The sequence below is a fragment of the Larus michahellis genome, chromosome 1 (genome assembly GCF_964199755.1).
Source record: "Larus michahellis chromosome 1, bLarMic1.1, whole genome shotgun sequence".
NCBI classification, from domain to species: domain Eukaryota; kingdom Metazoa; phylum Chordata; class Aves; order Charadriiformes; family Laridae; genus Larus; species Larus michahellis.
This window is the reverse complement of record NC_133896.1, coordinates 93,895,783-94,038,890: the sequence shown is the minus strand read 5'-3', so window position 1 is coordinate 94,038,890 and position 143,108 is coordinate 93,895,783. Positions and strand designations below refer to the sequence as shown.

The 143,108-nt window shown below is 48.8% G+C and overlaps 3 protein-coding genes across 3 annotated transcripts in view; all 3 read right to left on the bottom strand.

Moving 5' to 3' along the window:
- GPR156 (G protein-coupled receptor 156) overlaps positions 1-1,800 on the bottom strand; it is a 15,957-nt gene extending 14,157 nt beyond the window's left edge. The window contains exons 1-2 of the mRNA XM_074593748.1: positions 1,528-1,800; positions 1,276-1,421 (exon numbers count right to left, since the gene is read on the bottom strand). Coding sequence (XP_074449849.1) covers positions 1,276-1,380 — 105 coding nt within the window. The 5' untranslated portion in view covers positions 1,381-1,421; positions 1,528-1,800. The remainder of the gene's footprint in view (positions 1-1,275; positions 1,422-1,527) is intronic.
- A 27,238-nt stretch (positions 1,801-29,038) lies between these two features.
- LRRC58 (leucine rich repeat containing 58) lies at positions 29,039-43,668 on the bottom strand. The gene is made up of 4 exons (XM_074593736.1): positions 43,092-43,668; positions 33,868-33,996; positions 32,259-32,536; positions 29,039-30,918 (listed from the first exon to the last, which is right to left on the bottom strand). The coding sequence occupies exons 1-4, from the start codon at positions 43,604-43,606 to the stop codon at positions 30,710-30,712; spliced, it is 1,131 nt and encodes a 376-aa protein (XP_074449837.1). The 5' UTR covers positions 43,607-43,668; the 3' UTR covers positions 29,039-30,709.
- A 3,538-nt stretch (positions 43,669-47,206) lies between these two features.
- FSTL1 (follistatin like 1) lies at positions 47,207-104,071 on the bottom strand. Its single transcript, XM_074593720.1, has 11 exons — positions 103,916-104,071; positions 103,721-103,780; positions 61,615-61,719; positions 60,246-60,375; positions 58,651-58,683; positions 56,985-57,115; positions 54,022-54,140; positions 53,137-53,249; positions 51,826-51,936; positions 50,737-50,834; positions 47,207-50,474 (listed from the first exon to the last, which is right to left on the bottom strand). The coding sequence occupies exons 1-11, from the start codon at positions 103,916-103,918 to the stop codon at positions 50,430-50,432; spliced, it is 948 nt and encodes a 315-aa protein (XP_074449821.1). The 5' UTR covers positions 103,919-104,071; the 3' UTR covers positions 47,207-50,429.
- Between the last annotated feature and the right edge of the window lie 39,037 nt (positions 104,072-143,108).

The following is a 143,108-nucleotide window of genomic DNA, read 5'->3' as shown; positions in this document are numbered from 1 at the left end:
TGCTGCCACATTATGCTGGGATGCAGCTGCATGCACAGCTCAGCCCTGCTTTGCTGCAGCGCGGAGGGGAATCCCTGGGGAGATATGCATCTCCCTCCAGCAAACTGCTCCCCACCTCCTCTTCCCTCTCTCCATCGTCCGGCGGGTCTTTTAGCTCTCCGGGAAATGAAGACCACACCAGACAGTGGAGATGGTCAACCAGGTCAGTCACCCAACCCCTCGCACCAGGCCTCACTGTGCAAAAACCCCATAATTCAGCACAAATCGGGGCCATCTTCCCACCTGCCTGGAGCTCAGAGGTGCTGATGGGGCTGGTACGAGGCTGTAACATCGTGCTATTTCTGCAGCCTGCCTGGTCAAGCCTGAGGGTAACACCTGGCTTTTGCCAGTAGGGTGAGCAGGGTGGACTTGGCATCCTGGTGCTCCCACACTTCCCTCACACCTGCATCCATCAGCAGTATCTTTCCACCGCTGGCTGCTGCCAGCAGCGTTACTGCACCCTCTTCCCACCAACAACCCAGGGACCAGAAACACCCCTGTGGTCTCCAGCTCTCCTTTCCCAACAACCACCCCCCCCTCCCCGGACCACTGTTTCCCTGGATGTTGATGCTACTTGAAGTTGATGAAGCGCTTCGTTTACCGCTGAGCGGAGTGAATCCTGGCCCTAGCAGGGGGAATATTAATTGTAAGGCAGCTGCCAGAGCCAGAGGAGCCAAGCAGCTTACAGTCTTCTAATTAAAGGCCTGTGGTCGTGCAGGATGTGATGGAGAGCTGAGCGGGCCAAGCCTCACTTGTCCACCCAGCAGCCTCACGCAGAGCCAGCTGCAGCCAAGTGCATCCCGGTGTCATTTCTACTGACTTAGTGGTGGTGGGGGAGGTCCCATTTATTATGGATGGTGACTTTTAATTAAATCCTCCTGTATTCATATTCAAAAAGCACTTTGAAGTTCCAGGGGATGGGAGAGGTCAAGGGCAGAGGAGGCCATCCCAGGCCACTCCTAAGAGGCTGTCATGCTGGCCAGCACACAGGAGGGCTGCTTGACACGACTTGGCTGTCGTGGCTGCTTCCTCACCTTCTGCCTAACTGCTGGGTGTCATCTGGGCAGGGCTTGTCTTGGAGGCCATCCCAGGAGGTGACAGCGTGCAACCTCTGGCCGGACCGGGATTGCTTGGTGGCTGTGCCCCTCTGCCCCCCTTCTCCATCCCTCCGCCCAAATTCACTTCTGCGGAGCAAACCTCATGCCCTGGCGCGCTCCCCCCCGCCTCCGTACGTACCACCGAGACAGTGCAGAGCTCCTGCAGCACCCGCCGATGCTGCTCCTGGCTGCCAAAACTGGAGCTGCCATCACAGAGCTCAGAGCAGTTGAATCCCGGCTCCATAGCACATCCTCAGCCGTCATCCAGCGGTGCCTTCGCCCCTCCTGGAAGGATAAGGGTCGGCTTCCTCCAGTGAGAAGAAGAAGCCGGATCTCCCCCTCTGTCAGCAGGCCGTAGGGAAGGGGTCTGGCAGCCCCAGGCTGAGCTTACCCAAAGCGATGCAGTGCACATCCAGAGCCAGGATGGGGAGCGCCCAACCCCCGGCGTCCCCCGGGGTGTCCTCTGCAGCGAGGGGAGTCAGCACAGCGTGCAGGTCCCCACTGAGCACGGTGGCATCCCGAGCCCTGCTACGCCACCCTGCAAACCAACAAACGCCGGCGTCAGGGCTGCCCCTGGCTCCTACACCCCAGTTGTGGAGACGAAACCGGGTGCCGTGCCAGTACGAGCCGGAGCATGGCACCCCAGCACCGTGAGCTCACCGCAGCTTTCCTCCGCCAATGCGTTTTCCCACACCGGTGCAATTTAAAAAGGATATTTAAAAGCCCAACATCTCTGTGCCACCCGTCCCTCCTGGCGCTCTGGCTACCAGGTATTGTCCCCGCCTGCGCCCGCTCCTCTCGCACCACCTTTGCCTCTGTTCCCTCTTTCGTTTCTCTTTTCGGTGGGGACTTCAATAGGCCTCATTACCATTTTAGACATGAGGTCATACTTATCCTCAAGCATCCTTACCCAATTACCATTGTCACTGGTTTTAATTAGCTTCCAGCGCACGACCATAAGCAAGTCTCCCGTCGTTAGCAGCTGGGGAGGAAGCGCAATAGCTCACTCCCTATTTGCTCCTAACAACAGGTGGGAGGAAAAAATTATCCATATCGTGGCTCCTCAGGGCTGCTTCCCGGCTGAGCATCCCCTGCGCTCACACCCTGCGCTCCACCCTTCCCTGCCGCTACTCCCGACACTTTGATTGCCTCTCCTTGCAAGTCCTTTCTTTGGAAAAACTCCCGTCATTATGTGAGCAAAGAAAGAGTAAATTAAAATGAAGCGCGGTCACCAGGACCTGTTCTGAAGCTTGCTGTTCTTCACGGGGGATAATCAGGATTCAAATGCCAGAAAAGCTACGGGCGTTGTTCCTCAGCTCATGTAAACTGATTTTCAGCTTGAGAAGTTGCGTATGAGTCCCATCCCGAAAATGTCAGCGGACCACTCATCCAAAATTAGCTAAAGCCACCTCTGAAGCAACAACTTCAACTCTCCCACTGGTAGAAACCCCAATGTACCGTGGGTCTTCTGTGCCAGGACTGCCCCCAGCACAACATCAGCTCGCCGCGTCCTCTAAACACAGTATCACGCGTTGCCCAGGCTTACAATTTTACAGGCATGATAAGAGGTTTTGCTTTTTTTATTTCCCAAGCATGCTGGTGCAAGCCAGCTCCATCAAGCCTCCCTCTCCCTCTAGCTTGTAGCAAACCATGGTGGCGTTTCCCCTACAGCAGGACCACTCTCTGGAGGCTTACATGCCCTTCATCACTCAGGCTAAGCAATCGGACAAGGGGTATGGCTGCAGAAGATATCCAGCTGCTGCAGCGAACCCAAGGTATTGCAACAACGGTAGAAGGGTGGTGGAGAGGAGGAGACGAGCTCCAGGTGAATAGTTCAGGCGTAAAGACTGGTAGATGAGACAGTGCATGGGGGGGCTGCGTGCGTGCCTGGGGGTGGGGGTAGGAGAGAGGCACTGAACCTCTGATGCTGAGAAGACCTGTAGGCGAGTGCTGCCCAGCCTCCCAAAGGGCTCGACTCCTCCCCATGCCCCCAAGTGTGTTTAAGGACATGGGGTCTCCCTGTAACCCCTGTAACTCCCTGGTAACTCCCTGTAACCTCCTGCCATGTCCGAGGGGGAGCCCACCTGCCAGGTGGACCGCCACCAAGGCTGGCATGAGGCCAGCAGGCACGGCCCTCCCGTGGCTCACAAATGCAGATGTTTCCACAGGGAGAAGCAGTTCAGCCCCCATCCCCCCAGGAAGCCACCCTTTGGCGGAGGACAAGAGCCCCTTGGGGTCTCCCCAGCCCCCCATCCCACTATTCCATAAACGGCTCCTGTGCAATGTTTATAACAAGCCGGGGCCAATTAGCGCTCATTAGTATGCAACAAAGCAAGCACTAGTGTGGTTGTCGCAAAGGGCAACAGGCATTTCCAGCCCAGCTCCTGCCTCTCGTGAGAACTGGCAGGAACACTGCTCCATGGCCTGGGGAGCATCTGAGGGGAACCGGTGCTGCCGGGGGGTCACTGCCCTTCAGGGTGGGGTTGGGCGATGGTTGAGGGGACGGACAGCAACATGGGTAAGAAAACACATCCTTAAAATGTGAGGGTCTCTTCAGGGCAGAGACTTGTGGGATTTTTTGGGGTTTGCTTTTTGTTTTGTCCTAAGACCAAAATGCCCAACAATTCTGGTGGATCACTTCCAGAGCAGAATCACAGAATGGTTTGGGTTGGAAGGGACTTGCAAAGATCATCTGGCCTAACCCTCTGCCGTGGACAGGAACATCTTTCACTAGATCGGGTTGCTCAAAGCCCCATTCAATCTGGCCTTGAATGTTCCCAGGGACAGGGCATCCACAGCTTCTCTGGGCAACCTGGTCCAGTGTCTCACCACCCTCACAGTAAAAAATTTCTTCCTTATGTCCAACCCAAATCTACCCTCTTTCAGTTTAGAACTGTCACCTCTTGTCTCTGTCCTTATAAACGCCCTTTAGGTACTGGAAGGCTGGAGCCTTCTCCTCTCTAGGCTGAATAACCCCAGCTCTCTCAGCCTGTCCTCACAGGAGAGGTGCTCCAGCCCTCTGATCATTTTTGTGGCTGTCCTCTAGACTCGCTCCAACAGATCCATGTCCTTCTTATGTTGGGGGCTCCAGAGCTGGATGCAGCACTCCAGGTGGGGTCTCACCAGAGCACAGTAGAGGGGCAGAATCATCTCCCTCAACCTGCTGGCCACGCTGCTTTGATGCAACCCAGGATGCAGTTGGCTTTCTGGGCTGCGAGCACGGCTCACGTCCAATTTTTTGTCTGCCAGTATCCCCAAGACCTTCTGCACAGGGCTGCTCTCAATCCCTTCATCACCCAAGAGGAGTTAGTTCTCATTTTCTGTGTCTGTCACTCCAGAAACATTAGGCTCCTGTTTGGGTAATTTCAGAAGAAAGTTCAGCTCCCAGAAAAAGGAAGGGAAAGGCTGAGGGCATTAACACCTGCTTGTGCTCCTGTTAGCCTGAGCATCACAGAGGGAAAAGGGAAGCCAGAGAGTGATGCCCACAGTAAGTGGAATTTACTGTCATTTGATTTTCAAACAACAGACATGAGCAAACACCACAAGAGCACTTTCCAACAGCCTGCACACCCTTGTGGAAGCAGTCGCAGCATCAGGTGAAGTAAAGCCCTTGCTCAGCCCGCCGGCTCTGCTTGCCTTGTTCTCCTCCTCTTGCTGCCCTTGGTCTCTGTGGTATTACATCTACCGGCTGGTATTTGGCTAGTATTTGGCCATGACTGAGCATTGGCGTGCACGTGGACATGATCCAACAAGCCTGAAGTTGATAGGAAACAAGTGACTGGACCACATGAGAAATAACAGCACCATCATCTTCTAACGTAAAAAGGAAGCACTGACTGTTAAAACCAGTATTAGGATAAAAGCAATTTGCAGTCACCTCAATGGTTGATCTTCAGGGCTGGAAAACCTGTTTCTTTAGATCCTTCAAGACCCAAGATTACTTTTCTACCAATGCTGAGCAACTGTAGAGTAATGCATAAATATCCCTCAAAAAAGATGCAGTTGATGATGTCTAAACGCACATCTTGACTCTCTCAAGAGTTTCTTCTTCCCTTCAAAACCTTTCTTTTGAAACAGCCGAGGAAAAAACCAAAAACTTAAAGAAACTGAAAAATTGATGCAGCATGTACGGGCCCAGAGCAGGCAGAATGAACGTTTCACCCTAACCAGTTCCTTTGATCTAGCATTGAAAGACAGACTTCTTCCAAAGAACAAGGCAATGTCACAGCTCAGTGAATCAAACGGTGGAAAACTGAAGACGTCAAATTGCAGAAAACAGAACAACTGCATTGAGAAATGTGCTGGTTTCCATAAGCCCTGCAATCCTGTCCGGTCACATCAGCCCCAACAGTGAAATGGTGCCTGGACACCTCTGCAAGGGAAGAGCAGAGCACATCTGCAGAAGCACATCTGTTGGGAAGAACCTCTTGGGAAGATGGCTGTGTGGCCAGCTGCGACCCGCGGCTTTGCTGCATGCCGGAGAGACAAAGAACAACCAGGGGTGAAGGAGCAATGCGCAGAGATCAGAGCCACTCCTGCCACCTCGGGAGGGAAGCAGGAGGACTTCAGCTCACCCGTGGCGGATCTGTGCTGCTGTTACCACTGCTGATGGGAGACGGAGGTCGCTGGTGAGGACCAGCCCCGGCTAGACAGGACGCCCAGCCGCACGCTTAAAACAGCAAGTCATCCAGATAACTGTTCCAGCGAGATGAACGACATGAGATGGGGTTTTGCAATTCAGAAAATGCTGGTACTTCCGAGACAGGCTCCTGCTTTTCCCTTCTGCTCTTCTTGTCCAACAAGATCCCTTCTTGTTTGACCTGAGAAACCTGCAATATTGCCAACCCCAAGGCGATCAAAAAAAAAAAAATCACAAGCTAGACTTACTGCAACACCCCCCCAACGGAGCTAGTTAAAAATCATGAGTTAAAACGCACAGCATATCTGAAGCTTATTTTTAATTTGTATTTAAAACTTCAGCATCTAAGTTTTCACACTTTCCCCTGCAAACACAAAAGGAACAGGAAAGAAAACCAAGCAAATCTGCACATCACATAGTCTTAAAACCTGGGTTACAAAGCCTCAATGCCCAGTTACACCAGGGAGCTGCAAAACCATCACCCTACTTCCCAGGGACCACGCTGTTCTCTTGCTCCATCATGCTCTTGCCCCTGGTATTTCCAGAGGCACCTCCAGGCCTCTCAGATATCTTCATCCCTGGCAGACAGATGGCTAGCTCATTGCACAGCCACACGATGGGTCACGTCACAGAGCCCAAATTGGGCCATCTTCCCACCCAAGCAGTGTCCTTGGCTATGCTCCCGCTCTGTGACCCAGGCCCAGGGTATGAGTGACAACCACCCGGAGCTGCAGGACCTTGCTACCAGCAAAGGCAGGAGATGCAGGACAAGCTGCTCCTGTCTCCCAACACACAGGGAGCTCACCGTGTGACTCTGAAACCTGAAATTCCACGTTGACTGAAGACAGCTGCAATTTTGAAGCCCCCTATGCCTTTCTGATAGCACCTCCCACGATCATGAAGGCAATCGCTTCTGAACGCTGACCTTACCCATCACCCCAGCGCTGCGTGTCTGTCCACTGTACGGACAGACAGGGACGGCAGGGAGGATGTCACCAGGCTGGCACGTTCAGCTCTGTGTCTAGGCTTTTTAACTGTCTAAATGCAGGTTAAATACCCGCCCAGCTCCTTTCATTTCTGTGGTTTTATGTTTTGAATTTAAAGAAACCTCCGTGCAAAAAAAGTCATGACTTTTTTGAACCACCACGTGGTCCTGCAAGGGGCCTACTCACCAATCTCCCACCAGGGAGCTGCTAAGGCGTTTAACTCTCTAATTGCTATACAATGACAGACATGCGAGAAATGGAGACAGACTAGATTGAAAGTGCTCAAAGGAAGGAAAACTGGAAGGAAATACCGAGAGCCCGGGGGAGCTCACCGCAGATGAGACCAACATGACCAGAGCTGATGGGCGGTGAGCCAAATGTCTGGAGCTGCCGCCGAGCAACTCTGTGACATCCAAAGACCTGAGCCCTCCCACGTGCCCAGCTGTAGGAGTGGCCGAGCAGCACATGGATGAAATGAATATAAAAGTCCAGGTTTCTGCCTCTCCGAAGCAGCTGAGGGCCCAGGCGTTAGGATCCCACCACCCATCATGCTGAGTTCATCTCCGCTTGCGCCGGGCTGATGGGCATGGCTCCCTGCACACAGTGCCCGGTCACAGCGGGAAACAGCCAGAAACCCCATGGAAAGCTCCTTCCCGCTGGATTTAAGTGGCACCGCTGGTACCTCCAGGTAGAAGCCCATCTTTCTGCGCTGAACAAGAGCGGTGGTGGGATCTCCGCTGCAAGACAGCAGCATCACCACAAGGGGCTAAGGCGGGCGCAGCTCCCCCACCAGAAACGGGGCAGGGGACAGGCCCCAAGCACAGCTCCAAGAAGATGCGGTGCTGCTCCTCAGCCCTTTCCCATGCCCAACCCTCTGCCCCCCAGGTGCAGGATGCAGTGCGTAACACCCCAGCAGCCGCGCTGCACGAACAATGAGGCCAAACACAGGTTTTTTCACCACTTTGGGCAAAATCTTGGGGTTTCATTATTCCATAACAATCATTTCATTTCTTAGTGGGAGACCACACCTGTAGGTACAGTTCTGCCTCTAATGGACAACCTCCCCATTTGTCCCCATGCCCTGGGCCAGGGGGGTCACAAGCACCGGCCACGTGGCAGTTGACCCAAAAGTGGGACGGCAGGGGCTGCCCCCTCCAACGCCATTTCCATGCTGAACCACACCTTCATGGGAAACAGCCCCAGACTGCATGGCCACTGTGCCCCGTGCCCACAGAAACACAGCTCCTGCCCGCCAGGCTGCCTGGCACACCCGAGGAGAAGAAACATCAGAGGTGTGCAAAAATCCCCAAGCCTCTGCCTCGCATTTTGCCGTCCCTTCATCCTGGGTAGCCACTGTAGGGCAAGCAGCGAGCCCCATTCTGCAGGGCTGGTCAATCCTGGATCTCTGCCAGGGGTCACTCCCGCATCCCTGTCCCAGGGAGGCTGGCACCTTGTCACAGGACAAGGATGCTGCAGGACACCCTGTTGGCTGCGTGATGCTCACGCTATCCCACCGGGATGCTGATTCGAAGCACTGTGACAGCGTCCCGGCAGAGCAGCAACAGGTCCGAGTGCTCAGAAACCGGGCTCCCGGCCCATCCACGTTGCCTCCATTGCCTATATGGTCCTCTCCCGCTTCCCTCTGGCTGTTGACATGATCTCCTTCGAAAACCTGTCTTTTCCCAGGCCATTCCCATCAAATACCGCTGCTTCCCACTTTATGCATGTCCCAGTACGCTGCTCCAAGGCACGTCTCAGCCCCAAGCACCGCTGGCTGCTCCAGCATCCCTCCTACTGTCAGCTCCCTCTGCCTTTGGGGTGTTTGCACCAGCAGCTGCAACGAGCTGAACAGCTTTATGAGGAGGTGTAGCCTGCATTTTTTTCTCCCTTAACTGTACCATCTTTAGAGAGCCACCATGAATGAGAGGTTAAAATGCCTGATGATTTAGTATTTTGATTTACAAGAGAGATCTACCTTGTGGTTGAGGTGTGTATGACTTAATTAAAAAGCAGAGCTTCACCCCCACTGAAGCTGGTCGCTGCTGAGCTATCGGATGCGGAGGAGGAAGAGGCCGCAGAGGGAATATTTTCATAAAGGTACATTTCAGATCAAGCCTATGCCCTCAAGAGCTCTCCCTTTCCAAAGCTGGCAGAAAGCTAGAGCTGCTCCTGCATGCAATCAGACACCGTCCCCTCACAGCCTTCGCAGCACCGGCACATTGGTGTTTTCACAAGCAGGTCTCGAACGGCCAGGCTGTAAAGCCAGGCTGCCGCAAGCATGGAGACAGCTGCTAACCCTAATGAGGTTGGCATCTTATTTTTTTTTCTTCTAAATCAGACAGGATTTTGGAAATCCAGTGGCACATTTTGTCCGCAGAAGAGGAGGCAGAACAGAGCATCGCAGCTCTTTCACATTGCCTCTGCTGACCAAGCAGCAGGGAGTATTTCCCCCCCCGCCAGGAGTCAGATTTAATTCAAGGCTCTGAAAGCTGGAGGTGTCCACGGCTCATCTATCTCACCTCCCGGGTACCACAGGCTGCCAAACTGCACCCAGTGGTCCCCCGCTCAGGCTGCTTGTCCCTTTGCTGCGCAAAGCAAGCGTCCCACCAAGGGACAGGGCCGCATCAAGGTTTCCACGAGGTCTGCCAGCCGGGGATCCCTGCAAACAGCGGCGAGGCTCGCTCAGGGGTTGAGAGATGCAGTTCCAGAATTGGAGTTCCACCCCAATCCGGGTGGAAAGTGCAACTTGTAAACTATGCAAGCAGAGGGGTCTGCAACAAGAGAGGGGTACGCAATGCCCCGGGCACCAGGCGGCTGAGGCGATGTGGCAGATACATCAAGGACGCGTAAGAAATGCCAGCTGCAACTCAACACTGACAGCTCCTGGTTACCAGGGATCCAGTTTCCTTGGCCTCCTTCCCTGCCCCTCTCAGGCTGCAGAGCACCTGTGGGGCAGCGGAAAATCCAGGTCTGGGTGAGGGCTCCATGAGCCACCCTCCCGGAGATGTGCCCGAGCCCCGGGGTGCTGTGCGATGCTCAACTCTGACAGCTGAGGAGGAGCAAATGCTCCGGGTCCCAGACTGCTTCCCGGGGGGCTCTCACCCCAGTATGCTGGGGCAGGACTGTGGATCCAGCACTGTAGGGGCACGTGGGTCCCTCTCTCCTTCTCCCTCAAGGGGGTAGGTTGCCACCTTTCTTCCCCCCCCCCCAAATTAAATTCTGCAATGCAGGCAGTTTGCTCAGGTAGCACCAGTTTCTTTGGAAGAAACCAACCAGCGCTGCAACTTCGCATCCTGCCAGACGGCCCTTTTCTATCCCAAAGTGCCGGCAGACTCGCACTCCCCCGGCCGGCTCCCGCTCCCCCACGGCGCTACTGGGGCTCTTTGGGACGGTATTTTCTAGAGAGCTACAAAACACCGGCACAAGCCCGCCACCGTTTCGAGCTCAGGGGTGTACTCCGGGCACCCCCAACCCAGCGAACGGCAAGCCGGGAGCCCTTCACCCCCAAAATGAGCCCCCCCCCCCCCCCGCGCCCCCAAACCCGGCCTGCCCACCACCACTGACCCCCTGCCAGGGAGCGGGAGTGCTCGGGATGCTGCCAAACCTTCCCTCCGGCAGCTGCCAGTCCGGCGGCTGTGGTGTGTGTGTGGGGGGGGGGACCGTGGGGCAGCACCCAAGGGGAAAGGAGCGGGGGGGGGGGGGGGGGAGGGGGGGGCGGCGGGGCAGAGCTCGGGAGGGAAACGGCACCCCTCGTCCCAGCCACCCCTCTCTGTTACCGGCGCGGCACCGCGCTCCGCGACAGGCTGGAGCGGGGCAGCCCCATCCCACCGCCGCTGTCCCCCCCCCCGCGGCCCCCGACCAACCTGCGGGGACGGCACCCGGGCCCAGGGTGCGAACCTGCGGGGCTGGCTGCAAGGCGGTGCGGGCGGCTGGGCTGCTCCTTCGCCGGCCGGGACGGGACGGGGCGGGGCGGGATGGAGCGGGGAGCGGCCCCCCGCCACCGGGGGACGCGGAGCTCCGCGCCGGCGACCGCCCCGCAGCTGCCTGGCACGGCTCGGCTCGGCACGGCGGAGGCGGGCGGCGGGGAGGGGCCGTGGCGGCCGCGCTCCTCCCGCCCGCCCGGCGGCTCCGGGCCCCGCTTCCATCGGAGCCGGGACAAAACTTTTTAGCAGTGAGGGGGGGGAAAAACCCGGCGGGGTTGGACCCCGCTTCACCCTAGCGTCTTCTCCCCCTAGTTGTCATCGCAGTGTCACCCCCTCCCAAAAACACACACACACCCGCCCCGCTCCGTGACAGAGCCGGGGACCCCCACCAGCACAGCCCACCGCCCCGCCTGACCTGTCCCCGGTGGGTGCCGGGTCCCGTTAGCCCCACGGTCCGTCCCGCTGCCCCATGGCAATGCCCGTCGCCTGTCCCTGCAGGTGGGGACGTGGCCCGGCCGGGTAATAAGTCGTCTGGTTGTGGCCCTGCCTGCAGCTGAGGCAGCACAAAAACCCCACGTCTGCGGCAAAACCGGCCGGTGAAGGTGAGTAAATGCGAGGGCGGCCAGCCTGCGCTCTGCGACCTGCTCGTGCAGCCCCATGGCTAGTGGTAGCCAACGTGACTACTGCAATAGGTATGTCTGTGTGAGCAACACTCAGTGTCATGCGGACAGACCCACCACCTCGCTCAGCATCCCCGTGCCGCCTGTTTCCTTCTCCTGCCTCCCATGGCCCTGATGCCCTCATTAACTTGCTCTCTCCCTGCAAGACAGCCACTCAGTTTTAATGGATTTCCTTCCCCAGCTCCAAAAGCCAAAAGCTCTGCTCCAGCACTAAAGTTTTTCTCCCAGCCTGCAGCAAAGTGCCAGGCGCTACTGGAAAGGGTTGTTTGTGGAAAGGCGTAAGGCCGTGCAGGTTTTCTCTCTTCATCCACTTCTGTTTACCTCATTATCTGACTCTGCCAGGCCTTGGCATGAGCAGTGCTAATTTTTCACTCCTGCCCATTCCCGAAGCTACAGAGCTATGGACCAGAGGCAGCCTTGGTCTGAATGGGAGCGAAGAGGTTTTCAGCCTCTCCGCTGTTAGGCATGCTGTGCCACATGGCACTGTCCTAAATGCACGGACCCATTAGCTCCCCAGCCCAGTAAAATCATCCAGTTTGCAGCCACTGGTTCTGGCAGCAGCCCCCACCCCCTTTGACTGATGTCCCAGATGAGAAAGCGGGGAAGCTGCAGTAGGGCCGCTCCACTCCCTTTTCCCATCTTCTTCTGAGGGAAAATGGAGGGAGGTACCCTGCCGCAGGGAGTCTAGTGCATCACCCTCCAGTAAGCTTTTCCAGCCTGGATCCTGATTGGCGACAAAGGCAGATGTGTTGGGAGTCAGTCCTGGACCCGGAGCTGCTGGTGGGGTGGAGAGTCATGTCCAGAGCAGGTGAAGAAGCTAGGAGCCTTCTTACTGCCACCTTCAAAAGAGAATAAAAAAGCCCCTTGGAAAGCCTTGAGTGACCAAGGTCCAGCCCTGGCGGCCAGCAGTCTGAAAGCTGGAGGCCCTACCGTGGGCTAAATCTGTATTTTGGCACTGGAAGCAGCACGCTGATTTGCGGAGGCACAGGGCATCTGCAGCTCACAGCGGCTGTGGTGAAGGTCCACCATATCTCAATATCTCTGGAAATCCGATCTCTTTCAAAACATGCAGGCTCTTAGACTGGACCTACCAATCTGGCCTCTGCAAAACCAGAATCATAAACCAAAATGTCTCACAGCAGGGAGGCAGGGGAGCGGAGCGGGAACCTGACTGTTCACACAGAAACAGGAGCGAGGTGCTTTATTTCTGGTTCCTCCCAATGCTAACAGAGAGAGCTTGTGTTGCCCCATTGACTCATGCTTATTACTGAGCTCCTTGTAAACAGTGATAACAAGAAATCACCGCTTTGTGCTTGCTTCAGTTTTGCTCCTGGGTTTAACTCTCCCTCAAAAAAAAAAAAGCAAGCTCTGGGGGTATTGACATTTCCGTGGCAACAGATACAGGTGCATACACATGCGTCACCTCTTATTCCTCGCCCAGCAGAAGCAGGACCGCGACCTCATCCCGGCGAGCTCTGCAGCCTTCCGAGGGCCAGGGTGTCCCTCCAGTTGTCATTTGGCGTGGTCGAACAACACAGGTCTGCAGCCAGGATGTGAGGGACACCGGGAAAACACATGGGTCTGGAGGCAAGAAAGTGTGTGCTGGGCTAGAGAAATGCACTGAGGAAGGATTTGTGTTGCCGGGCAGGCAGGAATAGGGGTCTGGAGAGGCACGTGTGAGAGCAGAAAGTCCATAAGGTGAGTTGTGCTATTATCCCTGCAGGAATGACATCCCTTTCATCCCAAAGGATCCCGCTGTGCCTAGAGAGCGGCGAGTAACCCCTGTGTTGGGAACACGTCACCCCACACCAGGGTACAACTGGAGCCCAGCAGCAGCGTGGCGCAGCCCGAGGCTGGGTCCTAGGAAGGGAAAGCAAAAGCTGAACTCCATTGAAATGACCTGTGGTGGTGGCACGCGGTTCGCTCCAGCTGTGCCTTCCACAGGTCGGCTTGGCTCAGTCTCCGCTCTTTTTAAACATCATCTTGAAATCTTAGACTGCAGAGCTACCTGGAGGGGCTTCAGCGCCTAGTTCGGCACTGCCTGATAGGAAGGATAAACCGCCCGCTCACAGCTCTTCACTGCTCCTCTGGCTCTTCATCCCCGGCTCCTCCAACCATCATCCTTCCTCCCTGCTATTTACACGTTACGCCTGCTTCTCGAGAGTTGTGGCCGCCTGAGACAAAGCACCTCCTTTTGGGGGTATGGCCCATGCCATTTGCTCCAAGGGGCGTTCAAAGATTTTATATTTACTTCAAGTTTACTGTCGAAAAACATGGGCCTCGAGCTGATTTTTGTGCAATGAGACCCCCCCCTACTTGCCAGTCGTTAGCAGTAACGCCTCTCTTCTGGAGTCTGGCAAGTAGTGGGGTTTCAGCCCATTTAACATGTCTGCGTTGTCCATCCTCAGGAGTTCACATTCATTCAGTTTTGCACAGAGCAACATCAAAACTGGCCTCTACTTTATCGGTGGCTTTTGGTCATCTGCTAAGCTCTTCTTAAGCAGCTCACTTTTCAGTCAGATTTCACTAATTTGTCTAAGTTTTCTTCAGGACGAACTGCAATTTGTATTTTCTTCAGGTTAGGGAAAAATCAGTCTCTCTGAAAATCCAAATTCATGTATGACTACCTAAGACTGTCCTGACTTTGCTCACGTTGATTGCGATCAGGCAACTAACTGCTAGTAGCAAATTCTTTACCCATCGCCATGAAATCTGAAAGGGAGACGGCGTGTGCTGGATGGATGGATGCATCCTCTGCCAGGGAATTACCATCCAGCACACTCAGAAACTTTCATGAGGCTCGGCGGTGGCCTGCAGGCAATCTCCACAGATGTGTCCTAGAATTAAATTCTGTATGCAAATACGGTTTTCTTTTCACACGTTGCAAATAAGCCTGTAGAGAGACATCCGTCCTGGGCCTCGTTTGATGAGGTAGTCAGTTATACACACAGGTGTACGCAGAGCACTCCCTCTTGGGCTTTACTAATTAGCGCATTGATCTACATAGTCTGCTCCGAGTTACTCCTCATTCTAAAACAGGTAATGTTGCCATTAGCATAAAGCACCACCCTTATCTCTTTTGCTCGCTATCTCCTTTCTCAGCATGTGGTAGCCGGCAGTTGTAACATCTCCATTAAAGAAAGCATCTGGCCAGACTTAGGCAATACCAGTTCCATCCAATTCATTCTTAGAAGTGAAACTTTTTCACTTTTTCCTCTTGTTGATGAAGTTTCTTATTCTGGAATTTAAACAACTGGTTATTTTATTCTTTTGACATGTGCACCCTGCTTAGTCCACGGTCCCTTGAGTTTAAACTGTTGAAGCTTTTGGCCATTTGAAGATCATCTTTGCAGGGTTGAGTCCAAAATGTCCTGCCTTTTCCAGCCTGTTTCCAGGCCACGAGGCTGGTCTCTGGACTTTGGATGAGCAGGCCACCCCTCTGTAGCACTGCTCTGTGTCGCCATCAACTAGGGCTGAGTGCCCCACGCTGTGCAGCCTCCCAGCAAGCATCAGCCACTGCTTCGACCTCCAGGAGCTTCTGTCCTCTCCTCCAGCCCTCAGGAACAGGACCTTAGAGACGATTGCTTAGACTTTCTCCTTTTCTGAGGTTCCTGAAATCTTGAATAATCTCTTGTTATTCCTACACCATCCTGTGGGCTTTGTGACCCTTCCTAAACAGCCTCCTCTTCATTCTCCTTAACAGAAGAGCTGCCCATTATAATTGCTTGCCTTGTTAAGGCAACTGGGGCCATGTGTGGACCACTTTTGCAAATTGAGCCAAAGAGCTGCACTTGGGGATGTTCCCACTGCTTGCTCCATTCCTCCCAATATGTTCTGGAACGCTGTCCATTCAGATAGTCAAACCTCTGCCAGGAGATTTAGGTGCAGCCAGGGACAGAAGTATGGACCGTGTCATATTCCCTTTCAAACCTATTTTCTATGCTTCCATGAACTGCTTTAGGATGACTTTGGTGAGTTACCACTCCTGCCACAGCAAATCATTGGGCCAGCTGGTGCGGCTCTATCTACTGCAAGGAAAAAACCTCGCATTCTTTTAACACATGGCTCTGTGTCTTCCTGGATTTGAAATAACCTCTCAGAAAGATGATCTCACAATCTTTCTGTAGTTCATGTGGACCCCACTATTGCTAGGTGGACAAGCCAAGATCTTAGGCGTGATCCGTGTGAGGACGGAAATATGCAACAGAGGGGAGAACCAGAGGAATCCAAGGAAAGGCTTTAAGAATATGGTGGAAAAAAAGCACCTACTAGTGGCATGAGACCCACATCCCCTTGTAATGAAAAGCTGTGTTACTTAGAACACGTCTAGGGCAGGAACATCAGCTCCAGCGTGGTTTCCACTGTGCTCAGAACTGAAGCTCACTCCCACCGGTGAAAACTGGTTCGCTAGCAACACCCTACTCACCCTGCCTGTCTCTTATGCAAAGTATGGCTAATCCAAGCTTCACCTGACAGGGGGTCAGAAAGTCACAGAAGGCTTGGGCTTGAAACACGACCTCCTTCCAGCCACCATTTGGCTAGTTCCCCGTAAGCAATGAGCTGCCGCCAGTGGAAAAGCTGCTGTACTTTAACCCTCCCTCATCCTTTCTGCACCACCCATTGAGCAGATCCATGGGGCGGTATGAACTCTCTTGTGAAGGCTTTCTGCACCCCACCAGTGGCAACGCTGGATGGGGATCAGCGCCCTTGCAGACAGGGCAGAGGGGGCTGGATCTGCCGCGAGAGCAGGGCGGCTGGACGGAGCAAATCCTCTACCCGATGTGGGAGAGAGGTTGCCAGCCTTTTGTAAGTTGGTTTCCCACACGCTTTCTAATTATTATTTATTTGGGATGGCATCAAGAGGAAAACATGAGGTTATGAATTAGGTACTGTGTCAAGGAAAAGGGAGCCAGGGTAGGGTTTCTGAGAAAGCAGCAGACTAACCCTATGCCACAACGGGTAACCAGCGTGTGAGGGAATCGAGGGAGGCTGTGAGCAAGCTTTCTGGTGGAGCCGGCACCAAGCACCTATCTGGTTCTGGCAAACAAGGATGTTCATACAGATTCGGTCCCAGGACTCTGAGACAAACATTTGCCTCAACTTTGATGAGGTCCTCCACAACCAGTTAGGACCATTCCCATATTTACGGTGATATCCTAAGGGAACGAGGCATATTCAATGCATGTGCTTGTCTGTCCAGCATCCCCTCTTCACCAACAATTTTTAAACCACCTGACAAATTGCAGCAAATTTAACAGTGGGCTGGGAGTCTCAAAGCTATTAAGTTTCTACAAGCTTCAGTGGATGGTCAGAGGAGAGAGAAACTTGGTGAATCGTTCCCTCTCCCACTCCCATAAGGTGAAGGAGCACGTGCACAGCTTTTATTAGACATTGGCAAATCCTTCTCACAGGGATGGGCTCAGGCAGAATCACATCTTATGTCAAACTAGAGGGCCTGCTAGTGGGAAGACAGGGCATCCTTGACTGAACTGCCCTCAGAACGATATGTTTTCTTTACCATAACATAGAAAATTGTGAAAAAAAAAACCCAACCAAAGAACAAAGTGGTTTTCTGCCTGTTGTTTTTTCTACTTGTATTTTCCATTGGAAACTTGGGGTTCATCGGTCCCCATTTTTGGTGAATGAATGACTAACCTCCTCCAAGGGTAGATGGGGTTTCTGTGAAAGACCGTGCCTGGGTGCCGCTCTTCGGAAAAGACTGCAGAGGACAGAGCTCCGGAGGGATCCACCTGGGGTTTGCCCCAGCCCAAGCGCATGCTGACACAGGATAGCAGGAGTTTAGCTAATTTTAGGTAAGGGACTGGTCATGCCAGATGCAGTCAATAAGCCTGCCCGCTCTTCCCTTTCATACCGAGTCTCAGTGGAGGATTTTTATTAAAGGCTTGGCATGACCTGGAACCCAGGAGAAGCATTCAGCCTCTTTGATGCTAATCTGAACCACCAAACCTTTTAAGGTTCACTTAGCCCTGCCAGCAACACCCAACCCCAGCAGTGATTAGTGGTCTCCTGGGAGGTATCTCAGCCTCTTAGGGTTTGACAGGGAAACAATAAAGTCTGCAATGGAGCCGAGTTTCAGCTGTGCCCGTCTGCTAAATAACAGGTGGTAAATGATAGTTTCCTTCAATTGTCGCAGTTCGTGACTACTCATGAAGTCATATAATGATCTCACCTCAGTTATTCACCATGTTCTTTATTCTACCTGGCACGGTGAAGATGTTTTTCTTTCTAACAATAGAGAATAAAAACAAAAACAAACCCCTTTCTATTAATGCAGCTCTAACGCACATCCAATGCACAACAGAAGCATCCCTTGTTTCTAGCTCTAGCTGCCACATCTGAAGCATTTTTCCTTATAAGAGATGGAAAGACAGGCTGCCGCCTTCCTTTTAAGGTGGTCTCTTGTCATAGCAGAGGCTGGGACTTGTCTCCCTGGCTGCTAAGCACCCTGCTGCCAGGCAAGGACAGCACATCCCTGTTTCCAGAACCTCACAGTCAAGGAAAAGCCTTGCTTATGGCAGTTCATAGAGACAAAGACCAAGACTTCAGTCTGAACCCGAGGCTGACAACCACATGGAGCAGAAGGAGACGTTCAATGCTCCATCTTTGCTCCTGAGGCTGTTGGGAGCATGTTGAATGAGATGGTTCCCATTACCATCAGAGCTGTCTCTCGGGTGAATGGGCCATTCTGGAGCAGAGACCAGCAGACTGCGTCCTTACCCATCCCCATGGGGACAGCTACAATGTGCTGGGGGCCAAGTGATGGAAGAAAGTGTTTCTGGGATCACTAGGAGGAAGAAGGGGAGGCAAGATGAAGTAAGGACAGAAGGCAGAAAGGCCACCAACCACTTGCATGAGCACTGTCGAAAAGCATGTCCATGAGAGTGGGGATCCTTGGCAGAGTAGACGTGTGTGGTGGCTGCCAGAGGAGGGACTGCAACATGAGGAACGGAAGGGAAAAGGAGTATGGTGGGAGCATGGAAAAATCCTTATGCCAAAGAGCGAAAAATGAGAGAAGAAAGGGGTGCTGTTTGGAGGCAAATGGGAGTGCAGGTAGGCTAGTAAGGCTGAAAAGCTGAGTCAATCTGCTAAATCAACATGAAGCCTCGGTTTTCGCAAGTGGTGTTGACTTCAGAGACAAAGCTAGAACAGGTTATGAGAAACAAGGTCGGGAAATGGAAGTTACCACCATCCACATTTTGATATTTGTAATGTCAAGAATAATTTAGTAAACTTGAGTTCGGGGAAGGAACCAGGGCAGGTGGGAAGGTACAAAGAGGTCTAGTACCTCTGAACAATCTGACACTTGAAGCCATGTGACTGGCAGCAAATATCTCTAAGAAATCCACCAAGTCAAGAGAAGATCAGTATGTCCAAAGAGCAGCAAGTGCAGATATGGTTGAGTAGCATGGAGAGGGAAATACAGCTGAAGGGAGGGTTGCTGCGGAGTTCCTCCATGACCAGGATATAATATTCACTTATGGCATCCACACAAGGTGTCGGACAGTGAACCTGCACGGTGGGGAGGAAAAGCACATCCTGCAAAAAGAATAGGTTGAGCTTTAGGACTTGAGTAACAGTAACTGAACAACATTAAACACTACCGGTTGTGAAATGCATACTCTAAGATAGGCCACAACTTTGCTGTAAGCCAGGAGTTCGTCTGCTGATACCAAGCTGAGTGATGCAGTTGACATGCCTGAGGGATGGGATGCCATCCAGAGGGACCTGGATGAGCTAGAGAGGTGGGACCATGTGAACGTTGTGAGGTTTAACAAGGCCAAGTGCAGGTTTCTGCAGCTGGGTCGGGGCAACCTCCAGTATCTATACAGGCTGGGGGATGAAGGGACAGAGAGTAGCTCTGCTGAGAAGCACTGGGGGGTACTGGTGGATGAAAAGTGGGATGTGAGCTGTCAATGTGCACTTGCAGCCCAGAAGGTCAGCTGTATCCTGGGCTGCATCAAAAGAAGCGTGGCCAGCAGGTCAAGGGAGGTGATTCTGCCCCTCTACTGTGCTCTGGTGAGACTTCACCTGGAGCACTGCGTCCAGCTCTGGAGTCCTCAGCACAGGAAGGACATGGACCAAGAAGGAGCCGGTCCAGACGAGGGCCACAAAGATGATCAGAGGGCTGGAGCACCTCTCCTATGAGGACAGGCAGAGAGAGTTGGGGTTGTTCAGCCTGGAGAAGAGAAGGCTGTGGGAACACCTTGGTGTGACATTTCAACACTTAAACAGGGCTTATAAGAAAGACGGGGACAAACTTTTTAGCAGGGCCTGTTGTGACAGGACAAGGGGTAATGGTTTTAAACTAAAAGAGGGTAAATTTAGACTAGATGTAAGGAAGAAATTTTTTACAATGAGGGTGGTGAAACACTGGACCAGGTTGCCCAGAAAAGTTGTGGATGCCCCATCCCTGGGAACATTCAAGGTCAGGTCAGACGGGGCTCTGAGCAACCTGGTCTATTGAAAGAGGTCCCTGCTCATTGCAGGGGGGTTGGACTAGATGACCTTTAAAAGTCCCTTCCAACCCAAACTATTCTATGAGTCTATGATTCAGCTGAAGGCAACACAGAAAGCGGAGAAGGAACAAGAAGGAGAAGTGATGACTGAGACACAACAAGGTAAACGTAAGCCTGGCATGCAAGGAAACAATTGCTTCTTACTCTTTGTAAAAGCCAGAACAAATATATTTTAAAAGAAACAGAAGTATTGTTTCAAATGCAGCTTTGCATCAGCTTTCTGTGGATGCGCAGCACCTGATTTAACAACTGTTTAAGTACATCTTATCCTTTATGTGGGTGTATTTAGATCAATGCCCATATAAAAGCCATGTGATAGATTTTCCATGGCCTTTAAAGTTATTTTGAGTCAAGGACACGTACATCAAAAATCACAGATCTCTAGTACAGAGTTTTTAACTAAGCTTTGAAGCACTTTGATAAATAAGCTCACCGCTTCGTTGCTACTAAGAAACTCGAAGCAACGACTGCAGATTGCTTTACTCAAACTTTAGAAACTGAGATGGGAAAATATTTTACAACCCACAACAGTTTTTCCTTGCTGTCATTTTTAAAAGAGTTATAATCACAGACTTCATAGGGCTACGTGCACCAGCTCTGATGTTGTGAACTCCTCAGTCTCTCTGAAGGTTTTGAAAGCCATTCATCGTGGGCTGCTTTAAAAATACAAGAAACACACCTTTCTTTATTTGGAAAAAAAAAAAAGGAGCGAGAGAAAAAAACGTGCCTTTGAAAAATTTTATGACTAGATGTTTACCAATGAAATTTGCATAGAGAAGATATTTCTTACTGGATAAAAGATCATGAAGAAAATAGATTTGTCAGCTTTTTTCACCCTGGAGAATTATGAAAAAGGTTCAAAACAAAAGCAACAGGACTTTCAAGCTCGGAAAGGTTGTTTCTGTAAAAGGAAAGGGGAGAGGAGAAGAGAAAGTTATTGCTGAAATGGTTGGGCTTACCATGTAAAATTCAACAGTCAGGTGGAAATCTCTCAGATCTGGGATGTTTGGGCATGTTCCCATGAGGAGAAAATATGGGCAACGGAGGATTTTTTTAGCACTCTAACGAGGAGTGCCAGCATTGACGTCTTCTCATAAAACACAGATTCGTCCTCTGCAATGGTTAGTTAAACCCAGGAGTGTACCAGGTTTCTGGGAAGGAGGCTTAGGAAAATACACTATCCTGGCACCTGGAGCAGTAGCAAAAGAGGACCAGAAGAGTCTTTTCAAATGCTGTTTCAGCCTTTCTGTTGCCAGGCTGTTACTCTGGACTTCAGGAATTAATGCGCTGCATGAACAAAGTTACCGTGGACCCATGCCCACCTCCTCTGGTTGCCTGAACCCGGACTACAGCTGTTACAGTTGTCTGGAGAGCCTTTGGAAAGATGAAAAGGTTTCCCATTGGTGACGAACCAGCCATCATCTCAAGGATTTGCTGGGTCAGGATAACCACGAACCTCCTCATGATCCCAGATATTACTGGAGGATTCATCTGTCAGTGCATTAATATGACAAATATAATATGATTAATGTGATCAAATAACTATTTGTGAGGCATATTTCCATATTTCTAACTTGCTACATCCCTATCCTTGGAAAAAGCAGTATCTGTTTCCTTTATACATGATGAAGTACGTTCTGCCTCTATCCATGGGCCCTGTATCACACCACCATTGCTATTTGAATAACATCCGACCAGAGCAGATACGCCTCATTTTGTCATGTCAAAGTATCGTTAGGCTTCACCTTTGTCCCCAGAAAGCTGGGGACAACACTATGATGGTTTAAAAAAAGCATCAGGTGAGACTTACCCTCACTAGACACTTGTGATGTACGAGATGGTATAGAAGGCATATGCCATAAATTCAGGATTCATAAATTCAGAAAAGCTACAGCTTGTCTGAAGAGGGACTGGAGTTCAGAAAATCCCATTAAAGAGGATGTTCCCTCCTCACTCGCCCATCACAGAACCCACCTTCAGACCCCGTTATGAACGGCACAGATCACCGCCTTGCATTGTACTTTTGCCAGGAGACCACAAAGGATGTTGGAAGGTGTTCTCTGTTGGGAGACCCTTGGTTTGGAAGATGGTACCAGGTTTGAAGAATTATCTTGGGGTGTGTGTTCCTTTGACCGTAAGAGGAACCCACCCCAAAACTTAGGTAACTGTCAGCATGACACAGCAGTGACACTTTTGCCACCCGTTTCCAATACGCTTATCAAAGGCCCCTTGGAGGGGCAGATCCGTGATGGTGGGAGCAGAGCCCCTGTGACAACCCAGAGCAGAAGGATGCAGCCGCTGGAGAACCTCTTTCTTCAAGAGAAACGACCTTTGGATACAAAAGCTCAACTGCGTAATGGCAAAGGCACCTGCCATTTCCAAAGCCTAGGAGACACCTCGCATGAGCCTCTTGTTTTTGTGTGCACCGCTCAGCCAGGGCTGTGCCTCCCCCGGACCACGAAGGGACGTGCGCTTTGAACATCCTCGCCAGCAGCCCGGCCAGCTCTCAGGAGAGCTTGTTTTTGGGACAGCCACCCACACCGTCAGCAGTCATTACAGCAGCTCCCCCTCCCCTCGCACATTGCACATGCATTTTTCCATGCTGTTGACGGAAGACAAGCCCCGCTAATCCCCCGCAGAGGGCATTGCACAGGGGCATTTACGTGCAACTGGTGCAGGTAAACAAGCACAAGCTCAGGCTCCTCCTTGCCACGGGAACACGCTGGCCCTGGGAGACGCCCTGCCTGCCTTTGCCCTCTTTTCCTGGGGGGAATTCACTAGCCACAATCCCCTGCTTGAAGTGGGGAACACAGGAGCGGGAATACACCCCATCAGGGCTTTGCCAGTCACTATTAATGCAGGCCAAATTTATAGCAGTAAACCAGAGCAGACACACACTTTTAAACACGAATAGAGTAAGACGCCCACAGCCCTTTATCAAGAGTTGGAGAAGTGAATGAGATGCTCCTGGACACACTCCACAGCAGTTTTCTTCCTTGTGGCCCACAGTCGTGGAGACCTCAGGGTGCAGGGATGGAAATACCTGCTGCCGTGCCAAGCCTGGCATATGCCAGCTGGCACCCTTCGATCAAGGGAAGTTTCTTTGCCTCCTGAGGCCATACTTCTCCCCTCCACGTACACACCAAAGAAGATTTGCTTTCCTAGAAGCACAAGCTGTTTCGAGGCAGGATGCTTGGAGGGCTGTGCTTGGGACCAGGGAAGAGCCGTGGCCAGGTGCCCAGGCTTTCGGGGTGGGCTTTCCCTACAAACCATAGCAAAGGGTCATCTCTGAACAGGTTTTCAAAGTGCAAGGCAGCCAGATGGGGCTGCAAGTTGTGAAAGACCAACATAAAGTTTCAGACATTCCTGGACCGTTTCAAAACGTGTTTCGACGAGCCCAGTCACATGGGGTTTTTTGCAAGGCCTTTTATGATTATATCTCTCAGTAGAAGACGCAGGACTCCTTTAAAGAAAGAAAGAAAAACAAACAAAAAGATGCAATTTAACTCCAAATATCTGAAGGGAGTAACTAGGGAACCCAACTTTGGAAAACCCACTGCAGTGTTTATTTGAAGATAAAAACCGCTGCTGCGAACCACTCAGGTCTGATTTAGATTATAAAGGGTGTTTGGTTATATAAATCCAAGGGACGTTTTAAAATCTTCCAGCAAGTCCCTTTCAGCAGGGCTACGCACAACAGAAACAAAGTGCTGGGTTCAGCCGGTGCTTTCAGCAGCCCCCTCCGCCTGCGGGGAGGTTTTAGGAGCGGGGGGGTGAGTTCAGGGAGCCCCACGGGCCCCCTCGACCAAGAGCAGGGCAACGCACAGGGAAACAAAGTTCTGCTTGGAGGGATCCTCTGCCAAGGAAGTCCAAGAGTTGCAGTGACCTGTTTATCTGATGCAAAGGATGTTCTCCAAAGGCCGGACCTCTCCCGCCTCCAAAAAACCACCCGGCATGTCTGAAGCAGAGGGCTTAAGGGAAATATAACGTCCCTTACTTCTAGCGTCCAGCTCTGCATCCATGCTCCTCCCATTCCCATGGCCTGCCAGCATGGTGAAGACTTGTTCAGTGTCGTCCTGCTCACAAGCAGAATCCATGAAGTCATCTACACCAACCACGTCGCTCCCGTTCCTGAGGAACAACGGGGCTGCCCTCCCCAGAATGAATAAAACAGCATTTGCAAAGCAAGGCTTTGGAGAGCAACCACATAATGTTGTCTGGCACAAAGGACGTTTGCTCAGTATTACTTACGTTTGTTATAAATCCACTTTTACTATGGATGCCAGGACCCCCAGGAATTATGGAAACCCATTTTTCCCACAATGGCATTTTCCTTTCCTATCTGTTTTCCAAGCCCTAAGGCTGAAATTTACTCTTTCAGGGCCAACCCCCAAAACAAAACAATCCTGCGCCTTTCACACAGGTCCTTTCACCAGCAGTAGATGTTTGTGTCCTTGCTGAGGTAAAGGGTGACACGCCGACCTGCTGGGCTTCAGCTCGTGACCCCATGCCCCCACCCAAACTATCATCCAGATCAAGGGTTTGTTTGTCCTCCCAACTTACCGGTTTATCAGCGTCCCCGTCACAGCACAGGCAGGGACCTTGTATCACTCCCTCCTTCCCTTACACAAGCAACGATGCAGCTTGGTGAAATCACTCATTTGCCAACACACCAGCAATAATCTTCGGGGATGTGCAAATGGCAGGCAGCCCTGCGGGGCTTTGACGCGCTGATCAAAGCGTAATGTTTAGGATAAACATACAGCTTGCTAATCAGTACTGAATTCAGGTCCTGCTTTTTCCTCAGAGTCAAGAAGGGGTTAGAGACAGGGCGTTTGGACAAAGCTCTGAAGAGCTGCCACCAGTAAGTCCCAGGCCAGGACAAAGAGAAGGGTCCTGGGCTGGCCAGTCCTTGAACTGACACCAGACGAGCTGCACCCTCGCATCGCCACAGAAGACCAGTTGGAAGCAGGACTTGGGCTCTGCTATGGATTACCTTCCCCTCCATCCTAAAAGGAGCTTGGCTGCTGTTCAGTCTCCTTGTCAAAACTCTCCACTTTGCTGACTGCTGAGAGGAGACCACAACAAACTGTAGTACGAGAACACATGCTCTCAACCCTCCTCCAATAAGTCACCGTAGAACAGCGGCTATTGGAAAGGGAAGAGACACTCGGACACGGCATGCCATCTCCAGGCTGTGACTGAGGGTGCAGGTGGCCCTGGCCTTCTTCAGTGCAGCACTAGGACTAACTTTCTTCCAATAATTTTTTTAAATGGTTGGCAACTGCAACTCACAACCTTGGTGCAGAGGAAAAGGTGCATACATTCAGCTCTAGCTGTCTGGATCACCTAAGGCAGCCCATCTGAGTAGGAAACTTACAGCTCTACTTTATCAAGAGCCCTTCCAAAGCATCGACATAATGCTTCCTTTTAGATCTGTGCAATTCTGCATGAGCCTAAAATGTCGATTTGGCACTGAGCATCTGTTTCAGGTATCGATGTAACTCATGTTTCATTTAGCCTTCTCATTGCATTAGTGAAAATGCAGAGAAGAAAGTTCTCTCTAAAAGCAGAGAAGAAAGTTTGAGAGCCAAGATTTGCTCCTGGAGATTAGAAGATGGGCAACTAATGTCAGGAAGATGTCGGACATCCAGAGAGACTTTTGCACTAAGAGGAGATTATAGCCCCAGAGGCAGAGACACTGGGGACTCTTCAACCTTGGAGGTTTCTAAGACTCAGCTAGACAAACACACAGGGACCTGAACTAGTGCTGGCAATAGTCCTGCTTAAATGAAGAGGCTGGACAAGAGACCACCAGAGGTTCCTTTGAACCAGCACTCCTATGATTTTGTTTCCAAATGTAAGAAAGGCATTAAGGCGACACAGAAAAAGCTATCTCTGTATTAGTTAACAAAGAGAGGCAAGAATATTCTCAGCCTGGACAGGCAAGGTCACTGCATTCCTCAGTATTTTATATTATTTGGAATGGGGCTGCTGCATAATTCAAGAGGTTTTTCATTACATATGAAGTCGAACCATCTCTGAAATAGTTCCTGATGAAGTTAATATCAAGTAATTCTTGTTTCCCACTGTCCCATTTTTCAATACACCATATTTCTGCACTGACTGCAGGTAACTGCACGGCAGGATCTGAAGCATTTTGGCAATAGATCACAAAAACTCTTAAGGATGTAGGAGGAAACATGGGATTACACAAGAAACGGGAACACATTAGCCAGTTAACATGATCAGAAAATTAACATTCAAAAAGTCATTGACAGGTTTCAGGGTTAGCGTGTTAAGGGGGAAACGATTCAAGAAGGTTACAACTGTTGTTTCGCATTGCTGGAGAACTCCACTACGACACTGCCTTCTCTTGTTCAAACATTTATCTTGCCTATGAGTTACTTCTACCTTTAAACTGTGGAGCAAATTTCTGCAACGCTATACCAGAAGTAAAACAGGGTTTGGTCCGTAACACACACTGGTCTGTCACAAGTGGGCCACAACACCCAAGAGTTTCAGCAGTCCCTCTGGAAGTCTCACCTGCTCTTGGTTTTACAGAGCACAGGTCAAATCTCATCCGTTCCCTGACCATGTACAGCCCCATTTTTAACGTTCACAATTCTGCAAGGGTTCTGCCTGTGGCAATACCAGAATCAATATGCCGGCAAATAATGGACAGACAACTGTAGAAATAACATTTTTGGTTTAGTGTTCGCAATTTGTTTTACAGCTCATAATGAAATACTGTTAGAGATATTCTACATTCATACATTTCTAGCAAAATACACTTTAAAAAACATAAGGCACTTTCAGACTTCCTAGAACAAATGCTCATGATAAAAATTCAACAAGAATGCTGGACGAGAACCCTTTCTACCCTTAATGTTCCGGTCAGTAAAAGATCAATCCTCTAGTCAGGCAGGCAAATGAAATAATCAATAGAAAGGTTTCCAAGATAGAGTTACTGGTGTATTAGTGTGCATTCTGAAGTAGTCTATTTGAAGTATCTTCAGTTGGGGAGGGAGGGCATGGTGTGAATAAGATGCATTAAAATAGTTCTTTGAACTGTGTAACAAAGACACATTGCAGGGATTAAGTTTCATTACTTTCATTGGATTAAATTCCTTCCATTCATTATTGCCAATAAGAGTAAGGAACAAAAAGGAGCTGGTTCCCCCCTCCCTCCCCCCCACTCCCATTATAATTCAACACAAGATTTCAAAGACTTAAAATGCCCAGGACAGAAGCCCATGAAAAACTGCATCTGGCCGCTTCAGAGTATGTTTAAATATTCATTACTGACTTCCTCAAGTCTCACCTCTTATTAAAGAAAGAGAAACATAAAAGAATTGGCAACTGTATAAGTTGCTTCCAGTCAAATTGATATTTTGCCTTTTTTTAACACGACCCCACTGTTCACATTAAGCACCTGCATTCAGAAAGGCACCAGCAGCTCCCCTTGGCAGAGAGATGGCGGGGCAGAGGATGAATGCGGGCAGGGCCCTGGGCCCCGCGGGGAAGAAGGAATGAACAACTTTGCTTCACACACTTGTGCCTCGGCTTAAGAACAGTTTCAAAAGCCGGACGTGCTGGGCTGCTGTAGCAACAAGGGGACTGATACCAAAACACTGACTGAAGACTTCACTCGGAGACGCATGTGTAGGAATTGAAATCCACTATTCAAAACTGACAGAGAGCTATAATGCTGGCAAAACCACTCTCTACTTCTCAGGACCCCTGAAAAGAGGATGGTAGGAACTAGTCCCTACCATCCATCTTACCGATTTTATTGCCCAGTACATTTTCCAGACTTTGGGGGCTAACAATTGCTGAAAAACTTGACTCCAGGGGCCTCAGTACAGGCACTGCAGGCACTCCAAGCACTGCAGTACAAACCTGCATCCCTAGTCCTCTCAAATCCACCTCCAAGGGGAAAAAAAACCAACTCCAACCAACCATTTGTTTTTCTTACAAGTCCTTGATTGTTTTAAATTTTGACTTACTTGAATTGCTCTTTAAAGCCCAGCAGCAAAAAGAAAACTTGGTAGGTACATTTGGGAATACATATAAATTTTTAAGAGACATTTTATCAAGTCTAAAAATGCATAGAGATATCAACTGCATAAGCTGGAAAGCTTTCACCTGGCTACAGTGAAGAAGCTGTGAAAAAAGATTAGCCTATTCGCCCAGCCCTATTAGGATTGGGGCAGAAATGGATGCCTGTTCAGTTAGGAAAGAAAATGCAGTTAAGGATGGAGCTAAATTAGCAGCAGACACCACTGGTCTTAGCCCATCACACACGGAGGTGCTCCTGTGCAAACAGGAACCGTGGTGAAATGTGACTTTGTGAAGTGAAAAAATGCATGACTTCAAGACAACTGCTGCGAAAGAGAAGAACAGAAGGTGGTACCTCAAGGCCCTGAGCTCAAGTGCTCTTGAGATCCCAACTTGTGTGGCTCACTTTCACTGGTGGAAGAGCCAAGCTCTAGATCACTCAGTTGCTCACTACTGTTATACTAGCAGTCAGTTTTAAATTGTGTCTGTGCAACCAGTTTACTGTCCTTCAGCATCAGTATGACGACATTTAATTGTGACAGAAAGAAGCATCTGAAAGAGGAGATGAAGAACACAACGCAGGCCACTCACTGATCCCAATTTAACCAACAGCACGCAGTTTGTTTCTCTCAAAGTCTGTAGGTTCTTCTTCCCCAAGCAAACCTCACAGAATTTGCTTAACTGGCATTCAGTTGCTTTGCACATACACCTTATTGTGTCTTAAAACTATACTTTAAAAAAGTTACTTGGAAAGGCACAGAGCACGTACAATTTAGTTCCTTGTGGATCTGTGCGTGTGGGGAATCTTCAGACTAAACTGCAATGACTAATAACGGATGGGGTGCTATTTTACAACCAGATCATTTCTTTCAAATTCCAGTTCTCTCCAAAGGAAACCAGGCAAATGAGCAGTGCTGTCAAGGAAATGCACGGCAAGAAGTTCAACCTGCACACCGAGACAGACTGCAACGTACAAAGTTTCACAGACCTTGTTCTTCTGGTCACATTAAAGGAAAACTTGTAGTCTAATAAAAAATAATAATAATAAAAAAATCACTAAGGCTAGTTACAAAGAGTAGAATTATCAAAGTGCTTTAATATATAAAGTGTCAAATATAATTAAACAGGACCATTAACAGAGAGCTGCCATAAGATATTCAAATAGGTACGTGTGTTTTCTGAATGCAGGAGTAGAGCACAGGTTTCTAATTTCCCCCATAGGGCCAAAGTGGGTTAAGAAAAGTTTTTCTTGTTCAGTTAGCTTCTTAACACAATGTATTTGCTCTGCTCGTGCATTCGAAGGCACAGTTGGATTTGCTCTACCTGAAACTCCATCAAAAGGACTGACTGTTTGCCATGAAATATTAATAAAGGGGCATCTCTCACTGAGCAAAACACACAACAGCCCCATAAAGTAGATTTATAGATACCTCTCAATTCATAATATTAATTTTTAAGCTATTTCCTGATACTTAAAAAGTCTGAGCTATTTTCTTTTAAAAAGAGTTTAAGATAACCAAATGTGTTATTTGAACAAACCAACAGACTGCCAAAGCTATTATAACACAAGCAAATGCAAACAAATAAATAAGGAAGAAGTTCCAAAACCACCTTGTGCAAGATGCTCAGACAACGCACCTTAGCCTCCCTACCGGCTTTTCCTCTCACGTGATGATTAGGAAAAAAAAAATATTCTCCATGGCACTTTTCTCAGTACTTCCAATTCATTAAGCGGCTGCCTCCTTTAAGCAGGTGACCTTACAGAACATAACTGTGCACCAAGCATAGCAGAGCTAGCAGCAGCAGGGGGACATGGTTGTTTAGAAACAAGAAGTGTCAATCAAGACCTTTCCTGCAATTCACAGATATAAAAGCAGATTTGCTCCAGTAAGCTGAGACTCAAAAACATGATACAGAGCATGGTATCTGGTCCCTTGCACGGGCATGTACGGCCACAAGTCTGAATGACACCAAGTCTCAATAGAACAACTCATCTGAAGGCACCATAAAGACAGCGACACTCCAGGTGTAATGGGAAGAGGCAGAGGGAGGAAAAATAATGAATAAGGTTAGAAGGAAACACTAAGAGCAGCTTGGTATAACAAGGGAAAAAAAAGGTGGCTCATTTCTATGACAGTTGTAACATCTGTAACAGCACAGAGACCCTACGCCTCTAGGCAAAAGAAGAGTAAACAGAGTTTGGAAAAATCTACTCCTGCACAAAAAAACCCCAACTCTCATTTTTAGTGGATGGGTGTAAAATCTGTAACTGAAATCAGAGGAGACAGCAAAGAATCAAAACTCTATATAAAACATTGGGGTCCATACATACTCACACGGCATCATTAGCCTGTTTCTGATTTACCACAGTGTTAAAAGATCTGGACAATCTCCTTTGCTCTGCAGGATGACTGAAGTCCAGTGAAGTGTCATCTATTAAAACCCTTCTCAATCAGCCAGTGAGAAGAAATTCCCCTCCCCAGCCCGTACGAGGGAGGGAGGGGGGATGTCTCCCAGACAGCAGATGTTTCTAACAACCCCAGGCACCCTACAGGCAGTATGCCACTGAGTTAGTTCTCCTACGTAGCACTGCACCAAGCAAGTCTAGGCTTGCTAAGATGTTCTGCCCCTTACATGGACTTGAGGACAGTTTCTAGTGAGCCCTTCAGGCCAGAGGCTCATACTTTGCTGTTCCATTATTGCTTTCCAAATACGTTTTCCTTCCAGTCTTCCCCTTTTGCTCCCCGTTATCCCAGAAGGACTTTCTGCATCCTGCGCGCAGCGACACTGGCTTCGTCCTCAGAGTCAGACTCGCTCTGGGAAGTCGAGCTCTGGGAGGCAGAGCTGCAGGGAGAGGAGCACTCTGGGGAGCACAGGTAGTGCATCAGGGGGAGGCGATACTTCCCGCAGAAGTCAACGAACTTGATCTGTCTGACGCAGCTGTCAAAGTAGACGCCTGTAAGGGCAGAGGGGACAATAACAACATATGAGACCCTGTGCGGAGAAATCTGGAAGCTCTGCAAGGTGGTTGTGTCTGGTGCAAATGACTGAAATTAGGATTTAATTGACACAGCACTGGACACAGAAGGACAAGGGATAACGGAGGAAGAGAAAGTACCAGGACACCTCTGGAAATGTGAATTTTCTTTTCTTAGTAAAAAGAAAAATATCCTGTAAAACTGTATTTGATAGGTGGTTCAGAACGGCACACTCTGCATCAGAAGACACAGGGCAGCTACTTCCACAGAATTTGTCAATTTCTTCTAACCACTAGGGAGAAATTGCTGGGAATTTGCAAACTTCTCAAATGTCAAATTAATTCATCTACTCTATTTTCAAACTTGTAAAACCTCTTCTACCAGCTAGCAAAAATGCATTCACAAATAGACCTTCATAGCTCCACTTTTCTTCTGCTTGAGTGAAGTCACCATGCTGAGTTTGGCTGCTACTTTCCATGGCAACAGTGTTACTGTAACACACAATTAGGTTCTCTTCCTGTCACAGCCAGTGATTTTAGACACTGACATTTTCAGAAGTTTCCAGCGGTGTTTTTAAGTCCCAGCTGGTCTGGAGTAAGCTCTTCTCCTGCAGTGTTAGAGTCACGCTGCAGTACTGTGCTAGTTCACAAGGAAAAGTGAAAAAGAATCCACTGCTAGCCAAACTGTGCAAAACTCTAAAAAAGGAAAATGTCTTTCCCTTTCAACACAAGTTCCAGCCCTTCCGTCTTTGTTTATAGAGCATGCTTTACTATGGTCCTACAAGGAGATAACAGACTGCATTATAGAGGGTAGATACTAATTAATGATTTTTTGTTTTCCTTAATCTTCTAAAGGCTGAACGCGCAGATCATTTACTCTGGATAAAGATTAAGCCAAATTAAGCCCAACTATTCCAGGCTTTTCTATGAAGTGAAGCTTGCTGTTCAGCAAAAGTGCTGGCAAAAGTTCTCCTCTCCATTACTTAGTCTGAGCTATTTCAGGGCAGATGGATCAGAAACTTCAGACCATAAAAGCCTAGTGGAGTGCTGCGGATGAGCTGCAAAGACTCCGACAGAAACACTGTCTAATATTCCCATGCAAATACAGTAAACCAGCACTACAACTCCAAACATCGTTCCTAAGTGAACACGGTTCCGTAAAGACAAGTTTACAGGAGATCTGGAGCCAATGAAATACAGATAGAATTTGGATGCAACAACACATCTAACCTGACCGAGCTACTAAAGTCATGGCAAGTCAGAGGGAAAGAAAACCCATCAGGTAAAAGCAGGAAGCTAAGCAGTTAAGGAGAACTTACCCCCGCATTTAGGATTGGGACAGTTGCTGGCCAAGCTCAGATAACGGACGAGATTCTCTGGGAGATCGCTGGGAGCGTAGGGAACGTTGCGAGTTTTAACTGTGCGTCCAGCCAGTTCCTGAAGGCTTGGTGGATTGTAGGTCAGGTCACGGACAAATCGAACCACCAGTGGGTTCCCACGCAAGCTCAGCTCTTCCAGGTGAACCAGGTTAAGGATCTCTCGAGGAAGGTACGTCAGCAGGTTGTTGTGCAGGCTAAGGGAACGCAGGGAATGCAGCCTGAGGATGGAGATAGAAACCCTGTCAAGATGTGCAAGCAAAATCGTTCCACAACTGCATTACACAGACCTGATCTTTCTCCCCTCTCACACCAATTTCTTTTCCTTTGGCTTTTCTTCCTTTTAAAGCATAAATCCATGCTAAAAGAGCTGCTGCTACTCCAGCACACGCAATGCCCTAGAAAACTTGGCTCACCTGCTGAATGCCTGTTAAAGAAACACAGCCTCAAATATGCTGCTGTCCCTCTCAGTGTTTCCCACTACACACCCCAAAAAAGGGTAGCACAGAACGAAAGTGTATGAACTGACTGCTTTCAGGGAGAGACGGTGATTCCTTGTACCCAGTGCATGCATCAAGAACAGTTCCATGCAACACTTTGAATAAGTCACCTGCTTTCACTCATGCATTAAAGATGACTGCTGGTAGGCAGCCAACCCTGGAAAACCCCATGTTTTCATTGCTTGCGGCTGTATCACCTTGTGCTGTGATACTACCAGATCTCAGAAGCCAAGTAAGATCAGGCCAGGCTGGCATCGACATGAGTGACAAGCAGTTTCTTGGCTTTGGGAGGAGGCGTTCTCCTCTCAGAAAGCACAAAGCAACGCTCCAGCACAGCGTCCAGGGATGCTCTCAAACCAGTACAAGTTACAAGACAACTGGAATCATTAAACATTGTACATCAAGAATAATCCCACTGTACCATCAAATTCCAATTCAGAAAACTCCATGCTGTCATCCAATTGCTTTTAGGGTTACAGATACACACCGAATTTTTCACCTCCCATCTTAGGCTACCCATACAGGGTTTACAGTGTCCTCTTTCCCCCATTATGAAACAGAGAAAGCAGTAACTCATCCTCTAGAGCTGTGCTGTAGGATTTAACAAATACTAAACCATTCTGAGATCCTAGAGTAAGAAACACCAAGGGAACACAGGAGATGGTACAACACAAAAGCACGCATAAAAAGGCTTTGGGTGAAAGACAAAACAGACCAAGCATTCATCACTAAGAATACAGTAGCATGTCAGTTTATCTTTTCTGAGTTGCCCAGGTACTTCTCAGGGCTCCCAGTACAAACCTATTAATTCACCTTAAAGTGTACATTTGGTGACGTTTTTCTTTTCCCCATAACCCTTTGATTGAGATTTCCATATTACATATTCATGGTCTGCTTGCAGTGCACCATGCTCAGGATCTTCTTGTTCAAGTCTAGTCACATCAATAAACTGAAGGACAAATAAGTTCTCCCAGGTGCTTTTATCCACACATGCAGAAGAAAAAGTTCAAAGAGTTAATTACAGCTGGTGGCTGATGACAGTAAATACTCACTGTGCCAGCTGAGGTGGAATGCTCTGGATCTTGTTGTCACACAGAACTAGATAGCTTAGAGAAGGCAGGTTTGCTAATTCAGGTGGAATTGAAGTAATGAAATTCCCTCCAAGGTACAGAAACTCTAAACTGAGAAAGAGAAGAGATAACACTGCATTATTTCATTAAGGTCATTTGCGGTTTAATTTAACACTAGGTCTGGTCTTCTCATCTCCCAGATTTCTTAAAGAAAATGTACAGGTGACTATGTATGAGATAATTTACTGAAGGAAAAAAAAAAAAAGCTATGTTGCATATCAAAATTACAACAGAGCTGCTGTTTCACAGCAGATAATGTTGAGATTTACCTCCAGCCTCCTGCAGTCACCATTACATTTGTAGGCAGGCATCAGACAACCACGTATTCCTACACCAACCCCACATGCAAAGCTTCTGCTCCTTTTTCCAAGGAAGAGATGCTTGTGCACACAGGGTCTGCAGCACTGACGCAGCTCCTGCTGCAGCCAGTGGGAGCTCTCAGTTCCAATAGGAGCAAAGGAAGAGAGCAGTGGCTCTCCCCCAAAATCCCGTGTGTCTCAGCCCTGCACAAGTGCTAATTGCTCTTTATGGTATCATTTGACTCCTCGGTGACGAACTGAAACCTTTCAGCAGAAGTTGGAGGCAGATAGTCCTGCTTTGATGCAGTTCACATACCGACAACATCACGCTGCAAAAGCACAGAGTGCATCTAAATCACACAAGTACATGCATGCCATTTCTCAGATAGACTGATTTCAGTATACTGAACTCATGGAGCCCAGAGCTACCAAAAACGTTACCTGGGCTTAACTGCAGTTTGGACCTAAATAAAAGAAAAAAATAAAAATCACTGAACGTCCTGTGAAAACTCAGTGGATGGGAGACAGGAATGAAGAGAGGCACTAGATCCCTTCTGCCAGGTGGAGTAGCCAGTATTTGCTGTGCATCGCTGCCCTTCTAGGAAGGAAAACTGTCAAGCATAATAGCTTCAAGTCCCCATTTAAGAGCCAAATAGTTTTCCTCTCCTGTTCTCAGATGCTGTCTGGAAGAGGAGCTAAGGCAGGTTCAGTTTGGGCACTTCTGTCTGGGAAGAGACACCATTGCTAATCATCATCCAGACAATACTTTTTCCCATGCCTGAAACAGGTGGATCCCATGGACCTGTCTGCAGGTGCTGGTTCAAGATCTCCAGTACATACTCAGGTTAGTGCATAACTACAGTGTACGCTGGCCCCCTCTGACCCACCAAGCATTCTCTGCAGCTCAGGGACAGAGAAGTCATCCAGGCTCCATCAGCCTTTCTTTAAGAACAGCTTATAACCTCCTTGGAATAGGACACACCTTCATCTCACCCCAGCAATTGACAAAGGCTATGGACACAACTGGCAAAGAAACCAAACCACCCAAGGGATATGGTGGTCGACCCAGAGGTCCAAACACTGCAACTGTGCCACAGCAGGTGTGGAGCGCCAGAAAAGCTCCTCCCTGAGGCTTCCTGTGGGATGGAGAAAAAGAACGGTAGAAAGAGAATATTTTGTTCAGTTCTTACAGGAAACTTGAACTCCAAAGATCCAATGACAGCAGCTGTTTGGGTTACAGGGGCCACCAACACAACACAAAGGTCCATCTGCACAACAGCGAAGAACAGAACAGGCCTCTGCAACACACCAAGAGATGCTCTCAGAGCTTACCTCCCCCTGGATTCGCTTACCTTTCTGGCGTATGTCGGAGGCAAGATAAATAACTGAAATTTGACAAAGCGGTCACAAAATTAAGCCTTAAACCTAATTTGACTATATGAAAGGAAGTAACTATGCTTGCTTCAGCTAAGAGATCAAGTAGAACAACACATTTGGAGGTTATTCTGAACACGGAAGAAAGTACACTGGAAAAAAAACACCACCAACCCCCCACTGCTCAAAAGTAACCTCCCTTCTACACAGACAACCTGTAGGTGAGGAGTGGGGGTAAGAGGAAGGCTGCTGTACAGAGACCACCTCGAGGGGAGATTATTTTTAATTAAATTTTGATCCCCTAACAAAGCCCTGAGTTTTAACCAAAATTCCTCCTTCAACCTCCATTGTTTCCCAAGGTGGATTTAGGCTGCTTGGCTCTCATTAGGGACTTAACTGCTGACCATAGAATTCCTAGGCATATTTGAACTCCATGCCATTGTTGGAGCCCACTCTGAAAACTGTTGGGCAAGGGAATTCTAGTAATGTGGATTTCAATGTTTAATCAAGGTTTAGATGTGTACAAGTTTCCACTTCCTAGGAAAAGTGAATAATTAACTCTTCATCCTCTGTGCTTGAAGACAATAATGCCCATAAAGCCATACTGCATAAAAACATATACTACCAGGGAAGGGGAAGAAGGGTGCAAAATATACAGTAAAAAGTGTTTTTGAAATTCCTTTCAAGGCCTGAAATGCCTAAGTTTCAAGACTAGCTTACTGTACAAACTAAGCATGCAAAAACACTGCCTACAAACTATTTACAGCTTTCAAATTCATTCTTTGAAAACACTCAGTTATACTAGCTAGGATATAAAGCCCCAACATCAGACCACAAACTGTTTCTAACCAGAAATCCACTAAATAAGATAACTCCTTTAGTGGCAACAAGGGACTCCTTAAAAATTGTTTTCTTTTTACCTTTCTTCTGAATCACCTTTTCGAGGTCAGTAGACTAACAACTCCCTGAGCCCAGTCCAGTATAGCAAATTCAGAATTTCCAACATGAACTTATGATATGAATTAGATAGTAAATTTATTAAAAAAAAAAACACAGGGAGGAGGTTTTGAAACAATAGAGAAACTTATTTAAATAGAGCAAAGATATTCTTACAGCTTCCACTGAAACACTGATCAGTAGCCAAAAGAAATCTGTAACTCCCGTTGCCCAAAACACAATTTGCGAGAAAGAAGGATCTAGCCTAGCCATGGCTGAGCAAGATGGAGAAATTAAAAACAATCATTTCTGCATCAAATTAAAGTACCAAGAATTGTTGGAGCAAAGCTAATCATGACACAGGCAAGGATTTTTTTTTTGCAGTGAGCACTGACCACACCACTGGGGCCACAGTTTGTTCCTAGCTCATCTACTCCTGCCCTGATTTTTGTGCCTTACTAAGCCTGTATCTAGAGGCCAAGGCAACGCTGGCTCTCGAGCTGTCCTGCTTGGGAGGGGGCAGTTTGCTGCTCCATAAGATGAGCGAGAGCACCTCTAATGAAGCAATCCACAATGTTTACCATAGTTTTTCACAGGAGGACCATAGCAGAGACGAGACTGAGCTTAGTGAATACTTCTAACTAACCTTTCACACCGAGACACAGTTTTTCTGACAATCATTAATCTGCATAGTCATTTGGACCAGCCAGCTAAGGTCTCATGCATCGCTGTGTACACACAGGGAGAGCTGGAATTTTTCTGTACTTTCAAAAGTCAGTCCAGGAACTTAGAAAAGCCAGAGAGCAACCAGCCTCAAACGAATATAAACTCAGTTCCTATTTTTGAAGGTAGAATAAATTATGTGCTTCCAACCTGCCACACAGGCTCTGGCTGAACAAGTTTCAAGAGGGGACAAACACTAACAAAACCCATCTCAACAAAAAATGAACCCCACCCCCGCCATTTGACAGAGTAACTAACAGGGGCTGAGACTTTCTCTCCTGCCTTTTAGCAATGTTTACAAATACACTAATAAAAGGCCAGAGTCCCTTTCAGCCTCATATCCAGCAGGCCCCTCGCTCAGCACAGCCAGTACTAACTACGGCACGCCAAGCCCATCGCGTGTCCCTCCTCTCTAGCAGGGGATTTCACACCAGCGGGCTGTAGGGTGGCTGTGTAAGTCACTTTACATATGGGAAGGGAGCGGGGAAATGCTCAAACAACTATGAACCGATTCAGGTGGTGGCAGCAAAATTTAACGTGCCAAGAGACTGCACATTCTTGCTGCAGTATGTCCTTGAGGTTTCCAGGTCATCGTCATATCGCACAAAACAAATCAAAAAGCCCCAAAACACTTGGTTAATAAGAAGAGCCCACTCTGAGCACTAGAGGTATTTTTGATACCCTATCAATTATCATGACACTTTCATTATCATGTTTCAAGGGGAGAATGTCTTCTGGTACTGAAGATACTCAAATTTCCAATCCGCCCTGTTTCCCCACAGATGCTTCTTTGGATAAAATTTAACAGCTGACATCAAACAGATGCGTCTAAATAGGTAATCTAAAAAGAAACAACGAGCCTGAAATAGCTCCAGGTCTTTTTAAGATAAACTTTTTAGCAATAAATTTCCAGGGCAATTTTGAGGCTCATGCAAGGCAGGAATTTAAAAGCGCCCACAATACACTCCTGTTAGCCCTGTTCTACGATTTGCTAATTCCTGAGAGAACTGCATAGCCTTTGCTGACACGCAAATTTGAGATCAAACAGTCGTCTGAAAACTATTTGCAAAACGTTTGAAGAGGGGAAGAAAAAAGGAGGCAGCAAGCAGATTTCCTAATGCCGTATCTTTATCAAAGCTTCACTTGCCGTTTTTCCCACACTGTGTAACAGTCGTGCTTAAGTGTATGCTTGTCTAACATGCTTAATACTACCCACGAATAAAAGCAAATACTCTGGTTTTCATTGCATCTAAGCCTTCACACAAAACTTGGATGAATCCAGTTAGGCGTTCGAGGCCTTTGATCCCAGCCCTTGCACAACTGAGCTTTACTAGAGGAACCCAAGCAAGAAGGAAAGGAGCATGCATGGCAGACGCCTGGAAAGAACCTGTCTCTTTTCCAAGCTCTTTCCGCCTGCTCCTGGTGTTCTACTGAGGGCAAGAGCATTAACTAGAAGAGTAAGACTCAGAATTCACATCTGGAGATTCAAGGTATGGATTGCATTTCGCTAAGCTCTTGAGAATTCTTCCCTTTATGGGATGCTCGCAAGACATTTCCCCAAGCGTGCAGGCTGATGAGGGCAATTCATGCACCCTTAAGCCAAAAGCCACAGTTGGACAGTGAAGATTGGAGCCGCACTTTACCAGACTTGCCAAACAAATTTTGTCCAAAATAGCACACGTAGATGACCGCATTCTTAGCTCACCAGCTACAACACACGATGCCCCTTAGTGCATCCCCAGCTGGATGAGCAGAGGAAGGACATACAAAACCTATACAGGGGTGGGACATCTACGCAGATTACAATTCAGGAGCTGCTGGGGGCTGTGAATCGAGTTTGAGAGTGACTGACCATAACATCTCACACTGAAAGCACAGCAAGGTCAATGTTGGAGGGAGAACAGAAAAGATCATGCTTATGTCTACCTATGCTAAGCTCACCTTGTATCTGTCAACAAACAGGAATGCAATGCAAAGAGGGCTGCTCTCACCCATCTGGTGCATTTTCTACTCTAAATCCACAGCAACAGCCAATGTTGCAACTTAGGTCTTGCGCTGTACTGACACTGCTAGCTGACAGTAACTGGGGGTGGTGGGTATACAGAAAGAGCTGGCACAGCCTCAACATGATTGAAAAAAGCCCTCAGCAGGGCCCAGACTTGCTTTTCTCAGAAATGTAAGAGGCTGTTGCAGGTCACCATAGACACTTATGGTGGAATTCAGAGGAAAGAGCATTGCATTTTTCTAGTGGAAAACATGAAGCAAAGGCTATTCATCCTTGGTGCTGGCATGCTATGATCAGCATCATCCTGCTGCCATCACCAGAGCAATGGTGATCATCCACTTATAAAGCCATGTGAAGGAAGCTTCAAGCATCAGGACATCTACAGCTGGTCCTTCTGCAATGGCCTAGGTGGTAACTGATAATCAGGTGAAAGGAACTCACTTTCCATGCAGGATTATGCACTGCGTGCAAAGATTTGTCTGGCCAAGGATGGCGCAGATGGCTGAAGCTGGAAGGAGTAAGACAAGGCAGCAGCAGGACTGGCTGTGGTTCTTATTGTTGTCCACTAACTTGCCAAATCACCAGGAACATGGTAGCGGAAAAGTTTTGCACAAAACGCCTGACCCCATCTTGCTGCAAAGCTGTGGATTTATTATCTTCATGTGAGTAACAACACACGGCACACATCTCTCATTCAAGGGCCTTTGTGTTTGTAGTTGCCAACATATTCCTTCTCCTTTGGCAGATCAGACCCATCAGCTTTTTATTCTTTCTACTTCACCACGTAGAATCCTTACCTGCTGTATTCCTGGCCTTCACCAAAACTGACATGATACCCCTTCAAAAACCACAACAGGAAACCGTATGGGGTGCAGAAGACAGACATAAGGCTTAGTTATCAAGAATGTTTTGTGTTTTTTTTTTTTTTAAAATCTCATCAGAACTCAGACATTCCCTGGATACATAAGCAGTATTTCTAGATCTCTGCAAGTCTGCTCAGCTTTATAATCAGTGGCTGGAGCAAATGGGAAGCTGCCAGGGTCACGGGAAGAAGAGAACTGCTGGCCTCAGGAACTCTAGTACCAGCAGGAAGAACGTGTCCGGTCAAAGTGCTGCCTGCATTCCTCTGTGGTCTCAGAGACCACAAGACATGAGAAAAAATTCTTTTATGGGCAGTTGCATGTGGAAAAAGGTTCAAAGTCTTGCCTTGCCAGCAACAGCAAGACAGACACTTACAGCTTGAGCCATGAGGTTAACAGAAGCCTCAACACCTACATCAGGTCCCAGCTCCTGGCCCAGAGTTCAGAAACAAATGGATGCCTCTGTTTTGCCTTGCCACAACAGCTGGCTCTGCTCTGTCCTTGCTCAGGCTCATTTTACGCACTACAACACTATGCACGCTCACGTTGCAGGCACCTCTGTTGTTGGCACTGGGAGGAGGGTCTGGCAGCAGTTTCTCTCCAGTATATATTTATTATCTTTTTGGCAAGGGCGTGAGGTCATTGGCTATCTGGCTTCAACAAGCAGATCTAAGATCCCCTCTGGAGGAATATTAGATTATAAAGTATTGGTTTTTCCCAGCTCTGGCAAGTGTGCTCCTCCCTTTTGTTACTTAAGCAGTCCCAAAACTCCCAGAGGAGTCACTGATGGCATAGCGGTAAAGAAGGTGACGCTTCTGGTAGGGCACAGATTTGCTATCTTGAGCTAAAGTTCAATTATATTATGGTGACACGTTAGCAGCGAGTTAGCAGTGATTACATGGGCGGCAGACACAAGCTGGGTCTAGTCTAGTTTTTCTACCTGACACGTCACTTTGTAACGATAACCAGACAGTTCAATAGCCTTGTCCGCATTTGCCCTCTCAGAATTGTCATGCTGGGGTTCAAGCATGACCAGCCCAAGAAAAGCTGCAGGACAGGACAAACAGGAGCCTTGCTCCAGGGCAGGCCAGGCCAGAGGAACAAAGCAGAGTAACCATGCAGCAGCAGTTTGACAGCAGTGCAGCATGGAGCACAGCATCAGATGCAGTGCTATGCAGCCTGGTACCTTCCCAGGGTCAGCAGCACAGGCTGCAGCCAGGCTGAGGTTTGTCTTCTTGGGGGCTGGGGGGAGGGGTGAAGAAAAAAAGAAAAAAGAAAAGAAGAAAAAAAGAGAGAGGGAGAAACCACAACTACAGAGGAGAGCATGTAAGCAGCAGCAGCAGTGAGTGGACACAACACTGCCTTAGAGGTGGACACAACAATCAGATCCCAACTACATCCTGGACGCTATCAGGCATGTTATGGAGGCAACGTGGATCATCTCGCATACACAACTGCCCTCTTCCATTGGCCTCGTCTTCCATGAAGTGGTGCCATTGTCCTCTTTTCCTTCTTTATCCCTGTAGCAACTGCTCCTGAACAGAGAGAAAGCTGATGTTCCTCCTCATGACAGCCTCAACCTAGGATGCATCCCAACTTTGACAAGAAGGGCATGGGCATTCTCTAGGCACTCAAAATGCCTCACAGCATTGCTCATACTTAGCTTAACCCAGAATTGCTCCAGATCCTCAACAGGTGCACGCTGTACCATCTGGGCAAAAGCCACATACCCAATTGTATCATATTGCAGCGGACAAAACCATTTCCCGCCAGCACTCAAGCAGTCCTGGTACCTCCAACCTAGGACTGTGGGAGACAGCACCCTGCAAACATCCTGTGCTTCCACTGGATGCAACTCTGCTGAGCCATTGGGGCGAATCCAGCTGTTTAGGGTCAGGGTTTCAAGAATTGCGTAAGAGAGGCTGCCTCTGGCAAGTCCCTTAGCGAAGACGTAGGGTGAAGAAGTTTCAGACCCCAAGTCTTAGCACAGAGCCACACGGGGGCTAGTCTGGGGCCTGAGAAACCAGCCGAACACACCGAGATGCCTGTGTGTAATGTACGAGTCAGAACACAGCCTTCGGCTTACCCAGGAGGATGACAGGCTTCAGAAGTACCCATCCCAGGTCAATGCGGGCAGTCAATACCTGGTCCCACCTCGGATCTGTTCCCACCTCACCAGTGTTCCCAACTGCCATGATTCAGCCATAGGTTTCTATGTCATTGGCTTGTGGTGGTTTGATCCAGCCCCAGAGCCAGATGTACCACTGCACCTGAGCACAGCCTGGGGCTCTAGGCTTCAGAATATCAGCTGATCTGTCAGATCTACATGAGCCGGATGGGTGGAGAGAAATACAACAAAAACCCAACCATGCCAGCAAGCACCCTGACGCAACTAGAGCTGTATCAGCAGAAAGACCCTATTGTTTGCATAAGTCACAACCAGATCTTTATTCTCCTGTGCAGTCCATCGTGCGGCCATGAGCTGCATGAGACCAGGGGTTTTACTTTGCTCTCGCCTAGAGATCTCTATTAAAGCAAAGCCACGGAGCGCCTTCTGCATGTCAACGCTCATACCAACCACACTGTCATTAGGAGAGCCTCCCCGGCACCGAGGCAGCCCCAGGACTAGGAAATCCTGAAAGAGACGGCCCATTTAGCGAGCGCAGAAGGCCCATCGCTTGCCCAATGAGCAGCTTTGAGTTTTGGCAACTCAACCTGACGAAGGGGCAGAGACAGGTTAGCAGCAGCGGCAGCAGTGCTTCGCGACATCCGAGGCTGGGAGCGAGACAGAGGCGCGCTGCCGGCGGCGCCCGGCTTAGCGGCGAGAAAATCCGGTCGGGTTTGCCTGGCAGCCGCCGGGGCTCTTTCTCGTCCCCCCGGGGCAAAGGCCCGGCCCCCGCGGGTGCTGGGCGGGGGACGGACCCGTCCCGCCCGGCGCCCTGCCCTCACCTGCGGAGCTCCTGGATGTCGGGCGGGATGCCGTGGAGGCGGTTGCCGCCGAGGCTGAGGCTCTGCAGCCCGCGCAGCCCCAGCAGGGCGGGCGGCACCTCGGCGAAGCGGTTGCCGCTGAGGTTGAGGACGCGGAGGGAGCGGCCGAGCGGGGCCTGCCCCAGCCCCTTGGGCAGCGAGCCGGGCCCGCCCAGCCGGTTGTTCTTGGCCAGGAGCGTGTGGAGGCGCGGCAGGGCCAGCAGCTCCGCGCCCAGCTCCGCCAGCCCCGTCCCGCTCACGTCCAGCACCTCCAGCGCCGGGAACCACTGCGACAGCCCGGCGGGCAGCCGGCCCGACAGCCGCCGCCGCGGCGGCAGCACCAGCCGCCGAGCCTCCGCGCTGCGCCGCGCCGCCAGCTCCGCCGCCAGCTCCGCCTCCGCCTCCTCCTCCTCCTCGCCCTCCGCCGCCGCCGGACCGCGCCATGGTAGCTCCGGCTCTGGCTCCAGCTCCGCGGCCGCGCCGCCCGCCGCCGCCATCCCGCTCGCACCGACCGACGTCGCCGCGCGCCGCCGCCGCCCTTGCGTCACCCCGGGGGCTCCCGGGCCTGGCCCCGCCCCGCCCCGCCCCGCCCCGCCCCGGAATCTGAATAGCCCCCGCCACCGCCCCCACCCTCTGCCCCCATCCGCGGCCCCATGCTCGATCCCGGGCGGGCGAAGCGAGAGCGGCCCCCGCGGCCGCCGAGGGGCGAGCGCTCGTTATGCAGGTTGCGGGGACCCCGCGGGGCTGGCGGCGGGGAGAGGGCGAGCCCCGCCGCGGCCCCGGAACGAGCATAGGAGGGAGGCGGGGCAGTGGGGGACAGCGGCTGCGGAGAGGGGGCTGGCACCCCTCTCCTCCCCCCCGCGGCCGGCGGAGGAGGTGACCGTTACTGCCCCCGTGGGACCGTTACACCCCCAGGTTACCGTTACATCCCCTGGGTTGTCGTTACAGCCCGCTCCCGGCGGGTCGGGCCGGCCGGGCTGCTGGAGAACCGCTGGGTGCTGGCAGGTGAGGGCCTAGAAGTGGCTCCCGCCCCCTTCAAAGCCCTCCACAGCGGGCTCGGCACTAAAGCTCCGAGTCCCTCTAACTGGGAAATTAAAAAATAACCGTCCTGCTGCCCTTTTCCGTCACCCTCAGACCTCGAAGGACAGGTGCTGTCTGTCCCGCTGGTGCCCCAAGGCCTCTCTCTGTTGTGGGCTGTGGCATCCCTGGCCTTGCTGTCGGCTGGTGTTTTGTCCAGGGTTTGTCTGCTGTGGTCCTTGCAGACCTGCTGCTGCTGGTGGGGCACCAGCACAGATGCTGCCCCAGAATTACCTTGGTGTGATCTCCTTGCCTGGATGTGAGATGACAGCTTTAATCTTGAGCTAGGGCATTGGCAGGTGTTATCATAGAATGGTTAGAGTTGGAAGGGTCCTTGAAGATCATCTATTTCCAACCCCTCTGCCATGGGCCGGGACACGTCCCACTAGACCAGGTTGCTCAAAGCCCCATCCAGCCTCCACAACACCAAAAGTCTGTCAGGCGAAGAGGCCTGATGCAGGTTACAGATTGATATGGAGTTGGCCCTGGTTGTACTGTATACAAACAGGCAACTCGAGATGCATGATTTCAATTCGTCGCCCTTTGGACACAGGTTAACAGCGGTGTAAGCAGTAGTCACCCACTGGAAGAAGCAGCAGCAATGTGGGATGATAATGAGAAGATTCATAGCCCAAAGGAGCTTTTGCCCTGATGTTAGGTCTGGGCTTTAGAAACAGTCTTGCTTCCTTGTGATGCATAAAGATGCAAAAAGAACGAAGGGGGAATCTCCCACCCCCTTAAAACACTTCGTATACACAAGCCTCTGTCATCTTAGAGTGGATGAAACACAAAGAAACCATAGTTGGCTTGTACCAGCCAAGAGTTTAAAAACAATGCGTGAAGCAGTAACGATGCTGGGTTTGAGTGTGTCCAGAATACTGTGGACAAAATCCATGGCCCACTTGTCCTTTCTTTGGTGCTCCTATGAACTCTGGATTTTACCACTACAACTATTTCGAAGTGACAGCTCCCGTTCCAAGTGCAGGGAGTTGTCAGGGCTGTGCCCAACCTTCAGGAAAAGTGTGCTGTAGTGGGTTGGGGAACGAACAGGTCACCTTCCAATGGACTTATTTCAGTTGTTTTATAAGTCTCTATCTATGGATTCACAGGTGCAACCCCTGATGTGAACCCAAAGATGGCTGCATAAGAGCAGACACTGTACCAGTATAGTTATTCCTTTTCAGTATAATTTTGCCCACTCTATAAAGCTTGTGCTGTTTCATGTGGATCATGATAGTTTGTGGGAGATTTTATGTAAGCACAAGAGTAAGGTCATTTGGATTTTGCTCTTGTCTCCTGCAGTGCTTTAAGCCTGTGCTCTCCCAAAGCTGTGCCCTGTGAACTGGTTCATTTTTTTCAGGAATTTAGCCTCTTGGTAGATTAACTTTTTCCCATCTTCAGAATTAAAGTTAATAAATGCCTTACAAATGCAGTTCAGCAACTTGAGCAAACACTTAAATAGCGTATTTCTCAGTCTGAAGCTTAACAGTGCTGGAGAATTGGGAAGTGATTAAGTGCACGTAGCTACACAGTGCAGCAATTTGTTAATACTCAGTTGTGCTTAGCTCCACAATCAGACAGGTCAGAGTTTTTGCCAGGCCTCTGCCAGAAGTGGGCAACAGCCTTCCTCCTCTTCCTCTCTCCCACCCCACAATCATTTCCCTTCAGTAAGCATGCATGATGCACAAGGCAAAGTATTTATAGTGCCATCTAGCTAAATTCGTGGCTGACACTTCGTTTCGTTCCTTCTTAAAACCCTGGGAAATTCCAGCAGTAGAAATTAAGGTAATAAAGCAGAGCCACTTTACAGTTGAGCAGTGAATGGGCAGGGAATGCCACAGTCAGGACTGCTCACTCAGCAGTTGGTACACGCTGAAGAGGCCATTAGGTGTGAAAAGTAACATGGAAGAGGCAATGTTGATTTTTTTTTTTTAAAAACAGCTTTGGAAGGAGCATACCAAGCGAAACAAAGTAACCCAGCCTCTTCTGTTGGACTGTCATTTGCACAGAAGAGCTCACAGGAGTAGAAGCTGCCAAGTCCATTACAGATGGGGGAGGTGAATGGTAAGGCATTCTCCTGTTACAGGACACCATTAAAGGCCATTTCGTCATTCAGTTCAGCAGAGGTGACATGAGGTAGGACTTGCTCTATTCCTGATAGCTGTTACTCTAGTCTATTCTTAAAACCCATACAGGGAGGAAGTCTGCGAAGTATCAAGGACGCATCTTCCAGTTCTTTGCTAACCTTGACATTCAAGAGTATTCCCTGAAGTCTCATCTCGACCTGCCTTGACTGCCGCAACTGAAGCTAGTGTCCCATCCGCCACAGCGAGATGGGTATGTTCGTCTTGGTAGCAGTCTCCACCTGAAGACAAATGTTTAGAGCTTCCCTTCTTAGCTGTGCCTACGGTTTCTGTTCTGTCCTTGTAAGTCATGTTTCTAAAGCCTTTAGTTACTATTTTTACTTGCCTTTGAGTTCTTTCCACCTGATCCATCTGTTCTGTGAAAGGCACTGCCCAAACAAGAAGGTGCTCTGGCTGAGGCTCCCCCAACACCACACAGGACAGCAACTGCCCTGTACTTCACTGCCTGTGTCCCCCTGTATTCTCCCCATTCTACAATGGTTTGCCTTTCTATCGGCTGCAAGATCCTAACGCATGTTCATCTTGTCCACATCCATACATGGAGAGCTGATAGGTTTTTCTTTCCCAGTAGCACAGGCAGAGCAAACAGCGGATACTGAAAGGATCGTGGAGCAATCTCATCATTAAGAGTGCGTGGCTGGGAGGCAGGAGTTGTGGCTGCTGGCTGCATCTCCGCCGCTGTCTCACCACGTGATTGCAACTTTCCACTTCTCTCTGCTGTACCTCAGTTTCTCCAACTATAAAACAAAGATAGTTGCATCTCACATTTGTCAAATGCATTGAGATCTGTGTATAAATGTGTAAAAAGACAGCTGATTGCTTTTTGGAAGAGGAAAGTGAGGAATGTGGCTTGTGAGAAATAGAACAAAACACCTGTTATTTTTTAAATTTTGTTTCATTTATTTGGCAGTAATATCCAAACCCCCCTGCTTCAAAAAATTACAAAATCAAGTAAAATAAGTGCACTAAGGAAACCTACAGAATACTGATAAATTTCACACACGTACAGGAGGGAATATAGAGGGAGAACTGGGACTTTTTTGTTTGTTGCTTAAATTTGGCTTTTTTTTGGGGGGGGGAGGAAGCCTTCCCTGCCCCTTACAGTCTGTACAGCAATTGTCCCAGAGGGCAATGGCTGTAATTCAGCACTTCCTTCCCCAGCAGCCAAGACACCCTGCAGAAGCAAGCGACAGACCAGGCTGCTGCGGGGTGCAGTCTGGGCATGGCTCACCGAATGGTTGCCCTTGCCCTCAGTGCGGGGAGGTGAGATCATTTCGGTCCCCACTGGGTACCGTAGCCCTTAGAACCAGCATCGCTCTCCACAGTTGTCTTTCCCTTTGAGGGCAGGAGGAGGAAGAAGCTCCACAGGCAGCAGCCCTTTCCATGGAGGCATGTTCACTGCATTCCTACCCTGTCGCTGCAGGCTGTCCTCGGAGGGTATGTCGTATGGCTTGTCAGAGAGCTCGGCCTGCCTTGCCTGAGACAGCAGCCCATGCCTCTGCCCTCCGTGCAAGCGCCAGCTCTGTAAACCTCAACTGCCAGCACCCACCTCTCCAGCTGTCCCCAGCGCCCATCCTTGTAGACCCCACGTGCACAGGAAACAGGATGGGGACTAGGGAACATATCGCATAATGCAGCCTACAGAAGCCCTTCAGCCGTGTGTTGGCCTCCCCTTCCTGCACATGCTCTGCTTTTCCCAGTTGGGAGATTCTCCTGACTGGACATTAAGATGTTATCCCCATCCAGGGAAAGCCTTTAAGGCAAGCTGTTGTGTTTTCTCTAAGGCACTTTAATGATCCAAGCTGGAAGGAAGCGAGCTGGGAGACACAAACTACCTTTCAGAGTAGGGCTGGAATAAAGCAAGATATTTACGAACAATGTTCCTGTGACTCCAGATCCAGCACACGAAGCTGTTCTGCTCATAGTGTTGGGGAGGAGTGAGGGTATGTCTAATGGGTGCTCCTGTTCCACCAATGACTTCCACCATTTATGAGGAAACAATGACTTCATCCCAGTGTAGCATTGTCCTCATTCCCCTCACCTTCACAGGTGACAGCTTCTCCAATCCAGACCCTCATGGGAAAAGAACCAGCCCCCTTCTGTATTTATTATGCCAAAACCTCCGAGCATGGTGGAGTAGATTACGATTCTCAGTGGAAATGTGGCACTGTGCCAAAGTCAACGGAAGTCCTCTGGGTTCACATCAGGAAAACAGCTCAAAGACCAGTCTTTAACAAATCTGGCTCATGGGCAAGACCACAGGAGGGACCAAGCTTTCTTCTTTTCCTAGGCTTGCTAGGTACCAGCTCATTCTTCCACTCCGAGGAAAGCACTGTGCAAAAAGGGGAAACTTGGGACAAAAGTCCTGCTGATCTTCACTCAAGCAGAACATGCTTTTGCAGATTCAAGTGGAGTTTCACTTGAGTAAGCACTAAGGACTGCAAGACACCTGGAAACAACTGCTGAAGTTGCTAACAAACAGGAAGATGGAAATCACAAGCAGTCATCTCAACTCACGGTGCGTGCAACTGCTTGGGATACACAGCAGGGCCATGAAGCAAACATGGAAACAGGACGTTCAGGTGTGTTGAGTGAGTGAAGTATGTTTGATAACTGCAGGAGAAAATCAGCTGGGCTTGAGGCTACACAGATGATTGTCAACAAAAGAGCATTTTGTTTACATTGAGGACCAACGCTCTGAGAAACAGGTCAGATGAAAATGACCCACGAAAGGATGTGAGGGTGGTGAAAGATGGTCTGATCAAAGACACTGTGAAACGCGTCAGTAACGAGGCTTCCAGCCCTGACTCCAAACTCAGACTGGGAATCAAAGAATAATGGTACTGCCTCACCCCAGAGGGAGATGGAAGGCCCAAGATGATGGCTAACAGTCCAAACTAAACAGTTTTCTACGGAATTAAGCTTTTTAAAATACCCTACTAATGGGATTGCCTGGTCCCTCTGTCTCTGGACTACTTGGCACTTCCCTCTGGGCAATTTAGAGAGGCATAAGCACGGACTTTGAGCACTTGGTCAATGCTAGGTAAGGGAGCAAGAGCTAGAGAGCTGCAGCGTCAATCCATGCCTGGTGAAACTAATTACATCCAGCCCTGTCTCGTCTTCTATGAGGGACATTGCTACCCCCCATTGAGAAATACCCTGTAATGCAGGACTCACAAGTTGCTTGTGGTGTTTGCAGTGGCTGAGCGCAGTATGGTACAAACTGTGCACGGGCATTACAGCACTGTCAGTAACAAAAACCCACAGGCTGGGTTTTCTTGAAAGATCTAGAGCTACAAAACATACAAAAGCTGAATTACTACCATAGGAAATAAAGTAATAAAAAAAACCCAACCAAAAACAAAAGGGGGAGTCAGCATGTGAACGTGATAAGAAAAAAATACAATAGCACCTCTAAGGAAGGGGCAGGGAGAGTAAGAGTGAGATGAGGTCAAAAGGAACCATGTTGTGTTGGAGCCCACAATGTACTGGAGGAGCTGCTGGGGACAGTCTGGTGGAAAGCAAGGAGGAATGTGCTGGACTCATGCCAGCAGCATGGCACCATGACTTCCAGGTGTCACACCAGGCTGACCAGCTTTGAGGAGCTCAAAACCAAAGGGGAGGGTAAGCAGGGCAAGGTCCTTGGCTAATGATGCCCTGCAGCACACATGCTCAGCCACAAAACTGCCGGGCCTGTATTTCTGCAGCCAAGGCTGGTGCTGACAATTGTATTGATTGAAGACCCCCTTTTCTATCCAGCACTGACCTCCATCCTTTCCCCAGATCCAGGGGAACAAGAAATCCCTGTTAACTCTTGGAGGGAGCTGCTGTCTGCTCTGGGAGAGAGTCCCAGAGGCTGCTGTAAGTCCCTCCCAGCCTTCCAAGGCCCCAGCAATGAAGCTCCCTGAACAGGTGGGCTCTGCTCCCCTTTCCTGGCCCCATTCTCTGTGTATTACAAAACAAATAACCCATCGCTATACAATGTAAATATCTGTGACTGGAGAACTGTAGCAGACACTTGTGCATACTGAGATCAGCACTGGAGGACAGGGTGGCAGGTTGGGCCCATCCTCCTAGGCTCCTCCGGTGTGGAGGCCCCTTACATCTCCTTGGTGCGCATTCTCTTGGTCTTCTCAGCCGTCTCCTAGAGAAAGACAGCACAAAAGTGAAGCTCTGCACTGACACAGGAGCTAGCAGTGCCCTGAAGCCTTTGGTCTATCTACAAGCAGTGCCAACACTGGCTTACACCTCAAAGACCCACGCCTGTATTTGTCCCCACAGGTAACAGGGATCCCCCTTCACTGCACTCCCCCTTCTACCAGAAGTCTCCAAGTGACAGAAGCAGAGGGAACTCCTCTAGTCTGGAGAGACTTAGCGCAAGTAGACCTTCCCAGCTTCGTGCTAACCTGATGCTTCTGCAGTTCCTGAACATATCTAGCCAGCTCCTCCTCAGTCAAGTCTTGATCAGGTCGCTGTCTCCGAGCAGGCACCTTCTCGTTCTTCCCTGCAAACAGAAACGGAATCCAGCGTTATCACAAATGGGGGATGCAAATTTCAGAGGCTGAACCGTGCAGAACAAAAAGAGGCAGGTCAGCCACAGCACACCTCAAGCTTAGGAAGACTTTGCTGTAAGACAGTATGAATTGGCTTCTTAGAAAGAGAATGGGCCTTGCGGCTGCCTGGGACTTCAGGACCTGGGCATCCAGTCTGCCCCCATCTCTCCCTCCCACGTGATAAAAAATAAAACCACAAGGAAGAGGCTGCATATTATTTAAAAGAAGCATCTATAATTACTTCACATATCTTGGCCTCTTGTAGGGAATAAATGGAAGCTCAGTGCTATCCAAGTATAATAACTGATGCCTAATGAAGAGGTAATTTTGCTCAGTGAAGATGCAACTTGCTGATGCATCTGATCTGATTCTTTGGTTTCATTATCCCTCTAACAATAGCCTCTGACACCTCTGCTGCTCTGACATGGGCAGAAAGTCAAGGAATTGTAGTCCCACTGCATGCTTCTGCCATGGATGCAGGGAACAAAACAGGCAGCAAGACTGGGTGTTGCATAGCAACTCTGAAATTTTTTTCTGGGGAGGCAGCAAAAAGTCTCTCATTCAGCTGCTTAACCTCTGACACCTACCCACAGCTCCTCTGGCAGCTCTATTAGTATTACAGTTATCTTTTCTGAGGTGAGTTCCTGCTGCCACGGCCAACTCTGAGGTGAGGTGATCCCGAAGCCTCTGCTGCAGAAGGCAGATAAACACGAAAGAAACTCTGTACATACTTGCTGCTCTTTGCCTCTTTCCTAATCTCCTATTAGCTCGGGTTTGGCCAACATGGAGCATGTGAGGGTGACAGAGAAGCCACACATAGAGAAGCTGAGGAAAAGCAGGAGAGAGTAGAAATCTGGACAGCTGGTGCTCTCAGAAAGATAAGAAGCAAAGATGCCTTTGGTACAAAACCAAATACAAAAATTGTCTGGAGAGCATACAGACCCTCGCATGTCATTGCGGTGCACACCCAGTTCCCACAGGCACAGACGCAGCGATTGCACTCCACCTGGGTCTCTGCTCCATCCTCATAGGTTTCATCTTCCAAGGCACACTCTAGAGAGACACAAAACACGGGCAGTGGTTGTGAGAGAGCGAGCAGGCTAAAGACAACATACTTTGAAGATACCTTGAGAGAGAAGAGGTACAAGGTTTTGGAGGAGGCCTTCCTTCCACTAACCACCAAAAGTTTCATAATGACTAAAATATTCATGCTGAATTTGGTGCGTGAAATCAGCCAAAAAATAATTTGGGAAAGTCGAACACTTCACTTTGTTTCCTCAAAAGAACACATTTAAATTTGTCAATTCCAAATGAAATCTCATTATTGGATTTGTCTGAATTTCCTAATCTGTTATACATAGAAGAGAACCCCCAATGTGAAAGTTTTGGTTACTCTGAAACAATTCCTGTTTCAGGTGAGAAGTTGGGGAAATGATATGTGTATTTGCTGTTGCCCAGAGAAAGGAAGGGGAAAAAAAAAAGATGTCTTATTTCAGCTCACATTTCTTCTCACAGCTCGATTGTATGTTTAAGTCGGGGCCCGCAAAGCATTCAAGGGCCCATATGGTGTTAGGTGAAAACCAGCTGATCATGTTTTCAAGGGGAGGTGCAGCATCCCTAGCTTCCACTGAATCAAGCAACAGAGACTTCAACTTAATATTCCCTAAGAAGCACAGCCTCTGTCTGCTCCTCTGTGCGACCGCAGCGGGATGTAAATACGGCACCTTTGGACTGGTACCCCCTGAGGAGACAATTAGATGAATGGCTAGGCATGCCTGGTCAGCAGAACACTAAGCTGCTTCCACGTGAACTGTAGCACTAAGTGGGGTTTGGAAAGACAGTGAACTTTGAGATGTTCATCAGGGAGGGTCTCTGTGTGAAAGGCAAAGCATAGCAGGACTTCGGTCTGGCCTGACTTTCCCAAGTTATCCAGACATGAACTCACATGATTTATCTCCGTACTGTTAAATGCCTTGACTTTCAAAGCATACTGTATCCATTTGACCTATGCCTTTGCTTCTAAAATTCAAATCTTTTTCATCACGAGAGCTGTGGGAGCTCTGGGACAGAAAAAACAGTACTTTTGACAATGTAGGGACAAAGGGTGCCGTTGGATGGGAGGCAGGCGTATATCAACATTGTCCCTGGGAGTGGAGTTACAGCATCTGATGTCTGTCCCAAAGCTGGTCTCTTTTCTTTCCTCCCTTCCCAGGACCCCTCTCTGGTTCCCCAGCACAAGTAAGGAGCTCCTACTTTTCTCTGGTGGGTTGAAGGATGGGCTGAGGCACTTGAGAAATTCACTGAAGCTGAGCTTCCAGTCAGCATTTTCATCTGACAACTCGATGAGGGCATCTACGCAGAGTCCCCTGAAAGGAAACACAGACGCATGTTCTGCACAGGGCTGTACTGGACTAATTCCTGCTCTACTGGCTTCAGAGTACAGAGGAGTAAAACCAGTAATAACTACGAAGACTCTGAGATGCCTGGCAGAAGTGGCTTCTGTAAGGAAACCTCACTGAATATAGACAAAAGAAAAACAGTCACAAAATACTCCCTGTCTGGCAAAGGGCTAGGACGTGGGGGGATATTCAGAACATCAGGAATAAGACCCTGTTGACACCTACATGTTGTCACACGAGTGAAGATGCAAGCACAGCCTAACAACAAGTAGCCTGTTGTCCTCATTGTCTCACACGCAGTGGCATGCACACAGAAAAAGGGAAACCTTTCAAACTACATTTTCATGTGATGCTTGTACCAGCTCTAACTGCAGGCTGCCCATGAGCTGTGTTCTCCCACCATCTTCCTTGCACTGGATCTAGCTATCAGGCAAAAGGTGAGTAAGGTCCATTGGAAAGCTAATTTGTTAGGAAATAAAAAAGATGACAAATTTTCCGTCACCCAACTCACCTTCTGGCTGAAACCCTATGAGATTTAAGGCAAAAGAGCGTTGAATACATGCCTAACGTGAAGGGTAGAGGTGGGGCACTGTTCCATTTGGTGATATTCACACCTAATTAAGTGAGAACGCACTTCATACACAGCTGTCTTTGTTAGTGCAAGCTGTAACTGGTATTTGCCATGAGTGGATTTTCATGCCCCCTTCTACCACATCTGGCCCTCCTGTTCACCGCCCACCTGAGCAGCTTGTTGGTCTCCTGGTCCATGTAGGTGGTGATGTTGACAGCAGTCTCATTCTGCTCTACAAACTTCAGGAATTCAGTGGAGTCCAAGCGAGAATCGCCATCGTCAAAGCTCTGCAGGGAAAGATGGCAAGATGTGAGAGGGTCTGATTTTTCAGTTCAGGGTACCCCTTCCTTCTCCCTCTTCCATACGTACTTAGCACTTCTGAAGCTTTAGTGAAACAGGTTGCATCATCCCTGTTTTGCACAAAGAAGAGAAGCTCAGAGAAAAGCAGCAACATATCCATACTAGCATCAGAACCGGCAGACAGGATCCTACCCTTGTTCTCACCGATAAGCTACACTGCCTCTCATTCACCTCCTGCTGCTTGATTTATGGCTCTAACCCCATTTCTTCTCTTTGTTCCAGCCAGCTCTTAGCTGCCTTATATACCTCCTGCCTTAAAGCAAACCAGTTGCATTCAAGGAGGTGTCAGCTTCCCAACACGTGTAAGTCCAAAGCTGTGCCTGGACTGTGACAGTGACAAAAGGGGAAATCACAGGAAGCAATTTGCTGCTGATCCCGAAGAAGGAACAATTTAATGCAACAGCACAACGCCTCGCCACCAACTTCTTAAGGTCCCGACAGGACTCCTGGCACTGAAGAGCAGGACTTTTAGCGACAAAATCCTGGCTGTACTCCCAAAGAAGTAATTGCATTTTGCCTCCCTGTTTGGAGATGTCATATCACAGTGCTGGGAACTCAGCAGGAACTGCTAGGCCCCCTCAGACAGCTGCATTGCAGTGAGGGGAAAATGAATTCTGCACACAGACTGCTGCTGGCTAATTTTTTCTGCGTGACTTGGGGCAGGTCACTGTGTCTCCTCATGCAGTGCTTCCAGGAATGCTGGAAGAGATGTTGCCTGTTGTTACCTCTATGTGGCTCAGGAGAAACCTGTAGGGCTAGGAAAATTACTCTGTGTGCTGTAGCCTGTGTGTAACTGCTCCACTAACATGTTTCAACTTCTACGAGACTTTGAAGTCTCTCGTCCCGCTGTTTCTTGTGAAAGTGGCCGCAGTTCCCGTAACGACCCTGACTCAGTTAAGCTAGTTTTCTTGCCTTTCAACGCTATGGTCTGCTTTTATGTGTTCCCCCAGAGACCCTCCGAAACAGCAGCTTCCCACTACAGGCCTCACTCACTCCTCTTGAAATAACATCCTTCAAGGTTGTGGCCTGCTTGATGAACAACCCACATCCCAGTGATCCACACAAGTTGGGCTCCCAGGAGGTAAACAGCTTAATCCCACATCTACAAACCTCCTCATCAAGGAGAAAAGGGAAATGCTTCATCTGATCTTTGCCTCCAGTGTTTATGACCCGCAGGGCAGGAATCAGGCCATTCAAAGAGCGGGAGTGCGGAGCCCTGGGGCTGGGCACTGCAGAATTTCTACAGCAACAGCAGACCCTCATTGGTAAAGTAAATTTGTGTGTATCTGAACCCACTTAGTTTCCTTTGCTTGGATTTGTCCCAAGTTGCTCCAAGCTCTGGATTCTGCTTTAGAAGTCTTTCAAAGCTTGAAGAGTTGCTGATATGGTGGGTTACCACCTGACTGAGAAGGAAATTCCCCTTTTGGTCTGAGAGAAGGTATGGCTTTGTCATGGAAACTTTCACTCGCTTGTGCCTGGGATCTGCAGTGCTGCAGAAAAAGGGGGGACAATAAAGACAACATGAGGCTGTCTGCCTCTGAGCTGCGGCCATGGGATTTCACCACCTTCCCGACAGGCATGAGGCCAGGGGTGACGAGGCTGTGCTATGGCAGTGGAGCAAGCTGGTGGCTGTCTCAAAGGCGATGACCTGAGGAGACTCTCCGTGAAAATGGCTGGGGACAGCACGTTTGCAGTGGGAGGGACTGAGCAGCTCCGCTCTGCAGGACGCTGCAGCTTTCAGGTGTTGGCAGGTGCCAGCGGGGGTGCCCAAGGCAGTGGGACACAAGTGGGTTTCCACAAAAAAAAGCAGCATTAATGGCTACAAAGGCGAAGATACTCTCGGGAGTACGGGGACCAGCTCTTCTGTCTCACCAGGGGGTGCCATTGCCATGGCAAATTTGCTTGCAGCGCTAACTCCTGTCAGGCACCATTAATCTCTTGCTGTCAACAGCTTATGATTTAAACACTCTCCCCCTTTCCCCACCTGCTCCTCCAGCTCCATCCTGAATGCTTTGAAGTCTTTATCAGGAGCCGGGTGTGAGGGGGAGGGATGCAGCAGCGCATGTGGCAGAAGCATGGGAGAAGTGCGTGTCCACTGATTACAAAAGGGGGTGGGGACGGACTGAGGGACAGACTGGCAGGGAAAAGGGAAGACGGAAGAGGAATGGAATTATCGCAGTGCCCGAAAGTCATGCGCGGCTCCTCTCTCTCTGCAGAGCACTAGGGAACTGCCAGCTCTCGGCCACAACTGAGCCATACTCCTTGCAAGCAAATATTCCTCTTGAAGCCCCCAAGCATCCCCTATCACCATCTCAACATGGCCTTGGGACTGTCTAGAACAAAGGATCAGCAGCCCCTGCCCTGGCTTCCTGCTCCTTTTACCTGCACTTCCAGCCCTTTCACCCACCTTTTCTCCTCTGGCTCTCTTTTGTCCCCTGAGATCAGTTCTTCTGTCCCCCACCACAGGCATGCTTGGCCTGCCCTCCTCCTTTTCCCCAGGGCAGGTCAGATCCCCAGGGATGCTCCAGGTCTGGGCGGTCACATAGCTGTGTCAGTGGCTCTGTCAGCAGCTGCTGCAGGCAGCCCGTAACACATCACGGTGTAGGACATACCAGACCTCCCAGGCACCCAGCTTGACAGGCCCATCACACACTGGAGCCTCTTGGGTGGGGGCATGGCAGCTGCTCTGCTGCCAGGAAAGGGCAGCAAAACGTTTCCCGCCGGGGCAGGAAACCTAGTCTGGCCTATAAGGCAGGTGCTGCTCTACTTGCCTTGAAATACTTGTCCAGGACTTCGCTGTAGTTGCTGCCCTTGGAAAACCATCCATCTGGGATAATTTCAGCTTCCAGCCACTGGATGACACGGCGACGAAGCTCATCTCTGTCCGACTGGTAGCAGACGACTGTCACAGGAGAAGGTGTAGTAGAAGAAAAGCAAGGATGAGTGAAATGGAAGTTAGCAGGGAGACTGCAGAGAGACGACTGGAAATAAAAACCAGCCAGACAGCCCTGATGGCAGTTTGTAGGCCCCCCCCTCCTTGGAGATGTGCCACGGCCACATCAAAGCAGAGGTGCCATGTGCTGAACAGCGGATGGGCTGTGGGTGACACCATGCGGCAAGGCCAGAAAACGACACTCCTCCCAAACCCTTTTTGCCTTCCTGTCCCCGAAGTTTGTGAAAGAGCAACTCGGGGTGGACTCGTCTTGGTGTGAAGAGTCCCCGGACCAAGGGAGAAACGTGACTGACAGTGTCCCCAGGCTTCCTTATACTGTGCAGAACAGGCATTCAGCTGTTAGCCCTCAAGTACCAAAACCTATATCCTCTGCAAGGGCGAAGACTAAACTGAGCAAGCCTTTCCACCATGCTTTCCCCAGGACTTGAGTTTTGGAGCCTAACATCTCAGGAGAATTCGTTTCTTCAAAGCCTTGACTTGCCCACCCTGATTGGAAATGAGAGGGGGTCAAGATGGGCTTGTTTGCAGTGCTCTCCAGAGTCACAGGTTTCACTAAGTGGATATCACCTTGTGTGCTAATACTGATCTATGTATTTCGAAGCAAAACTGAAAGCCTAGATCTTCTGGCTTCTGTGAGTTGTCACACCTGCCCAGAGGCCAATGGAGCCAGAAGGGGAATCAGTGTGCATTTGTGTCGCTTACACACACTAAGGATCTCCTTCTGAATCCAGTGACTACAATCACAACCGGATGGACAGTTTCTGCATGTGTAGTTTTGAACTTCCTTGAAACTGCTTTGAGGTGGTGGCCGTGCCCTGAAAATGGTCCTTTCCCTTAAGTTTGTACTTGGATTTGCTCTCATCTGTCCTAGGAAGCTGAAGTTGACAATTACACAGCTCCGGCACTTAGAGGCCATGGATGGGAAAAGGGTCCCCTGATGAAGAACAGGCCATGGCCCCAAAATTCGTAGTCTAAGTACACAAGGTATAAGCGGAGAAACCAGGCACAGGGAATCAGACTTGTTCGTTGATGGGAGAGGTAGTTCAGCTACACCTCCTGACTCCCCAGGTAATGCCCCCTTCATTACGTAGTGTTACGCCTGTGCCCATCAGTTAATCACTCCTGAAGCAAAATCTCGCAAAGTCTCCTTTCAAAAGAGTGTCTCTTCCCTCAGTCTGGGTGGTGAACACAGCTTGTGTCCCTAGGAGCAAACTGGGTTTCACCGCACCTTGTACGTGCTCTGAGTCCCTGAGACATCCCAGCACGGTGAAGAGCACAGGAGATATATGAGCTCTGAAAGGTTACCCAGGAGTAGAGAGCCAGGCAATCATATTTCAGCCGATTTACCAACTCAGACTGCAACAGCCAGCGCAGAGGTATCACTTTTACACAGAGCTGTTCAACTCCCCCAGCAGACCTTCCTCCCCACCTCTCTTCCCAAACACATACAGAGGCCCCAGCCACGCAAGGAGACGGCTTCTCACCTGGACTTGCAGCTGGATTCTCAGACTTCTTCTCTGTGATTGGAAAGACAGAAGAGCATATTTCTGACACAACATGAAGCAATACAAATCTCTTCCCACCCTGGGTGCCACTTGGGCAAGAGCAGAGGAAGCTGGGAGCCTTTGGAAACATGAGGGCCACATGTATGATTAAGGGACTGGAACATGTGTCACCCGAGGGGAGGCTGAGGACTGTTCAACCTGAAGAAGAGAATGCTCGGGGGCAATACCATCAATGTTTATGCATCTGATGGGAAGGAATGAAGAAGACTGAGTCAGACTCTTCTCTTGTGGTGTCCACTGACAGGGCAAGAGGCAACAGGCACATATTTAAACACAGGGAATTCCATCTGAACATAGGGGAACACTTTTTTACTGTGAGGCTGGTTGAACACTGGAACGGGTTGGCAAAAGAGGTTGTGGAGTCTCCATCCTTGGAGATACTCAAAAGCCTGGACTGGACACAGCCCTGGGCAACCTGTTCTAGGTGACCCTGCTTGAGCAAGGAGGTTGGAGTAGATGATCTCAGGAGAGGAACTCCTTTGCTACCTCAATGATCCCATGATTCTGAGTTACTTCTTAGCAACAGGCTACATGTGGTTCTGGCAGAGGTTTCGCTCAAGCACCAAAGGAGGTGAAGCAGTTCGGGCCTGTGCTATTTTTCCCATGCCATCTGATCACTCTTGGAACAGTTCTTTTCAGAGTTCACCCCTCATTTAGGAGAGATGGGCATGTGCAAGGCTGGGACCCAAGATATGGGCGCGAGTTAAACAGCCCTGCCATTGAGGCGAAATCCTTGCTCCTAAAGTTCTTGAGGGTCCTTCATGAACTTGAATGGTAGTATGGGCTTTGGGAGTTTATCCTGAGAGTCTGACCTTTCCTTAGCAGGTAGACTGAGAGACCTGCCTGGCGGAATCCACGAGCTCAGAGAGAGACAGGCAGGAGGAAGAACTTGCCCTGCTCTCCTAAGTGCCCCCTCCCCCCAGTCCAGGGAGACAATAGCTCCAAGATCCCACCACAGCCAAGGTGTCAGGGCCCCAAGTGCACTAATGAGGGCCTTAATTGGCCCTGCCAACCTCACCTAGGGCCTTCATCCACACTCTCTACCCATCAGCCCATTTCAGCTGATGCCTCAGCCCCTAAATCCTTGCCTGGGATTATGTTGTAGGTATGCCTGTCTCCAGATCTGTTGTGACCATTCCTGCACTTGCAATAGATCCTGTCAATCTAGGCCCTAACCTGGTGACTGTCTTCCCACCTGTATCTCAGACTGCTATAGACTGCATCACTATGGACTTGTCTGGCAATTACAGGCCTGTGCCTGATCCTGGTTACCACCACCGGACCTGATCCTGACTTGAATTCACGGCTCAACTTCAGGCCTGGTGATCTGGACACTTGGTTGAACCTGGCTGTTGTTCCCCGGCTTGCCCTGTTAGCCCACTCAGCAGCTGTGGGAGAGGGTCCTGGCTGGCAAGACCTCCGCACCTCTGCCTTGCCTCGTCATCACACTTGGCTTCCCGCTCTCCCTCCCTTAGAAGCTAGCCAGCCCTCATCACTCCCTGACACAGGGTTACCTTTACAGTGGCCATCGTAATCCACCTGGATTTTGGATCCAGTGAGGCAGGCGTCACGGTGCAGCTCACAGTGGTTCAGATACGTCTTGCCATTGCTGCCGCACACAGGCCTCTTATGAGGTTTGCATTGCTGTGAGAGAGCCAGAGAAGACAGCATTTTTCCTCCCTCTTTAGGACAGCTAGAGGGAAGCAGGGGAGTCCCAGCATCAGCCTGGCTCAACAGAAGCCCCCATGGCCCAAAAGGTGTTTACAACAGGCTGAGCCCACCCACCACTGTCCCAGAAAAACCTGCACAGAGAAGTCTGTGGGTGTGGGTTCAAAGGCTTCTCTTTATCCCAGCCCCCGTCACCACCACCATGACAAGAGCCTTCCTGAAAGCAGAGCCCGTCAGAGAAATCAGTGCCCAGCATAAATGCTATGTGTAATCCTGCAACTGCTGCTCTATATGCCTTGGATGTGCCTGGCCAGAGGCATTTCTGTGACTCTTCTGCGCACCTCTGCTCGTTGAGCTCCATTACATCTCTTTGTAGACTGCTCCACCTTTCTGCAACTGAATGCAGAATAAGCCAACAGCCATGAACAAAGAGCACAGCCTACAGCAGAGGACGAGTTCACCAGTGCCACTGTTCAGGCTGCAGGCTTCTTTCTCGTGTCCCTTTCAGTCTGGCCAAGCCTATCCAGAGTGACAGACTCTCTGGTAACGGGGCGTTTCACTCTGCAGTGCCCAGGCTGGCTGTGTGAGAGTTGCAGGCTCTGAGGGAAGTGGGAACAAAGAGCCACATGCCCATTCCCAGGAGCCAGGCAGGAATGGCTTGAAAGCGAAGGGCAGAGCGGAGTAGGGAGACACTGTGTCTCTACAGCTGGGAAAGGCTCTTCTAATCATCTCCGGCTCCCTGCTGGACGGAGCTATTCATCCTCACAGCACTCCACCGCAATTATTTCCATTTTACAAAAGCTGATCTTTAGTAGGGTGCTTGTAACCTCCTCAAACAAGATGCCAGTGGGGGCAGGTTGTCTTGGAGCTCGCAGACCACTCCCTAGAGTGCCCTCCAAAGCCAGCTGCCTATCAATACCCTACAGGGCTTTCCCAACAAAAGACCTCCAGCCAAGTCTCCTGTGCTTGTAAAGACCCCAGGCAGTTGTGTGAGTAGCACAGCTGCAAGCCCCAGACAATATCTATCCTGCAGGGCTCTTCCCCCGCACCACACTGGGAAAGGCCCTGCTGTTCGAAGAGCCACTGTGAATTTGCAGCTGCTCCAAAACAGCCATAGCCTCATCCCATCACGGGATCTTTCCAGTGACCGAAATACAGCCCAGGAGGGTACTGGTGATGCCCATCCCAGAGGCAGAAGCTGTGCCACCCTCCTACCTCAATGCAGAGACAAGTTGGCTCTCCCTTCTCTGTCACTGCACACTCCCGCCCAGCTCCGCAGAAAACATTGGCGCAGATCTTGGATTTGCTCCTTGGCTCTTCCTGCAGGATACAAAGTAAAAGACACAAAATACATCAAGATACCCAGAAGAGCAGCAACACAGCTTTAAAAAATAACACATTTAACTTCTAGACTGAACCAAAGAGCACCGAGGCGGTAAGGCACAGATCACAGAACAAGAGAGACATGACTGCAACAGATGGGACAGCTCAGACAATAACCAGGAGCAGACACAAGAGCTAGGGCTACAGTCTCAGCAACAGAGGGCTTCCCTGAGGTCATCCCCAGAAAATCACCTAGGAGAACTGGAGCAAACATGAACAAAAGAAAGTCTAGCATGAATGGCAAAAATAATTCACTCGTGTCGAGGACTGCTGTCTTCAAAATGTTTTCCATGGAGGGTAGGGAGCAGAAATGGCTTTGCTTCAGACATTTAAGAAGTCGAGCAGAACCCTGGAGAAAGGTGGGATACCAAACAGGCAGAAATCGCCATCAGGCACCAGATAATGCCCCTGTCACAAAAAAACTTCAAAAAACTACGTGGCCCATTATCTTGCCTTCACTGGTCAAGATTAAACACTTCAAAGGAAGAGACACCGTCATAGATAATTATACAGTAACCTTCTCACAGAGAAAATTTCTTCCTGTCCCTGACAGCCAGCAGTTAACTTATGCCCTGCAGCACAATTTATACGCTTTGCAGTTTTCTCCTAGCCAAAGTCACCACAAGTATTCTTGTTGTTCATGTAACTGTCAAATCCTTTGAGTCCCACTATGTACTCAAACTGGTGACACCTAGCAGGGAAGATTTCCCTAGGTTAATAATGTTTTCAATAAAACCACGATTTACTTTTATCAGTTTAACGTCTTTTTTTCTTTAGACTTTTAGAAGAGAAGACTGTTCCAGGGGTTCAGACTTTGGAGACCCTGGTTTAATTCCCTGCTTTGTCATTAATTTCCTTTGTGACTCTCATTTCATCTAATATTTTCCACCTGGAAGTTCAGTATCTGGTTCAGGCTAGCCAACTGGCTTCCTCAACCGTTTTGTATCAGAGACAGTAGACTGAGGAATGTAAAATAATCAGTGGGATAGGTCAATCACTTCGGCTGTGACTCTTCTCTCTGATACACAAAGGTTTTTTTACCCTCTTATCTGAGTATTATTCTTAACCTCGGCCTATTTGTGGTATCTTTGTACCTCCATCATATACTTCTGAAAGTAGGTGATCAAAAAGGAGCAGGATTTGCCTGAGGAGCAAGCATTATCGATACATTTAATAACAAATGCTGAGCACAGTTTTTCTCCTATTGCTTCTTTGTCCTAATTTGTGTTTTTGTTGGTTTTTTTTTTTTTTTTTGTTTTGCTTTTAAACCACAATTCCACAGTGAGTTGTTGTCTTTACTGAACAGCCCGCAGTGACAACCAGCTCATTTTCTGAATGGCTTCGCCCTGGTCCTCAAAATGTTTTCTCTACTGGCCTACTGCACAGTCATCAAGCCCAAGAAGGTCTTTTCAAAGCACTGCAGGATTCCCTCCAGGTTCGCATAGCGACAAACACCTTTCCTACTCTCTGCAAATATTCCTGTCTCACTGCTTACCCTGTGAAATAAAAATACAGTATTCAGACACACCAGTCTTAGCTCAGAAACACACACTGTGTCCCAGGCCTGCTCACCCCATGAAGACAGTCTGTTATCCTCCCTCTGCCCCTTCATCCCCCTTTCACATATGGTTTCTGAACTATGAAAGTCACTCTGCCCGTCCTGCTGCATCCACCTCTTCTTAGCTGTCTTCTGGTCAAAGGCTGGGGTAAGCGATCTAGGCACTTCTGGGGTGGGATGGAGCCAAGACGAGTGCGTCACCGCACAAAGCAACCTCACACATCTTAAGGCAGGAAAGGAAGAATAACTCATTTTGCAAAAGCACAAAGAAAAGCCAAATTCTCCCCAGGCTGGAGTATGGCTAAGGCTCACCTAAAACACACTGTAGGCACCTAAGAGCTGATCTATTTAAAGGGTTTCAAACAACATGCCCACCCCTTCACTGAGCCAGAGACCAGAAAAAAAACGAAAAATTGCTAGACACGGCTTTGAAATGCCACCCACCAAGGTCTGTAATCCAGGTGCCTGGCAATAGATGGCAGTACTCTGCCTCTCCTTACCCACGGCCAGGCAAGACTGCCAGCAGCAAGCTCCCGGCCATGCCCACCGATGCCAAACCTGGCTCTTGCCTCCTGGGCTGAGACGGCACTGCTACAACCGCAGCCGGCCTCAGCAGGAGTCCGCAGGGACCAAGCTTGGGTTGCAGGACTCCTCTCCCCTCGCCAGCTTGCTGGAAACCAGGCCCGCGACGCGGCTTTCCTGGCCACAGCTTCCTCCCCTGTAGCGCCTGAGCCCAGGAGCCATCCTGCAGCTCTCCCACTGGGACCCAGGGTGGGGATGCTGTCAGGGTGACACTGCCAGAACAGCCTCTGAGGACAACCTGCCTCCTGCCAGGCTGGAGAGCCACGTTGTCTGATTTTTCTTATTAATCAAAGCAAGACAGTTTAGTGGTTGCTTCTTTGTTGTTGTTTTAAGCTGTTCGAGGCTGGCAGTGGGTCAGAGCTGGTTGCCATGTGCCGGCACGGCTATCTCCACCCCAGGGGTTTGCCAGAGAAAGAAAGGAATCAGCTGCTCTGCCTGCCTGCCTGTTCTCTCACTCTGGCACAGGGTTTCTCAGACCCAGCTTGCTCATCCACCCTCCCGGCAGCAGCGGCCACGGCAGGAGCTACCACTCCGGGTGCTTGCTCCACCTTTAGTGAAAGCAGCTCTCAGCTTCCACCCCAGTTCCCTCAGTCCCCTGTGCCCCCCATCCTTGCAACGCTCACCCCACAAATCATACTTTCTCCCTCTATAACCTACAAACCATAGCCCCTTCCAGTTGCATGCCCCCCTCCCAAAATGCCTGAGACCCTCACCTCCTTCCTGCATCAGACATCACCTCTCCTACCCTACACCTACCCCACTCCTGCACCTGCAGATCCTGCCTTCACCTCCTGCAAGAGTCAGAAAACACTTTCCTCCGTCAGCCTGCACGCAGATGAAGTTAGCAGCTGCCACCACCACCGCGTGGTACGGCCACAGAGCTCTCAGGTAGTTCACAGCACACCGCAGGGTGGGAGCTCTCTCTAGCGGCTCCCGGTCGCCTTCCTGGCAAATACCCGAGTCTCCTGTGCGTAACTGGGAGTGTAACAGAGAGGCTGGAGGATGGATGGATGAGTATGGTGGGGATCTGTGAATGAGGCTTTATAATCTTCACTCCTGATTCTCTGGTGACCTCCCAGATGCCACCAGCCAAACTAGTTTCTTGCAACAGATATTCTGATCTTACCTTGGACCTTGTCATGTTTGCTCTTTATAAAGCTCCATCTGCTGGAGTCATGTGAATAAGTGGGGATGGCAGCTGCCACTTCAATATTAAATAGCTCATTCTCGCACCTACCACGTAAAAGCTTGAAAATACGAACTGCAAAGGTTTAAATGCAAGGTCATACACAAAAAAGACTCCGCAGTGTTTCAATGTCATCACTCTTAAATTAATTTCAGGATTTGGGAGCTGGGATCGTAGTTTTTACACCGCTTCCTCCCTGCGAGCTGCCATTGCCTTTCCTGTCACCATGGGGTTGGGAAGTGTCACTTGTCCCTGTGCATAGTGCGCTCGGGCAGGCGGAAGGGAAAGGGCAGAGAGTCGTTATTAATTGCTGCACAGTGGCATTTACACCACAAGCCACACGAGTTCCTCTCTTCTGCCTGGGGCGAGATGCTCAAACTCTCTCTGTTTAGGCAATGACTTTAATTACTCCTCTGCTGCCCAGAGCAGGAGTGGGAAGGTGTAAAAGCTGCAAGCACAAAGCCAGGGAAGGATTGCCTGGACTCCGGAGCATCTGCCATGGCACAGGGGCACTCCTGGCTCCTTACTCCGCAGCCTCCACAGGGGTACAACCTCCCCAGACACCTTCTTGGGCAAAGACCATGGAGAAAGCTGTTCACCACGGCTCACGGGCCAGAAAGTCTGGGCAGCATCATTGTCATGTATGCACAGCCCAGACTGTCTGCCAAATGGGGACGGGAATGCATGCTACTTTTGTCGGGCTGAGAAGCATAACCCCATGGACAAAGGGTTCTTGCATGCAAAGGGGCAAGCACTGAGCAGAAGACCTGAAAAGACAGTAGTGAGCCTGTTGCTCAGGCTGTTGCTTCCTGGGCAGCAAGGAGGAAAGAAAAAGACATTTCCAAAGCACCCCCGGGTGAGAAAGCCGGCGGCATCGCCAGCGGTGAGGGATCACCATGGCAACCAGCAGTGCGGGGCCTCAAGGTGGAGAGCTAAAATTAGACATCGGGAAGGGCTGTTTCTCATCTCTAGCAGCAATCGGCGCTGAGGAGTCGGACCCCCAACACAGTGTATGCGCTGGTGTCGGGAGCATTTCCGAGCCCCTGCCTGCGCCCAGATGTCCGGCACTGAGCGTGGCTCGACGCACCGACACACGGTGCCACGAGCGGGTCTGCACGGGGGTCCCAAGGTCCTGCCAGCTGCTGTGCTGGCTCCCCGCTGGTGGGACTGCATGAAAACAGCACGGTGTCTGCAGCAAGATATGTGAGTGACCGCACACATGGAGAAGAGGCATCGTGGCTTTGCAAGGGAGCTGCTCACTGCAGCTCTCCCTTCTCTGCTGCCTCCCCTGGCCCCTGCTGAGCCACAATTGCCTGGTGTCACCTGGTGGAAATGGGGACTTTCCCAGCCAGCCTGTGAACGCTGAAACCATTAGGAGTTCAGTGACAAAACACCTCTGTAAGGAAGAATGAGCTTCCACCTGCAGAGAAGAGCTGTGCAAGCAGCTGCACATCCATGGTGCCCCACTGCCCGAAGGGAGCAGCAGGGACCTCTGCCATTACGCATGCCCTGGGAAATGAGCAGAGAGATCACCCTGCTACAAGGTGGGAAGCTAACGTGCTCGAAAACAACCCTTCAGATTGTTTTTTGCTTTCTGCACATCCTTCCATACAAAATCTCCACTTGGAGATCTCAAAAGTCTTTTTCTCAGCAGCCCATGCTGCACTGGAGAAATACGACCTGCCGTCCTGCTCTTACTGACACGAGTAAAAAGCTTTTCTGCCATCAGCAGCGACTGCAGGTCTTTTTCCTCTCTTGGCATCACTTTGTGGAAATCCATAAAATGACCGGACCGCTCACATAATGCTCTGTGCTGTTTGCTGTAAAATCAAGGCTTTGCATTTTTGCCCTGCCTGATGTGCAAGGAAATTCAAGTGCTCTAGAGCTGTAGCACTGAAAGCTCCTCTGCGGGGGCAAACCCATGTATCACACAAACTTGAGTACACAGATAAGGCAAAACTAAAGGGCACCAAAATAATGTCTGGGGTTGCAAGACCTGCACCGATTCTCACACCTCAGGAAAGGCAGCAGCAAAAGCTGGGAGGAGGTTTTCAGATATAAACAGTACAATTCACAATAAGCTCCTTCCACGCAGACAGGGAGAAACCACCTTTGCAGCTACATATTTCAGCCAGTCCTCCCTATGTCTTCCCATCCACGTCCCTTTTACCTGTTCCCTGCCACAACTGACACAGGAGTAGGGATATAAGGGATCTCCAAACGCGCCGAGGTGCCACCTGTAAACCGTGTTGCCTGCACAATTTCTAAACCAACTCAACATCCAGCCACGAAACCTAGCGCTTTGTTCAGCTGTTGTCTTGGCAATGGTTTCTTCTCAACGCAGAAAGATTTGGAGACGCAAGGCACTGGGTCAAGGATGCAGAAAGTTGAGACGAGAAACCATGCCTCCTGACTCCCAAATCTCCCTCCTCTCCTGCTGTGGGGCTGTGAGAAGCGCTGCGTTCTGCTGCGACATGGAAAAAGAGAGAGCTGGGCACCAAAGCAGCCCAGGTGGGTCAGGAAAACTCAGCAACTCCTGTATAGTGATGGCACTGAAAAAACATTTGGCTTGTGCATTTTCATCCCATTACCCAAGTGCGCCTCCGGGAAAAACAGCTCTCTGGGCAGTGAGCCCTCCTGCAGAGGTCCGGGGAGAGCGGATCCCACGTTGGCTGGAGGGCAGGCACAGGCAGACAGCCTGTCACCTCCAGCCATTTGTGCCACCGGCTCTGGAGGCACGTTTCTCCCCTTGTTCCGGTTTGTGATCAACAGGCAAAGTGCCCGTCCCTCCCCGCAAACCTGACCTAATTCCTGCGGCAGCTCCCTGGATCCTCTAACACGCTGGTGTGACGGGGCGGAAATTTGGCAATGCAATAAACCGAGCAGACTAGCGTGAAACAAGCTGGCACCCCCGATGGTGGGTTTGCCATAAATAGATAAGGCGAACATTGCAATTTTCTTCCTTAGGGCTATTTCCTCGGGACATTTGAAGACTCTGAAAGAAACCCCACACAAATTACCTTTAAGTCCAACTTGGAAGGTTTGATTTTCCGTTGTCAAAGATAAGATGGAGATAAGCCCAGTGTGTGCGGACTGAACCACATCTGATTTCCAGTTCATCTCTCCGATAAAACCTGCCTCCCAGGACATCATCACTATTAGGATGGCACAGCGGGCTGTGGGGAGTGACCCATATCCTCTATCCTGGAAGGAAACCTGCCATCAGAGGTTGCTGAACCTGCTGGTGCAGGGTCACATCAAGACCGAGCTGCACCATTCCTCAGGTCTGGTTATCCAGTCCCAAAGTGGCACCCTCTGGAGCCACTCGCCCCCCGCCTCCTTGCCTCTGGGAGGCACATGGTACATGTCACAGAATGGTAGGGTTTGGAAGGGACCTTTGGAGATCATCTAGTCCAACCCCCCTGCCAAAGCAGGTTCACCTGGAGCAGACTGGACAGGAATGCATCCAGGCGCATTTTGAATATCTCCAGAGAAGGAGACTACACGTCCCGAGGCTCAGACCAGCGAAGGTGTCTGATAGGCAGCTCAGAAGGCTCAAAACCAGGCTGTCCTCAAGCTATTTAGTTAAAAAGGAAAAGAAAAGATGTTTGTAAGGTGAAGTCTGGACTACTGCTTGATTCCCCAGGGCACTGCGACCAGACACATTTGACAATGTTTCCAATCCTAACAATATCCTACTTGAAGGGTGTCAGCATGAGGCCTGCGCTGGATGCAAAGGGGTCCGGTGCCATTAAAACTTCAGGATTCCTCCTCCCCCAAATCCTAAAGCCGTCCTGCGAGCAGCAGAACTAATGAAGTCCAGTTTCCAACAGCTCTCTCTGCAAGGCCTGCCTGTCAGCTAGTTACAGGGCAGCGTATGGACTCCTTCCTCAGGGGGGGTCTTTGCAGGCCCCTCTCATTAAGCCAGTCACCTAGAGTCACAAAACCAGCTGGATCCCATTATCTCGGAGGCCTCCACCGCTTTATCAGCTGTGGCGGAAACAGGCTGATAGATTCAAGACTCACTGGAGGCGAGAGACAGGCAGGCAGGCACAGACAGCCTGCTGACATAGCTTTGCTTCCTTAGGGAACCAGGCTGCAATTCCTTTGCAGAGCCCCACGAAACACCATGGCTCAGTCTCATGTCCCAGCAGACTCAGCACCGCTGCTGCTCGCAGCCCTGGAGGCACGTCTTCACCCCGGACCCCTGCAGTCTCCCCCACGCTGACCCTCATGCTCCCTCCTCCCCAACATTTTCCATGCGTCGCAGGACAGAGCCCACCTCTCTTCTGCTTTCGTCCATCCCTTGGAGCTTCTACCGCTGAGGTATTTCAGTCAGCTGCAATCCAGGGCTGCGAACCACCACCTGGACACAGTGCTGGGAGCTGCTGCTCTCCCAGTGGGATGCCTGCCACAGAGGAGCACGTGCCCCATTCCAGCTCCCAGTCACCACCCCCCTTCCCAAATCTCCCCCTGTATCTCTTCCTCTTCTCAGCTGACATCCAGGACTGGCTCACTAAATACATCACACAAAAAAATGCAACCCCTTAAAGGCTTCTGAATTCTTTATAGATGAATATTTAATGGCAGATGGTTTTTGCTAAGAGGAAACAAGCCAGAACGTACATCTCTGCCCATGCTGGGAGTCGGGGTGTGTTCTCAGAAAACCTGGATTCAGAGACAAACAGGCAAGAAAGGAAGGGACCTGCAACTCCCAGAGCTCAGAGGAGGTTCCCTCTCTGCAAAAGCTGTACCGCACCCATTTGCGTGCGACCTTTCCTGCCTTGCTGTCTGCCTAGTCCGGGACCCATGAACCGGCCGTGTCCATCATATCAGAGCGCTGAGTGGGAGCGCAGTGAGGTTCTGGCTGACCTCTGTGATGAGAGGGGGCCCATCAGGTCGGTGACCTCTGCATGAGGCCGTGGAAAAACAACATTGCCCATGGTGGCCTGCCTGCGGGTAGTTGTCCATGCCTCTGTCAGGGAGATGAAGATGTCCGATGCTACTACTGCTACAAACAAGACTGCCTGGGCAGTACTGCCTAGCAGAGATTGGTGGGGCAGACACAGATAGCTCTACCTCCCCATTGACCCAAGTGGGTATATAGCCTGGCCCCTTGAGAGGGACCGCAGCCATAACACACCAGCCGTGGCTTTCTCATGTCCCACAGCAAGTAGGCAGGAGCTGGTGCCTGCAAGGAAAGGGAAGCAGGAATTGGGAGGAAGGAGGCTTTTCTCCCCACAACCTCATCAAGAGAGAAAGGCATCTGCCAAACAGATGATTTCTCTTACAGCACGATGCTGCTAACCGTTACGGTGCCAGGCGCACCTCTCTCGGGGATCCACTGTGTGAGGACTCTGTTTTCCCTTTTAAACTGGAAGGAATGTCTGTGCTTTGGCCCCCATAACCTCATATTTTCCACCACAAGGCAATGACCAGGGAGGCCCCATAAGGGGAACAATGACATGAGAGTCTGGGGAAGAGGAAATCTCCACCGCAAACAAGTCTGGAAAATGGCTGCTAGAAGGAAGGGAGCTCGCGTCTGGCAGCACTCTCCCTGCTGCAGCCTGATTCTGCCACTCACCCTAAAACCCTCCTCGCACTCACAGCCTCAAAAATGTAATGGCCCAAAACTGCGCTGTCTCTTAACTCTCTTCCCTCCACCCATCCCTGCGGCGCTTCTGGAAGAAAGGGGCTGCATTCCCTCCTGCAGCATCACTGTCAGCTCCTCTGCAGCCACCAGGAACATTTTTGCTAGCGCTGGCTCCCTGCAAAGGCAGGAGATCAGAGACTGGTTTGCACAGGCCAAGCCAGCCGGAGAGGCTTCAGCTGTGAGCAGGGCAGAGTCAGTCCCACGGGAGGAGAGGTGCTGCTGCTGCACCTCGGTTCTCAGGGGAGGAATCCAGTTAATCACTTCATATTTGCGTAAGAAAATAACCCTCGTGCAACAGGGAAAGGATTTCAGTGCACTTGAAAGGTCCTAAATGAAGCTGGTCCCACGGGACCTGCGGGATGAGATTGGTATCATCCTCCTCATGTGACAGATTGAAAAAGAAAGGCCCAAGGGAGAGGATTTGCTCAAGAACTGCCAGAAGGCAGCAGCTCAGCTCCCTTTGCTCCCTGGTCCAGGGCCAGACCACTTCACAGTCTAACACACAAGTCATACTCCCTGTTGGGGTATGACCACCCTTCCCAGCCCTCGAGTGCCCTGAGACAGGCTCTGTTTTGCCATTGTTGGACTTCTGGGAACCGCAATTCTCCATCCTGTTTTGTTTAAAACTTAAATAAAAACATGACCAGCACTGATTCCTGAATTTCAACAGGCAGGGCTGTTCTGTACGTGGGCAGCACATGAGACAAGTCACAGCACCTTAGTCAGAGGAAGCCCTTGCTGATAGAAGGGTGTGAAGGATGAGGAAGAGTTCCTCCTTGGGTCAAGCAGGCAGAGGTGGAGCACCGTCCCAGCCTCCAGACCCGAGCAGAGCTATGGACCACAGACTCCACCACCCCTCTTCCTCTCCAAGCACCGTGGAGTCCAGCACCAGAGCCCTGAGATCATCTTCCCCACTTTGGGGTGCACTCATGCAGCAGTCCCCTGCCTCACTACCCAATTTGATGCTGTTTGTGCCATATACAACCTCAACTGTTCCCTTTCAGCCCCTAATTCTGCAGTGACCCACAGATCTTTCTGGGTCATGGCAGTCCCTCTTTTTCCATCCTTCATCCTGCTAATTTCCCACACTCAGAAGCCCTGGAGATTTTACTGGTCCTGCCAGTAAGTTTTGTTGCCTCTTTTTCCAGCCAGCTGGGATGATTTATTTCTGAATGGGATCCAAATTTCTCAGCCATCACCTGGCTCCAACAGAGGGAAGGGAAGAGAGCAAGCTGAGCAGTTGGAGGCAAGTTAGGATTTACAACCCTATGGCATCTCCTCAGCACTTCCAGTAACTGGATACACAGGAGGAACACGGAGTGCAGGAAATGCTGAGGTTTACCAGCAGCCTCTGGCTTCTTGCACAAGAGACCTCAGTAGTTTTCTTCCCATCACTAATGCAATGGATTTGATCATCCCTCTTCCCAGCTCTGCGCCTTGGTCCTTCTTTACCCGCCTTGTACCACAGCACATTGCAAAAGAGCAATGGAAATCACTGTGTGATTGGAGGGAAGCACTGAATCAGCCCCAGTGTGGGAGGGAGAGGGAGAACAGAATTGGACATTAGCCGGTTTTGCACTTCCCACCTTCTAGCCTTGGTCAAGGACTTGCTCAGCTCCTCGTTAATGCAGAGCAGCTTCAGGGCTGCTCCACTCAATGGCTCTGCTGGAGATGGCCCTGCAAGAGCAAATCCCCAGGGGACACAGCTCTCTGACACAGTCAGATCTCTCATTTGAAGCTTCTTTACTACATGGAAAGTCCTGAGATCCCCTTTACACAGTGGGAACAGTGAGGAAGGGTCAGAATAAACCCCATTATTGGGCATTATTTTGACTAGACAACTTTTTTTGGCCAGTGGTCTTGACAGAGCATCCCCTTCCTGAAACCATACAGTCAGGAATAGTTATCAGACTAATGGGAAAACCTGAAAACACAAGCCAGATAAAACAAATCTGCAAGAGGGGATAAGTTTGGGAAGACTAGGGAACTAACCTGGAGACTGCTTATCAGTGGTACATCTGCCAAAAAGGCACAGCTCCCTCAAAGGTTAAACCATGTCCCTGTAGCCAGAGGGAGCTGAAGGCAAGTCTGGCAAAGCTTTGTCACATTACAACCTTCAAAATGCAAAGTAGGATTTCAGGAGGTGGGCAGATGCAAAGAAAGCTCTCTAGGTTCTTGTAACCTCAGCTTTTACTATCGAAGACCTGACAACTGGCAGAAGGGTGTGCGCACCTACTCATTTGTATTGGAAAGAGGAGAGGAAAAACACTGCTGTAAAAACTAAGTGAAAATCCTTGCTGTGAGAGGAACATGGGGAGGGCTGCACAAGCATACAAACTACAGGGAGAGATGTCCATGTGTTTCTCCCTGCTCTCACAAACATCGCATCAGCAACAAGCAAATCCCATTAAACTGCAAAGGCAGTCACCCCGCGGCCCCACACCAGGACAACAGAGTAGCAGTGTTGGGCCATCCAGGACCCAGTGCAAGGAGAACTGTCACCCCTGAGTTACAACCAGGTACTTCTTTTCAACTCCTCCTGCCCTTGTTATACCCCAGAAAGCCTCCAGCCCAGGCACCAGCACCTGAAACCATCCCTGTGCAGAGTTAACACCATTTCACACCTATCCTGAAGAGGCTTCCCTCTGCGATAGGGAAAGTGCTCTAAGTTTGTCTGACTTGCCCTCAATGGCTGACCTCTTTACTGAGCCAGCCAAGAGGAAGCTCTGATAAGGCAAGAAGGCCCTGAGAAAATTGGTAGCATCGCTATGAAATATGCTATAAAATCCAGTCACTATGGTAACCGCCACAGCTGGAAGGAAAGAAGAAAACTTCCCAGCCTTCCCATGGATGTCCCAATGACGGGTATCACCCCGGGCTATTGGTGCCACAGCCGCCCGCAGCCTCTTTGCCCCTGCACTGCTCCCTACAGCTCGTGCTGAACCCGCTCTCGCTCAAGATGCTTGGCCAAACACTGAGGCTTTTTTTTAGGCAAGCTGCTTGTGCTTACACTGGTGCGTCCTCGTGGGTCCCCCCATCTCATCCCTGATTTAACCCAGCATAAACAGAAGGGGAACAGGAGATAAACTATGCTGCGTGGGCTATCACTGAGGAAGACGGATGGTATTTCCCCAATACCCTCTCCCCGAGCTGCTAGCTTACAATCTGTTGTTCTCATGACATATCCGTTACAACTAAATTCCCCGTCACAGCAGTGGAGCAGTATATAAAATGAAAGGTAAACACAACTGAGCAGTGAATAACCTCTGCTGTGCCCATGAGAAGTGGCACGCCCCATACCCACGCGTGTAGTCTCAGGGAAGCAGGCTCAGTCACCCCCGCTTCTCCCAGAGCAGAGCTCCCCTTATCACCCCATGGCCTCTGCGACAGGCTGACAGCGCTCGCTCACCAGCACCTGCAGCCCGAAGGCAGTTCTGTGATTAAGAAACAAGAGAAGTGATTATTGATTGCCTATAATTCCTAAATAAGGCTGGGTAACTTTTTCAGACAGAGAGCTAATTCACTGGAAAATGCAATTTGAGGCTGACCAAAACTATTTGGAAATCTGTGCCTAGTTCGGGGAATAGCTTTGATTCCAAATTATTTCTAAGACGAAGCGAACTATTTTCTGGTTTTTATTTTGAAATATATTTCATGAAGTGTTGTGTGCAAACTTAAAGGTCAAAGACAGCAAAATAAAAACATGTTTTGATAAACTTTGCAACTTTTTGTTTGGTCCGTTCTTTTTTTCTGTTGAGAATAAAAAATGACTTTCAGCTGACCTGAAATGGAATTTTGGTTTGACTCTCTGATTCAGCTAGGCAAATTGGAAAAAAAAAAAAAATTATTCCCATGGCTTTATTCCTAAAACATCGTTATTTTGTGTCTAAAGCAACCTATTCTTCTCGTTCTTTCATCTCCTTCCATCTGGCTCTTCGTGACCGTGTCTGGAAATAACGAAGAACTGTTGCAGACATCCCTCTCCCCCTCTCTCTGCAATCATGGCATTTTTTCCTGTCTAGTTGGGGAGACTGTTGATGCTGACTCCCATGGCTTGACTTTAAAAAACAAACAAACAGAAAAATAAAGCCACAGCTCCATTTGGTGGTTACGATAACCCAGATAGATGTTGCTTCAGGGAAAGCACCCTCTGCTCTGAGTCACTCCAGCAAAGCAAACAGCACTGATTTAATGAGGCAGCTCCCAGTCTGAATTGTACTGGGGCTGCAAACACCATTCTCCATCCCTGCTCTGCTTTGGTCCCCTCTGAAATGCTCAGTCCTGTCCCATCGCTTCCCATCCCTCAGACCCCAAAGGAGACTGTGCCTGCTTCTCAGCTGAGACGCACCATTCTCAGCAGAGGAGAACATCAACCCCTCCGCTGGCACCAGCCAAAGCCAGCTGGCGAGCTAATGGGCATCAGGATATTTGTGCACAGATGCTCAAATGGGAGGCCGATATCCACACTACAGAGTGGCACGGAGGTGCTCACGCTCACCTTGAGAAGCAGAGAGTGCCCAGGACTCATACACAGACAACATGGCACTGCCTGCGGCTGGTGAGCAGGGCACCCGGGTCTTCTTCCCAGCTCTCTCGTTCCCTGATGGGTCATTTCAAGATACTCACTGTTGGTGACCCAACTTGCAGAAAAGTAAAGGACTGCATCACTGCCATCACCTTAAATGGGGATTTTCACATTTGGTAGCCTATCTGAGCGCAGCGCAGTTAAGGGCAGGCAACCAGTGCCACACAGATGCAATGATGATGACCCAAGCGTTTATCCATCTCTCGTTTCTCACTGCTCTGGAGACAGTGACAAGGCATTAGGGAATTGCTACGAACTTCAGTACTGTCCTGGGCTAGCAGCAGAGGGCTCCAAGCCCAGCTACTGACCCTGAGGCTCTCCACGCCTCCCGCAGCCCGCATTCCTAGAAGAAGGATCACTGCTTGAACCACCTCCAAAAGCATGAACTATTCTCTAATACTTCTTGAGCTCTTCCCAGGATGTTTTGCTTTCTGCCCTGTGGCCTGGCCAGGCTGCGTTTCAGAGATGAAAGGCCATGAGTGCGCACAGACGCCGGCATCCTTACGCGTTCCTGGCTTGCAGGCTTTCCTCGAAACAGCTGCGGGCACACCGCCGGGGAGGAGGAGCTGCCTCCCAGCCTGGAGAGAGGGCTGCTGCTCTGCCAGACGGCGAACCTGCACCCGCCAGGTATGCTGTGAGGTCCTGGCACGAAACCCTCTGCTTTGGGGCCAGCAGCAACCCGCCAGGGCCACCAACCAGCCCAGCAGAAAACAAAGCTGCCCCCCTCCTTCCCCTGCAGGCTGCGACAGCCTTGAGAAACACAGTGCAAAATGCAGAGGGTATGATGCTATCTATCAGCACACAAACCTGCTTAATAACAACATGGCTCTCTCACCTCTTTTGCCCCAACGGCTCCCAGAGCACATCGCAGACCGAGTACATGAAGCATCACTGCCTACTGCTGGGCAACGTGTGCTATAGGAATGAAACCCAAAGAGCACTTGAGGTCATGGGCAGAAGCTCCAGCATTGTCCAACACTGGAGATGCCAGCAGGAGTGTGGGGGCCTGCAATGCAGACACCCGTGTGCACCCCATCTCCTCTGCCCAGCTTTATCAGAAGCCAAACCAGATTCCGAAAAGCACTGGAGGGAAGCTCGCTCGCAGTCTCAGCGCGCAGCTCGGCCCCTATCACAGTACTAAAGGGAGAGTCTGCCAGTGGTCTGGCAGGATTTCAGCCCGACTTACTGTCCCTGCCAATGGTTCCCACCTAAATTCTGGCACCAGTGCAGGAGCTCAGCCTTAACCCTCACAACGAACAAGAGAAGGGGGCTCCCTGTGTCCCTCCAGACACCCCCTTTCCCTTCCCTCTTGCAGGGTGAAGCTGGCACAGCTCAGGAAAGCCGAAGGCGGCTCTGGAGGATCACACCGGCCTGCAGCACAGGCTGGTGGCAGAGATAAGCTCAGAGCTTGGCTGGCGGCTGCAGCCCTCACTCCCTCACACACCAAGACAAGGAATTACAAACACTTCCCCACTAAAAAAAAAAATAATAGAAAAATCCACCAGAGAGTGTGGTAGAGAAACCACCAAACCAGCTGGATCCAAAGGGAAAAATCTTGGCCTCCTTGAAATGAGAGGTGAAACTCCCCCTGTCTTGGGGGGATCTTGATGCCCTCATCGCTTCATGCCAGCAAACCAGAGTCACACCAATGGACTCAGAGCAGGGACCACTTAGGAAACCACGGGACCCCCTTAGCTGGCCAATATGCCTGTTTCTCTGTGCGAGGGAGCCCTTGCTGCTGGGGCTGGCCTGTTCCTGTTGTGCATGCTCTGAAAAGCAGTGTCCTTGCAGTTTGTATGTATCAAAGGGTCTGAGGCAAGTACTCCCCTATTTCCTTCCACTGTCGCGACTCAGAGGTGGGCTGAATTAATGGCACGGACTTCCTCTGTAAGTATATAAACTGCACCACTGCCACATGCACACAAGACAGATCACAGCCAGTAACAGAAGACGGAGTAAAGAATTGGCTCTTTTGGGGTATCCTCTTTTAGATGGGTCCTTTCCCCCATGTCTCCCTGATAAAATTATCATTCTTATTTCACACCACATGGGCAGTAAAACGACCCCCTTCCACACCACCTCACAGAAATCACAGTGCAAGAAAAGGCTTTGCGCCACCCGCCTGATCACCAACACAACTCACAGCTGCTGTAGGAGCTGCGGCTGGCACAGCTCCATCCCTGCATCCCCACGCTGCAGAGCCTCAGGTTTCCCTGGCACCATCCTTTCCCGCCACAGCCTTGGCCCGGACACGACAGAGTCCCACGCAGGAGCAGCAAAAGCACCGGCCCAAAGGGGAAATTTGTTGTGTTCCCTTCACACCACCACTGTGGCATGGTGTTTTCAGCAAAGACACTCCAGGTAATAAACTCAGTGCTCTAGGCTGTGTCTCTGCTACGTAACCTTTCCTGCTGTCCACTGGCTGTTTAATTTCTCTCCTGAGTGCCAGACCTTCTGTTCATTAGCGCTGAACTTCCTCCAGCTGCCAGCAGCTCTCATTGCTCTGTGTTGTCAAAACGAAGCCTGCTTTTCCCCCTGCCTTGATTGATTTTTACTCCTGTAACTTTGTACTGGTGGAGCCTTCAATTTTCTCATGGTCTTTGAAACCTCGCTAATGAAGTCCCTAATCCTTCCAAAGTAAGAATTTGGGGTTTGGCTCTTTTAGTCAAAAGGAAGCTTAAAGTGGATCTCCCTTGTTTTTTAGCAATGATCACTTGGACAGCATGCCCGCGTTCTCTCAAAGGCGTCAGGAATACGCTTACATCTTGTTTGTTGTTCAGGAGTCTCCCTGGAGACTGAGAAAAGACATTCACGAGACCTGAGTGGCAGGACTTGCTGGTGAAGCACAAGCCACAGAGACAGATCTCATCATGTCCTGCCTCCCCGCTGAGCTCTGTCTCTCCATACCTTGCCTGTCCAGATGACTTCCCTTGCTCATCTTCCCAACACACTGGTCCCACTGCCCTCCAGCAACGCCCTCCACCACAAACGCCTGCCTTTGAATGACACTGCAAAGCTCCCAATGGGATCGCACACAGGTAGGAAGCACACAGGGCTGGGAGGCACCTCTTGAGTCACCAAGTCCATCTCTGAGCTACCAGTACCCCCTCTGCATACAACTCTATGATACTGATGAAAGAATGTTATTTTTTGGTTGTCTCACACCCATTGAAAGCCTGATCTCAAAACCCTCTTACAGTTTGAGCCTTCCCCTTATGTCAAGGCTGACTGTATTCATGGCGGATCCACACTATTCATTCATATTGGCATATGAATGAATTCTATGCTTTAACTTAACGTAAAGCCCTTAAAGTATAGAATTCATATGCTTTAAGTTAACTTAAACAGCACATTTCCCTCCCTGGCATTTCATTCCCTCATCCTGCCCAGCATTAAGGGAGGAAAGCAGCAATAACAGATGTCTGTCTTAATAAATAATGCTCTTTCATACAGGTAATCTCTGCTTTGACTGTTATCAACAACACTTTTAAGGAAGCATGGAGTCCAAAAATCTTGCATTACAGTGGAAATCTGGGGGACAGGCCAAATCATGGGTGAAAAATATGCAGTTTACCACCATTTCATGGCCAGAAGAGGGCAAAGAAATGAGATGCATCTGTGGGTTCGAGGGAACTGGCAGATGAAGTTGCTAAGCCACTAACCATCATATTTGAGAAGTCGTGGCAGTCTGGTAAAGATCCCACTGACTGGAAAAGGGGAAACATAACCCCCATTTTTAAAAAGAGAAAACAGGAAGACCTGGGGAACTACAAGCCGGTGAGCATCACCTCTGTGCCCAGTGAGATCATGGAGCAGATCCTCCTGGAAACTCTGCTAAGGCACATGGAAAATAAGGAGGTGATTGGTGACAGCCAACATGGCTTCACTAAGGGCAACTTGTGCCTGCCAAATTTGGTGGCCTTCTGCAACAGTGTTACAGTGTTGGCGGATAAGGGGAGAGCAACAGATGTCATTTACCTGGACTTGTGACACACAACATCATTGTCTCTAAATTGGAGAGACATGGATTTGACTGATGGACCACTTGGTGGATAAGGAACTGTCTGGATGGTTGCACTCAAAGAGCTGTGGCCAATGGCTTGATGTCCAAGTGGAGACCAGTGATGAATGGCGTTCTGCAGGGTTTGGTATTGGGACTGGTGCTGTTTAACATCTTTGTTGGTGACATGCACAGTGGGACTGAATACACTCTTAGCAAGTTTGCTGACGACACCAAGATGTGTGTTGCGGTCAACATGCTGGAGGGAAGGGATGCCATCCAGAGGGACACAGACAGGCTTGAGAGATGGGCCTGTGCGAACCTCGTGAAGTTCAACAAGATCAAGTGCAAGGTCCTGCATGTGGGTCACGGCAATCCCAAACACAAATACAGACTGGGCTGAGAATGGATTGAGAGCAGCCCTGAGGAGAAGGACTTGTGAGTATTGGTTGATAAGCCTCAGAAAGCCAACCGCATCCGGGGCTGCATCAAAAGAAGCGTGGCCAGCAGGTCGAGGGAGGTGATTCTGCCCCTCCACTGTGCTCTTGGTGAGATCCCACCTGGAGCACTGCATCCAGCTCCGACGACCCCAACATAAGAAGGACCACAAAGATGATCAGAGGGCTGGAGCATCTCTCCTACAAAGACAGGCTGGGAGAGTTGGGGTTGTTCAGCCTGGAGAAGAGAAGGCTCCGGGGAGACCTTATAGTGGCCTTCCAGTACTTGAAAGGGGCCTATAAGAAAGCTGGAGAGGGACTAAAAAGTGAAAACAAGGCTATGTTGTAATAGGACAAGGGGTAATGACTTTCAACTGAAAGAGGGTAGATTTAGATGAAGACATTAGGAAGAAATTCTTTACTGTGAGGGTGGTGAGGCATTGGAACGGGTTGCCCAGGGAAGCTGTGGATGCCCCTTCCCTGGAGGTGTTCAAGGCCAGGTTGGATGGGGCTTTGAGCTACCTGGTCTAGTGGGAGGTGTCCCTGCCCATGGCAGGGGGGTTAAAACTAGATGATCTTTAAGGTCCCTTCCAACCCAAACCTTTCTATGATTCAAAACTGAATTTAGTATTTTTTGCTACAGTGCAAGCTTAGTCAATATTATAATCAGGACAGTAAGTCATGACCGCCAAATTCCTGTTCCTTCCAGGGAAAAAGAATCCTCCGTACAGCAAGACATGACACGCAAGATTAGGGATAGAGAAAGAAAGTAAAAAGGATTTGCTCTTGATCGCTTTAACCTAGGAAAGAACAGAATGACAGGTCCTAACGTGAGGCAGCTTTAGTTGTGTTTCAGAGAGGGAGCAGCCCCCTCAGACCAAGTTCCCCACTGTTTTGGAGCTGATAGCCATTATTAGCCATGCTGTTATCTCAATGAGCACCTGAAAGAAAAAAAGGCAGCATTTTCCTCACATTGTAAACCCTCTCTAATAAACCATGACTATGTATTCTGCAATTAAAACCACCGTACTCCAGGCAGCAATTCCCACAGAGGCCTGGGATCTCTTCACATACCTAAGTGCCCGTGTCCCCACAAATGAAGCATCTGGAGGGCTATGGAACAATTCCTTGGAGAGAGGGAGGAGGAGGAGGGTAGGGAGGCTGCCACAGACTGGTTCACATCTGGTTCTCCCACTTTGTTGCCCTAGCTTGAACTCCCACAGAAACAAACAGTTCTTTTTGTGCAGCCTTTCGCAAAATCTCTTCAGTGGGACCACACATTCATCCTCCTCCTCGTTCCTTGAACAGCCCTTGTGACCCAGCTTCCAAGAAGGCCAGTTAAGCGCAGATGGGTTCAGACACCCACGCCAGCCCTTTGCCTCCTGCAGCCTGCGAAGGCATCCCGCACTCCTCCCCAGCACGGGGACCTGACACAGAGAAGCCGGAGGCCTCCAGCAAATCTCTGCTGGCACCTCCAACAGAAGGCAGCAGACCACACAGACTTAGTTGTCCTCTCCCCAATGAATAATGATACCTTCAAGACAAACTTGAGGCTTGCTTTGGGAACGCAGGAGGGATGCAGAGGATGGAGCAGAACGGGAGGGAGGGAGGCTACATTGTTTTCTCTCCATTCTTGGCTGCTCTTTGGGTAAATAATGGACTTCTGTCTCCAGGGCTGCTAATCAGCTCTAAATGCCCTCAAAGAAAGCAAACAACAGCACAATAGGAAAGCCCAGAAATAAATCCATTTCATTATAAATTCATTTTGTTTTCATTCCATTTTTCTTGCTAGTAAAAAATTTAGGTTATGCTAAGCACTTTCTTTTCCCAGCAATCTCTGCGTGCTGTCAGCTAATGCAACAGAAAGTTAAGCTTTTGACAGTATAATGGCTTTGTTATGAAAAAAATACAATTATATTCTTTCCCAAGACAAATTCTACAGTATTAAAACATCTGAGCAACGCAGCACTGTCCTCAAAGCTGTTGGTGAAGGAATTTTACATGAAGAGATATGAGGACAAGAGCTTTCAGGGAAGATGTATTTTACTGCATAGATTTCCACTGCTCAGAAATACAGAAGAGATTTTTATATTTTTTTAGCAGGGACACAACCCATATGCTGGATAACTGAGTTACACAAGCTTTTGCTTCTACTTTACTTGTAGTTGTGTCACCCATAACCAGAAATCATAACTGTCTGAAGACTCCTCCATGGCATGCATCAAACTATGCCAATTCATCAGCATCAGTTCATCTCTATACTGGTGTTTCTAACAAACTCATTAGCAGTAATTAAGAATACTAATCTGGGACTATGGAGAGTTTAGAGTAGTAAATGGAGTGAATTCATAACAGATATCACAGATATTTCAATAATCCTCCATGTTTTGGCTAATCCCAGCAAAGCTGCTTGAAGTTCAGCTGGTGACTTGAATACCTCCAGGCAGTGGGAGAAGCCATGAATGCCTGATTAAGAGAAACCCTCTCTTGAACACCATGCAGAAACGGAAAAAAAAACCGAGGGAACTGGGCAGTTCTGGGATGGGCACAGAGTGCCAAGGCTCAGAGCCTGCACTTACCCTGGGAAATTAAATAGGACCAGCCGCTAGCAGGAAAATCCCAGACACCTCAGCTTAAATGCCTGCACTGTCAAAGCGGGAGCATGGCCCACGCTGTGGTCTCCAAATTCTCTGACATGGTTTAGCGGTTACACACACCACTGGGAACCAAGAGGTAATTCACACGCAGCCACCCTAATCAGGAAATAAGACAATTTAACAGCACAGATGTGGGCCATTCTGTCCCACTTGGCCTCACAGTCAGCAGACAGCCCTGTGAGTGCTTAATATATTAATGCAGACATTGCCAAAGCCATGGCAGAATCTCAGCCAGAACCTGCGTGGAGTCAAGCGCCATGACTGGCAATCTAGTAACGGCCAAGACAACGGCATCACTTTCCATGCATCTGGTATTTACAAGACATCCTTGTGGCTGGAAAAGACCAAGACATGCTGAGCTGTGTATCTGAAACAGCAGCACCAACCCATCTTCAACTTGGCTTGGGTTTATATTTCATGGTCTGACCTCCTCTGGAAGTCCCCAGAAGAACAGAGAGCAGTCGAACTGGCTGACTCACAGAAGTCAAAGCGTCACCCCACGGTACGGATGGAACAGGTAACAACCCAATGTTTAAAAGCAGCCTGACGCTTCCCCTTACGAAACCATCTTTTCTGTTGCTGAGATCTTTGCCAGCATTGAACTGCTCAGGTTGACATTTTCCACACCAGGTGTTTGCCTCAGGCTGACTTTTCCTTTTTAAAGTGTCAACAGAAAAAGGTCAGTGGTTTCTGAGAACAAGATTAAGTTGTTTTGTCCCTGTTCAAGGAATTGTTAGAGTTGTTTTGCTCAGAACGCAGAACAGTCCTCGGCGCCTCTGCAAGAGACTGAGTTTGGTGGGAAAGTCACCTTGGTGCCTCTTGCTTGTAGGGAGCTATACACATCTCTCAAAGTCTATAGCAAGTGTGTGCGAGCGTGTGTTTGTGGAAATCACCAGTCTGAACGCAGCCAGTGACCTTTCTAGCATCTGATGACTCTACTTCTGAAACTCCAGTCACTGCTAAGAACAATCCTTCCCCTTACAGATCCCAATCACGTTGCCCAAACACTAGCTGAACACAATGACCTAACAAGCTCTCTTCTGGGACTGCAGGATTTCACCAGCAGCTGCTGCTTGGGGTACAGCACGGAGCAATGAAATGCAAAGCAGAGGGACTACACCTCCTTCTAAACGCTCCCTTGCAGGGTCATCAGTCATTACAGCCAGCAGGGCTGATGCCAGAAGAAAACAGTAATTTAGGACAAATAGTACAAGGGTGGAGAACTGAATCAGCAGATGTTTTGCATAGAAGAGTCAACCTCAGGACACGACTGAGACTAGAGAAAAGAGGACAGGCTAGGTAGGACATGACCATCGTTTGGAGCTAGAGCACGATGTGGCACATGGATCCTGTGACAGCAGGTCCCAGTGTGTGTCTTATGTTCCCTCATCAAGCCAGCCACGTGGTGGGATCCAGCTCAGAGCCCGAATGAGCACCAGCAGCAGTCTGAATGTGCAGGTACTACAAACTCTTTGGCTGTGAAGGTGGTTGAGCTACTGCTGCTCCACTGATGAAACTGCGATCCCTCTCAGTCACTCGGTAAGCAAGCACATGGGTGGCCTTCCACTGTTTTGGGTTTTTTGTTTGTTTTTTTCTTTATTTTTTCTTGAAAGAGAAGCATAGCTCTGTGCTCTTAGCGGTATAGACTCAGTGGTTGCTGCCGTATCTCTAGAAAGAGCATGAAGACCACCAGAGGCGACGGCTTCATTTGCTTTTGTCTGCAGTAAGAGAGATGTAGCAATAGCCAACCTTACAGTAGTTTGATGGCAGCTTAAGTAATTGACCAGCAAATGCTCTAATGGGCTCATAGATGATGCAGCAGACGGCAAAATGTAATTACAAATGCTCTGTGCCACAGAGGCAAACAACACTGAGAAATGCCAAACCAAGTGCAGCCAGAGCTCAGCACCACCAGTCCCAGGTCTCTTCTTTCCCAACAGCAGAAGAGCATCCCCCTGAAGTACTCACTCCTAGAGGGGCCAGGGTCCTTCTGGGCAGCCAGGTCTTGCCAGTGCAAGGCACTGCCTCCAAGTGCCATTTGCCTGATCACACAAGCAGCAGCCACCCAAGCAGCACGTATGTCTCAACAGAAATGAATTTTACATGATGGCTGGGAGCCACAGCTCAGTGGATTTACACGATTTACACTCTGGAGCTCGGAAACATGAGATGGGGGGGCATCCTAGGCAAAAAAAAAAAAAAAGAAAAGAAAAAGGTGGTGAAGAAAGATAAATGACAAGGCAGTGGCTCACACAGAAGTGAACGATACCTGCACGGCAGCCATTCCTCCCTGAGCAGTGAAGGTGATTGTGCCAGACCTTGGGAAACGTCCCAGAAACCTGAAAGTTTATAGCAGCAGCAGAAGCCAAGATCTCTGCACAGACAACAGATCTCCAGTTACCAAAGCCAGCTCAGTTGGCTTGAGGACAGGTTATTTCCATGGGGTTTTTTTGCTTGCTCATTTAATGATTACACTTTCTGTGTGTATCTGTTTTCCCATATAACAGCAGGAAGACAGACACCAGGAGTTTTTGCTAGGCCTCCTTAACCAGAGCAGGTATCTGTGATGCAACTTGCAAACACAACCCTACCAATGCTTTCAACCACTGGGGTTCCCATGTACCACTCCTCCTTAAATCGGAGGTGACCCCACTGATGATCTGAGGTTGGCTTCCCAGCCTCCCAGTAGCTACAGATGGGTGTTCTCCTATTTACCTTTTGTATCCACCTATGCATGCCTCCCTCTAGCCTCCTTCCTTGAAAAGAAAAAAAAAAATAAATTTATCAGAACTACTTTAGTTCTTCTCCCAGGGCAGAGTTTTCCCCCAAACAGCCTGACATTCACAGATGCTGGAAACACTTAGTGACACGGAAGGGAAACAAAAGCCTTCAGCCTCGCTGGAAACCCAGCCCATGGCACCAGCCTAACACTTGCCTGAAAGGATCTTCTCTGATCTGGGCCACTCAGCTCCGCAAAGAGAAGGCTGTGGCCATGCTCTCTCCCTTTGCTAGCAAGGACGTAGAAATGGCTGCGTTAATGTTTCTCTACAAATGCCCTTGTTTGTGGAACTGTATAGACGCCACAGAGACATCTGTGGCAGGCTGAAACTTGGTGGATTACATGCTTTATGTCAAAATCAAATCAAAGACAGGGGGAGCACACCGAGTTTGGACTTATTTTAAGTTAAACAAGCATAAAATATTTGGCACGTTTCCCTCACTTAATGCAGTATAAACAATTTTGGTATTCGACAGCAAAAATTTCCCATTTAATGAATGTGGAAAGAAGGTCACACTATTTTTGCAGTTTCAATTAAGCACAGGACAGCCCCAGCTTCTGCTACACCATTAGCAAAGTCTGTGTGTGAAGTTAAGCAGCTCTTTTGCAGTCGAGACTGTGCTGGGGAGGTGAGAGGAGATACTCCTGTGGGACAGTAGGTTCTCCTGCAGCACCAAGTGAAGACAAGTGGATTTTTGCAATTACTTTCAGAGGTGAAAAAAAATCAACTCCGATAGACATAAAACTGAAGCAGACTAAGGATTTCAGAAGGCAGCCTCTGGCAAATCCAGCCACAGCAGTTTAAGACATTAGCTTGCACAGCTGTCTGCCAGCCTTGGCCGTCCACTTTGTCGGCCAGCCAGAATTTATTGCTCCTCTAATAAAGTCAGCAGAAAGAAATACATGCTTGTGCCTCAGCCACTACAGTTCGCAACCCAGTCTGTTAGACAGAACTGCTGACGATCATTGGCTTTCAGTAAGATCGCAGACTCACAGCTGTATATCCAAGGAGGGATACACAGACAGAGCAGACAAGAACAGAACAAAATGTCTCCCTAGCTGTGAACAGCTCAGAATAGACTTGAAAGAAAATGGGCAAATAAAGGGGCTAAACAACTTATGAAAGATGTTGATTCTACAGAAATTGCCGCAGCATCTCTCTTCTGCATCCTTTGCTGTTGGCAAGACTGGTGTGGCTATCTACTGCTCACTCCAGGGGGATGGGACCTGTAAATGCAGAAGATAAAGGTCTGCAGGAGTTATCACCACTGCTCATGCCCCGACTAGCCCAGAGCCCACTGTAAAGAGCAGGAGCGTAGTCCATTGCCTCCAGCTAGAACTCGGCATAACGAAGCCAAGAGCTCTCCTGACCCTAAGGCCTGCACTTCTGACACTGCCCTCCCCTCTCCAGGGCTCAGCTCCAGGAATGACATCGCCTGAATGTATAAGCAGTCTATTTTTACAATTCCTAGCGTAAACAGACCTTCCTCTCCCATGCAGAGGGGAGATTTCAGTGGCAAAATGGTGTGTGTTGAAAGAAATTAAGAAAGGAAACTCAGAGGGGACAATAGGTTTTATTTTTCAACAAAGATTTAAGAAAAGCCAGGAAATTCACACACCCAAAGCATTTACTAAAATGTGTTCCTATAGCTGGCTTTGAGTCAAGCATACCAAGAAATCAGTGGTAGCCTTTTGAATACTGAGAACAAATTGCTTAAGTACATATCATTGTGTATGTGTAGACATTATTCTCATGTGCTGGATGTCACACTTGCCTTGCTGAACAAAGCTATACTACAAGTACAAAGGCAGTAGGAAATATACATAACACATCTGTTTCACCCCACATGATTTTAGAAATAGCATGTGATACTATAGCAAGGTACTGAGCTACAATAAACAGATACAGAGTGCTGCAGGCCACCTTGAGGTTTTGCAATTATTGAAAATCTAGTATCATGCAAGGACAGGTTCGGTGACACAACACTGCACTTACGTTTTTGACTAAAATCTCTTGGTTTGTTTTTCAAGGAAAACAAACCTTACTTTTCAGCTCCCCAATGATCTGGGTTAGCTCCGTTTGAAATAACTTAAAAACAATCAAAAAACCCCCAAACCCCCACTACCCAAAGAAGCCTGAAAAGCTCCTTGTTGCAGGTCTAACAGCCCTCCTAGGACAAAACCTGCAAAGCTCGCCCCACTCTTTCCCTCGCCCAGACCCTGTGAAGGGTGTAGAGATTTCAGGTCAGGAATGCACACGTAAGATACCTGCTCTAGACAGTTATCTCACCGTGCTGAAGGAATGGTACGCGAGTGCTCCTTTAGCCTATGGCAAAAGCAAGATAAGGTAAATAATCTTAGCCTGCAACGAAAGATTTACTGGAATCACAGCATGTAACATCTTTATCACAGCCTATGCAAATCCAGCTGCTGGCTGCATGCCCCTCCTTGCATTGTAAGTGCTCTAGCACTTACAAGACCTGAGTCATTTCAGTGTGCAAACTCAGAAGAAAACAGCCCCGACCAAAGAAAGACTAAGTATGTTCCAGTGAACATGAGTCTCTACCAGATTTGTGCTCATCTCTAAGAGCTTTTCAGTCACAGGGACTTGACACCAATTCTCACTTACCGTATGAACCGCAAAACCCTTACCCATGCAAATATTACTTGCTCTAGTGCTTGGTACCCTTGACACTGTGAAATCTGTATATAAACACAGCCTAGTCCCAGCAGTGATCATTTACACAAGAAGCCTTTAATGTTGCAGTCGGCAACATCAGGGTCCAGGGTGCAGATGAAAATCAAGTGTCTACAAGGGACGCTGCTTGTGGCTGCCTGCTTCTCCCCTCTAGGAATGAATGCTCACTCTACAGCAAAGGTACCAAAACTTGTTGTGAAGCAGTTCCTGACATGTTGCAACTTACTGCTTCATCCACCATAGCAAAGCTGACCCGAGTTCAGCTGTCAGTGCACGCTGTGCCATAAGCAATTCAGGACACGCTTTGTGACCTGTCCAGTCATCCCTGCTCCGTGATGGCAATTTCAGCCAAAGGCTGGAGCAGATGTCCATGATCATGAAGCACTGCCCAAGTTTAATCTTTCAAGTCCTTTGTTACAGCAAAACACAACTGACTTATGAGCCTCACATCCTCCAAAACACCAGGATGTCAGCAAAGCCCTGCCAACAGGGATCCTGTTCCTCCAGTCACATCAATGTCTCATTAAATATTGTGATTTCTTCCCCTTCTCATGACATCAAACACACTAAGCAACAATCCATGAGATACATGCTTTACTTCTGCATGCTTCATGCATGGACTTTATTGTGTTTCTTCATCTGAGCCAAGACATTGTAATTTCCCCCCTTTCCTGTCAGAAACCATGCAACTGCAGAGAGACCAGACTATACTAACACTGGGACAGCAGCCAGCAGTATGCAGTGTGCCTGGCTTTTAACAGCTAAATCCTATCAAAAATAATGATGCGAATACAGGTACTCCTCCCCAAGACATCCTAATGCTTTCAGCATTAGGAACACATAAAGCTACTGGATGGGACAGAGGCTGAATGGAACAGATTTGGGACTCCTGGTACTTATTGTGTGAACACCTGCTGGCTACACAAACAGCCCTAGGTGTGAAAGAAGAGACAGCTGTACGCACGCTCTTCAGCTGCTGTAGATAACTGCTTCCTGACAGCAGGGACAAACTGCACTGAATGATCACCTAAATGCAGTCATGAGGTGCAAAGCTCTCCTTTAGGAATCTCAGGTATTGATGTAGGACCAGGGGTCCTCCCAAAGCATCCACCTTGAAGTACTTGGGCCCAGACCCACATCACCATTCAAGAGGCAAACTTCGTTGTTCTCCGTAAACCTTAAATGTATTATCTGTCTTCAATGCCCTAGGTTCCAGCGGCTTTTCCAGTACCACACAGGAAGTCTGTGGGAAGCAAAACTGGGCCTTGAAAGTCCATCCAGGTAAGCACATCCCCACCCCTCCAACAACAACTGCAGTTGGTCCATGACGCTACCCTGCAACACACTGCATCCATCCTTCTTCAGTTGTGGTACCCTGTGTCCTTGAGTACATCACCTAGTGCTCTCTGGAGTCCATCTCTGCAATAAATGAGCTCTTGACAACTTCCCCATCCCAGCAGTGGAAGCGTCCCATGGATGGACAGCCCCTCGGGGAGGTGGAAATCACACACCCTCCCCCCCCGCCTGCTGTACATTGCTGGAGGCCGTGAAGGAGAGGCCTCGCCAAGGACTCTGCCAGCCTCTTGCTCTGCTGACCACGGGGAAGCGTGGCAGGGACGGGCGGCCATCCCTGGGCTGTGTCCAGCAGAAGCTGTGGCACAGCTCCATGCCATGCCAGCCGTACTCCTCGCCTCCCCTGCTGGACCCCAGCTCCCGCTGGCCAGGCCCTGTCCTTGGAGCTGCCGAAACCTTCCCAAGCCTGTTCCCCTGAGCCCACCATGCTCCCGACACTCCTGCCAGCAGGGTGGATGCTGGAAGAGAAGCTCGCCTGGCCACGCTCCTTCGTCCCGGTGACCCACGGCGACTCCTGCAAGTTTTACGCAAGAGGAATGATGGGGACAGACACCACAGCATCTCTGAGAAAGCATTAACACTCTCCTGTATCCAAAGAACAACGAGCAGCCAGCAGAGGGGCGCCTCTCGCAGGGGCTGTGGTCAGTGGCAGGGGAAGTGATGGGGAGAGAGGGAGACACTGCCTTTCCCCTCCCCACGCTCTGCTTTCCCACGTTTTCTCTCACACCCGTGCAAAGATAAAAAATGAAAAGCTATGTTCCCCCTCCTCCCCATCAACCAGATTTTTCTGGGGGCAGAATTCTGTCTTCAGCTGCACAGGGGCAGAGGAGGAAGAAGAGGGAGCACAAAGAGAAAGCAGCACGGGAGGTGCTCACCTTTCTCCAGGGCTGCTGACAGGCAGAGCAGCTCGCATCCACTGCAAAACTGCTCCTTTAGATGCACGTTGCAAGGAAGTTTGGCTACAAGTTTAAAAATCACGGCCCCAGGGAACACAGGACTTTGTTGCCTCTTGCCAGAATTTTATTAAAAAATGGGTTTTGAGCTCATGGCAGAACACAGGGTGAAAACATCGCCTCAGGAGAAGGAAGCGCCTCCTCTCACCTCTCATCACAGACCGAAAAAAAACCACTTTCAACTAGCTTGCCCACAGAAAAAGCGCACGAGCTTTCTTTATTTGAATGCCTCTGCTACCCAATTAAGGCTGCCTTGCAGGAAGATGTGTTAAAGCACAGACCTTCAGCCTAGCCCATTCCGTCTTCCGAGGTGTGAACTGTAAGGGACCTGAGAACAAGAAATACAGGGCGCCTTTGACTTCTGCTGAGAGGAGGAAAAGCCCCCAGACATCCATATTTGAAGATAAAGTTGGAAATAAAAAGAGAAACAAAAAAGGGGTATTTTAATAACCTCTGAATTTTTATTATGCAATTTTAGTACAGAAGCTTCCCAAGGTCCAAGTCGAGATCCAGCCCAGCCTGTGACAAACTCTGTACAAAGACATCTCAGAAGAGGGTCCAGGCCCCTGGCACAGCAAGCAAGCAAGATTTGCTCTTGGAAAAAATTCCTGTATTGTTATTTGGTTAGAAATGGGTCGTTTGAGAAGGGTGGAGTGAACAGCATGAAATCTGGCTCTGCCTGCACCTCTCTAACTGTATCCAATGCGGGTCAGATTTGTGGGTGATGGCTTGAGATGTTCAGAGGGGGAACAGCCTGCATGCTCTTTGTGCCCCCCTCAGTCACAGGACGGACGCCGGGGTGCAAAATGGAAGTCACGCCTAGAAATAGGCTCAGCCTCTGATATCGGAGAGATGTCTCCCTCCTGTCAAAGCCTAGTTCATCCACCAGTCTTTGCTGTGAGATAAGCAATAGAAATCGGAGCAACGGCAGTATATGCCAGCGCTCCCATGGGACTCCACTGCACCCATGCCAGCAGTGCAGCCTTCAACAGTTCTGCAAACCATCACCGCTTGGTTTAGATACTTCAAGTGTGGGCACGCAAGAGACCACGCATCTCCTCGCTACCGCATTAGCAGGCTATGTTACCAGCTCTCCCCGGGAGCCTGTGCACTCCAACTGGCCCACAAGCCCATCACCCAACTGGTCTGGTGCAAAGGGCCCTGCAATGGCAGGGACGCCGCCGTTAGGGCGCTGGTCGGGGACGCTACAAGCTCTAGCAGGGCTCAGATGAAGCTGCCTGCCAGAGGACAGGCTCCAGCTGGCCAAAGAGCTCCAATATGGCCCTTTGCCTACTACAGGGCATGAGCTGAGCACTCACCCCCCCACCCCCAGCCCAGCTAAATCTCACCTGTGGGACAAAGAGGGTCGAGAAGCCTTCGGATATTGGGCTTTAACTGAAGTGTGTATTATAGGAAACTCAAAACCAAGGCTTTAGCTGGTAATGACAGCAGCACATTCGTGTACTGTGGGAAGACTCCTGTTATAAAAACCTCACCAGCTATGCTTCCTGATGGCGTGTGCGCTCATGTATATGAACTCCCAATATCAAATTAGGGCTCATACTGGTTTTCTCCTTCTTCTTTTTACAACTTATATTGCCCAAGGCTGTACGAATTCCCAGTAACAATACATGGAGATGCCCCATCTCACATGGTGAGGGAGCACTAACAGACTGGGAAAGGGGATGCAATGTGTGGAGACCCAGTACTGCGCAAGGGATCAGGGGACATACCTTACCAGGGGTTGCCTTGAGGAGCTCAGACTGTTTAGTTTGACAAAGGCAAGACTCGTAGCAGTCCTTGTTGCAGACCACAGTTACAATGGTGGGGAACAGACATGCAGTACTAAAGGCCTCTTCCGTTTAGCAGATTAAACGCAAGATTCAGCATCCAGAGATCAAAACTAGACAAATGTAAGCCTGAAATGAGGTGTAACAGCATGTGGGTAATTAACCACTGCAGCAACATATCAAACGCAGTGGTATTTTCCATTTGTGGTAATTACTTAATCAAGAATAGATGTTTTTTAAGACACGCTTAAGAGTCCAGAGCAAATGGAATTAATAAAAAAGCTGGATACATGGGCTGTATTATACAAGAGGGCAAAAGTAAAAGCACAATAGCTCCTCCTGGTCTCACCATCTACTCACCTATGGGGAAAATCGCCTCTTTAAGTGTCAGTGGAGTTGAAAGACAGCCATATTTTTAGTGACAAGACTGTGCTGATGTTTACATGAAATAGTAATAATAACATGTTGTGTTTCACCCACACCCTAATCTGAAATTCTCCAAGCTCTTTACCATCACTATGTCAGTAAGCCTGACAACTCACTGGCTGATAAATTGGCATTATCATCCCCCGTTCGTCCAGCCTGAACTTTTTCAGAGCAGCTAATCATCTGCTTACCATTTACATGGGAAACAGTACACTTGGGCTACCTGTCATCTTGGGCACCTACTTTTAGGCCTCTTGGAGAGAAAACTTGCACCCTTGTGCCTTGCAGGAGGTCTCAGGGTGGGAAGCAGCTTAGGGCACAGAACTGCCCAGCAGCTGCCTACTCCAGATGCTCATCCCCAGTACATGCCTTACAGTACTCAAAAACTCCATATAGCCTCCCTAGAAAAATTCTGGTAACAATGTATTTTTAAGACCAAAAGTCAGAAGTTAAAATGTTAGAGGAAAAACCAAACCAAACCAAAAAAAAAAAACAAAACCAGAGAGACCGAGAGAACACTTCATAGTTGTTTTAACAAACATCTTCATATATGACAGACAGACAAAAAAACCCAGAGTCATTTCCATTAGTTACCATGACAACCAATGGAAATCGCTAACCCATCTTGTCTCCCTTGTCAACCTTTGGCAGACCTTTCAGGGAAAGCAAGCGACTATGCCCTGTGTAAGATTCTCTACTTAACTGGAACATATAGCTCACAGGGAAATCTACATTGCCATAATGTCACGTGCTCCGCCTACAGCACATCTACAGTTTGTCTCCTCTGAGATACTAATGGCCGGAGAGACGCTTGTTGCTTCCCTCTGAGAGCAAACACACTCCAGAAACGCAATCCCCACTGCAAGACACCCCAGCTTTCCCACCTTTTCGTCCTTCCTCTCTCTCTCTGTCTCCATAAAAACATTCAACCATCTCTTCCTTCCCATCAGTGGGCTATTGGCTTGCATCTTAAGCATGGCCCGTACAAGCTCTTTTTGCACATCTTTACTGCCTGGCAAGAAACTGCTGTATCACACAGCAATTTTGCTCCACATTTTATCTCTGTTTTTCTTACTATTGTTATCATTGTTGATAAGGATAACGACCCTCTGCAATGCCTGCCTTCTACATGAGAGCTTTTAAACTTTTCTTAACAGGAATGCATTCAGCTTTGTAAACCCTTCCAAGAGTCACAGCACCATCATCCTTATTTTACAGATGTGAACACCACAGCTCAGAGGAATTAGTCACCTTGCCCAAAGCCTACATACGAATCATGGCATGATGCTAAGAGTGAAAACAAACAGGTCCGGAGAGAAGAGTCTGTTTACATTTTTTTGATGCCTACAGGCTCTGAAGTAGTTTGAACCACATACGCTCAGAGTCCCCTTTAGTCCCTCCACCCTGCCAAAACCCCACAGCAAGTAAACATAAACCTGAAAAAAAAACCCAGAAACCCAACAGTTGTCTCTGTTTAATGCTGGTTTACTCCTGACCTTGCATCTGCAGCCAGGACAGCCTAACTCACCCCAGTGTCTGGATGTGTGCTGCTGCACTGCAGAAGAGCGTGGCAGTGATTTGTGAGGAGGTATTAATGCCCAGCTGTTCTCCCATCTCTTTTGGTTTTCACATGCACAAAGTTAGGAGTGGCCCAGGCACTACACTGACACCATGCGGTTTCAGGCTATTCATATTCCACAGTGAGATTCAACACTCACCCAGTAGGATCCAAAATTCCCAAATAATCCACATGGATTGCAAGTTTTCCTGCATTCTCCTCCACTCCCCCATTCCAGGTCTGGGCTGCAGGAGTTATTGGCAAGTTACTCCATAACAGGGCTGAGTAAGGTGTCTCTGTGTGCGTTTGTACGTGCACAAAGGTGTAACAAGCCATGTTTTGTGCCCTGTGATTAACCATGTTTTGTCTCAGTTCCCTCCATAATACCCTCCTGGGGCACTGCACGCGGCTCTGAGTGCCAAAGAGGGGCGGACAAACCATGAAGTGCAAAGCTGAGAAACAACAAGCTGTTCCACAAGCTGCTTCCCACAGATTCCTGTCTCAAGGCTGATCACATTTGGTGGCTACGAAGGTACAAACTACGATCAAAGGGGAATACTCATAAAACGCTTCTCTGGTCTGTAGTAAAAGCTGATCTCATGCTGGAGGTTCTCCCTCAGGTAGGGCAGTAACTACTGTACCACAGTCTCTATTTTTACAAAACTTAGAGGAACACAGTATTTTGTAGGAAATTAATATGCTTTGCTAAACATGGATGAAACTGGACATTGGGTTTAAAAGTTACTTGAGAAGGTTCAAAGGTACCAACAGAGAATAAGATCACATAAAGCCCTGTTTCTTTAAGCAGCCAAGGAAAAATGTTCTGCTTTGACAGGAGGAAGGGAGCTACAAGGAGATTAAGAGAGAGGTGGGCTAAGCATGAAGATGAGGGGCCCCATAAACCAGCTACACATACAAGGTGGAGATAACTGCATGGGGGAGGCACTGATTATCATCGAACACAGGGGTGTAATTAGGACCGTTGGGACAGAATAAAAAGATTAATGGTCTACTTGCTCACAGAAGAGGACCATGAAGATAAACTTCCTGACTTTGAGATACTCCAGAGCATGGTATCATTTTTCACAGAACAGGAAGGGGGCATCACTTATCGGGGATGTGTAAAACTGGATTTGACCAGACACTAATGGCTATGCTTTGTACAAGCAGCTACTAATCCCAGGGCACGCAGCAACACCTTGTAGAAGAAACAGTCTGTTTTTCTAAAGAGGGATGCTTTGAATGATCTGGAAAAGCATTACCACGTTTGTCACTAGCCCCTCTGAAAAGCTTGACAAAACACAGGGGAATCATCCTGCAAGTGTGCCCACATCTCCCTGCGTACACCTCTCAGGTGAACAAAGGCCTGAGGATACGCCTCTCACCCTCCTGGAAGTGCTCCTTTCAGCCAGGCAGAGCATGCTGCCCCATCCATAGCTCAGCAGCCAATATGACCAACGAGGCACTGCAGGTAGCCACCGATGCATGCTGCTGGCCTCTCTGCGGCCCCGACCCTGCAGCAGGTCAAACATGGGAATGCTCCTTGCCAGGGAGAGCACAGGCCACCTGCCCAGCCCTGGTCTTGGGAAAGGCAATGTGCCGCTTGCTGAGCAAAGCCCAGCGCATGAGCAAGCTTTGCAAGGCTTGCTCTTTAACTGCAGACTGGGTATAAAACAGGCAGTCTAAAAAAAAAAAAATAAAATCCTTTTACCTTATTCCTCCTTACTCTTATACATCATCGTCTACCAACAGGCCTAGGCTTCAGTCCTGGAGACATGAGAAATGGAGCTCCATGAGAAATAAAGCTTCTGTTGCAACCTGACTTCTCTGTTGACCATACACAGGACAACTGGAGAAGGGGAGAGCCACCCGAAGAAGATCAGGCTGATACTCATGTGGCATTCATCATCTTGGGGCTGGAATACCCCAGAGCTTGCATCACGCGGAGCAAACACACTGTCCTCAGACAGGAATACCGTAGCTTTTCTGCCAAGTTGAAGGCGATGCCTTCGACGTGAATGCTTGGTCCCCTGCCACCTTAATCTTCCAGAGCCCTGCGTTTGAATGCACGAGCTGCAGAGCAGAGCTGGGTCACAACCTTTTCGGTTATCCCTGAGGAATTTTACTCACCCAGACAACGAAACGATCCAGACATAGCAAAAATTCCCTGAGGAAATCGCTTCCTCCTACATATAGGAAACGAGACAACAATTCCAATCCCTCATACTTAACCCTCCTCAAACATAAACATGAAAAAGTGGCCAAAACGCAGGAGGGAAAGAAAGTCCCAGAGCAGCAAGGAGTACATATGCAAAGAGTTACGTCATGCAGAAGGAAAGCTCTTGGCTTCAGGCTACAATTACCAGCACTTAAATGGCAGGGGCCACTCTAGCACAGAGGAGGGGAGCCCTCCCAGGCACCGTCCTCCAAATCGATTCATCGTCGGGAAAACAGCAACAGGCTCCGCCATCAAAACCATCCCTGGACAGAGTGCCACTGGAGGCCAACCTGGCACCTCGCCAGCACCGGCTGAATGCTCCCTCCTCCATCCTGAATGGTCCCTGCTCCGTCCATCCCAGCAGATGGACAGAAACTCCCCGTGCTGCCCCCTTAATGCTCAAGCCCCGAAATGCTTCGCCCTGGCAGCGGGGTGATGAGGAAAGAGCAGCCAAGGGCAGCGTTTTTGATGTCCAGGAGGCGCACCCAGCCCAGAGGCTCCTGCATTAGGACAAGGTTCACCAGTAGTTCTCCCCATCAGGGGCAGGTACCTTTGCCAGCCCACACCTGTCACCCCACTCTTGCTTCCTTCTTATCCAAGATTTTAATGCCCTCTTCTCCCCTCCCCTGACTTCGAAGGCTTGAGAAGGCCATTTCAGGCTTGAGTCTTACTCCTGCCACTCCTCCGCAGCAAGTCCATTCAGTTCCTTTCTAGGTTTTCTCACAGATAAAGAAACAGAGAAGTTGTTTCTGGCTATAGATGATCTTTGAAGTTATCACTGTTTGTCGAAAACTTTCATTGTGGGGAAAAGCTGATTGAGCATGGAAAGCTCCACCAGCATCCATATTCCCAAAGCCTCTTGATCCTGTATCAGGACTGAGCTAGTAGCAGGGATGGCATCAGGAGGAACATGTACTGGCTAGGGACAACCAGCAGTGGGTGACAAATAGCTGTCCAACTGGTCCTTCTGCTCTTACAAGCCCAGCGCTATCCTGGTTTGGAGTATAAGGTGAGCAAATTGTCTCCTCCTACCACTGAAACCCAGCTGCTCCAACTTCGTGTTTTTATCTGTTTCTCTCTATTGTTCCCTCAAGCTGGTTTGTTGCTTTTGCATTGCAAGGCCCTCTACAGAGATATGATTAATGAGAAAAAAACCCAAAAACATATGCTTACAGCTTTAATGCTTTGTAACAGTGCTGCAAAATGAAACAAGGGAAGGATAAAGGAGAAGGAACAAGAAAAGCTGGTTACTGTGGGGTCTATTACATAGCGTTACACTACTTAGAGAAAGTGGTTAGAGGTCCATCTCTGGGACAGCAGTTGACAGGATACAGCCAAGGGAAATGCTGTATAGCCAGCCATCCTGCAATGCCCATACAGAGATGGATGAGATGGGCTCTAACAAGTCTTTTCTCTCAACCTCCTCGTTTTCCTGGTGAACTGGGTATTTTCCTCAGAAGCACAGGAGACCTTTTCCCAGTGAGACAAAAAACAGATTCCAGTCTTTAAGTAGTTTCTTCTGCCAAAATATTTGCTTAGCCATCAAGCAGGGGAAAAGTGGGATCCACCTACAGCTGAGCTAATGAGATACAAAATCCCTCCCTGATCATCCACCCCAAACCCCTTGTAATTTCCAAATGTATTGGTCCAAGAGGAGCCTCCAAACTGTTTACAGGTTATGGACCCCTTGACGTGCTCCAAACAAGGTGCAGGTGTCTCAAGAATTACACATATGCAGACTGAAGCATGCTTTTCACAGAATGGTCTGGGCTGGAAGGGGCCCTTAGGATCATCTATTTCCAACCCCCCTGCCATGGGCAGGGACACCTCCCACTAGACCAGGCTGCTCAAAGCCCCATCCAGCCTACACCCAATCCACTGCCCCAAGCAACCACAGGCCCAATGTCAAAACAGAGAGGTACAGTGTATTAAGTGAGAGAGCTAAGGCATAGAGCAGGTAGTAAGATTTCATAGAAATTTATACGAAATTAACTTCTGGGTAGCTGGTTTGCATGGCAGAGAAGGGACATAGTCACTCATTACTGCCGGATGGTGTCTTCAGCCCAGATTAGAACTGGAGCAAACTTGAGAGCAAGGAGAATGAAAATGCCACGCAGTCACTGCTCATGCTGCAGTTACCTGTGCTTCAATATAGCACTGCAGTCTCCAGGCCTGCTTATCTGTTATTTGTTTATTTACAGCTGCCATGCCTAGGAATTGCAAGCAGAGCCCCATAGCATAAGAAGAAATAAGCCCCTGCTCTAACCAGCTCACATCTAACTCAGTACGCTAGCTGTGGCAAGATCTACAATCTCTGGGAAAGTCAAGTAGTATATATCCCCATGTCTGCCACCCAGACGCAGGTCTGGAAGGAAGCACGCTTCACAGTGTAACAGCAGTCTGCTCTTTTCTTTTGCCAAATTCAGAGACAATGCTGTGAGGGATAAATCTCTCAGAAGAAACGCTGGTTATTCACATATTAGCTTAGATATCATAGTACAGCAGAAGCTGAACCCCCTGTGAAGACTGATGCAACCCAGCTCAATAAGGCATTTCTGGGAACCGATCTCATCTAGCTCCCAGGATATGTGGCAAAAAACACAGCCTGGCTAATAGGAGTCTCATGAGCCCGGGAAGACACATCTGGCTGAGATTTGTGACAGAAATGTCTTCTATACAAAGAGAAACATTCCCCAGCTCATCCAACACCACATAATAAAGATCAAAGGTGCCCCAATGCCTCCTGATGGGTAAGCAGCTGTACCAATAACAGCAGCTGGAAAATGCAACGGGAGACTCTCAGCTAGTCCCTTCCTCCTGTGCTGGGAGCGAAGCTGCCTCCCAGGCAGCCCCCAGCAGCAGCCCCCTGTTAATTACCAACAAGGAATTTGCACTCTGGCAGATAAAGTCATTCACTCGGCTATGTGGCGAATTTGCACAAAGCAGCTCGGACCTGACAGCAGCTCCATCTGAGCGGCCACACCAAAGTGCCACGCACACCTATGTGCTTCAGAGCTTGCACCATGCACGCTGCTGCTCAGAGGTTACGGTCCCTTCAAAACAGGTGAGGAGGTTGTTTAAACACTTGCAGATGGGGCATTTGGCCAGCGACTTCACCACAAGACATGGTGCCTCAGACAGAACCCCTTGGTTTGTCACCCAGACTCTGCTCCCTGGGACCATCGGCAGAACGGCAGCTCCCCAATGGCGCAGCACACACCTTAAAAACCAGGCTTTGCACAGGTGAGCCTTTGCTGTGCGCCTAGCGTAGCATCACTTTTTCCTCTGCCTCCCCATTTAAAATACGCTTATTGCCTTGAGACGCAACTCCAGCAACACCTGGTCTGGCACTCAAGGGCAGGATTTCAAGCAGAAAGATGCTTATCGCTCCAGAACCAGCTCAAGGAGAAAAATGGATGCAATTTTTTCCTTCTACTGAAGACTGAAGATGTGTCTGCAAGACTAGACCTGGGAAGCTAGCTTTATTACATTAGCGGATTGCATGTGACTGCTGGGTTTTATTGCAGAAAGTCAGCGCATATTAAAAACAGCCCGAGTTACCCACATGATTGGCACCATGGTATCATTTCTTTCCACTGCCATGGACAAAATATCAGTGAGAGGAGACCTACAAAGCTTCTATCACTAAAAATTTCAAAGGCAAAGAGAACCATCTTAAAATGATAGCTTCAGGGCCAAATACAGTTATGCAATTACATCAGGATCTCAATTCCTATTTATTCAGTTTAATTTCTTAAGACAGAAGTTTTCAGTCTTCACCACTGCAAAAACATGGGAAAAGCTTAACCAAAGCAAGCTGACGATGCTGGCCAGGCTGTGTGAACAGCCCAGTGGGAGGAAGTACACCAGGCTTTATGGAGACCAGCTGAACTCCCAGCTCCATCTGCTCCGGGGCACAGGAGCACTCTGCTGGCACAAGGGGCAGAGGACTTGGAAGGGGTTGAGTGTTGCCTCCCCTTACGTGCAAAAGCAGTCAAGTTGGATTGAGAGGAAGTGCTCAGGTGAGTTAAGCAAACAGAACTTGGCCAAAACCTTTGTCTTTTCTCCCTCCCCCATCTCTTTTCAGCTTTTCACACAGAAAAATCATACTGGGGGAAAAGGAAGTGGGGTGAAAAAAAAATAAAATTAATCCCAGGGTGACAACTGATGTAGACACTGCATACACTGTTCTATTAAAACAGGTTATAAATCTGTCCCCAGATGCTTGTCATCACCATGTTGCTTGGGGGTTATAGCCCCCTCAGATCCATCAGTAGATCCCCTCGCAAGAGGAGAGCCTTTAACTCTCCTCTTCTAGCCCTTTTTAGACAAAATGAGACAAGTCAGCTTAATCTGTTCACATAACTCTTTCCAAAGGCTGGCTCATCTGGCCAGAAGTGGGTTAAGAATAGTTCAAGAGAACAGCTACAGGTCCCAGGGATTAATCTGAATGGCCAGCAAACTGGCAAGGAGCAGAGGGCAGGTCAGGGCAGTGACTTCTGCCCTTGGCAAGGCTGGATTCTGGAAAGGACTTCTATCCCCAGCCCACACCAATATACTCATGCTGGCATGAGCCTCTTTGATAACATCTAAAATCCATGGTGAAAATAACTTTTTTGATGATTCTGAATCAGGTTTATTCAAAATGAAAAAAGAAAAACCCTCACTCTTATTTTGAAATAAGTATCCCAGTGGGACATATAACGATCCTGGTATAATTACAGTGGTACCACCAGTGGAACTGCTCCTGCACACCAGCCTTCAGACCTCACCGAAACAGTTAAACAGCAACTGGACTCCTCTCCAGTGTTAACTAGGCAACTTACTCCAGCAGGATCTGAACAACTGATTAACCTTTAATACATTCATCAGACATTTCCAGCCTCTCCCTTTTCCTCTATCACGATGGATGCTTCCCAAAAATCACTTCATCTGCTTTAGAAAGCCCCAGCTGAGAACACAAGCAACTTCACCTCCGTAGCACCCCTGTTAGTACTCGCGAATGGCTGCCTCATTGAGGCTCTGACCCAGGAAGAGAGAGATAAAAAGGCTGTGTGAAGCTGGTGGCTGGCTTCCATCCGAGGAGTACAGTTCACCGTCTATTGCTCTTGTGACTATTACTGAACCCGGCCAAAAAAAGCTCCCAAGTTTTGGCACGTCTCAGATTTTCCAGTCTGCACAAAGTCATGCCAGGAACATTTACTGAAGCAATTTCTTTCTTTCTTTCTTTAAAGACTCTAATTATGCACCTAACAATGTTGTAGAAATTAGTGTCATACAAAAACCCCAGTACATTTCAGATATAGTTTTGCCGACAAAAGGATTAGAAGCTTAAGGCTCAGTGTTAATATTCCGAACATACTGAAAGGCACAAAGTGCAAACTGCACCAGAAACAGGAGAAATAGAGAGGTCATCACTTCCAAAATCTGGAAGAGGGAAAACCACACAGGAAAATGCCATACTGATCTTATTAAATGCCAGTGATGCAGGAGAGACACAGTAAGAAATATTTAGAAGGGGGTAACCATCAAAGCCATCTCTGAATTGCAAGCAGCCCATCTTCAAGCACAGCCCCCTCCCTAGAAAACAAGGTCTAGATACCCCAGAGGGTGGGATACGACCTGCAAGGGAACGGATATTCACCACTCGGCAGCTACCAGCAACAAGGAATCAATCCAAACCCCAAAACAAAAGTTGTCTGAGGTGTCAATTTTCCCTGAAACCAGACACAAACCTTAGTCATCACTCTCGAGTTTTGCTGAACTGAGACTGAAATTGAACTGAAGTGTTCACTGGTTTGACACCTGGACCACTACCCCTGAAAACAGTCAAAGAATTAATTTATCCACTCGAGCATGAACTGGCCTTTAAAACCAAGTTTTGAACACAGTGGCTATACATTTTTCTTGCAGTTTGCAGATGGGGACACTGAGGCACGGAGACACAACAGTACTTACACTTGGGAAGTCATCCAGGCACTCCAAATTAGAGTGCATTAGGCAAAACCCAGGATTTAGCACTTTGATTGCATCAACATAACATTAGTGCCACCAGTGAAATCAGAAATCAAGGGCCAAATACATCATGGCTACGATTCTCCCGGTTACTGACTCCAGGAGGCTTTACTCAGACCACTGCCATCACTATTTAGCTGTTATTATCGTTCATCTTATGGACGTACTGCTGTGCACTTCCTTCCTACCGAGGTTTTGCTGTACCTTGACCAGAACTGGTTCAGGTTTATTTAGGGTTCCTGCAAAAATAAATAAAACCGTTCTGGCTTTTTCAGGACAGAGTTGGAGAGGATACGTGGAAACGCTGACTACATAACTATGTCATGCCTGGGGAAGAAAGTGTATTGCAATATTATCATGTACAGGCAGATGCGAAGCGTTGCCTCGTGCTACAGCTCAGTCCAGCTCCCCTCGGTTTTCACAACAGCCGCTATCGTGACCGGAGCTATCGCCTGACAGCATCGGCTCACGACCGCCCTGTCTCACCTCCGTTGCTCACATGCCCCAGCGCTCGCATTGTTCGTCCCTTCAAGCCAGTCACGGGGAGTTCGCAGAAGAGGTTTGCTTACGGGGCACAGAGACACAGCGATGGGCTTCAACCTAAACACACCCACCCACCCCCTTTTCTTTGCCATAACCCGGGCAGCGTGGACCACGGGTGGGAGGCAGGAAAAAAAAAAAAAGAAAAAAAAAAAAGAGGGAATCGTCTGTAGGAAATCTAACATGTTTATGCATATTTTTTTGTATTTTCTTTTTGTGTGTGCAGAGCCAAACTGCGATGCTCTAGGGCGGGGCTCACCATCTGGGAGAAATATGTAGGGAGAAAAAATGCAGGCGGGGAGGAACGAGCCCCCCCCCCCCCCCCCCCCCCCGCCCCGCTTCGAGCGGGACCCGCTTCCCTCCGAAAGCCGTCTCAGCCTCCCTCCCCAGCCCAGCTTGAGTTCATTTATTTTCCTCAAATCACTTCCACATTTCCCCCTGCCGTAATTATCAAATATTTTGTTCCTGACCTCACTTTTCTAACGGAGGCCGCCGCAACCGGGGGATCCAGGCACCGCTTATTTTGTGTCAACACAGCTTGGGGCGGGTGTGTGTGGGGGGGTGTGCGTGTGTGCGCGTTAAGAGTTGGGGGGGCTTTTAATGGTTTTCAATGTCATTGCGATAAAAGAAGGGAAGGAAAATAGAGAGAGAAAGAAAGGAAGAAAGAGCGGGAGGGAGGGAAAGGGTCTGTCCAAGGGAGAGGGAAGGGGGAGGCCCGACCCGGGCGGGGACTCGGCCCCCTTCGCCCTCACGGAGGGGACCGGCGGCCCCCAAACTTCCCTCCCGCGCCCGGCTGCTACTTTCCCCCGTGTCCCGGCAGCTCCCCCTCCCCGGTTCGGGGTGTCGAGCGCGGCCGGAGGCCGCGGGCGGCACCTCGGACCGGGGAGGGGGACCCGGTGGAAAACACCAGAAAGGGACACCCCCCACACACACCCCCGCTCCCCGCCTACCTCGGCTCGCAGGCGGGCGACGGCCATGAGGGCGCAGAGCAGCGGGAGAGTTTTCCAGATCTACGAGAGAAGGAGAGGGGAGGGGGAAAAGGGTCGGTGAGAGCGGCCCGGGCCGGGGCGAAGGATGGCGGGGGCCGCCACCACCACCAAAGTTCCCGCCGGGCGGCACCCCCCCTCCCCGCCACCCCGGCTCACCATGCTGCTGGCGGCGGGGCAAAGAGGGAGTTGCGGAGGCGCCTTCCCCGGCTCCTGCTCGTTCGTGGAAGGGAAGGGGAGGGCTCCCCCTCACCCCGACCCGCCAACCCTCGGCTCCACCCACGGCCCGACCCCCGCCACCGCCTTACCCCCCTCCCGCCCCGGGAGCCGGCTCCTCCCCGGCCCGCCGTGAGGGGGCGGCCCCCTCCTCCCGCTGCCCCCTCGGCGGTGCCCCCGGCCCTGCCGCCGACGGGCCCCTCGGTTGATGAAGGTTGAGGGGCGTACAGGGAATCGGGGGGCTCGGACCCCTTCCTCCTCGGCCCAGCGAGTGCCAAAGAGGGGGTTGCCGGCCCTCACAGCGTCGGCCGGGGCTGAAGATGGGTGCGGGGGGAGCCCCCGAGCCCTGCATTTTTTGGGGGGGGGGAAACGGGGAGGGCCGGGGGCAGCCATGCCAGGCCGCCAGCCAGGCCCAGAGCAACCCTCTGAGAGGGTCGCATCCACCCCCTCACATTCTTACACCAAAAAAAAGGGAAACTGAGGCACGAGGTGGGTTTTAAACTAGAAGAGCGTAGATTTAGACTACATATAAGGAAGAAATTGTTTATGCTGAGGGTGGTGAGACACTGGAACAGGTGGCCAGAGAGGTGGTGGGTGTCCTGGAAGCATTCAAGGTCAGGTTGGAAGGGGCTCTTGAGCAACCTGATCTAGTTGAAGATGTCCCTGCTCGTTGCAAGGAAGGCTGGACTAGGTGGCCTTTAAAGGTCCCTTCCACCCCAAGCCTTTCTCCACATGGCATGGTGCTGCAGAACCCTGTGCCCCTCAACCCCCGTGCTCCAGCCCTGAGGCCACACTGAAATCCTGGCCACGGCTACAGCTGCCATTCCTTGTCGGGATGCAGCGAGGTTTAAAACTAAGGGTTTAAGCCCGCACGTCTTAGGATCCCAGTGGCGTTGGCTGAGCAGAACAGGCATCAGGGGTCTTGTGCCAGGCACTGGGGGCTGAGATCCCACCCGAAATGCCTGGTGATGCTCATTTGCATATAAATAGCTGTGATCCTCCTGTTTAATCTCTTCATCTCTGAATTTCAGAAGCCTGGGTAGCTAGAAGGCCAGATTTGACAATGCAAAGAGGCTGACTGTCCCGGACACACAGAGAAATCTCTGCTGTTACAGCAAGCAATGCCATGACAGCAGTTGTCAAGGACTTTTCCTCGAGTTTTGAGGTTGGTTGTAACCAAAAAGGACACCATTTGCTTTGAAATCCTGCCTTGCTCCATAACCAAGCATTCCCATAAGCCATCCATCTTCTTGCTCTGCTTTCTTCTGTGCCCTCAGTACAAGTGGGTGCCGTGGGAGATGCTGGCATGTGTCCCCTCATCGTTCACCAAGAATAAAGATAATAATAGCATCCTGCTGGAAGGAGTAAACTCTGGAAAAGAGTCCTCCCAGATCACCTTACATCTGGACTGCTGATGGCAGCTGTGCCCTTTAGCTGTGCTTCCTCAGGCTCTGCTCCCTCACTCTGTTTTGTTTTTAGGACTACTGTTGCTAATTTTGCATTTGTAAAGCATCCTCCCCAGCAAGTTCTGCTTCTGTCTGTGAGTGGTACTAGCCTATAAATCTGTCCTGAAGAGTTGTCTAATTCTTTCACCACTAATGCTGAGCAATGTGATTTTCATTGTCTTTTTTTTTTTTTTTAAAACCTCACCTTTCATAATGTACCTCTGTTTTGTAGTCATTGATTGCCTTGCCTCATGACACAGCACAGGCAGAGTTATGGCTGAACTCAGCTGGCCTCCAGTTTGCAGAAGCATCATAGGATCAGGCTCACCCTGAGTCACCCAGATGTGAATGCCACGCTAAGAAAAAAACGAGTGGCAAGTGATAAATACATTTTAAAAGATTTATTGATTTTTGGCCTCTTGACACCTGTCTCTGCACAAGCGGTGCTACATGAGGAGGCTCTACATTTCCAGAGGGTAAAAGTGGCTCATACCACTCTTGGGAAAAGAGCACTAGGAGGATTCTCCCAGCTCCTGCGCTCCCTCCCTGTTACCATGGGCAGTCACCTCATGTAAGTGTGATTAGCCACAGTGCTGGATTATATAGGTCACCGTGAGCATGGGTTTTTTTCTGCGTAATCAAAGGACTGAATATGAAACACAAGGTAAAGGATTCATCCTCCATTCTGTGTTGGCATTCAGGTACACAAAAGCGCATTTTTTCAAGTTAGTTTTTATCACGTGGAAATGGGTAGAGGTGAGAACCAAAAAGCACCTCTAATGCTAGCATCAGAGTGTTACCACAGGAGAACAGGTGCCCACGGGGGAGACAGGCATTTGTACACCCCCTTAAATCAGATAAAACTTTTGTGTGCAGACGAGGCCTGAGTGTCTCTGCTAGACTGGGGTGGGGACCCTCTTTAGCCCTTTGCTGCAAAGATGACGATGGTGATAGAGCCAAAGGTGTCTGCAGGAATGTGGAGGTCTGTCATGTCAGGAAACTTACCAAGGCAGGGAAAAGGTGTGTTATCTCTTCCATCACACACAGCACAAAACAATCTCAGCACAAACACCAGAACCTTAATGCCGTGTACAGATTTTATAACGAAATACATGGTATCTGACAAACTGTTCACTTTTATTCCAAACTTTCAGCATTTAAAACTGTAAAATGCAAAGGAGCAGTGTGTACTACCTGAGTGCATCAGAAATAAACCTGCCAGGAAATCTTTGCTCTTTCATGATGGACCCAATAACAAAGAGCTTGAATTAGAAACACTAGAATAAGGGGAAAGCAAATGCATTTACAGTTGTGGTTGCATGCTGTGGCCATAATGGATATGGTAATTCATCATTGCTGGCTACACAACCAAAGCAGTATCATAAAAACGCTTTCAGCTAAAAGCTTCATTATAAGGGTGAACGATGCTTGCCTGAAATTTTGAAGGTTGCAATGCTCTGGTGGGCCAAAGAAATGGGGAATCATTGCTCTACAGGGAAGATGTTATTCTATTACATACATCAATATTTCATTTCTGCTGATGCTTACTTTCCAGTCCCTGCTACTTCTAAACCAAACATACGGGATCACAAATTTTCAGATACATACACACATATATGCCCAAGTGGCCATGCAACTGAAATTCAGTAACAAGCTGTTGCCTGAGAAGCGGAGCAAACGAAGCCTGGACTCATGCAAGTGTACATCTCATGGGTGGATACATTCTCCTGTGTTTAATAAAGTGCAGGCTCCAACTGAAGCTTTCTCTGTTCTTGGGGCACTGTCAACATCACTCTCCTGGACTCTCTGGTGTCTCATGAGGGTTACACTAATGCTGCAGCCTCTCCCTTATTACAGCATGTGCACACATATACACCCAAAGTGATTGTATAAGCCCCATTTCCCAGGGAAACTAAGCTAAGCCTGTGCCAGTAAATTACTTCTTAATCCCTCACCCAGCCCTTGTGGCTATACCATGATATCACCCTCTCCACATTACTTCACTCCCATCCACCACCCCCATCCTTCATGTCTCCTCCTTTCCCCCCTGCTGTATGAAACATCAGCCCCAAGGGATGGGGTTGTGGTCGCAGCATTGTGCTGAAGTCAGTGACCGCTCTGCCTGCACTGCATTTTAGGTGGTAATTCAAGAAACCAAGTTGTTTGGCAAGTGGCCCTCATGATGCAGCAGTAACCTATCCTGCTGAAGAGTAAGAAATTTGCAGGAGCATTATTTGGTGGAATTAGAAAGCAGGGTAGTATTTCTGAGTAGCAGGTGTGTAAGGTTGTAGCTGAGAAGGCTCAGCTCGTGTGGGACTGGAGGCATCCACGTCGTCTCGAGCTACGTGAGTAGTGCCTCCTCAGGGACCAGACCACGGCTCTGAGGAAGAACCAAGGTTGACCGTGAGGTGGGTGTGAGTCCCCAGGGCTGTGACATGTGGATCATGCAGATACCTCACTGCCTTGGGTAAGAACTCAGGCATGCAGCAACCTTCTCCCGGTGTCCCTCTGAAGTGGCGGTGCTGACTTCACATCACCCCCAGAGCGTGCCCTGTCCCCACTCACCTGGGGAGCTTCCCCAGGACCTTGCTCCCAGTCTGTGAGTGGGGAGTAGTGGGTTGGTAGGAGGGAACCCCCAAACGTGCACTGGTAGGTGAATGGTGTGTAAGTGAAGAGGCAGCTTTTTATCCTGAATTTTGGGAAGATGCTGGATGATTCTCATTATCCCAGCTTACGAGCTGCAGCACACCACCCAAGCTCTTAAGTTGAAATAGGGTGGGCCCCTAGTGTACGTACGCAGCTGGGTGAGCTAACTCAGGTCTAAGGCTTCTCTGGTTCAGGGAGGGTAACTCAGGGAGATAGTTTTCTAACCAAAATTCAAACTCAGGTAAGAGGTAAGTGTGGTTAACCGTGACGTGAGGATACACACATGACACAAGTTAAGTAAGTTAAATCTCCTTTTTTTACAGTGCAGTTATTTCTCATGCCTGTATCACTTTCCTGTAGTTTGGTCACCTTCCCGCCTGCACTTTGTTAAATACAGCTGGTTTTCCCTATTCTTCTAACCCTTGCTTTTTGCTTCATTTCCTTGCTCTTTCTCGCTGTGGTTTCCTCCTTCCTTGCTCCTGCTCCAGCTGCAGCATTTGTACATGATTGCTTAAAGCTCTATTTTGGACCCGATGTAGTAAAGTCCTGTACCTTCCCCCTTCTACCCCCTAGCACATGCTTTTACTTTGCAGGTTTTACTGGGGATGTTGCTAATCAAAGGGCGCACAAGTCTGGCACCAGCAGCCTATGATGTGGTTTGTATAAAATTCATTCTCTAATGGTTAATGCCTTTGATGGGCGTTTGGATATTCCATTAGCTAGAGCAGTAAAATGCCTAAATACCTTTGACAACTTTACCCTTAAACTTTACTCTTGGTATCCCTTATTCAAGGTGAGGTTTTCTAACCTGAGACAAGCTCCCAAGGCATCATTTCCTCACAGACTTCAGCCAGCCCCAGCAGCCAGGTGCCATAACCCAGGTAAGCTGTGCCCACCAGCAGTGGGCACAGAACTGCACCCGTGTCCAGCCTGTGTAAACATATCCACTTTGCATTTGCCTGGTCAAGGGTAAGTTGGTGTTCTCAGTGCCTCATAGACTCGAACTACACTCACATCCAAGTCGTGGTGCAAAAAAGGAAAATCTGTCTCAAAACCTCAGTGGGGAAACAGTCCCTCTATCCTGAATAGCGTAACATGCTTCTGTCTCAGCATGTTCCTTGTGCCAGTTCACTCCAGCTGCTGCCAGGCCGTGATGCAGCAGAGGTAAGTTAAATGCTCCTGCTTTTGCTACTACTACATGTGCCCTTCGTAAAGAGGCTGAGGGCACAGGGCTTGTTCGGCCTGGAGAAGAGACCCTGTTTGGAGCAGGAGGGTAGACTAGAGACTTCCTGAGGTCCCTTCCAACCTGAATAATCCAATGAACTTGTTCAACCCTAGAAGCTTGCTACAGCCTTCAAGTTAAAAGCACTCTCACAAAAGAAGTCCTACCCAGCCAGAAGCAGATTGGTACCATGCCCTGAAAGAGCCTCTTAGGATGCCATTAGCCCGTGACCAAACAGCTCAGAGCTGACAAACCCATTAGCTGTGCTCTAGGGATATAGTCCTGCCTGTGATTCCTTACCCACAATGAACTTGGCTCATGCACCTGGACCAATAGCTGGCATGAAGGAAACAGGGTTCCCCGGCAGTCCCATGGCCCCTGCTGGAACCAACAAGGCCATTTTCCACCCCCATGTGGAATAAGAGCTACCCCGGCTGCCAGATGTGTGCCTCCACCATTGTGTAGATGCTGGTTGGTCACAGAGATTGGTTCAGAGACTGCCTGGCACATCTGCTCTGGTGCAGAGGAGATGTGGCTTACTCCTTAGACAAGCAAGAACCTTATTCCACCCAAATGAGGCAGTCACTACCCAGACATCTGCACCCACAGTTATTTTGTGGGGTCCTAGCCTACATGCTACTGCCACAACGTTTTGGATCTGATTATGAAAGTCCCTCAGAGAGAGATCTGATAATACAACAGGGAACTGCAGGAGCCTGGCAAAATGAGCCTTGGGACTGGCATGAAGGTAAGACGAGTTGTCCATTGTACAGGCAGCTGAATGGGCCCTTACAATTCCTAAGACGGATTTCCTGGTGTGTAACACTACATCACAAACCAGCATGCAGGCACATACTGCCATGAAGATACGCTTCAAGGCAGAATCCTGACTTGCCTCCACACATGCTAATGTCACATGCACTTCCCAGCATGTATTGTTAAATATGACATTATTCTCCATAAGTGAGGAAACAATCATTACTGCTTTCCATTTCCTTCCCCATTATCTCCCTCATTCACTGAGAAGTTGCTAAGGTCACCTCTGGTGGAGCATAAAGTCAAACCCAGGACTTTTCTGTGGCAGGACAAAATTTCAGCTACTTTGTCTTTCTGCATCATTGAGCCACAAAGATGTACTTGGCTCTGCCATGTTCCATGCAATGAGCCCCAGCACCCCATCCCCAACATGCTATTGCTGCAGAGCAAGCGGTTGTCCGCCACCGGCAAATCTCAATTCACACAATTAAGAGCACTTTCTCCATTAGCTGAAACAGTAGGGGGTTTGTGCTCATGAATGTAGCAGGAAATCAACCCAGGATGTCTTGAGCTCAGGCACAGACCATTATAATCTATCAATTATATCGCAACAAAACACAAGTGTTCCGCATGCCACACACTTGTCTCACCTCTCAGTCGCTGCTGTCAGGCAGGGGCAAGCTTAACGTTTAAATGAAATATCCAGCAAAACTTCCCGGAGGCATGCTAACGCCTGCCATCCTGCTGTAAAGAAGCAGGTGCTCTCTCTTCACCAACTAAAGGTCATCACTTGTGGCTTGGCTGTGGGACCCACAGCTCTTGACTACCAAGTCAGAGAACCAAGTGCCAGAAAGGCCAGAGGGTATTTCAAAGGGCTGTGTTGATCAGCCCCCTTCCCATACTCTCTCAGCTGTGCCCTTCTCCCCCACCCTGCAGCATTTCAACCCTCCTCAAGCACTGCTTGCAGCCAAAGGTGAAGAGCTGTTCCAGCGCTGGGCAGAGGAGGTGCTGTGGAAGAGCCCTTGGAGGAGGATGCTTCAGAGCATGGTGAAAAAGTGACTGCTGGTGGTAGCAGATTTGTCAGGGAAATCAGCTTCTTCAAACTAAGGAAGCTGGTGAGAAAGGTCTAGCAGATCTCCCACAGATGAGGCAACAAGGCTGGGTTCTACCTGGATTAATAGGAGCATCACAAGAGATGCTGGGGTATGTGGACCCAGCCCCTTTTTTCGGAAGGGAGGGCATGGACACAGAGCTAATGAGGCTGGTGAGGTGTGGGGCATTTCGTGTAGAGGCTTTTGTGTGCTTCAGCACCATGCAATCCATCTATGACAGACGGGAGCTCAAAGACCTCTGAAGTGACCCTCTGCAGAGCAGCTCTCTCGGGATTTCTCCTAACCTGTGTAATCTGTCCACAGCCGTGCAGTGATGGAAACTGAGTGCACCTCAAGATGCCACCAATCCATTAAAATGATTGCCACAGCAGATCCTGCCTCTCAACACTGTTAGAGGACTATCAGAGTACATCTCGAACTCAGGTCCCATAGCTACCTACTCCTTACCCTTACATTATACATATACAAAAACCTCTCATGGACTGTACAGGTCAGGCGTATGGTTTAGAAGACAGAAGTTCCTCCTACCCAGACTCTAAATAATTTTGTTAGCTATTTCTCATCCTCCAAGGATGGGCAACCCGATAGCATAGAACATGATGAAACACACTTAGCTATTTGTCCCAGCTCTTGGCAGAGCCTGGGACGCTTGCTAGAAGGCGTTCAAGAATTTTTATGTCCAAAATGTGTTTGAGTTGTGTGTGCATTATGCCGGGGTCCATGGAGGCTGGGTGTGGAACAGCAGCTCTGTGAGTCACCAGGAGTCTGTGAGACCAGGAGGAGAGCTTCACACAGTCTTGTTTAGCTACAGACTGTTGCGATGTTCAGTTCACAAACTCAGGATGGCTGTTCTGGTGGTCTATATGAGAAAGCTTGGGAGTTGGCAATGTAAGTTTGGACAGCTGATCCAGGACACAAACATTAGCTCAGGGACTCTTATAAAATGAGAAACTGCGCTGTTAAGCAAGAAAATGTGCAATGTGTTAGTAAACACAGCTCACCCTAGAGACTAGCTCTTGTCATTGCTTAGCAATGCTATGAAATCATACATTCCCCTCCCGGCCCTGGGCTAGGCAGTGGAAACCAAGGGGTTTTAGTTTTCCTCCATACAGAGGTGCAATGCCTGTCTTCAACCAGAGCTATCGTTCCCTAGGAGATGCTAAGCACCCTCAGCTCCACCACAGAGGCTGGCAAGTGCAGTTGCTGAGCACCCACAAATCAGGCTGTTGCGTTAGGTTATAAGTATGGAGAAAGCGTCCGACCTTCGACATCCATATTTGAACACGTTGGCCTTTAATTGCTGCAGCCAAATCCTGCCCCGGTGGGTCAGGATTTATGCCAGACCTTTTATGTGCGAGAAGAGGATAAATAGCTGTAAACAAAACCAATTCAAAGGAAAAGGTCACTGCTTTCAACCTGTGTGAGAGAAAGCTTTTGGATTGAAAACGTTAGTGACAGGAGGCAAAGTGGATAAGAAGCTGTGATTGCAAACTGAATGAGTTGTCCCAGGAGAATGAAAAGAAACTGGAAGAGCAGGGCAGGCAAGCTCGGGTGTCTTATTTGCTACTCAGGGCCAGTGCAGTGCTGCAGAGACCACCGAACTACGTTAGATGGCAAGGCAAAGGAGGTGAGAGACAACTTTCTGGCAGAACAACAGACTGGAAAAGATGAGCAAAACAAGCCATGAGCAAAAGGAAAGGATGAAAGCACCATCAGAGGGCTTGGAAAGGGGGATGGGCAGGTTCCAGCTGTATGGCACAGATTCGGAAGGGCCTGTCCAGTACTGGGAGGCTGAGGGAGGGGACAGATTCATGGTGGAACTGTGGCACCTCCTTCTCAAATCCCAGCTGGACAACCGACGCTCGCAAGTTTATTGACTTTAACACTAGAGCAGTACCACCTTTAGAAATGGAGTCTGTTCACTGGATCTGAACCTTTGACTCCGTTTAAATGTCTGTGTCCATGAGTTCCCACAGCAAGAGGTGCAGCCATTTAGCAATAGCTCTGGTAGATCCCAAAATGCTGAATAAAATCTCTCCACTGAACCCAGGCCTCCAGTATCTTTCACAAGCTTACGTCTATCTCCATTTAGCAAGATATGATGTCACCTGCTCCAGACAAAACATCTGGCTTGGCAGTTTTGGTCCCTGTGGGTACCTATCCCAGTTTGGTGGGAGAAGCAAAACAGACAGGTGATGCAGGCAGGTCTGGATGGAGCCACGCTTTATAACTCTGTCCCTGTGCAAAGCTGTGCATGATGTACACAAGATCTGGCCAGAAGCTCTGGGGCGAGGGTGTTAGAGGCCTCTTCCACCATCCCAATACCCAGGAAATGCAAACCTGGCAATGGCCTGGCTATGAGTTAGTGTTGAGCCTGGAAATGACAAATTAACATAAACTGTGAATTTACATACTTTTCAGCCATTTATGGCCTTGTCTGAGCCTAAATAAAAGCCATGGTCCCTGGAAAATTTGGGCCCGTTTGTCAGCGAGGCATTCCAGAGAAAACATCACGTGTTCGTTTCATGAAGTGAAATAAGATCTTTGTTCTGTATGCTCCCCCCCCCCTCCTTTTTCTGAATGAGGCAGTTTTGTCCAGGGATTACAAGCCAATGTTCCAATCCCTCACAGACGTTTCCCATTATCAGAGCTGCCTCTTGTCCTCCAAATCATTTTCCACAGGACTCCTGTAACTTAGGCTGGGAAACGAAGCCAAGAGCTCAGAAGAAAGGACCCTATTCCAGGCTGCTGACAAGACTGAAAAATGCTGCAGGGTGTTGCTGGGACCACCCAGCCTGAAGCATCCTCAGCAGGGGAACAGCTGAAAATGATGCTAGTGGTGGGAGGAGGCTCACTGTACTGTACAGCCATTTAAACAGCTTGGTAAATTAACTTTGATGAGGTATAATCACACTGTGTGGAATTGGCTACAGAGACTGGTGGTAGACAACTGTGACTGATGATTAACTCTGCAGCATACAGCACAAAGGGCCTCTGTGTTCCACCCTTGAGACCTACTCATATTTTGTGAGACCCACTCATATTTTGTGAGACCCATCTGTCTAGGGGGGCAAATTGCCGCTGCTGTAGAAAACTACCGAAGGGGGTTGGAGGAAGGGAAGGAACACTCAGGTGATGATTTCTGTTTGGATTCTTTTTCCCCCCCCTCAAAGCATCATCTTTTGCTGGGGGGAACCCTATGTATAGAGCTGGGCCACCTACTTACTGCACAGACCAAAGCAACTCCTTTCCTGCAAACAGAAACCAGCTACTGGAATGGCATCAGGCTCTGCTCCATAGGCCCCCCGTCTCGCCAAGCTCAGCTGCAGAGGAGGTCACCAAGCCAGCGCATCTGAAGAACCCACAAAGATCGCTTCTGCATCCTCACATAAGTTTGCGATTCTGGTCCTTGGAGTCTTCTGCTGAATTTTCTCCAAACATCATGATCTCATCTGCCTTGAGAAGTAAAGTCTGCAATATCTTATTTCATGTTTGCAAGAAAATTAAGGAAAGTTAAGGATGAGAACCATCCAGAAATGAAACTAGGTTCCCTACAGCACAACTTCCTTTCCAGCCAACTCAGCTCTAGGAACTGAAATAAAGCTACAGCAGAGATGTGAAACAGATAGTCACAAGCACACCTTATATTGCTTGACAGGACCCCTCTGTCAGCACCCTAACCAGGAAGGAGTGGGGTTCTGTTGCTCCATGACCAAGGACCGCCCTAGGACAAGGGAGGTGTAGGCAGAGGTATGCTATTCCCCATGCTATATTTTGCATTTTACCAGTCTATTCTGTGAAGCAAGAGGCATAGGCAGGCCTGGTTTCTAGGGTCATGACCCCTACCTTCTGGACCAGACTTCATTTCAACTGACTTGATGAGTTTGGCTTATTCTCACTTGCAAGCCCCATGATTTCAACAGAAGTGTTGGAAAATTCGTTGTCTCTCCCTTTTCGCCACCCTAAGCTTAACAGCATGTCTCACCAAGTCCGGATAAATGCTCCAAGCACCTGGTTATATGGTAAAAGATGGAGAGCAACTACTTCCTTGCCAGAGCTGAACTGACCATCAAAGTGAAGGGGATGTGTTCTGAGCACCTCTGCCAGACTGGGCCTCCATGGTCAGTCCCACAGAATCACAGAAATGCTGGCTTGGAAGGGATCTTGGTGGCCGTGTAGTTCAGCCTCCTACCTGAAGCAGGGCTATTGCTATTTGGTTGGCCACACCTCTCCCTAGCCAAGTCTTGAAAACTTCTGCAGATGGGGACTCCCCCACCTCCCTGGGCACCTGTTGCAGTGCCTCACCACTCTCCAGTGAAGCTTTTAACGTTTACCCACCATTCCTAAACTTAACCTCACCCCTTCTTATGTCCCCAGACATGGGGGTCCTCAACATCTCTGGGGGTCTCCATATGTAGGAGATCAGTGATCTGAGATGGAGCTGTCAACTGTTCTGAGAAAACTTCTGGACCTGGACAGATCTTGACCATAGATGACCTGAGTCACTGCTGAAGACTCTGGCACTACAGTCTGCTCGACATCGGGAATTAGCTTGAATTTAGGTTATGGCTCCAAATTAGGAGTTATGGTCATTATATAATTTTGTATTCAGGCATAAACAGTATAAACTTGCTACAAATGTAAAAATAATCTAAAATGCTGACTGAAAATGCATACCTAATTACATTAATTCTTTGCTACAAATTCCTCCACTCGCATTTCTTTCATTAATAGTGGGTAAGTAGGCATTTGAATGCACAGAGCCACCTCCTGCTCCTGTTCTCTGACTCCGGTCAGCTCCGATCAGGCATAAGGTTTGTTAAAGGCCTCTTTTTTTTTTTTTTTTTTTTTTTTTTTTTTTTTTTGAGCACAGATACAGCAGCAGTAGGAAACACTGACAAATTTAGCTAAGACTAATGGTGTACTGCCTCACCTAGCTGGCTCTTTCTCCCCTTTGGAGGTCATATCTTGTTCTTTCTTTTCTTGCAAACATTATACTGCAATGGTAAGGTAAACAAAATTAAAAACAACTTAGTTACATTGTTTGCTCAGAGCAAAGATCAGACATTTTCCTCAAAGCGATGGTGATTTTTCCTTGGCTGCCAAGAAATGCTGCCCGAGCGAAATCTGTTCTGAACAGATGAGACACTCTGGTAAGGAGGTGATAGATTGTTTGTCAGTTCACACATGTTTAAGGAGAGATACGGGACGCCCAAGGTGAGATATCAGCTACTGCAACCAAGAAGCAAGAACAGGAAATAGGGACAAAAGGGGAAAACCAAAAAGAAATACTGATGTTTGAAAAAAAACCATGACAGAACTGAGGCAGATAAACTGGGAGAATTCAGATCTGGAGGGATGCACCACAGAGCGTGAAGACAGGACAAGTGGTAAAAGCCACAGAAAGAAAAGAATTAAAAAAAGTTTTATCTGAATTTCAGTAGGAGGATGAAGTAAGAGGGTAGTTAACATAACTAGATCACGTATGACCACCTGCATAGGATCTTTTTCTTTTTAAAAAATTGTGTCTTTTTATGTTTCGATGTCTTAATCACTGGGTCCGTGTACAAAAGCTCAGGGTTGGGCTCTTGCTGTCCTTTCAGGTTGCACAGCGCACATGCTGGAGAGCCACGCTGATGTCCACTGAGCTCCGTAAGGTGTAGCCTGGAGGTACAGCCCTTGCAAAGCCGTTTGCAGAACACCTTCCACGGCAGCTCTGGGCTAGGAACTGCCTCCCTCATTTCGGGAGAATACCTCTGACAACACATTGCTGAGGTGGCACAAGGGCAAGGGGGTCACAGATGCTTTTGTTTCCGGGCAGAGGCTCAGCTTCTCTAAATCTCAGAAATGCCAGACTACCAGACAGCAAGACAGCAGAGGGCACACTGCAATCACGGCAGGTACCGGTTGGCCGGGTAGCAGCCCGTGGTTAGAGCACACAGTAAGCACAGACAGATGTCTCCTGATGAACCTACTGTTCAGGGAAGAAGAAGAGTCTGTCACCCAGAGGAGACAGACATCAGCCCACAAAAAAGGGGAGGGAAGAGAAAGGGAAGTGGGGAGCGGGGGTGTCCTAGCTGAGGTTACAGCACACAGGCTGTCAGTGGCCACATACGGAGCTCCTGAAGAGCAACGGAGGTGAGGGGGTCACTTGGGGTTTCACTGCAATGCAAGGGCCAATCTGAAATATCCTTCCATCTCCTGATGGTTCAAAGCATTTCAACTTGGCAAGACTCTCATCTGTCCCATCTTCCAGAACAATAAAGTAAAAGAAAAACCCAAACCAACAGCAACAACAACAAACCCCCATGCTGTGGTATCAGACAGACACCCACCAAGAACAAGAGTGGGGCCACAGCCTTTACCAAAGGGGAATAAGTGACAGCCTCTGTAAATGGACCAGCTGCCCCTGCAGATGCTGCGGGGAACAGAGCCCAGCCGCTCCTGGTGACAGTGTGACCCAGCCCTGTCTTCACAGTCTGATTCTTTCATTCCTGCCTTGTCACAGTCCTTTTTGCACCCAGCGCTGGTTTCTCATCCCAGTCCCCTTTTTCTTTCCAGTCACTGCTTCCACTCCTCTGAATTGCTCCCTGCTTGCTTTCTCCATTTGGCCCCCAAAGCACTTGCCTATCTTCAGTTTTGAGGCTCAGTCTCCTTCCTCTTCTCCTCCGCAACCCTCCAAACATCGATCTCCCACTCCCAGCCTTCCTCCTCCAGCTCCTTGTCCTTATCTCTTTCCTCAGGCTCTCCACAGACCCTCTACCTCAGTTGCTTCTGACTGTGTCTCCTCACATTCCCAGACTGATCTCCCCTAGTAGTCCAGATCCTACCCTTCCCGTCCTACATATCCTTGGTCCTCCTTTGACACCCAGTCACTGCTTTTCCCTGTTTCGGTGCCAGGAAGCTTGTCCCAGTACAACCCCTTTTCTTCCCATTTGGTCCTTGCCACTCTGTTCTGCATTGCAGGTAAACGCCTTTCCTTCTTCAAGCTGCTTGGGCAACTGACCAAAGGCATCCAAAGAGCACAGAAATAACAGGCTCCCGGCCTCCAGCTGGGGATCAAATGGGCAAGCTTGTCCACCCTGTGAAGAAACTGCTGCTGCCCTCACCCAAACCTGTGATGATCTGAGCTGGTACCCATGCACCCACCCAGCATGCGGGAGATGTGCAGGCCAGATCAGTGGCCTTCAACTGATGTGACAACACAGAAATATGGACACTGGGGTCCTCCTCAGATACAGCTCCATTTTACCTTCTCATGGTTGATTACCTTTCAAACAAAAGTATTGCTCTGTAGTGGAAATGCCTCATATTAGTGTTTTTGTATGGAAAGATAATAAAGCAAAATCCTCTTAAGACAACCAGCTTTGTATCCTTGGGAAGAGCAATAGATTATCTGTGGGGAAATGTGCATCCTCGGGTCATTGCCTGATGGGAGATGGGAAAGGCTGTGAAACCTGATGGCTGCAGTCTTGCGTTCCTAATGACGGTGCTTAACATCAAGTGACCTTCCCGTTGGACAGGTAAGGTTGCATCAAAGCTTCCCATCATTTCACAGTCCTTCAGAATGCAGAAAACACAAGCTAAAGCCATTTGTTCCCCTTTCCACACTGCTGGCAAGGCTGATCTCAGTAAAATAAAGGCAGAAGGAAGTGGGCTGGAGCTGGGAAGGCTGAGTACAGCAGGAGGAAGAAAAAAAGTTGTGGCTAAAGAGTTCAGCCAAGGCTGGGACAAGGGAAAGGAAGAAAAGGAGGGGACAGACATTTTTGGGGAACATACTGGACTCCATCCGAAAAAATAACTGCTATTTATCCACCGTAACAGCCTTTTGAAGCATCTTCTGCAAATGAAAATACATTCCAACAGGCATGGTTTTTTTCCTCCTTAGAAATCTGTTGGAAGACCCAACAATACAACCCCTCTCTTACAGCATATTACAAAACCCTGTCAGTTCCTGTCTGCCAAACATTCACCGTTTGTTTGTACTGAAAATTTCCATTCTTGCTCTCTGTCTCAGACATGTATTTCCTTTTAAGTTCTTACAGAAATAGCATCCTTGCTTTCTGAAAAGGGGCTTGGGAAAAGAATAGTTTTAACAGTGCAGACTTGTTTTTCCAACCATTCCAGAAAGGAGTAGAAATTCAGGCAGCTGAAGCAAGAAATTTAGATGAGAGGAGCCATCGCCTTCATTTTTTTTTTTTTTAAGATCCTCAACTGACCATATCAGACCCCTCAGTCAGATATGTTTGGATTTATCAGCACAAATGCCAGTCTTGGGGGGCTACAGCTAACTGGTTGCTGCGGCTAACCGGTGGAAATATCCAGTGGACCCTGGCTGAAAACTTTGGATCCTGATTCCTTCGATTTTACAGAGCAGTTCACACTCCTAAATCTTGGCAGTCTGACACATTCTTTAAGATAAAATTTAAAAGCTCCTCCCCCACCCTGTTCTGACTTTCCTTTTTCTTGCGATACTTGCAGTGTTGTGGCAAGACTATGATATTTGGCAGGGTACATAAGTCAGGGAGAGAAAGACAACTTTTTTTTTTTTTTAATCTGGTCTCATGAAAGTCTGTTCAGATTTTGGGTTGAAGTACAAAATGTCACAAATTTCCATTTCCCATCTGTGACTGGCATAGCACAGCTTGCAGTTCTGGCCACTTGCCATAACTCCCCGACAGTTTTACTGCCATGTGCAAGTCCTGGCCCCGTGTCCCACTCTACCACTTTCCAGAGAGCTTTAGTCCAGCTGATCTATTGCCAGCAGAGAAGATGCGGCCAAATGTGATACAGGAAAACTCTTTGATGGCTGATGTCTAGGTGCATGTGTATTTCTCCCCCACCAAAATGAAGTGTTGGATTACTAGGACATTGGTCCATAGTATCCTTGTAGCCAAAAGGAGGTGGCATGGACTGGATGAGCGGACTACAAAGTCAGTGAAAAGAAGGCTGGACAGGTGAGCTTGGAGTGTAGAGGTCAACATTTCAAAGTCTATCAGGAAGCCAGTTATGAGGAACATTCCTCAGATGGTCATTACTGGGACCAATATCATTTAACATCTTCATCTACAGGAGGAAAGGGAGCAGAGAACATCTTAAAGATGATACTGAACTTGGAGAATCACAGAATCACAGAATCTTAGTGGTTGGAAGGGACCTTTGAGACCATCGAGTCCAACCACAAAAAAAAAAAAAAAAGTGAAAAAAAAAAGAGAAGTGATGAGTATGCTGGACGGCAGCGCTGCCATCCAGAAGGACCTAAATAAGCTGGAGAAATGGGCTAGCAGGAACCTCATGAAGTTCAACAATGACAAATGCAAAGTTTTGCACTGCTTGCAAAACCCTCAGTCCCAGTGCAGGCTGGCTGCTGACTGTCTAGAAAACATCTTTGCAGAAAAAGGCCTTAGGCTCCCAGAAGACTACTAGTTGAACAAGTCTCAGAAGTGCACCTCAGCAGCCATGTAGACCAAATGCATACTGGACTGCAGAAGCAAGAGAGCAAGCCAAGGGAAGTGAATATTTCCCTTTATTCAACACTTATGAGGCTGCATCTGGAGCACTGTTTCCAGTTCTGGTCTTCCCAGAGCATGACCAATATTGATATACTGAACGGGGTCCACCAAGAAGGTAGGGATCTAGAGCACTTAATGTATAAGGAGAAGCTGAGGGACGTGGGTCTGTTCATACTGGAGAAGAGAAGGTTGTGGGGGACCTACTTGCTGTCTCTGACTAAAGGGAGGGTTATGATAGAGTCAGACTCTTCACAGAGGTCCAAGCCGAAAGAATGAGAGGCAATGGATGTAGGTTGCAGCAAACGAAATTCCAACTAGATTTAACAACAAAAGAATGCTAATGTATTTTTTTTTGGCAGGGTGGAGGGGTTGAGCATTGATATTGGTGCCTAGAGAGACCGGAGAATCTCATCCCTTGGAGATTTTAGGACTCATCTGGCCCTGAGCAACCTTCTCTAACTTCAGAATTAGCCCTGCTGGGACTGGAGGTTAGATTAGAGAACTCCAGAGGTCTCTTCCCACCCATGTTGTTCTTTTATTCTGTGAATATGTGCAACTGTAGGACCTCACAAACAACAGGACTGAGATTTGCTTAAGCAGCCAGAGTTATAGCTGAGGTTTGGCCAGGGTGGGAGACTGGCACATGGCTACTGTTGGGTAACCCGTAACTCAAAGCCACAAAACTTCACTCAGCTCCTGCTATCCTTGGCACTCAACTTGTACTTGACTAAAGCCTCGATTTGCAGAAAGTAAATATGGAGCGTTCATCCCTTCTGCTGCTAGTTTGTGCTGCATCCTGGGCCAGAGCTGCACTGCATGGTCACCTGTCTGCTGTGAGAAGATCTGGTCACTGGGTCTCACAACTGTTCTTGCCAGACGAAGCTGAACAGAATCACCTCACAGTTTATAATGTGGAGAGGTAAGTGCATATTCCCAGACTCATTCCCCTTGTCTGACACGCATTCTGGGGATGTGGACCCTCATTCCCACCAACTCTGTCCCTGAAAACCAGTACCTGAGACATCTGAGCTCTCCCAGTCAAGTAACCTCACTCTCTGGGAGCTCAGCCTGTAGATACCTGTTGGCTAAACCCTTCAAAGACAGTGCAGCAGGACTGAAAGCAGCACAAGTTTCACAGAGGAATTCCTTAATCTCACTAAACAGTTTACATTCCTCAATGTCCTAAAATATTTAAATTACAGACTTTTGAAAACAACAAAAGCCCCATGAGGTGCTGGTATTTTTGGTGAGCCCAGCACTTTGTGATGGGCCAGGACCCACTTGCCTTTTGCAAAAGCATATTAGATGTGTTGTAAAGTAGGCTCTCTTTTCTCTTTCCCCCCATGCTCAGGTTGGAGACCAAGATAGCACAGTCCTCCTGGCCATCTCCCTCCCCTTGCAAAATACCATGTGGTGTTTAAAGAGAAGGTAAAGCCTTTACCTCTTTCTCCTGACACCTGTTGCAGATGAAGAGCCTTTCTTGCTTCGGTGCTTGTTTGTCCCCTTGTGGAGGTGTGAGAAAGTTGGGGGCTTCATGTTGGGCCTTCAGAGAAACAGAGGAGTTGGCAAAGTTTTACTTTTGTATTTTAGTCTTTGGTTCTAGCTGGGTCACATTCTCCATTTTTTGTTCTGAAACCACAGGTTTCTTCTTTGAATTAATGACTGTCAAAAATTGCAGCAGTTGGTCTCTGACACTTTTGATACCGTATCAAGCATGCAAAGTCTTGCACTGTCTTAGCTGCAGTTGCCCTCAGCAAACAGTGATCAGCATTGAATTAAGTCAACATTTCAAGCTTCCCTCCCACCCCACGGCTCAGTTCATCTCCACACACACACACGTGCATCCACAAGAGGATCCCAGAAACGCTTGCTGAGTCTTTCTTAAAGCTCACCTCCCCATCTTTACATCCCATCTACAAATGGAAAAAAGCTCAGAGTATGACACACGCTGCCATTTGATTCAAATAAGGGGCAGCTGGAGGGAGTAGTGGACAGAAGAGGAAGAGCTTGCCATTGCATTTAGAGTCTACTGAGTCATTTCGTGGGCTCATCCCTTGTGGAGTAAATGGGCTCTCTGCTGGTGACAACATTTCTAAGGCCAGCTCAGAAACTGTAAATGATAACAAGTATTAACAGGGCAATAACTCTGTGCATGTCTCCATCGATAGCTGGCTCCCAGCTCCTCACTGCCTTCTCCCCTGACACATTAATCATGCAGACAGCACTTGACATCCCAGGGTCTTCTCCTGAACCACCTCACCCCACTGTCTTTGTCTGAAGAACCGCAGGCATCCTTGTATGCTGCGTGAACATTACCTTCATGGGATTCGCCACAGCGCTGGAAAAATTTGCTAGCTAATGGCATAGCTGAACAAAACCTACCTTCTAACAATAACTCGCAATAATGCTGTCTCTCTTCTACTGAGTGCATCAGTTGTCAACTGCTGCCAATAACACAAACCACGATTCATCCCTTGCAGGACTGTTTCTGTTTGAGCAACAATGTTCGATATTTTCTTCTACCCTGCTTTCACACTATGTCAAAAAATCATGTTTTCTTTTACTTCTTTTTAAAAAAAGGACTATAGCAAAATGCCCTTTACCCATCTTTTTTTTCAGGTCCACTGTTTTTCCTTATCTTTCAGTCTTAGTCTTTTCTCTGCAGACAACGTTTTTCTCATTCCAAAAGTCTGCCATAGCCAAGGGAGCTTGTTATTCTTGCGCAGGTCACTCTGCTCTCTTTGCTTCTTTTTAAAATCCAGCACATCCCACACTCTGCTTCTTTTGCCATTTCTGATAACTTTACTTTTAGACACTGTTAAGTGTTGGACTATCACTGTGGATCCCTTCCTCAAACTCTTCCTCCTCTTTTTCTCGTGTTCTGTAAGAAATTTCAAGAAAAAAGATATGGTAGAAGAACTTGTCTCCCCCTGAATATTTTGTCTCTTTCAATTTGAATCTTTCTAGTTTTAGAATTACATGTTAATAACTCGGTGGTACAGGAGTGTGAGGCTTGTGAAGAACTTCTCCTAGGGGGCTTTTGAATTGCTTGCACTGTTAGCCTGTGGTCCAGTTTGTGCCAGAGAAAACTCTGACATCCAGACAATGGCAAACAAGTACTTTCCTAGGAATATAGTTTTGTGGCATTGGCTTCAGTTCATCCATACCCTACCAGAGCTCCTACTTTAACTGTCTGATGTGGTATTTCCTTGCTTTTGCTGATTTAGCCTGATTTCGAAGCAACTGCTTTGGAGGTCTTGTTCAAGGTTTCCTTGCCACTGTCCCTGCTTACTCTTCCTCATTTATACCCTTCCCCAGTTCATAAGCTGTGCATTTATGCTGCTCATGGTATAAATCTTGATAGGTTTGTCAATATTGCTTGTGCCGTTGCTGACTTCTAGAGGGAAGTTGCTGTTCATTAGCTGCTTTCTTTATTTTGAACCAAATCTGATGCTTCCTCTTTCTGCAGCGTGGACAAAATCATTCAGTGCCTCTGCGCGGATTTGCATTTTGCTGTGACTCAATTTTAGGCTGCACTCTCTGCTGCTTGTAGCTAATGCTATTAGGGTTTTTTTGTCATGTTTTTCTCTGGGTTTGTCATGCATAAGAATGTCATCACGAGTGACTCCAGCTCTTCACCGGCTTTGTGTTCTTTCATGAATCTTTGGGGGCATATCTCCAGGACAGGCAGTATTTTAAGAGGCAGCCACTTGAAATGCTGTCTTCTTAAAGTCATTAACATCCTCCTTTCTTGGCCCAGCCTGAGCTGCTCATGCCTAGATTGAGCACTTAGTACACGGAGTTATATTTGCTGTAGGGAGCAGATAGGCGATCTCATCTTGGGTGTGTAAAGAGCAATGTTTTCTTTTATTGCTTCCTTTGTGTCTCAGTAGTCTATGCAGCCATAGATTATAATGATGTTTCTCTCTTTCCCTGTGATTATTGTGCAAAATCATTCCAGTGCTTCCTCCGCTCACTCCACCATCTCTAGCTGTGGTGCAGGCTCTGCTCCCCAGCCCTTTCTGAGTCTTGCTGGTGGTGGATGCCACCACGTGTGTACCGCTGGGTTCATAATTTTAGGCAGCCACTCCTTTTTTGAAGGGAGGGGTTGTGCTGGTAAGGGAATCCCAAGGGAGCCTGGGATGTCATCCTCAGCGATTCCTGCCAATTCAATTCCCTTGCAGCAGCAGCAGCGGGCAGCAGCAATGCCCAAAGTAGCGAGGCAAGCCTGAGGTTCAGCTGGGGAGTTGAGACCCCGAGGCAGGGCCAGGGCTCCCATCGGCAGGTACTGGCCTGGCGTGAACACGGCCGTGGTGCAGCTCAGGCGGGGGCCAAGTGTGAAGGAGCCATGACTTAAAAGCAGTTCCTGGCTAAGGGGGGAGAAGCCCCCATGAAAACGTCTCAGCAGAGCTGTGCAGGGCATTCTCCACGAAGCTTCTTCCAGCTCCTTTTTCTCCAGAAGCTGTGACCCACCAGCTGGTCTGGAGCTGCCGGCCAAAATCCTAGAGAGTGCACTTAAGGTCCTGACAAACTGTCCACGAGGTTTGTGTTTGCCACTCCATCCCATGCCTTCAAAATCCAGAAAACCTTTAATTTTCTCTACTGTGAGGCAGGCTTTAAGATTTTTTAAATCAGATTTCAGGGACTGAAGGCTTTTGGTCCCAGGACCGGTTTTGCTGGCACTTGTACAGCACAGAACTGTAGACTTTTGACACTGATGTATATCTGCATGAAACACTGCATTTCCCTGCTATGCCAAATACAGGTCTCCGCATCTTGCCAGTCTCGCAGTGCTGTTCACGGAGGGGCTTGGGCTGTGCTTCTCCTTTACTCCATCCCAGGGTGGCGGCTGGCCTGTGCCCCCATGAGAAGATCCAGTGTCACCAGCGTGCCTCCTAGGCCCCGTTACCAGAATTAGAGATGCCCCACCGTTTTTTCTCCTGCTCTGTGCCGTGTCTGGGAGAGTGCAATGTCACTGCTGCTGAACTGCTGTCCTCAGAGGTGCTCTGAGGTGTGGGGAGGGATTGGGCACCTTGCCATCTGCTCGAAGGACAAGCTCTCACCTGGACTCCTGAGAGCCACATCCACTTGTGGCTTTGCGCAGCGCAATGCATCACACTGACGTCCTGCTGAGGTACCTCTGCTGTGTGCTTTGCCCCAAATGCTGGACGTAGCTCAGGCCCGCTGCTTCCTCCCTCCTCTCTCAGCGATGCCTATGGCACTCTGCTGTCTTTGGCTCCCTGTTTTATGAGGTACCACCACCCCATGTTCTTCTTCTAGATGCCTGTGCTCTCTGAGCTGTCTCTGTTCAAGCGCTAAATGGCTCATCATCACCAATTTTCTTTGTGCCCCCTTCTGGTTTGACCCCTGTTTTAAGACCTTCTCCTTCAGCACACCATTCCTACCTGTCAAAGTGGAGTTTTCCTTATAGCCTCAGCTAGCCACTCACCACCAGGCTCATCCTGCCCAGGTTTTTTTTTTCTCCTGGATAAATTGTGTTTGTGCAGAAACATTTTCCTTCAGAGAGTCTCTGTACATGGGTTCTTCCCCTCCAGACCCCTGGTCACACTCTACCCCTCTCAGGACCCTGCTCTCACCCTCTGCCCTTGCAGATACCCCCTGTTTGTGCTCTTCCCTCTTCAGGAGCACCCATACAAGCCCTCCTCCACCCCAACATCATTCACTCCATGGCAGGAAGCAGGGAGGGCAGCCGGGGAGGGGAGTCAGCAAGTCAGGGTCAGGATCAAGTCTGGGGGCAATAGCGTCCAGTCCACTCTGCAACCCTCTGTTCCTACTTTGCTATGCTTCAGACACCTTCTTTTGCTCTTTTCCCCCACCAGACCCCTCCATTTGTGCTTTGCTCCCTTCCAGTCCCTTCCCTCTGAGCTCCCTTTGTCTCCTGTCATTTGCCCTTAGTTCCTCACCAGTCCCCACTGCCCACAAAACATTCAGCTCCAGCCCATCTCTTCTGCTGTCTTTCCAGAAATTCCCCATGCCCTTGCTCTGCTCCCCTCTGATCCTTCCCCTCACCTCCTGCTCCCCCCTCACATGATGCCCACATTTCTGCCTACATCAAGGAGGAAGCCAACATCTTACCAACTAATGCTTCAAGGATGTTTAACTGTGGGTCGCCAGCGACTGGAACCATCCTCCTCCTGCACCTCTCCCCAGCACTGCGCAGCTGTGCAGCCACTCAGGCCAACACACTTACCCTGCAGACATTTTCCCAGGTTAATTTCCAGCCAAATAAGTGAGATGATCTGATTCACCCTGCAGCCTTTTGTGCCAGGTCCACGCGGGGGTGATTAGGGGTGGCCAGAAGCCCCCAGGGGAGCAGGAGAAGAGAAGTGTGGCAGCCCTTTTTGTTAGCACTGCAGCATCAGGGTAGCTAAACAGGACCACACACGGCACCTTGGGACAAATCAGTGACAAGGGGATGCTATGTGTCTTCTTTTAGCAGCCCGATGACTATCACAGGTCTTCTGCCTTGCAGGGAGAGGTTCAGACATCTTTCTTTCTGAGTATCACTAGCAGGGGACTGGCAAATGATGCAGTTTAGAAGTAATTATGCTCAAAAGCACAATCAGGAGAAAAAATGTGCCCTCTGGCTCCGCAGGCATGAAGTCCAATGTCAGCAACAGTAAATACAGACCCTGAGCCATAATACAAATAATAAATAACAGCACCAATGAGGTCTGGTTTTCTTTTGTTAATTTGGGGAAACTCTACTGAGACGTGGCCTTGGTAGGGGTATAAAATGGGCGTAAAGTGAGAGCAGAAGGAAGCCCTAGGAGTATGGCACTTACTTACTTCATGCACAAAATGCTGTTCAAGAAGAACTCCCTGAAATCAGAGGAAAGTCATTGTATTGCTTGGCACCTGCCCAAAGTGATTTCATTTTCTGTTCAGGATTAAGATGCATTAATAGCCTGAGGGCAGCAGTTTCCTTGCCAAAAAATGCCTTTCTTCCCCCCCCACACCCCCTGGCTTGTTTTAAATATGAGGGCTTGCAGGTCAGGAGTGAACACCCAGTGAGTATTACTTGAATTACCAAATGAAAGTGCAGCAATATCATTTTCTTTCGAGCAAACACTGAGTTAATTAAAATGTGCACTCTGAACTTGGCAAATTTCACATTATTCATGAGAAAGGTACAGGTCTATCTATTGCAAAGGCAAACTAAAAATAACCAGAGATATAGCACCAGAACGGCAGCTGTTAAGACTAAGCCACACTAAAAGTTTTTCTGGCAAAGCTCTGTGTCTAAGAGTGTCATTTACCCTCAGCTCGCTCTCTACCCCCGACCAATATAACAAAGCTGGCAAAAGCCTTCATGTAGATGTGATTATGCTGGCTGGAAAAACCTTTTGGCAGGAGAGCTGTGCTCTCTTTGGGGAAGCGGCATAACCCGTATGGGCCAAAGCACTCCTGCTGCCCGAATTGTGCCCCAGGAGGAAGCCAGGCTGGTACAGCTAGACGGAGGTGGCGTTCAAAGGCTGCGGTGAGAAGTTTCCACCACTCAGAGTCCTGGCCCAGCAGACAAGTGCTACCAAGCTTCTGCCACCAGCTCATGGCCTTCTGTTTGTCCACTGAGAAGCTTCTTCCATAGCAGGGCCACAATAGCAGGAGGTTCGTCTACTATCACCTACATCTCTACATCACTGTGGGTATTTCCGCAGGTCTCCCTGTGGGTCTTGACAGGGAATTGAGGACTCAGACAGCCAGTGGGACTGGACAGATGTGGGGCAAAGAATCTGGAGTGCTCAGTGCCAGCAGAGCTGACGCTGAGCAAAAGTAGCAGCAATTTCTCTGTTGACAGAGCCAAAGGAATTTTTCCTTAAGGTTTTGTGCAAAGGACACTGCAAAGGGAGGGGGAGAATAGCACTTCTCTTGAACATCACATTAATAAAAGTCTGTACACAGAGCGAAGAGATGACTTACCCTCTCTCCTCCTTCCCAAACTCCTTTCTATTGCTTTGCTCTTATAATCTGAGTTCAGTTGATTTGTGTAGTGACATCCCAGTGTGAAATTTGCCTTCTCTCTACTGCACCTGTCACTCTCTGGCAGATTGATCTGAAAACACAAAGTCACTTTAGTCATCTGAAAATCCTAGGCAAGATGTTTTCATTCTTACCTGTGTAAATTTGGGACAATCTCAACTGCTTCAATGCATTCATTTGATACCTGTAGGAAGCCAAATAGCTGGCTGAAAACTATGTGGGCTGTGAAGGTTGGCCGGCTTGCTGTACATCCAACGCCGTTCATGAGCAAAGGCTTTATTGGGAGACGACATGGTCTGCTTGCTTGAATTCAGTCCTCATCTCTAGCTCGGAGGAACTGAAGGAATACTTACAAAAGAGGTTTAGAGAGGATCTAGTAGATGGAGGTGGGATGTTCTTGCAGTAGGTTGTGGCAGAGGCATAGCAAACATAAACCTTTCGTCTAGGTTTATGTTAAAGAATAAAATGTCTGCCCACCCGTAATTCTGGGAATGGTAGTTATTCCTAGCCTGGAAAACAAGCTGGCTTATTGATATTTCCTAGTCCTCTATGCAGGTAGAGCAGAAGGGTAGAAATCACCTGGCAGCATATGAAAACTGTCCAGAGTGGAGGCAGGATGGACAGCAGCACACAGTGTCCATCACAGAGCCACTGCCAAAAGACATTGGGGCTGTAGGAGCCACAGGGGGATGGGAGAACTGTTGCTGCACAGATCCTGCACTGCAGAGACTGGCTGGGAAGGCAGAAAGTATCTCTGACCTAGGGCTGAGTATAAGAGTGTAGACAGGGGTTGACAGTGGGTCTATACCAGGAGTCATGCAGGGATCCCTTCCTTGTCTTTCAGAGCAGGAGCTCCATGAGATAGCTTTTGCAATATGGGCTGGGTGCCATACAAGTACTTCACAGCCTGGCTACACCATCCTGATCTTCTGCGAAGCATCTTTTCATCCCCCAAAGAGATGTTTTCTTGCGTCTGCCCTTGCCTCCACGAAGGAAACTGGAGCGTGTGGGGAATTTGCTGCATCTATTATGCATTGAGTGAATAACAGAGGAGTGTTTGTCTCTCATCTGAGGGCATCATCTGCAATGGATGTCACAAGGCATCATCTGGAATGGATGTCACTCTCACAGAAACTGTAAGAATTCAGAAGGTGTGTTGGAAGAAGTGTGGGCATTAAGCAGAATAAAGCATTTTCATTGTAAGGAAGATTTCAACAAAAAGGAAGGTGACACAACATCCAGCTACAAAATTTAATAAAGGCAAAATATGACTAAGAAAGGAGATGTTTTTTATCTCTAAAGGCATCCAGAAGGAGAGAAATACAGGTTGTGCATTGAAATCCCAAAAGGCTCATACGAGGAGCAGATTGGTATAGGTACCCTTGTAAAATGAAAACAAAACATCTCTTCAAGAGTTTGCTGAAATAACAGGCAGATAATAGCTGTCTTGGGGCACCCAGGTTTTAAGGCAATGTTTACATTGATTGAGGAGCATCTGGAGGTATGGATGGGCAGAGTGCCATGCTCCTATGGAGGACACCACATCTGATCCTGACAGCCTGGAACAGCTGAAGGCAAGGGAGATAACATTGTGGTTGTAACTACAACCTTGAAACTCATGGAAAAGTTACGCGCATCTGTGTTTCTATCATGCAGGTGGAGATAAGACCACTGGACTATGCCACGGACAGGATGTGAGCGGAGAGGCCAGTAATGTCTATTGCATGTGGCGAGGAGTCTTTGAAACAGCTCATTTCATAGAAGACAGAGATAAAGGAAGCTATGGTTATATGTCACCAATCTTTCAGAAACCCAGGAAAGGGAGGTCCTGTTTAACCAACCTGATCTCTTTCTATGACCATGTGACCCGCCTTCTGGATGCGGGGAAGGCTGTGGACGTTGTCTGTCTGGACTTTGGTAAGGCCTTTGACACCGTACCCTCTAGCATTCTCCTGGAGAAGCTGGCGAATCATGGCATAGACAAGCGTACTCATCACTGGGTAAAAAAATGGCTCAATGGCCATGCCCAGAGAGTTGTGATTAATGGGGTGAAATCCTCTTGGCGGCCGGTCACCAGTGGTGTCCCTCAGGGCTCAGTTTTGGGGCCAGTTTTGTTTAATATCTTTATCAATCATCTGGATGAGGGGATTGAGTGCACCTGCAGTAAGTTTGCAGATGACACCAAACTAGGTGGGAGTGTTGATCTGCTTGAGGGTAGGAAGGCTCTACAGAGGGACCTGGACAGGCTGGGTCGATGGGCCAAGGCCAACTGTATGAGTTTTAATAAGGCCAAGTGCCGGGTCCCGCATTTTGGTCACAAGAACCCCAAGCAATGCTACAGGCTTGGGGAAGAGTGGCTGGAAAGCTGCCCAGCAGAAAAGGATGGTGGTGGACGGCCAGCTTAGCATGAGCCAGCAGTGTGCCCAGCTGGCCAAGGCGGCCAACAGCATTCTGGCTTGTATCAGGAATAGCATGGCCAGCAGGAGTAGGGAAGTGATCGTGCCTCTGTACTCGGCACTGGTGAGGCCTCACCTTGAGTGCTGTGTTCAGTTCTGGGCCCCTCTGTACAAGAGGGACATTGAAGTGCTGGAGCGGGTCCAGAGGAGAGCTACCAGGTTGGTGAGGGGTCTGGAGACCAGGTCATATGAGGAGAGGCTGAGGGAACTGGGCTTGTTTAGCTTGGAGAAGAGGAGGCTGAGGGGAGACCTCATTGCCCTCTACAACTACCTGAAAGGAGGTTGGAGAGAGGTGGGTGTTGGCCTCTTGTCCCAAGTGAATAATGACAGGACCAGAGGAAATGGTCTGAAGTTGCAGCAGGGGAGGTTTAGATTAGATATTAGAAAGAATTACTTTACTGAAAGAGTGGTCAGGCACTGGAACAGGCTACCCAGGGGGGTGGTTGAGTCACCATCCCTAGAGGTATTTAAGAAACATCTACATGTGGCACTTCAGGGCATGCTCTAGTGGCAGAGATTGTGGGTTGTTTGGTTGGACTCGATGATCTCAAAGGTCCTTTCCAACCATGAAGATGCTATGATTCTATGATTCTATGAAGAGCAGATGGGACCAGAGCAAACATCAGCTCTGCTCAACCAACAGTGAGTCTGAAAAAGACAGTGGCAGGAGATAGGGAGAGCCGTCTTATGGTGGCAGCTCACCCCCAGCTCTCCTTCTGCCTGCTTTCCTACCGCAGGCGGAGACATCCGACTTTGGTACTTGGGCCGGCACCTGCCTCTGCTTCTTGTCACCAGCCTCTTCTCCAGGCTGCACTGTTTATTAAGGGTGTAAGTGAGCTGGGGCCAGTCAATAGGAAGAACCCTCTGCCATTATTGCAGGCTTGCAGCTTAATTTTTCTAGTTGGGTGAAGCAGAGCTGGTTTTCTTAACCTGATCTTCTTCATTTTCCCATTTTTTTTTCCTTTTTCTCTTCAAGAGGCTCAGCAGACCCTGTTGCCTTCAGGGTGAATGTTAATCCTATAACCTCCTGCAGATTTTGTTTGTGTTAAAATCTCACCCATGTAAATTTATCTCTGTCCAGGCCATGCAGAGTCTCATTCACAGAGACTTGCATCTGCACTGGGGAGGCCAAATGGGAACTGGAAAAAGAAGTATCTTCCAAAAACCATCACAAAAGTTGCCAGCCTGGCACTACAGAGTGAAATGAGACTTGCTGAAAGCTGCTGCGTGGCAGGCAGATGAGTCTCCTGCGTTGGCCAGAGAGTTGTCGCTGTGTTGGTGAACAAAGGCCATCACCATCCCTCCATGCACATGAGGGTTGTGACTCTGGCAGCAGCAGGACTACCTGGGAGCTGTTGTCCTCACCACTGCTCTAGCCAAGTGATGGCCCACTCCATGTCTGGTTGCATCTATATTATTAAATAAAAAACCAAAATGACAGGTCCAAGGGCTGAGGGGCATGGCGTGAGTCATGTCGAGCCACTTAAGTTCTCCACCAAACCAGAATGGCTGTGTCCAAGCCCCTCTTGCCTGCTGATATTTCCATAGACCTAGAGATGTTGTCAAACACCAGGAAAGGTGCTACCTATATTCACACAATACAGTCTTCAGAGCCTTAAAAATGAATCCTGGGCTTTATACCGGACCTGGCTGGGGATCTCTGATGTGAACAGAAACTGGGACCAGACTCACTCTTAATTGGTTCATAAAGAAATAAATGGAAGCTGTCCCCTCACAAACTTTTACTCAAATGGTGTCCTGGCCTTTTCTAGGCTGGAGATGGTCATCACAGGCCAAAACATGGCCAGGGAGCATGCTAACCATTAAGCCATACAGATGTTTAGATTTACCAGTATAGACGAAGCCTCTGCTAACACAGCTGCTCAAAACTGGTGCACTTCTGCAGAGGCTCTGACTGAATGGTAGCCCACTGCAATCAGCCAAGGGCAAACCATGCCTCTGAAAGCAGACCATAACAATAAACAGATTTTTTTTCTTGCAACATATTTAAAAGAAAACTAACTCATCTTAAAATGTAAAACATAGGGCTGTGTGCGTGCCAACCAGGATCGCGTAGCAGAGGGAAGGCATAATAAATATCCCTGGCTGCGATGCCATGAGCTCTCCTGGAAGCCCAAGGCTCATTTCATTCATTCTTCTGCGTGCAACAGCAAAACAATACGCCAAGCACTAGCTGCACATTGAAGTGTCTCAGCTCCCTCCTGGCCGAGGGAAATGTCCCAGCCTTGTGATCAAAAGGATTGTTTAAGACTGGAAGCAGGCTGGCACATTTGAAATAAGAAACAGCTCCAAAAACATTTCTTTGTCCTTCAAATTTTATCTTTTCTCTCCCAGTCAGTGCAGGCTGCTGAAACAAAAGAAGTGCTTCTGTCATCCTGGGGAGCATTGCTACCCCTCAGAAGAGCCGCTCATGCAGAGGCGTAGGAGCAGCGAACCTTTTGCAGACTCCTACACCAATCTCTGCTGATGCGCTTCATCCCTCACCTCTGATAAGCCCACCCCTCCAGTGCAGAGGCAGACGTGAGGCGGGAGCACACTGGTACTGCTGAGACCCACACCAGCAGAGCAGCCGCATCTTTTACCTTTCCTGCAGCCAAGCAGCCTGGGAAACAGAGGCTCTTGCAGGTGGGTCTCTCTAGGCATCACACATCTCTCATCATCATCCTGTTACATCACAAACGGGAGCCTTGGAAGAAGAGTTGCTTTACTCTTAGAGGCAAGCCTGCCTGCCTCTGTGGATGTGACAATCCAGCCAGATGGATGCTGGCTGGATTGAGGTCCCTGGGCCGGAGCTGGGACAAGGCAGACAAGGGAAATAAATGTTCAGGATGCAAGTGGCAGAGAAGCCAAGGTGGGTTCCCTTCCCCTCCTGAGGTCTGCCTGGTGGCCAATACTAATCTCACATTCAAGCCCAATCGGGACTTTCTTCTGCCTGGGGGCATCCCCACCGCAGCATGGGTGTAATGGGAATCAACACCTGGGTGTGTGCAGTGGCCTGGCTTTGCTTTAAAAATAAACCTTCTTTAGTACAGTTTTTTGTTACCTTCTTCTCCTCTGACCTCCTCCTGTTCTCTCTCCTTTTAGCTTTTTGCTAAAAAACACGATAAACTGAGAAAAGCCTTCTTTTTCTTCCATAGAACAAAATCATTCCCTGCCGGCTCCTCCCCCCTCTCTGGTCCTGTCCTGCATGTACAGGGCATCAAGAGCTCAGCTGGACCCTGGGTACCTTGCGCTTGCAGGACATGACATGCTTCAAACGCGGCTGGCCGCACTGCACACACAACTGCCACGAGAGAGGGGTGAGATGAGGCTGGGGGAGATGCGAAAGGCAGCAGCAGAGGCTGCGCAGGGCTTTGCAGACCACCAAGGACTGCTCTGGATACTAGCAATGTGTGTATGAAAATATGCATCTGAATTCAGGGTCTCATTGCTATAGTAACTGAGCCACGTAGTTTTGCTCCCCACACGCCAGGAGAGTGGTTAGTAACATGCTATTTCTCTATTACAGATCAGCAATCAAGTCACCGCAAGAGCAAATAATTTGCAAACAATTTTATGAAGGGAATTTACAGCAAGGCAAGGGACTAAACCTGATGGTTCTAGTCTAATCTTTGCCTTTTTGCAGCTAAAGCAGGTGAAAATGGCCAGAGAGAAGTGTGAAGTTTCTTTCAAAAGTTGAGGGTGTGCTTTGAGAGTGAGAACATGAGTCAACATCGCAACATTGATTAAATAACATGGATTTAAACCTGCCTGAGATGAGGACGTTTGCATTTTGTTCTTGCCATCTGGGTGTAATGTGGACACAACTGGCGCCTGTAGGAGCCTCTAGTCTGTAGGACACTATAGGAAGTACAGGAGTCTTTCCTGGAGGACTGATACTGTTTATTAACCCACCTTCTAATGCCTCATATATAACAGATTGCACATGAGTGACTAGACTGGCACTATAGGGGGTGTGTTTGTGTGGCTGAAGCAGGCATTACAAGTAAATGAATTACAAGATACCAGAACCATCAGCCATGTTACCTCTCAGACGGAAAAACCCTCCCAGCAGCAGGCTGCTGCCGGCGGTCCTCCACTGCATAGAAAAGGAGCATCTTCTGCAAGATCCTGTTTTCCCATCAGCTGCAAGGAGACACAAACTTTCCATGGGTTTTGCTACTGCATTGTTGCTATGATTCTACGGGGACCAGTGAACCGAGATAGTATTTTAATATCTAGTTATAAAAAATCCCTTTGCAAGTTGAAACTACATAGGCCAGATGTGTATTTGGGTGGAAAAGGCTGTCTCTAAATCTATCATGAAATACATAAATAGTTGAAGGGATTAACATACCGAGTGCATGTGACAAAAAAAACCAGTCCCCAAACAAGAAAACATTTTATATAAAATTGAAGAGTCAAATAGAAACTGAAAGTACTCCTTTCTAGTAAATCAGAATCATTAAAAATTACATCCAAATGGCAAGAATAGCTTTTGCTTCTTGGGCAAAGAGAGAAGGTGAAAGTCCTCTTCCAAACAACAGTTATTTTTTTTGTCCTGCTGGTTTGCTCACATTATGAATTCTGAAGTTTCCGCTTTTTATTTCCTTGAACTTTCTATGGTCAACAGAAAACTTAGCAGTATTATCACAAAAATAATATACTAGTGAGCACAAATTTTAATGGAGAAGTAATTTCTGTAGCTATTAATCTGCTAAAATGATTTTTGTTTGCTTTATGCTACAAATGTTTAGCTCAAATGGCAAACAAGCAATTAGGGGAATAGATATGTTTTCTAGCCTTTCAGCTCAGATCTGACAAGATCCCTATTTCACTACTGAAGCTTCAGCAAAACCTCGATAAAGCTAATGAAATTTCAGGCTTTGCATTCCCACTTGGAAATAAAAATTAAGCAGAAAAATACTAAAAAACCAAGCCAATAGTTTTAGGCTCTTAACACATTTTGTGAAGAAATAAAAAGCCCGTGTTTGTGCGCTCTGTTCCTGTTGGACACCTTTAAAAATAAATCTCAATCTACTGTTTTATCATTTGAAACCAATCTTCCCAGGTCCACTGGGTTTAGCAAGCTGAGCAGCCCGCTATGCATGGAGCAAGAGAAATAATTCTCAGCTAACAGACTATTGCATCAGCCTTCCCTGGCAATTAATTCTAAGTGTGAGTGACCATATAGTCTTCTCACATGAGCTATTTTAATTATTTCAAAGATTGCTATACCCATACCTAAGCTCTCCTGAGCTCTCCACAACAGAATATCCTAACCACTGAAATATAATATCCAAGGACAGACAACTCCACTTGATGAGATACCTTTGCAACCATGGTGATGCACAAATCTTTTCAGATATCTACAAACATGTTCCATGTCCCTCCAGCGTCGGTAACAGGAGTTACGCCAAGCACCGAGCCCTGGGCTTGCTTGAGTAGAAAATTGAACCAAAATATAGAGGACCCATGTGAGGAAGGCTGTCCTTGCTCTACCGCTCCATACTGCTGAAATGCTGAGGGTGAGGCAGAAAGGGGGAGACCAGGCAGAGTTTTCACTTGGAAAGTCCTTTTAAAGTCAGCAGGTCTAGTGTATTCAAATACAGCTAGTGATAATGTACCACTGTACTGATGGGGAAACAGACCTGGGGACCTGATCCTCAGGAATTACTTCCCTCTCTATATCCCTTCCTAACGCTTCATATCATGAAATCATAGAATCATGGAATGGTTTGGGTTGGAAGGGACCTTAAAGATCATCTCGTTCCAACCCCCCTGCCATGGGCAGGGACACCTCCCACTAGACCAGGCTGCTCAAAGCCTCATCCAGCCTGGCCTTGAATATTTCCAGGGATGGGGCATCCATGACATATCGTCATCCCTAACCTCACTGACTCCCAGCATGACCCTGTGTGGTCTGCACCCAGCTGTCTGTGCAAAGAAAGATGCCAGAGGGGAGCACTCAGCAGCCAAGGCTTTGCAGCAGAAAGGGAGCTGCTGACCTCCTCTAGTGGCAAAGCTAATAGGAATGAAGGGTCTTTTTGGAGGCTCTGTGTGCCTGGGATCAACAATGTCATTTCATTTGGATTCAAGCAGTCTGCAAACTGAGGATCTCCAAACTTACATTGCAAGGTCATGTCAGCAGGAGCGGATGCAACAGCAGTGGCTCCTGCCTGTGCTGTGCCATGCTGCACCTGTAGCACGACAGAAGTGGATGGTCTGTTGCGCAAGCAACATTCAGATACACTAAGGTAACATATATGATGTTTTTGCCACTTTCCTTACGTGAAAAGCAACCATAAGAAACTCATTCTTCAGTGACTTGCAGTTCACACCCAAAGAAGCAAGAGAGGATGAAAGGAAAGCACCCAGGAAGGTGTGAAGCCATGGTCCCATGCAGGACGGGTACCACCAATGCCAAGAACAATGTGGCCACTGTGCAGAAGATTGCTCTGGAAGCATAAAGACGCCATGCACAGGAAACAAAAGCTTCATAGTTTGATAAACTGCTCACTCACCCTAATCACAGGCGTTGTTACTGAAATCCATTTGATTTGGGCTCTCCTTGCAAGCAGCAAAACTCTTCTGCTTGCTTTTCGCATGCATCCGCATCGGAGTCAACTTCATCTTTCTGCGTGAACTGTTAAAAGCTTCCTAATGGTGCCGTGCGATACACATGTTATAAAGCTCTGAGAGACAGAGCTGGTATTAAAGCCCTCAAATGCTGATAGCCTTGGCTGCATACTTCGGAGCTGGAATAGCTGAGCTGGGCATGTTCTCAATGAGTTGCTGGAGGACTCCTCCAAAATCTGCCGTCCTGGCTGGACGATGGAGTGCCCAGGACAGGTGAGCCTCTGGCGGCAGCAAGGAAACCCTGACGGCAGCGGGGGAGCCCACCGCATGCGGGAGTCGCCTGAATTTCAAGGGCAGTACAAACCTAATCAGATCCTGCCTCCGTGCCCTTGGACTGGAGATTTGGAAAGGTTTTAAACTTACTTCTCCTCTGTTCTGCCACCAGAGGGCACGGCTCCCTTCCCTGCCAGAGGAAGTAACAGCCAGCCAGGGCAGGGGAGTTGCCTGCCGGAGGAGTTTGATGTCCTTTTTCTCCCACCTTACCCTATACCTGCCTTTCAGCCTCTTGGCCGGACCTAAAGCCCTGTCTGAGAGGAAGAAAGTACCTGAGAACTTTTGCCCAGGCAAAAGGGAAGACAGACAGCTCTCACTTCACGTGGCTTGGGAGAGCATCCGATATGGCTCGATCCTACATGGAGCCCGTGGTTTGTGTGGCACTCAGAGCAGTGTCAGTGATGTACCCCAGTGCCGCAGGACAAGCTGTGCGAGCCTGTACTGCCCTGTTTTCAATGTCAGGGACTGTCCCTTTCTGAGGCAAGGGAGAAATGTGACCCAATGCCTGAAAAGCCTTCTTACAGCAGGATGAAGAATAAAGAGTCCCAGGTATTGAATCTCCCTTTTTGTTCCTCAGAGCCCTTGGAAATGGGCTTGTGCTAAGAAGACAGCACCGGGCACTTTGCAGCTTATTTTCTGCTTGAAGTCATAATCCTCTGCTTTATTCCCCAGGACAAATACCCCACCATCCGGCAAAGACCGGGGCACGGGTAGGTGAGGCTTGCTGCAGCTCTTGACCTTGTGGGAAGGGACCTGGGTACTGAACCAGATGCTCACTCCTCCTTCACGGCCATTTCAGAACTGTGACATGCAGGGCAGAGAGTGATAGTACAGTGACCTTTTTCTGCAAAGACCATTTGGTAAACAACACATTTTATTTTGTTTCTTCTTCAGCAGCCACCGCCAGCACAGTGTGACAACCAGCATATCCTCTGCTTTGAGGTGACAACAGAAATCCAACCAGAGCAGCCACAGATTTGAACCATTTTTATCTTATTCCTTTTTTTTACCATAAATAAAATATAGTCTAAAAATATAGGATGTTAGTGATGCCTTTGGGAAGTCAGCGTAAGGTGAGCTCAGGAGCACTGACAGTAAAACAAAGAAGAAACGCTGTATGCATGGTAATTTGCACTAGCCTGAGGCTCAGTCATACTCAGTTTACAGTGAGGCTTTCCAACAGCCATTGGGAAGCAAAAAATTTTAGCTTGCAGCAAAGCTGGCCACCGTTTCTCTAGCAAATGTATTTCCAAACCAGCACGGGCTTTTAATGCTGTATGAGGACTAAGGACTACTTTCCCAGATGTATTTCTCACTGATGAGTGTTCATCCAAGAATTTATGCAAACGCATTTCAGGTTGTGAGGTGCTGGCAAATTGTCTGCTGTTCCTGATAAGACACATATGACTGGTCTCCAACAGTGGCATTGTCAGGTTTTTTGGCTTGTTGATTACAGTTACGAAAACTTGTTTTTAAACATTAGAAGTCAGAAGAAACAAAAACTGAATTAGTGAAACTTTCTGATTTAGTTTGATCAACTAAGATTTCATTTGTCCTTAGTTACTACTAAATTTGATCATGATGAATACAATTGTTCAGATACAAATATGTATGGAGTTATAAATAACTGTGATTTTCCTTCCATGTGAAGGAAGGAGTCCTAGTGCACTAAGGACCTAGATAACTCAGATGTCAAGTAAAAGTCCATGCAAAATAGGCAAATATGATCTTACCAAAGCAGTCACTTAATAATAAGAAGGAACAATAGTAAACATTATTTTCATTTTTTTGCGGATACAATGGATATGAATTGGAATTTAGCAATTCAGCTGTAAAAGCAAAAATAAACGACACACTAAGATATTGCTATGTCCAAGTGCCAGGTATCAGAGCCTGTTGTGCTGAAAAAGGTTAGGAGTCTGCAAGCAGTGTCTTAGGACACACAATTTTCACAAGAAACTAAGACTGTATTCCCATGCAAATGATCAGGCTACTAAAACCACCAGGCTATTGAAAGGATCCGCTTTATATGAGCAGAAATGTATACAAATCAGCATTTCATGAAAGCTTACCATCAGGCATCAGCAGGTCTTTTATGGGTGTCCTAAACACCTGTTTTCATACCCTCTCACTGACAAGTTGTGTCTCTACATGCACCAGATGCCTCTGAGGCTGTGGAGCTGCCAGGCAGCTAGCCCTGGAGACTCAGAAAGGGAAAGGCAATTATCACCAGCAAAGAGGAACATAACATGACTGAGGGGTGCCTTCCCAGGAGGCTGGTGGAGTTCCTCCCAAAGGACACACAAAATTTGGGCACTAAAGCTGTGGACTGCAAAAGCACTGCAAAAGCCCAAGGCAGGGCCCCGAGGACGTGGTGGGCAGATGCCCACGGTGCAGTACAGCCACTCCTCCTCCTCCATGTTCGATCTCCAGGTTGGGTACAGCTCCCAGTTCCACCTGGGTTCCACCCAGCTCTGGGTTCCACCACCAGAAGCAGTAGCAATAAGAACCCATCGTCATCACAGTAAACCTCCTGTGATTTGCCCCATGATTTCATTTGGTATCTCCTGCCCAACATGAGGCAACTAAAAACGTTCGCTCTGTCCCCTTTTAAACCTATATCCTCCAGTTGCCAAATGGCCCTTAGTCTTCTCTGCCAACAGCACAATATAGATGGTACTGAGGGACTTTGTTCTGGCAGCATTGTGGTCCCACTGCATTAATGTTGGATGAAAATGTCTGGTGCTATAAATACCTCTACATGTATTTCCAAATATTAGGTGATGTGAGTAATCTGAAATGTCCCTGGGCAAAACTTCTGAATTTGGAGCTCAGAAAAAGCTGGACTGTCTTGTGACCTTGTGCACTAAGGACCTAGATAACTCAGATGTCGAATTCTCTTTCTATCCAGAATTTTAGCCTGGGAGGATCTGCTGTAATGGTCCTTTTGCAGTAACCAGAGGGGATTCTTGACTGAGCTTCCCATGGATAAATTTTTGCTTCAGCTCTTAGACATTGTGCTATGCCTCCCTTGTGACAGCAGGGTCAAGCCTCAGGATGATTATGTAGCAGCCATGACACTTCAGATGTACTCCTGGGTTCCTTGGAAAACCGAACGTGCAATCTCCATTAAGAAGTTCCAGCATATGGGAAGTGGTGTACTTGTAATTCCCCAAACGTCAACAATAATGGATAAGAAATATTATTACCACTATACAGGTAGGGAAACTGAAGTAGGCAGGGGGAGAGATTTCCCAAGATCAGCAAAAGAGCCAAGAGCAAAATCACGTCTCCCACTGCTTGCTGTTAGACACAACCCACTAGGCTGCAGCTGGTAGTGGTGAAGGATAAATGAGCACTCCCCACAAAGGAGATGGACAGACATCACTGTAAATGTTCATCAGTCACACTGGTTTAATGGGTAAGAACTACAGACCTGACCGCCCCACTGATAATGGCAATGGGGGCCATGGGCTGGACTGCACATCACAGGCAAAGCCCATCGTGCAGGTTGATGGTAAATCCCTCATCAAGCACAAAGCCTCTTTGCATTCCCCAGCAGGCAGAAGGGCTGCACAGCCCTGCCCTGTTGAGACCTCTTCTGCCTCGAAGAAATGGTACAGAGCTCCTACTCACCCTTTCATAGCATGGGGTGTTGTGCATGGGCCTCTCAAAGCAGCCCTAAGAACGAGTTTTGACCCCATCATCAGATGGCAAAATGTTTTGACATTTAGTAATCCACCAAGCCGGGTGCCTGGCAGTGTATTTTCTTCTCTTGCCAGCCCTCCCACGCATTGCATCTTTATGTCAGGCCCTGGCTACCAGACCAAGCAGAGAGATATTGCTTTTGTCCTTCTTCCTTTGTGCCTTTTTGCAGGCCCAATGCACCAGCTTGTCCTTTCTGGTGAAGGGTCCTTCACTGCAGTTCTGAGGAGGCACCAGCCTGCCTTTGTCACTGACACCCACCAGAGTCCTCTGGCAGGGACCCCTCTGGATGGATCCCCAGAGCTCTGCCTCAGGTCAGCTCCAGATCTTATGTATCCATAAAGAGGGCTTTGTGTAAGTAAGGCTCTTGTATTTTCATTTTCCCCCTATGTTGCTTTCTTTGGGAAAGTTAAACAGTGGTTGGAAGAGCTCTATTGCAACGCCAGTATTATTTTCTGAACCAGATGCTTATTTTAATGCTGTATATAGAAACAATAGGAAGATCCTCTGGAAATGGTGACACTGCATCTTCTTTAAAGTAATTGGTATTTTGGCAGCAGTTATTTTCACCTGCAGAAAGTAGCTCAGGCTTAAGAATGAAGGCGTAGAAGAAGCATTACTGATCACAGCTCGAGTCTGGTCAGTGCTTCTATTATAAACCTTTATTTTTTCCCTCTAGGAATTTTTCTTCGGGCTGAAACCCAGCATGCTGGACAGCAGTACTATTGATCCTTGTTACTTTTACTGCTGAAGCCAAGGCACATCTTGGAAACTATATTAAGTTTTGAATTAGACCAGAGATCCCTTCCTTTTTGAACTCTTCCACTATTTTACTATTTTGGGACTGCATTGCTCAAGCCCCCTTCCCCATTCAGCCGTGCATAATTATTGACTACCTAATGCAAAAGTATTCCAGAGCTTAATGAAGAATAATAGTTTTGCTACGAGATGTTTGATATCCCCTATAGGAGGGGTTGTTTGGCTCTGAGAGCTCAACAGAGCTCAACAGAGCTCAACAGAGCTTGTTTTGGCTCTCTTTTTGGTCTCCGCAGGGCAGCGTGAACCCTTATAGAAAAGATCTTTTGCACAAAACAGTTTTGCTGCGTCACTGCTGTTCATCTCTTGCTTCCTGCAGAGCTTCACCGATTTCATCTCAGGAAAGGCAGATGAAGTTTCTTGTCAATAATAATCCTCTTGGAGCAGGACGCAAGCACGCTCCAACAAACTTGGCCAGACTGCAGCACACCTACCAGATCAGTGTATGTAGATTCTCAGGAGGCTTCGGTCACTAGTGCAGAAAGGATCAACCTAAAGTTACTTTGTGAAGTGAAGCACCAGTTATGGATAATTCTTGAGAAAATAAACGGGA

Bases quoted from the DNA above. Each gene is read 5' to 3' on its own strand.
- LRRC58 (XM_074593736.1), bottom strand. From the start codon at position 43,606: ATGGCGGCGGCGGGCGGCGCGGCCGCGGAGCTGGAGCCAGAGCCGGAG. The intron at 32,537-33,867 runs GTGAGTATTTAC...CTCCATCCTCAG, and splicing joins ATTCCACCTCAGCTGGCACA to GCTGCATTCCCTGCGTTCCC. The intron at 30,919-32,258 runs GTAAGTTCTCCT...CTGCCCTTACAG, and splicing joins TCCCAATCCTAAATGCGGGG to GCGTCTACTTTGACAGCTGC.
- FSTL1 (XM_074593720.1), bottom strand. The intron at 61,720-103,720 runs GTAGGCGGGGAG...TGTATCCTGCAG, and splicing joins TCGCCCGCCTGCGAGCCGAG to GAAGAGCCAAGGAGCAAATC. The intron at 58,684-60,245 runs GTAACCCTGTGT...TTCCAATCACAG, and splicing joins TTACGATGGCCACTGTAAAG to AGAAGAAGTCTGAGAATCCA.